Genomic DNA, 121,896 nt, shown 5'->3' with positions numbered 1-121,896 from the left:
TCACAACAACAGTGATGTCCTTGGGTGGTCTCTGTGGTTACACAGCAGTTGCATCCAACATATTCGACTATTCTACGTGTTACTGAGGATCGCCGTCTGCCTTTCATTTTATTTGCCTATATGGCAAATCCAGCGACAGACCCTGGCCCAAATGGTTGGTTGTGCTCGATGGACATCATCACAAAAAAAACACAGGCTCTTTTTGAACTATAACAGCAAAACCAAAACATCAATTACAAATACCTCAGTTGTTCAGTACTTAGTTATCTCAGGTCGTTTCCTTTGCTCTTCTTTTAAAGGTGTGGCTGTGAACAAGGCATGAGGCACAGGGGATTAAAGGAAGAGGGAGTAAGAGGTTAATTGGATTCTATACGGAGAGAGATTTAGGTTGGCTGAATTTCTTCAGTCAGCAGCACATAGTGGAACATGTCACTTGTAATTGAGCTAATGAAACACCTCTGGAGATAAAAAAACACGAGCTAAATTCAGACTTGGCTTAGAGACTTGAAGTTCATTCACCACAAGGTTACGCAGAGATGTGACTGCTTTGTTTAAGGACAGTGGGCTGGAAAGGTAACAGCGGAACTGGTTTTACTTTTGCAAAATCTGCTTTTTCTCACTCAAGGCTGCTGGACCTAGGGGTAATTAAGCAGATTGTTTCGTTATGGACACTATTCCAATATGCTAATGCAATTTACTAAGTCCAGCCTCTCTCCTGCTCTAGTGATATTATAGTTGTTTTCTATAAATAGAATAAAGACAACAAGCTGCTATGTTCCAGCACAATTCCTTTAGTTTTTTACAGGGAGAACTAAGGGTTTGTTTCCTTGTCTTCAAAGCCGTAACAAAACCCCCTCTGCCCCAAAGCCAAATTACCAAACATGACTTGAATGCAAGTAAGGGAGAGCTGGCTTCCTGAGGCTGCCAAAGGGCTATGCCAGAGTCCTACAGGGATCTGCATCCCCTCTGTGAAAAATGTTAATGATCTAAAATTACTGTGTCTTCCGAATCAAGAAGAAAACCTTTAATAGCAAGGTATGTCATGGAAAAAAAAAAAAAATCTGAGAGGTTTTCAGGAGGAAATTTCAAAATCGCAGAGGCATTTTGTCAAAAAAAGCCTGCTTTTTCAAAATGAACCACCAACTCAGATTGAAAGTTACTTTCTAAATTAAAAAGTTGTAGAGAAAATGAGTTTCCAATTTTGCAGGTTTTAGATTCTTGCTTTGGGGATAATTACAATAATCCAGTAATTTTCTTTCCAAGACACTTTTAGAAAACCAGAACTCCATGTCTTCATTCCCCCCATCTTCCTTCAGGAGTTTAGGAATAAAGTTAGCTTTAATGAGAAAAGAGGACGCATTTGACATCCTTGACTTTAAAAAAACCTACAGGAATGAATTTTATGCAGTTGCATAAAAATTATTATGGGCATGAGGATCTTTAGGCGCACTAGAACACTTCTGTGCAATCTCACAAGAAACCCTGAAATGATGTGGCTGTACCCTGTGTAAGACAAAGCCATAATTGCACACAGCATCACATAAAACACTACGTAATTGCATGAGGAGACGGAGTGTGGACTTACGCCTAAAAGATTGAGATGGCAAGGAGATCCAGGAGGTTGTGTTTTTATATCCTAGTAAGAGAGATGTTTGTTCAGCAGGAATTGCCTCTTCCTCTTTGATTCTTCCTGCTGTGGTTTGATTTTTCCCTCTTGCAGCTGAGCTTTGATTCTTCCTTCTCTGGCTTTAGGGAAGAAGATAGATAAGTAGCTGCCCGGTCTAGTAGGAGATATCTAGAAAATGGAATGTCTCAGGTTAATTAAAGGATCAAAATAGCACTGAAGGAGAGGAAAAAGTGCCATGATATGTCAAACTGTGCTGTCTCTCCCAACATCCAGTGCAGAGTCTCTGCGTTGGACAGCAAACAAAAAAACCCCACAACCAGGCTTTTTAGGAACACAGGTCCTGCAAACCCACTTTGAGATGGGAATTCAAGCTGCAGGCTTTCTGGCACCATCGCCAGCAATACAGACAAACACGCATCATGCCCAGCGACTGCTCTGCAGCTGATGCAGTGAATTTGCAGCAATGGCAGCCGATATGGAAAAGGCACCGTTGCCAACCAGAGTTCAGCTGACAGTGCAGCTGCCAGTTCTCCAAAGGAAGGAATCCAGCTCCCTCCCCCAAAGCTGTATTTATTGCTCCTACAATGCTGAGACAAAGAGGGGCAAAACCAGTAGCTATAAAACTACTTAAGACATCAGACAGCAAAAAGGATCATCTCCACGGAACAGCTTTATTGTACCAAGAGCTCTATAGCCACCTTTTTGGCAAGAGCCATACTTTAAAGGCAATCTGTCCTGGATTATAAACTACGTAATATTCGAGGAGCCAAGAGCTTGCTATTTCACATTAAGTGCTATTAATTGTTCTGGTTATCATGTTGTGCAGTTTGACCTCACCTACCGATTTCCACCCACTCCTGCTGCAAAAACATCCATCACTTTTTAAAGGGTTACACAAAGCTACAGGGAAAGGTTCTGGTTTGTGTTAGCTCGATTGCTATAGACTTTAATAAAGCACCCATCACAGCTGCCTAGCCACACTATAGATCAAACTCCTATAATTCTTTTCATGTCTCCAGAGGGGAAGGCTAAGCAAAATGTAAAATTTAACCTCCCAGGGCTTTATTTCTGGCTTGGAGAGAAGTCAGAGGCCAGGCAAGCTTTCCCTTTTTCCTTGCTCCCTTAGAATCCACAGCAACAGAAGGAAGGAGGAAAAGCACGGACAACGAGATGGCTACACAAACCACGCTGTTTGTCACCTAACAGCGCACCAAGGACAATACACACCACCAAATTATTTGCCCAGAAGGACAAGTGTAAAGAAGCGGTCTTTGGAAATGCAACAAGTGGCCTTTGGAAACGCAACAAGTGGCCTTTGGAAAGGCGATATTCCACAGGCTTTCTTTGGCACTTCTCTCACTGAACCTGTTGCGCACAGGGCAGTGAATTCCCCGGATGACTCACACTAGCACACATGTCAGTGGGATGTGTAGCAAACCCGTCTTGCGTAGGAGCCTCCAAAATCTGCTTTCTTCTCTCCCGGTGGATGCGACAAGCTGGAGGCTCCTCTGCCTCCTACCACCCAGGCCAGAAAAGGTGAGGAGGAACAAAGAAAAAACAGATTTCATTCCTGTTCCTCATCTCTTTCTGGGTGCGTTATTCCCTGAATCAAGAGGAGAAATCCTGTCTGTGATAAGAGATCCACCCTGGCATTGTTTTACACACCCATCTCACAACAGCAAATTAATTCCAAGAGGTTAGCTCATGTCTGCACAAATCCATTAACGGTACCAAACAGTAATTGCATCCTACCTCTGTCAGACAGATGGCAGAAAAGGAGCTGAACACAACTCCTGTACGATACAGACAGGACTCAGGCTTTGCTAGTACAGCCAGCTAGACTAAGAATTTCCTCGTGTTTTCTTTACGTGAACTCAAGCACTAGCAAATGTAAGGAAGTGTTCCGCTCTGAGATACCAGATGCTGCCCGTGCAACGCAGCCTCGTCACCTTCAGTTCCACTCCAAAACATCCGAACGCCTGCCAGATGGCAAGCGGAGGAAATACTGTGCACACACAAACACATACATGGGCCTTCTCATCTCATGGCGTCAATCGGTGACACTGGAATCACAATACCCAACGACACAATGTGTTAAACAGCTTTTAAAAACGAGTTCTGAAGTAGAAGGAACTCGAGCAAAATTACAATATTGAATTACCTCACTGTCAGATAAAAAAGGAAAAAAGAAACTGTAAGCCTTAGAAGATAAACAAAATTCTGCCTCTAAGACAAATAGAATTTTTAAGAGCAGTTCACTATGTTCTTCAAGGAGATTTTTCACCCTGGGCTTGCGCACACTTTTGAAAAAGAGCCTGACCTGAGCGTTTTAAAATTTATTTAAAACATAACGAGTCAACCCAAAGCCATTACTTTTTGTTTGGCTTTTTCTTTCCCTGTATTAATTTCAATTCAATCAACAAGGCAGTTGCGTAACTGTTGTTTATAATTGCTGTCACGTCAACCCTGAAAGTGATCACTGCAATGCTGAAGTTATATAAAAGGGTTTGTTAGGATTTTTGCTATTTTTCTCATTTAAATTGTGGGAAGACGATGTCCTACCCTGGTGAGATGTTTTGGTTTTCTGAGCTCTGTTGCCTATTAGTCCTGGGCTTTGGTGTCTTTTCTCTCCAGTTTGGTTTTACGCAGTGCAAGGGTCTGTTTATGCACATAAATAAACTCTCCAAAACCAGTTCTGTGCACCCCATTAATACACAGGCTATAAAACACACTGTGCTGAGTCAGAGAAGCAACTGGCAAAAGTGAAGTTCACTAATGGGTAAGCTCTTAAGGAGTGATTTAACCACTTTTCTGCAAAAGCAGACTATTTAAATGCTGAAGCGGACAGGGATTGTGATTCACCTCGCTCTTCCAAAGCCAGGGGACTGTTACCCTCCAGTGATACAGCATCAAACCCTGCGGGATCATTTCTCCTTGTGTGTTTGTGCGTCAAAATGTCCTTCACCTACACACACAATCCACAATTGAGTCACCTCCTCCACCAGCCCACAAACACATCACGCTCTCCTTGCTTATCTCCCAACACTCTGGTGATTCCCCTTTGAGCTGTACTCACCTGGCAGATTTCTCTGCTGCCTGCAAAGAATTCAGATGATCCATTTTACCATTAGATTTCTGTCTTTCAGAGGCACAAATGCCCAAGGTCTTTCGAAAGCTATACTGCACTGCAGACATCAATGCTTTAAGCCAACAAATAATTAAGGACCGTACTTTGTTTTGGCATAAATGAATACTGCCTATACTTATTCGATGCTACTTTATACTTAACAGCAATCTGTTTGTAGCTGACATTGTTCTTTCTTAGAAACAGTCTGGAAAATGTCAGTCTACAGAGAAAAATCTAAAGAGAAATATACACTGAAGTACCTCCCCCAAAAAAGCCTGTCAAGACCACGAAATATATCTCCTTCCCTACAACTAATATCTTATCCCTAAGTCCTGCCTCCCTGTGGAGGAGACGCTATTCAGAGATGAGCACGGGATTGCAGGAAGCTGAGGCAAACTCGAGAGGTTTGTAAGGGCTAACAGAAAAGGGAATCAAGGTTCTTGCTGCAGGTTTAAGCTAAAAGACAGTAGTACCAGGCGCTTCTACAAGGAAGCAGCAAGGAAAGAGTTGGTCTGTCGATGTTTTTGCGTGTTCGTTGTTCAAAATTCCTTCTGAATGAGCACATACAGATTGCGTGTGCGCGCGCGTGCATGTACAGGGGAACAAGCAGTACTTTGTGAGAAAAAACTCTTATCTTCCAAATGATAGGGGTATTACAAAACGCAGGGCCAGGGCATCTTGCTTTATGCAGGCATATGGAAGACTGAGAATGAAGTTTAGCCAGATGAAGTGGGTCTATTCTCAAAGATACTCCCACATAAAGCCAATCAGTGTATTTGAAATGGGGGGGTGGTATCTAAGAGTGATAGTGGCACAGCCACGCAAATTAACACGCAGTCGAGCAAAGCACCTAGGTCATTAACTTCAAAATTTGGACACAAGTTCAAATTTCAGCAATCAGAGGTGAAGATTCAAGTGAGAGACACAAACTGATGCCCCATGAGCTGCTTTCTCATCTTCACCGGAGACCTTGTGACTGACATGAAGGCAACTCGTGATCAAAGGCATTAACTCCAGCCTTCAGAATGATTTTCAAACACAGGGGGTTTCACTCTGGGTGTCTGTGGCCTATTTCTAAAGGATTTGTGAAAAGCAACTAGGAAAATCAGGCCTACTATCAGAAAGTGTAAATCTGCTATTCTAAGAGGGGATGTCTCCTCTGAAAAAAAGAGTTAACAGGTCCCAAAAACCAGAATGATTGCAAACCACATGTGTCTGAGCTGTAAGTGAGGCTCTAACACGTACACACTTACCCTGCTCTGCTTGCTCACGGTCACACAGCGAGCTCTGCTCTAAGAATGGTGAAGACAGAGTTACGCTCGGGACTCTGGAGATGCAGCGTGCACAAGCAGCTTGTGAAAAAGCGCTTTAGACATAATCCAAGCCAGGTTTCTCATAGCAGCTTCATTTTCACCAGGATATCATACGTAGGAATGGTGTGGTAAGCCCTGGGAGAACTCTGTTCCCTGCTCTACTACATTCTCAGGAGCTATGAGTTCAATCTCAGCCGCTCTCCTCTGTGCAAGAGAAATAGTATTTCATTATTGTCAGGAATAAAACGCTTATATGCTATAAGGAAGCTACAGGAAAAATCTCAATAGTGCTTTGTTAAGGACGTCTAAAAGATGTTTCATACTAAAACATGTGGTTGCGCTTTGGAAAAATCTGCTCGAGTCACTAGTCTGGACCTCACTATCCATCAAGAGTACGTATGGAGCAGCCTTGCCTTGGCTTTCTGATAGTATATGTTCATATACAGTCACAGAGGCTTTCGATTTGTAACGGTCTGCTAAGCATCACTGCACACTCCTAGCCGGGTCTGTCTGTCTTCAAAGCAGCAAAATTCTTGCTTTTGGGGGAGACCAGCAGAGTCAAAGCCTTTACATCTTAAACTTTGTCTCCAAAGCCCCCACCAGACATATTCCCTCGTCCAATTATGCTTTTGATAAAATACTTCTGTCCTTGCAGAAGGTCCGCAGGAAAACAAGAACTCAAGAATCTAGAAATTCTCAACCTTCCCCATCCAAGGTTCGTTGCGGCTGCTTAATCTGCACCATGGAATGCTTTTCCATTTTTGTTTTTGCTCCCAGGTCACAGGCTGAACACAAAAATTTGACTGCTAATGTATTCATCGTGTCAGCCTGCTTGTTACTCATACAGGTTACTGTGCAGAGTTATAATCATTTTGGCCAAGCAGTTGCAAAACTTCCATTTGCCTACCTGGGCCCTAGCTACGTGTTGATCCAGCCAGCGTTCCAGCTGAGTCCGTAGGAGGCAAATCAATTTAATTGCAAGGGCTGCCAGAAACAGCAGAGGTATATTTTAAGTCCCATGACTTTCTTGACTATTCTGAAGCTCCCAGCTGCAATCGCGATGACTCTGTCTACTGTCCTTTTTAAACATCTTCTAGCTTTGACTGATTTGATTAGGCTCATTCTTGGCTGGCTTTCCATCAATAAAACCCCGCTCAAAAGATGGCCCCACCGCTTTTGCAGAATACAGCCTAAAAGAGAACATTAACAAAAGGAAATGTAATATACAATGGAAAATTAAACAGCAACGTGTACTTTATTCTTAATACTCTTTACTCATGTAACTTCTCCAACCATTTATTAATGCTTATTTTGTTTTAAACTACCTTCCTCCCAATGACGGCTTCAGCAACAGCGAGTTCTCCTCATATTCAACTAGTTTGCGACTAATTATAAGCAAAAGCTGTAAGAGAATGTAGTTCCAGCAACAGAGTTGCACCTTCTTACGCAAGGTCAAAGCGAGACTTCGGTACTATAAGACAAACTCTGGCATAGTTAAATAACGACACAAAGCAAAGATATACTCCATAAAACATTAATATTTTAATGAAAAATCTTAGCTTCATGTTTCTATCCAAAGACACTCAAAACTAGTTTTTCTCCCCCCTTAATTTTGACCTATAATGGGACCAGTTTGGAGATTTTTTTTGTATTTTAGAACATTTTTTTTTAAAGATTAAACAACCAGGCTAGCAAAAAGGTACCCAATACATACTTTTCTTATATCAAACAAGCTAGTATTTCAATACAATGTAACTATACAGAATATATACATTACACATATGATCACAAAGCAAACACTACAGGCTCAGAACAGATTTGAAAAAACATGATATTCACATTGATTACAATAACTCTAAAAATGATTGTAACGTTGAAACGGCACTTAGTTTACAAAAAAAGTCACAAAAATATATATAGCCACCAAGAACTATGGTTCCTGAAAAATACTAATAGCCAGATAGTATTATATAAAATGTGAAGTGTATTTAAACATCGTATACATTAAAAAACAAAACCAAAAACCAAAAAACAATTCTGTTAAGTCAATAAACATGCCAAGTAATCTAGCTGTGGCCAGCGTCAACAAGAGAAGCTGTACTGTGGATGAGATGACGACTGGATATACGGCTGGTGACCGGAGACTGGCACAGTTAAGGGGGTTTCACTGTTACTAAAATGCACAAAGAAGCCCAACAATAATTTAATTCACATTTTTGTAACTCCAGCTTACTCTTTTCCCTCTCGGGGTTTTCACCGTAGGGCAGCACCTAGAACGAAGGCACTGCAGGAACAGGGGCAAAGAAGCTGTCCAACAACTTGGTGTAGCCAGGGCTAGAAGTCAGAATATCCAACGCATGCATCTGCTAAACGAATGGTTAAACAAAAATCACTCCTCTGGGCACCGCAGCAACCCTCAGGAAGACTGTAGGTCCAGTTGCCACACAGGCTGGCAGCACCAGACAATGATCCGGCTTTTTATTTTAGTGCAACCAGATTTGAGACCTGTGGGCCACTGAATTACTGTGATAGCACACATTGAGTTAACAAAAACCCAGAGCAGTACGTACTGTTGCATTAAAAGGAAAATAAAATCACATTTGTTTTCTTTTTTCTGGTACATTTCCTCAAATACTTTGAACCGACTCTATTTACTGGGGACCTCTGATGTGGCTGAGGCACCATCCGGCCTTGAACCCTATTAGCTGTCATCGAGATGCTGTGGAATTTATTATGTAGATGAGAACCCTGCAAAACTGGGTTTTCACCTTGTAAGCAAAACTCGAACGTAATCGATCTGAATGAAAATTAGCTATTTTCTGTATTCTGATGGTGTGGAAGTTGCAATGGATCTAGGAGCACCAGGTGCTCCCGCATCTGCATTTTCTCCATCCCTGCAGGGTGCGCAAAGCTCCCGTTCTATTTGCATATAAAATGCTTCATGGTTGGTCTCGGAGAGAGACCAGCAATATTCTCAGTGCTCTTCCATCCTGGGGCTGGAGGGGAAAGCCAGCGACCAAGAAGCGACTGAAGCCCTCATATAAAAACGTTAAACCGTAGCTTAAAAACAATAAAATTCCATCCCGTAAGGGACATATAGGGATCATAGTCTTATAAAATATATTTTACTGCACTGGCAGCTATTACTTTTTAAAAAAGTTTAAATTCACACCTTCTAGACTCAAGATACACGCGAACCCAGAACCATTTTCGATAGCCCAGTCTACTAATCTCTCAGTATGAGAGACACGACCGTAGTATCTGCGAGCCTGACAACCCAACTCAAACTGTATTAAGACAGACAAATCATCAGGAACACACATCTCTTTTTAACGTGGTGTAAGAACAGTGACAAGCAGTTCTGACAGAGAGCTTTAATTTGCTGAATGTGTAAGCATCCCCCCGGGTATCCAGGGGAGCTGTGCTATGTGCCTGCATCGAATAAAACTAAACAAACCCTTAGAACTTGGCCAAATTTCCCACACAGCTAAAACATCTTTTTCTTTTTCTTCCACTCCTGGTGGGGAAAGAGAAAGCCTCTGATTTTTTTTCCTCTCTCCCCAAATGCCACTTTAATTCAGGAAAAACCCTATCCCTTCCTTCGCTATTGTTCCCATCTGACGTACTGCTCTAAACAATAGGCAAGGAGTAAAAACCCTGCACAGATTCCGAGAACACGGGTCCCTGGCATAGGGCAGAACCTTGCTAGTTCTGTGGTGGTGAAGGCACTCTGCTTGCAAAATAAATGGGTGAGGAAAGGATTTCCCAAAGTCTGGTGCCATGGGGGAGGTGGTTATACAAAAGCAAGGCATAAATCGCTTTGTGAATTAATTTGGAGACGACTTGTTGACAAAGAAAGTGCTGCAATGGGTCACACGTGGCAATTTGGAAGAAATTCTGAATGACTTGTAAGGGCCACGAAGATGCCGAAAGGAGCAGAGCATCTGCACAAACTGAAATACAAGAAATCCCAGCTAAACACACTAAAACCTTTGATACAGGAGGGAGGTCACACACTGCAACAGGCTTCCCAGTGCACCCGGGGAGTCTCCAGCTTGGTAGATATTCAAGACCTGAGTGGAGTGAGCGAGCCACTCTGGCTGAGTCTGCTTTGAGCACGGGGGTTGAACTAGATCACCTGCAAACGTGCCTTCCAATCTCAACTCTGCTGTGATTCTGTGATCCTTGTCAAGCAGGAATACAGAAGTCCAGAACCCTCAGAGTTCAGAACCCTCTGATAACGTACTGAAAGAAATGTATGCATTAGGTTTAATCCCAAGTGTAGTTTAAGGCAAGTTTCTTCTAACTTAGATATCTGTCTCACTCAATTTGGAATCTTAGGGTACTGGCAATAGAGACTGTTTTAAGATGTCCTATGGTTTTACATCTCTGCTGTGAGGAACACCAGGATTTCAAAGAACTGAACACTTCCACCAAGTTAGGGAGGAGAAATAGAATTTGTATTTAATCTGTGTTCACTTCTATGGAGATAAGTGATATTAACAGGAAACACAAACAGGAAAATTAACAAGTAAACTCAACTCTAAACTAAACAAACACACAAAATCCTCTAAGAACTCTACTGTTCCTGCAGTTGAATCAGTCTGAAAAGGGAGAACTAAATTAAGATGTTACACTTAGATTACAGGGTTGAAAGGATAATGTGTATCGCAGCGCAGTGAACAATGAAACTCTTGTACCAAGGTGTTAACAGTTAATGATACTAATTTCTTTTCAAAAAAAGAACAGATTAGAGCTACAAAGTCTTTTTAACTTTTGTTTTCCCCTTCTCTTTGGTATTTAGAAAGCAGTTCGCCTTCTGACACAAAATTCTAAGTCTTAAAAATCCAGTATCCAGATATGTCCATTCTGTATTTGCACATCTCCTCACCGATAAACTGATTAGCAAAATATCTAATGGGTGAAAATTACCAGATTCTAACAGATTATGTCCATCTACACCTGAGCACCTTTGTTTAACACACCTGTACAGTCTGGAAATGTGTTTCTTTGTGAAGGGCTTTTCACTATATCAATCACAAAGGATCTTCATACACCTGCAAAGTCGAGTAATGCTTATCAGAAAAGAAGGAAAATCAGGTATTTGAGTTCAGTGTCACGGCCCTATAATTCAGGATAAGACTGCAAAAGGCATTGTCTTGTCTCACTGGCTTCTCAGCTACAGAAATCAGAGTGGAAGAGAACTGGTTGTTAAATTCAGCCCATCGATAGGCACTGGACTAATTCCAGTACAGTATCCCCAAAGAAAGAATTTTTCCTTCAAGCCCTTTTAAGACAGACAAGACTGGATTGTGGCAGAGAACTTCTTTGCAGTATGTTTCTAAAACACCCTTTGGATCTGGTGGAGAAACTTCATTCCAGTAACTTGGAAAGGCCTTAAATCCCAACTGTTTTCACTCTATTTAACTACCAAGTGTGGGTTTTACCTAAAACACAGCAGAGAAAAATTGTTAAAGTCACTGAAAGCTCTTTCCAAAGGGCTTTTCCTTACAAAAGTTGGCTATTACTAGTGGACCTAGCGAGTATCGGAGCTGCCTAAGCTAACTGAATACAAATTGATCTTGCAATATAATAAGACTTTTGTGTCTTCTGTTTCTTCGTGAGCAACCTTTCTCTATCGGTCGTATTTCCTCCTCATGTTCATGTAAAACGAAACCGGACAGAACAGAGCAATTTAAAAAAAGAAAAACCAAAACTAAGGGAGGAGACGATGCCTCTGGAATACTAAGATCAACGCCCACTCGCTCGGCACGTCATCTGCAGGCGATAGGCATTTGGCATCAAACACTGAGTTAATTTCAGAAGCAATAAGAAAAATCACAAAGCTCCTAATGTATTTCCTAATTTAGGTTTCAAAGCAGTGCCGTAGCCCAAACAGCCTCGACAAAACAAGACTTGCTGCGCTGAAAATCCCACACCCTGCATTTGCAGCTTTTTCTAAATATGGAAAAATGAAATTGCAAATCTTTCAATTTATTGCTTACTTGAGCTGTGTATGTAGCTGGAGTAATGGCCTTTAATAAACCGAGTTGGCAAGGATTTAAAATGTTCTGAAACAGGAATAATTCATCATTGCTATATAGGCTTTTTGTAAACAACCCCCTGTTGGGTTAGAAAGTTGGCCTCTAAAGAGAATAAATTGCTTATTTTGTCCAAAACAGACTAATAAAAATCTCAGAGACTATACATGCATATGTATAAACAAAAAAAAATGTGCAATAATGCACAAAAGAGCTCATTTTTCCCCATCTGTAAACTCCCTCTAGCTAGCTTTTGGAGATTAGTAAAAATACAGTATATGTGATAGGGGGAAGTGACCAGAACTGCAAGCAACCTGGCCGTGATTTAAGAATTTCAGCTTGGGAAAACCTTCATTTTCAGATGTGTTTCCCCTTCTACAGCAAGATACAGTCATGAGATATTTGTCAGGCTTGCACGGATATACACTTTTCTACCGTCCTCAATTCACTATGCACCAGCAGACTTTTCCTGACCGTAGCGTTTCCACGCTTAACCTTGGATGGGCAAATCAGTTATTGACCAAGCAGTTTCTAAAAGGACTGGAATATAAGAAGTAGGAATACGTGGCATGACATCACTTGGGTTTGTCGAAATGGACCCATCTGAGATGAAAAGGGACGATGTGTTTTTAAAAAGCGTGTGGCTGTTGGTTTCCAAAACGCTTACCGTTTCCAAGCAAAGAGTTGCAGTGAGCGTTCTGAAACAACAGCAGGCACCGAGATAGGAAGTGTCATTTTTTTATGCAGAAGATTAAAGCATCCACTCAAAACTAGTCAAAACTGCTCAACAATGATTTCCAATGCATCCTTTTGTTTGTCATTTTAAAAAGGTTTCCTCTGATTTCTTTCCCTTAACCAGAGGGCCTGCAGAAGCAAGAGAAACTTAATGAGCTGCTCTAACTGTGGAAGAAGAAATAGTTAAAGTGATCTGAATCGGCTGTTCTTCTTTAGAAGTGTATCACAGCTTCCATGATGTTCTGACAGGTTCTTTTTGTGCATTCAGTCTTAAATATTTTCACAGAAGTGATCATTCAGTCATGAAAAATAATGTAACATCTGTTGCAGTTTTCCGTTTAAACCATAGCTTACAAAGTAAAAAGGGAAAATCTCCCCACTTTCGTTTTAAAAAATTAAATTAAAATGTACAGGACCAAACACAGGCACTTTCCAAAGAACAAAAATGAAACCAAACCATGAATTATTCAATAGTGATCGCTGACAGCTCCGGTTTCGGAGGGTCACCTGCGGCTGCCTCAGCAGTGGCGTTAGTCTTTGGCTGCTCTGGCACATCTTCTTCCTTCTCTGCCAACCCACCCAGAGACCCCAAGGGGAAAGTGCTTTCACAATTCTGAGTTGACGACACCTGTGAAATGACAGGCATTTGGACAGAAGAGTTGCTTTCAAAGCCATGCTCCCCTAGCTCATACTGCCCGAGGGTCTCTTCTTGTTCCTGGTTTAAGTAGTCCGGTACTAGGAAGTCACTAGAAGAGGGGCAAAGGACAGAAGAGAAATGTCATTTCTCACACAAACATCAGCAATATCAGTTGTATCACACAAGCTACACACACTGCATTGCACAGAGAACAAAGGTATTCATTTCACATTGCTCTAAGATCATTGCAGTGACACACTTCACTAAGCACTATAACCTGGTCCTCATTTAAACATGCAGACCATTTATTCCAAGGCATCTATTTTGCATTGTTGTGCACCCGTATTTCCTACACAGCAACTTCTTACTATTTAGATTGTATCACCTTGACGAGAATGAAAGTTAATGTCTGGAACGTCGTATGGCACTGAAAACCTCATTGAAAAAAAAGGGAGCACACAACCTTTAAAAATAGACACAAGAATGGGTTCAGCGCTGGCACAGATGCGGGCAGCACTGCTCAGAGCGGACGGGCTGCGAACAGAAGCGTGAGGCGAGGAAGCAAAGGTTCTGCTGAAAGCACAAGGAAAAAAAGCCAAGTGCAGCAGCGTTCTGTGATGTGGACACGTATCACACCACCGGGAAAAGAAGAGAATTGCATTTCCTTCCCATTTCAGGCCTTTCTGGACAGTACTTCTTTAACTTAGTCTTACCAAGCATATCCCAAGAAAATCTACCAAGAGTATTTTCAGAGCAAGAGCACGTAGGCAAAACAAAATTTCTTAGCAAATTTTCAGCACCAGACACGTTTGTACTTGAGGTAAGTACATGCATTATACTTGTAATCAATTTAAAAGCAGCCGTTTTCTTCCACTACAGCAGCATTCACTGCTTCAACCCCAAATTCGCTATCAACTATGCTAAACCTAGTGTTTGCAAATTCAAAATAAAGGAAGGCCTATAGACAACTAAAGTCACATACTTTAATCTGATTTTAATTTGATATCAACGATAAAGTGCTTACCAGTCACAGCATCATCCCTTAGAGCTTTTGCTCTAGTTTTGGCACAAGCTCTAAGAACAAGAACTGCGTAAACCCACAGTTATGAAGCACTTATACTTTTAAACAATATTCTGTTGGAAAGACAGTGATTGGCTTTCCTGGTTTGTTTTGCAATTTTTTCAACCTACATCATTCTGAGATAACCAAATAGAACAAAATGCTGAAATGTTTTGCAGGAGAAAAAGCATAATGTCTAGAAATCACAAGGGATGGTTTGCAGAGGCCATAACATTTACAATACATTTCTTTTCCATTTCTGAAGAGAGGTGACTTACACACACCAAGCTGCACTCTCTCTATAGATTTAAGAGCTGTGAGATCTATCTTCCTCTAATTTACCTATCTCAAATTCCATCGGTTACAAATATTAATTTCAATAGGAGAATACAGTGTTGGTCTAATGCCTCAGAACACTTCAAATAGTCTTCAGCGAAGCGCATTTGTGAGATATGCCAAGTCTTTTCTGTCCTGATAAACAAGAAATGTCCAACTGGCCCTTACTAATTCAAACCCTGTTAGTCTGAGCATTTAGTAACATGTTACCTAGAAAATGGAAAAAGAGAAGGTATGGAGTCATGCAATCCTTCTGCAATATCCACCATCAAGCAAGTGCTTAAAATGAAGTAATAAGTCTAATTGTTATAGAAGTGAACAGGCTATGTACAAGATTTTGAATAGCAATCGTTCACAGAACTCCACAGGTAGTACTGTATATAGTGCTATGGTTTAACACCATTAGCCTGCCCGCAGATACTACTGAAAGGAGAAATTAAGTAGCCCAGAAGCAGCTTGCACATCTCACTCGATTCTTCAGTGCCCTCTTATATAGCTTTAATGCTGTAAGACAGATTAGATATAACAGACAGTGGCGCAAGAATGAATTTGACTGGAATTAGCTGGCAACCTGATGAGAGGCACAGCAGGCTGCCCTGAAAGCAGGAAAAGATGGTTTAGGGGGAAAAAAAAAAGGCAAAAACGAAAAAAAAAAGGCAAGTTTCCCTGTTAGGTTTTTGCTGTGCACCTCACCTGCTCTGGAAGTAGTTTGCTAGCTCTGACGCTTCATGGTTCAAGCTCCTCAGGTGAACGATTAAATTTCCAGAGTTGGTGAACATGGCGCCACATGTTTTGCACTCGTAAATCCGAGGCTTGCGGATAATATGCCGGGAAACCCGCATGTGGTGTTTATATTCCCCGAAGGAAGTGAAAGTGGCACTACATATCTGGCAGCGGAAACAGCGTTTACCTTCGTGCTTCAGGCGATGCATCTTTAGCGAGTAAGCTCGGGTGAACTTTTTCCCACAGCGGTCACACTGAAATGGTTTAATGCCTGCGGAAGAGAGAGCAAAAACAAAAAACGTTCACCTTTTGTAATGAGAGGTCACTGGCAAAACCCTTCCAGATTTCTAACAGCGAGGGGACAGCAGCTGTGGGCAGTCACAGCAAGGCGCTGGTTTAGGAAGAAATACTCTGGTTAGCTTTAGAATGGCAGAAGCGACTAGAACAGAACAACACTTTCTCAGAACCAACTGCCAATAGATATCATAGTAACGTGACCTGTCCTTAATGCTTACATGTCTTCTTCCCAGCAGTTTAAAATGAACATGAGCCTCTATGGATTATACTATGGTTATGATCTTGAGCCACAGCCAAAAAGCATCCGATGCAGCAGTCACCTCAAACCATCTTTGAACTCCTTTGATCTCGGGAGATTCTTGTGCCAGACTGGTTCCCAACAATGCAATTATCAGACTACCCTTAATTGCAATGTCTTTTTCTGGCTGCCTTTGGCCTCGGAGAAGTGTTCTGGCAGGGGGACTGCGCGCACAAGGACACCCCTGTAATGCAGCAGGAATGGTGATAAAAGGGTGAAGTTAACGGCCTTTATATTGCGTGGGAACCTTTCTATACCAGAATTTTCAGCAACTCTGCATGACAGACAGCTCTCTAAGACAGTTTAGGTTCATGCCTCTCATTTTTTTCTTGTATTAAGTTAGGAATTCTGTTACTCATTCACTTTTCATTTATTACAGGCACTAGGAAAACCCTAAAATGTAAGAGCTCTGCAACATGCAGTAGTGGCTGAGAGTATGTAATCACACCCAAACAGAACTATTGCAGCATAAAAGACTGAATCACCAAAAAGTGAGGGTTTAATAAAAAGCCTGAGCTCCAGAAAGTGTGGAATCCAAACATGAGGCTAAGAATCTGGAATATGGAGCTCTATTCATAACAGGGCTGTCAAGGAATAAAAAAGGTTTTTTCAAAAGGCTGAATGTGCATCAGTCCAGGCTGTTAATTCCACCAGCCTTTCACTCTGCTTTCCTTATGTTCAAAGCGGGAGCTGAACTTTTAATTGGGGCTTTTATACAGAGAAAGCTGTAGTTAAGGTTACACCAAAACTCCTCGTTAAGCACGTGAAAACAAGTTAATATATGAGAATATTGTCTTGCAGAGCTAAAACTTTTCATGCTTTCCTACTGTCCAAGGGCATCTATTTCCTCTGATAGCTTGAGGAAAATCTCTTCAGCCATTTTGCTTGTGTGAAAACACTTTCAACATTTACAAGTTGTGAGAGCTTCGTTTGCATGCTAATTACTCTAAAACAGCCACTTGAATCTCTCCCAACTTTGCCCAGGGGTTGCTAGTCGGTAGGTTGGCCAAAGATGCTTTGCTGAAGTCTGTCTGCCAGTTAAGACTTTCGGAGCTGGCTTGGGATAATCTTACACTCAATATGCCCATACAGTTTGCTTTTTTAAGTATTAAATACAGATTATTACATCATACGGTCATTTTTCCTTGAAGGGGTTTGACAACTAATGGCTGACAGTGAAAAAATGACACCTTGACAATTGTGGTTGCTCTGCCCAAAAATGGTACAGCATCTACGTGCAGGTAAGAGTGAAGCTCAAACCAGGAGGTGCTAAACCATGAGGCTTAGCACTCATGTGTAATAACCCTTCAATATCCTCTTCATTCATTAAAATATCAAGACTATTGCCAGATAATGCTGACAAGTCTTGAAAAACACTGATAGCAAATACATTAGGAGTTATCACGACCATTAGGGATATCACGACTCAGAGGAGGCATTCAACAAACCTTTTGCTACCTGTACTATGTGTAGTAGCTAAACTGATTATCAAACCAATTCAGTTGTCCTGCAATCCCTCCAAAAATTCTGAGATCCAAAGTCATACAACATTCTTCAATGCAAGGACATAAGATGGATAATATTCTTTTATGGATGCAAGTCTCTTCTAAAACACAGCAGACAATTACACATAAGAGGAAAAATTTCAATCCACAATAATCCATAATAAAAAAAAGCCAAGTACACTTTATTTCATCTCAAGTCTTTATCATGAAAATGGCTTACTCTGATGAGTTTCAGGCAATTAGAATTTTTTCAGTCCACACAAATGCTAATCATCCGCGAGCAGAGCTATCAGTCAGATTTGATGTATCAAAACAAGCATTCGATGAGACATACCTCTACCTAATCTTTCTGAAATAATTCTGAAGCACTTGGCAGGCGATGAAAAAAGAATCACATTACTATATTTGCTGCACAGTGAGCAAAACCTCTGTGAGTCTATAAATGAGTTTCTTACCTGAGTGGATGAGCATGTGTTGTTTTAAGTTCTGAATGCGAGTGAAGCGGACCCCGCAGGTTGGGCACTGAAAAGGTCTGTCCGGACCGTTGGGGCTGGGTCTCTCTGTGCTGCTGGTGGAAGGAGCAATGTAGAGTTGGTAGGGGTACTGAACGTTCTCCAAACTACAAAGAAAAAATTCACTGATTTACAAGCAAGCTAGAGGAAAAAAATAATTAAGAAGTCTCACCCATGGAAATCTGAATCTGGGATACATTTTTATGAGAAGAAGAAAAAAGAGCGGCCTTTCGCACTTCTGGTGAGATCTGTATTTATGCTGGAAATCTCTGGCTCCACAGCAATGTGTCTGACCTGCATCTGAACAAAACCTCCAGCTTCTGCTTCTTTAGGTAACAGGTCTGAGCACCAGCTGCAAACTTAACTTTATTTTCCAGGCATGGGCATTTTCTCAAGCATATCGATGACTTACAATCTGCAAACAGTCCCCAAGGGAGAATTTAAGGAACTGAGCAAATGAAAAAGCCAAGGAGTATTTTGCAGCTTCAGTGATATTTACAAATGAAATTAAAGCCAATTCATTTCCATTTCAATCCAAGTTCAATGAGAAAACATTAGTATTGACTTCTCCTTGGTGCCATCTCAAGGCATATCAGGGATAAGAGGGTCACTAGGGGCAGTCAACATGGCCTCACCAAGGGGAAGTCGTGCTTGACCACCCTCATTGACTTTTATGAGGACATAACAAAGTGGATGGATGATGGCAGAGCGGTGGACGTGATCCACCTTGGCTTGAGTAAGGCATTTGACACAGTCTCCCACAGCATCCTCACAGCTGAACTGAGGGAGTGCGGACTGGATGACCAGGTAGTGAGGTGACTGTGAACTGGCTGAAGGGAAGAAGCCAGAGAGTCGTGGTCAATGGGGCAGAGTCCAGTTGAGGCCTGGATCTAGTGTAGTGCCTCAGGGGCAGTGCTGGGGCCCATGTTAGCCAATATAATTATCAATTATTTGGACGAGGGAATAGAGTGACTGTCAGCAAGTTTGCTGATGACATCAAGCTGGGAGGAGTGGCTGACAATGGAAGCTGTGCTGCCATCAGAGACCTGAACAGGCTGGAGAGATGGGCAGGGAAAAATTTAATGAAATATAACAAGGGCAAGTGTAAAGTCTTGAATCTGGGCAGGAACAACCCCATGTTCCAGTATAAGTTAGGGAATGACCTATCAGAGAGCTCCGGCAGGGGGATTGGACTGGATGAGCTTTTGAGGTCCCTTCCAATCCCTTACATTTTGTGATTCTGTGTATCTACAATTATATATTTCTAAGTTTAAAATATTAATCTAATTAATCAAAACTTGCTCCTTGTCTGCTTCAATTGGCTCTACGAGAACACCTCAAACGCTGTATTTAAAAAACAGCACACAGATGATAATAAAGGAACAATTTAACTTTCAAAGTAATTTGTTTAAAACTGAGTAATTGCTCCTCCATAGCCTCTAGCTGCAAACTGTTTAAGGGAACTGCAGTGCTATAATCCAAGTCCTCTGGCAAGGAACTTGCTTTGCTAAAGGGCGTAGTGAAATAAAAACAAATTTGCTGGTACAAACATAAGAACAACAGGAGTTTGTACTTACCTGAGGTTTCCCTTTCCTGAGCATTTAGGTCTATATTTTTTGTTGAAATAGTCATTTCAGCTTGCTCGCAGCCTGATGGCAGATGAGATGTCACTGCTCTGACCCTGAACGCAATTTTAGTTTTAATAAACTGTAGCGTCTGAAATGTATTGAGAAATAGTACCAGGACGTCTCCTGTTGCACATGGTCAGAAGGTATTCTTAACTGAACAAACCCTTTTGCTGGTCTGCTTCCATCTTGAGCCCAGATTGTTGGCTTCAAGGTTAGGCTGAATTTATGGACTTCTAATGCTCACAGGGATGAAATGTGCAGTTTGCACAAATACATTTTCCTACACATCATACAAAAAAAATCCACAGACCGGATCAGTATAGCAGGACAAGAACTAGGATCATCTCTTTAAAACCAACACCTTAGCTGTCTCTGTTTACTCTGGAAATGGGTGTCAATACAGCTGCGAAAACTGGGTACCTGAATTCTGAGTCAATGATGGGTCTCGGTGGCAGAAGTTCCAATTGTAAAATTTATATGGAGAGAGAAAGCACCAGGCACCTCTTGATATAAACAAGATATAAGACTTTCCTGCAGGAATTTAGTATCAATCAGCCTGTAAAACCCAGAAGGATTTCTGGTCTCACATGGAACTGGAATAATTTGGAAGAAATTGTATTGTCCTTCACTTATTTTATATACAGTAGGGTCCTGGAGAGCTGTGAAAAGATACATGGCAAATACGTTCCTTGTGCTCTGCTCACTGGAGAATTCACAATTAAAATGTTCACAAGGTATGTGCAACAGAAGTAACAGCTGCAGGGCCCGGGTGATAAAGGGAGAAAGGAGAAGTGCTACGGGGACAACCTCCCTAGAAGAAATTTAAAATAAAGGGTTTTTTTCCTCCCTAAAAGCTTCATGATGAGACAGGCTGGTTAAAAGAGGTAAAATGGGGATGCAGAGGCTCTCTAGCTCCCAGTGACGGCATGCCTTGTTCCATCCTTACACTGCAAGCAGGCTGAAATACCTACTGGTGACATAACCGTGGACCGCAGCACAATGAAGAAATTACATTTGAAACACAATCATATTTTCTCTTCCCTGCTTCTTTTTCCCCAAATACACTCTGCTTTTTATGACTTGCAATTTGTGATAAATGTGGCATTTAACAGTTGAGATTCATCTAACATCTCAGAATTTCTGTAACAACTAGTTAAAGAGATAGGTTTAAAGTGTTTTCACTGTAAAATACTCTTCTCGCAATTTTTTCCACTTTTCACCAAGAGATGATACACATATTTAACTATGCAGAACTAAACTCTGACAAATGTGAAAGCCACAATGCTCAGTGAGCTACAAATGTTCTCCCTTTGTAAATACAATTACTTTAGAGAAGTGAAAGTTCTCATTATATTGGATCAGAGAGACCTTTTATAATTGAGCCTTTGCAACTCCCTTTCAAACGCAGCCACGAACTGTCACAGAGACGGTTAAACCAGCCAAGGCTGAATTACAGATCGATGTTAGAAAAGTGTATCACAACCCAAATGTGAAATATCAGAGAAAAAATTTATCAGACTTCACTGTGAAAGAGTAGGTTTAATACCAAACAGATTCCTGGGTGCCTCTTAAGCTGACAATTACATGTGACCTGCTGTTTATGAAATACTGATTATGGAGGAGGATCAACTAATTGTGTTAATTCTTTAACGCAGAAAATCAAGAGATAAGACATCGTAAATTCTGAAATATTTATGATTATTTCCACAGTGTGTTTAAAGGATTTTATATATTTTGAATTTTCTATGCAATTTGTGCTGGAGCTCTCCAATGTTATAGGAAATTTCTGAAATAATCCACTGCTGAAAATACGTATGCCACTTGACTCTAGAATTATAGCTTTAAAAACCTGGATTAGTTCTAATGTAATATGTGCTCCCACTATCAATTCAAACCCTATGTGCTGAGTATTATTTTCACACTGAGATTTGTTAGCAGATAGATAAAATCTCCTATGTCATACAAAATATCTTATCTAGGTGGTTATTTTCCCTTCAGATTTAATCCTACAATGGGAAAGGTTTTAGAAGGCAATGGCAGCAAAGATTTTATGAGCTATGAAAATGCCACTCTTGATAGTTATCTCTATAGGGAGTTTCACTTGACACAGTTTCTGGAACAACTCCCAAAGGTTCACACTCCTTCCTCAGACTCGCTTGTCTAACAAAACACTATGCAAAAGCCAGCTTGCCAATACTTCAAAAATTCTGCTTAGAAAGGGAATAGCTAGCTATACACCACACCGGGCACATATCACAAAAGCAGAGTAATAAAAGTCAAACCAGTTGTGGGTTTTTTTCTTTTTCTTTAACAGAACTATGATACATCTTTGACCAAACAGACCCATTTTAGTTGGGTTTTCTCTGCCAGCCTTCCCTTATAAGGGATTCCCTTAATAAATCGCTCATCTCGGCACAGCAAAAGACGGCTAAATATTTACAGTAAGTGATACACAGCATCTTGGTATGAAGCTACGCGCCCAAAGTTTGGAAGAAGAGATTTAAGGCTGCTCTGCCTGTTCTGTGGTTTATGGCAACGTCTGGTAAAGCCAAGACTAGGTTCTTGTTTTCATTTTGTTGCTTTTGTGGCTTTACGTCAGCTTTAGCACGCATACACCAACCACACCTGTTTCACAGTAAAGACTGAGGGGTTTTATTTATTAATCAAGAGCAGTGAGGGAGAAACAGCAAAAACATTAACATCTTTCTTCATCAGTGTTGCCTGGAAATAGACAGGAAATTAAAAGCGACAAGTAAGCAAATTCCAACTTTCATCACCTCCATTCTTCTAACGCATCTGAACCTTCAGGCACTGATCGTACTTTGAGCAACACAGAGAAGTAGATGTAGGAACAACTAAATGTTTTGGGATTAAGGCTGGGTGGGTTAATTACAGCACAGCACTTGCTGCAGAACAGTTTGCACATTACATTGGTACATACCGATCGTCGTCATCTGCATGAGCGTTAGTGCCAGAGGTACTTTGGAGTGTGGGCAATCCCTCCGTAACCCCCTCGTCTATTGAGCCTAGGCAAAGAAAAAAGGGCAATTTAATGCAAATAAGTGTTGAAAAAGGACTGGGGGGACAGGTGAATACACATGAAGCTTGCTTTCCCAGATCTCTGACAGACACTGCTTCCTGGGTGGTAAGATATTAAACTGTCTTGAGAAAACCATTTAGAAAACCCAGAAGCAACGCGTTCCAAATTGATCTCTCCTGTGCACAGATTATCCAGTAAATGGACCACTCAATAAAGGGTAAATATTTGGCACACCTAGAAAATAGAAACAGCCGATGTTCAACACAGAGTTTTCAAAACACATCCAGTACTAACACTGTAAAGCAAATGTTATCTTCACCTAAAGGGACTAGTTCATCAATTTTCAAGGCTTCTTGAGCAACAAAGAGTTCAATCCTGCTACACTACATTGCTTTTGTGTTCTAATCTTCCATACATTTATTCGCTGATAATGCCTTCGTTTATTAATAAGATGCTGAGACAGGAAGAGCCCTCTGAGAAATCAGAAATGCAACACAAGAGAGACCAAACATCTGTTTGGAAAAGAAATGTATACACAAAACCATTCCAGAGCTTTGTTCAGTGCACTGAAAAGTAGCTCAAGCAGGTTTTGGATACAGAATCTAAGGCAAATCCAGCACTAAAGCAGAACTACGACTACATTAACCTGATGTGTCTTGCTCAGATGGGCCTCCCTCATCTCCGCTTGAGTCTGGTGTTCAATCCCTGGTTAGATGTGTTAAGCAAGGTTATTTTGCCCTGATGTCACCATAACAGGGAGGAATGTTGGCAGTCCAGGACTAAAACAACTCGAAGAACTGGTACCTGCTCTCCACCAACCATACCCTTGTTAAAAACCTCCTCTGGTTTGGTTACACGTGACCATTCAGATAAACCATGTTTTGTTCCCTCTTTAAACTGAGTGTAGCGCAGACTGGATCTCCTCACACTCCTTTTCCTTGCAGTTTCAAAATACCACTGCTGGTACCAAAATTTATAATTTTGTTATGAGCTGACAAACTATGTTTGGGAAATTCAGCAACTCTGCAATCTATAAAGTTACAAAAGCTAATCCCATTTTGATTTATCCTTCTCATGAAACACTTAACCTAAAGACTACTGAAAAATAAGCTCTTAACGTTTAATTTTATGCCTTCATCTCTCAAATGGAAACAGTGTTAATGAGTTATGAAAATATCTTCTCAGACATGGCTACTGTTGTAACCATAATGACTTATTTATCAAGGCCCTGCTTCACGTCTCCTTCCGTATTACAAAGTGCTTCCAAATATAATAAATTGCAAATGAACAATTCTTGAAATGGCCCAAAGAGTGAATAAGAGCTTTTTGCAATATCAGAAAGAGAGGCAGGAATGCTTTTGTAAATGCACTATAAAACACTAAGATAAATATATGCAATTATACTAGGAAAATATGTTCAGGGAAGGGAAAGCTGTACTTTAACATATCTTGCTGTCTCCATTTACTATTCTTACATTACTGCACAAGGAAATACATCTTTGGGAGGGAAAAAGTGCTTTCTAGCTACCGAGCATGCCTTATCATATATTAGGTCCAGGGGAACTGTGCTAAAAAGCAAGAGCACTGTTTCTCTTCGTATCAAAATGTGAATAAAAACTATTCTGATGATAGTCAATAATGTTACGCAAAGACCACTAAATATTAAATCTAACACATTCAAGAAGAAATAACTGATCTGTACAAGGAGTAATGGGTTCAAACTGGAACACAGGAGGTTCCACTTAAATACGAGCAGAAACTTGTTGGGGTGAGGGTGGCAGAGCCTGGCCCAGGCTGCCCAGGGGGTTGTGGAGTCTCCTTCTCTGCAGACATTCCAACCTGCCTGGACACCTTCCTGTGTAACCTCATCTGGGTGTTCCTGCTCCATGCGGGGAGTGCACTGGATGAGCTTTCCAGGGCCCTTCAACTCCTGACATTCTGGGATTCTGTGGCAAGGCCTTTCCGAAGTTCCTACTTTAATGAGTTAAAAACTGAATCAAACTAAACACGGTCTTGAACAAGGACCCCTTTTCCTGGAGACTATCCAGCAAACACAGTTTTAGTTTTTAATCTATGCACTATTTTGGCCAAATACATTGAAAGGTTTATATTTAAACTGATATTAAGTCTGTTTCTCAGAAAAGGTAAACAGCCTTGTCTCCAGTAAATAAAACATTTTCATTTGGAAATCTAAAATATCAACATATGAGCTATACAAGTTGACGAATAAAAACAACAACATGAAGTCTTGAAGGATGGGATAAATGGAAAATATTTTTATTTCTTTTTAGTGAGTATTACCTGAATAGTTTAACAACACTGATTATATGTTGCAATCCTGGTATGGTCATACTGATCTAGCACTTTCTTCAGAGAAGTCACAGCGTTATGCTTACCAAACAAAACAAATAATGCAGGCTACTAGGCTACATTTATTTACTTTGCTCTACCTTATTTATTTAATTAACTGAAGCAGCCTTTCATGTATGCATCATTTGAATGAAGCAGACCAGTACACCTGCCATTCTTATGGCCTTCAAACCAAACAGGCCTTATTAAAAACCTTTCAGTAAACAAACTCTACAGAGCACAAGTCAAGCCACTTAAGTGGAAGAAAAATAGCTGACTTGGGTAAAACTTTGGTAATTAAACTAGAAATATTGCAAAACCTCTATCTTCTAACTTACTAAAAGCCATTCAATGCATTCTGTGCAGAGTGGAAAAAGGGACTGTTACAGTAACCTTTAAGTATTAGTTACTAACGAACAACAGCCTGCCAGAAGAACCCAAAACTGGCTTCAAATTGTCTTTCATGGAAAAAAGGTTTCTCTCAGCAATTGGCAGTACTCGAAGAAGCAACTTGAGAAGCAAATCCCACAAAAATGGAAAGATTCTCAATATTATGACTCTGTGGTTTTCTTTTCGTCTGGGGCATTAGGATGAGAGTGTTCCACCACTTATTTTGCAAATCTTCTTACAAAGGCTCTCTGTCATTATTATACAAGATTTTATTCCTGATACAAAGCACCATTCTGTCTGTCTGTGGCTACAGCCACAAGTCTTTCAGATTTGGTGCTGCAGCTCAGCTGAGATCATGCCTTTTGGCACTAATGAAAACAGAATTACTTCCCCCAATCAAGCAACTAGAGGTAAAAAGGCATTATCAATCTCTACTCAATAAGGAGGTCTACTAACAAGCTTTTAGCTGCCTTCTGCAAACTTCTTTAAAGAGCTCCACGTCCTGTCCCCCATCAGGGTTTATATGTAACATTTCATAAAACAGGCAAAAAAGGCAGTTTCACAAAAGTAAAGCATGAAGAAACATGAAGATTTTGTCCAATAAAATCCCAACTGCACACATGTCTATTTATACATATATCCTACCTATCGAGGATGACTGTGGGCTGATCAGGAGATCTTCCTGCACTTGCTCGCTGCCTGGGACCGTCTGCTGATCGCTCAGCGAGCTCTGGGATGCGCTAACAGGCTGCGATACTTCCTCGTGAACCTCCTCGTCGCTTAACCTTTCCACTTTGACACGCACATCTTCTTCGATCACAAGGGGGGAACTGGCTTTTGTGCTCTCGCACGTCACGTAATCCGCAATTCTTCTGTTGGACTCGGAGGGCCCAGGCATTTCCAAAGTCCTAGAGTTCTCCGCCTGCTTCACCTTCTCAGACTGAAGCCTTCGATCAATCCCAAAAGGAAAAGTCCACGGAAAAGCTAAGGACGAGTCCACGGGCTGATTTCTGGACTCTGGGTAAGAAGTTGAAGGATTCAGCACTTGGGGGGAACTTGTTTGTGTGTTACACTTAACAGGGCTCTCGGGAGACATAACTATGTAGCTTTTGCGCTTTCTTCGTGACTCTCGGCAAACGGGAATGGTTCTCTCCACCACGCTGCACTCGGAAGAGACTGGAGAAAGGCTGCCGTCTCGAGAAGTAAAATTGCAGTTTGCGCTGTTCTCCTGTCCCGCATCCAGCACCTTCTCTTGCTGGCTGTTGGGCGTATTCCACAAAATGCTGGACTTCATGAATTCTGAGCACGTGCTAGCAACGCTGAACATCTGCATGTAGCTGGCTGCAGCCAACACATCAATAATGTTTTCTGTGTTAATAGATAGTGTTGCTGTGTAAGCGTATTCCAGAAGAGGTATAAAACCCGTCACTGTCACATGGTGTAGGTCCAACACGCTCTTGCTCTCGTCTTCGGCTTGGCCAACAAGTTTGGAACGGAAGAAGTCGCTGCAGGCTGCCAAAACCACCTTGTGCGCCCTGAAGATTTTGTCCTGGACGCGGATGGTGATATCACAAAAATGTCCATCGTTGCGGAGCATGTTCAGCTTTCCCAGCATCTCCTGACTGTGCGCAGGGGAATTATGAGTGAATGTTTTAACACCCATCTTTTCACCTTTCTGCTAGCGTTCTTTCCACATACGAGAGATCACAGGTATCCTAAAACAAAGAGGAAAACTGTCATTTTCAGCTCTGAAAGCAAAAGTGAAGTCGCTTCATGATCGTAAGACTCTGTACGAAGAAAATTCAACCGAATTCCCTAGGGTCAGGTTTTTCTACGATGCAGACTGTGCAATGGACTAACTCTACAGAAATGCAATTACCTACTTGCAATTTTCAAAAACGCAGATCAAATTATTTAGAGTCTATCACTAGCATCATCTTCCACGTTTCTGCTGCTGCCCACTCAAAATGAATTCCTAACACAGTTTGGAGGAAAACAATACTAAAAAGAAAGCGCTTTTGAAACTATCATCTGTGTATGAAACCTGTGGTTTTATTTTCTGGGCTCAGGAAATCATCGCTCATGGTTCTTAAACCTGACAGCCTTTGTCAAATGTTTCTTTTAAGTGGAAAAGACATTAGCTTGGGTCCACTTACGAGAGTGCAGGCACAAGCAAATCTCCCAGAGAAGGTCTTTAATACCAGAAAAGCTTTAGAGAAAGTACGGCATGAATTTTCAGAGGACAGAGCTCAAGCTAGTAAACATAAAATAACAGTTGCCAATAGCTCTGCTTTGCTGCTGTACTGCAGGTACCGATTGCCTAAAGCTGCTTTTAATAAATACTTTTGGACTAGGATGAAGAGTTATTGAAAATTCCATCAAAAACACACTGCATTATAAACCTCAAAGGAAAGTTTAAATCAAATACACACAAATTGATTTTATAGCTGTGATAAATAATACAAGGAGGGTAACTTCTGAAAAATAAAAAACTGCCTTCTTGGGGACTAATTCTTTCCTATGTGTGGGAGCAATGCATGTTTTTTGTGCAAGCTTCCATGAAAAGTCTTCTGTGTTCCACATGACTCACACAATTAACATGATATAGAAATACCATCTCGGTAACGTTTGTGGTTCAACATTAACAACATAATTGGCTCTGATTATTTTCAGGAGTCAGTCCACTTCTTCACATCATCCTTCTCCTTTGCCTTACACGTATGCAAAAACACACCACGCTTGCAAATGGCTCATGTGGCGCTTCACAGATACAAAGAGCACCGCAAGTTTGGAACAACTTACCACAAATCTCACCAGCCTTAGCACATATTTCAATGGCAGCTGTCAGAGCCCACCTTGTTCTACAGACAATTTACACTTGGCTTCGTCTTGTTCCTACGATTTCACTTTTGATACTGCAAACCCTTTCAGACAGAGGAAAAATATCTATTTGAGAGAACGGATTAACTAACACTTAACAGTATATATAAAGTCTGAGTGAAACTATAAGGGCCATTTGGATTTAAAACGAAATTTCACGCTACTGCAGAGGAAGAACTTAAGCACAAGCAAAACATTCCCTTCAGTGAAAGAAAACATATCGACCTCAAGAGGCTTCTGAAGATCCCGACTGCTTGTTCTCTAGCATGAATCAAATGAAAAGCATATTTAATTGATCTCAGACCAAAATACTACAGCAAAATCTTGTAACAGCACTATTCTAAAATGGCCTTGGGATACCCTTCCCTCTCAATTCCCAGTTGCTGCAGCAATTCCTTGGCACATCAGAACTCCAGAAGTACTTCAGTTCAGCCACTGGCTACAAAAAGAATAATATATTTGCAAGGACTGTCAACAGTATATCTGGTATTTAGAACTAGTACCAATATATAATTGTAAACAGGGAGAAAAGTCTAAGCAAGCGATACTCCCAATTTTTCTATGCCCAGAAGACTAAGCCATTTTCCCTCTGTTCATCTGAAGGAGCAATGCTCAGCTCTCCAGTCTCCGAGAGCTGCTCAGCTCCTCCAAACCCTGCTCCGAACCGCCCCTCGTCCTGCTTCCCCCTTCCATCCGCCTCTCCCCTCTTCTGGCTTCCTTTCCCCTTCTCCTTTCATCTTTTGCTTCCTTGACCTTGATCCGGTTACAGAATGTAAAATAAAACAACGGAAGCTGGTGATGTGCAATAAATTGATTTACATTTATTACAGGAGCAGCATGCCTGCTGTGAATGTGGGATATTGCTCTGTTTAGTCACTTCTGTAAAATGATTTTCCCCCTCACTGCGCCAACACCACCATTCAAACAAGTGGTTCCTACACAGGCTTCAGCATGGACAAAGGATGTACACATATATATGCTATTTTCAGAAAAATCAAAAAGGGTCAGCTAAGGAGGGGGAACATTATCAGTTCTTTACAGTTAATGAGGTAGTAAAAACATAAAATATTTGTAGAAGGTAATTTAAACAATATGAAAATGCTTTCCACATGAAAAGAGGAGCACGCTAAAGCTCGGCCATCTTATAAAATGGTTCAATTCTCTTTGTTAATCTTTTAGTGGCATGGGGCACTTTTATGGTTTCACTAATCGCAGTGACAAAAGAGAGTAAAGGGCTGCAACGTTACAACTTCACCTCAAGTCATCACCATTTCAAAATGACACTTTGTCACGTCTTATTAGCGAGTATTAGATAGCCCATGACAGCAGTTTTTAGACCATAAGGTATAGAGTGCTGCTTTCAGGAATTATTCAAGACCATAAACTGAATGCATGTGAGGCCATGGTGTAAATCAGATTGCTACAGTTATCTTTAAGGAAATTTATTTTTAACCCACACCACTTTTTGGGCACCATCCCATGAACAGCAACAGCAGCCCAGACACAGAAAAATCTTCTGTGGGGAAAATTTGTGTGACCTGGAAAGTCCTCAAGTGACTAAGTAGGAATGATGTGCAGCTACACCCTTAGCAGAAATATTAGTCTGATAACTTTGACAACACACCTCATCTCTAACTGCTCCTTCGACAGATAATAACTGGCTGTTGTGAGATAAAGGAAAAAAAAACACCTTATCTCTATCAGCATCTCACTGTACTACACAGGTACCAGCATTCCCTGCTCCCTCAAACTAACTGGTTAGTATAATTAAGTTTATAATTGAATTACAACAACTACTCTTACTGTGTACTTAGCTGCAAGTTTGCTACTTCTATTTCAGACCCGAAACACTTGTGTATCTAAACACACATCTGTTTCCTCCAACACCAGCTGGCCTAATAAAAGGGACTATCTCCCACTATAAATCTTGACAAAACTGCTGGCTGGAACTGCCAAACACTTCTTGTCTCAAACGAATCAACAGCACTTTCTAAACTCGGTTTAAAACCGTATTTTAAGTCAGGTCAGTAAACCTAGTTTGAACTCAGCCCATCGCTGCCAAGCCTGAGGGTACATACGAAAAAGAGAAGGCAAACACAAGGTTTCTGTCCTCAAAATTGCGTCGCTGTGCAGTATTCACTTCGGTGTGCTGGAATTTGCGGAATGCAAACCTGTAACCTTTGGCTGCAGCGGGTGAGTGGAGCAGGGAAATGAACCATCCAGATACAAAACTTCGGTTCCCTCTAGGACAGCGGACTGCAAACTGCAAGTGCACAAAGGAGCCAGTGTTCAGTCAGCTACTTCACAAACACTGTTATGGTAAAACCTGAAATAGATGCCAGGCTGCCATCTATAAATGGAGACTGAGGCAATATTATACCCTGCAAAAAAACACATGAACATTCGGTTCTGGGGCTGACCTGAGCTTCTGTCTCTCAATTCGAGAATCAGACTTGTATTCTCCAAACCACTCCCCCAGGGAAACACCCCGAAACACTCAAATTGCTCCTATGTTCATTTCCTCCCAGCTCGACAGTAGAGGACAATTTTCAGGCATTTTCTGCTTAAAAGGGTTTATGGGAGGCTTTTGTTCTTGGACAGTTCTCTGGGGAAGCTTCTGTCTACGAGATAAGTAACTCTGGAGAAGTCCACTTGGGAGCTTTAATGTAGAACAATTTCACCCAGTAAGATGAATACTTGAAATACTATAACCCATCTATTTATTGTTAGCAGTAATATTCCCTCTCACAGTAGAAGGCATTTAAAAGAGTGTGTTGTGCTTTTCCTACGTACTCCAAGAGTACTGCAATTGAGAAGGCACTTTATTTTGTAAAACTTAGGGCTCTGGCACAACCACTTTAGACAAGTTCACATGCCGGAGCTTTTGAGGCCATTGACTCCATCTGCCATTACTGCTGCTCATGAGAAGAAATTTCTTAGCTTATTTGTATTCATGCACAAGCTTGTACCTATGTTCACCACTTAATTTTTCTTTTTGCAAGAGCACTTTCCAATGATGCTACAGTGGCAAACTGCTTCACAAGCAGCCAGTTCTTCATCTGAAAAATTCCTGGCAAAGAGACTTTCCAAGAGGATCTTCTACATTTTAGGTTCAAACCACCAGAAACTACTGCAGAAGGGTGGCAGGTAGTATTTCAGAACTGGAGTTGAGCTTCACAGAGGTGAATTCAAACACTACAGGAAGCAGCTATGGTTCAAATGTGTAAGTGCACACAAATAATGCTAATTGTTCCAGGCCTGTGCAAACAGCCTACATAATTTTCAGATGAAAGATGAACTCTGTGCACCCAGGCCTTTAAGTGTTTAGATTTTGTGACAATAAGCTCCCTTTAATCTTCGCTAAGTTCCTCTCCAGTGCTGAGGTTTACAAAACAAAAGCACCGAGGCTACAACTCTTCACAAAAGGCTGCTGAAAAGATGTGTACATTTGGAAATTCCGAGCTGTGCCAGGTCCACGATAACTTTCCTTGCTTGGTACCAACCAAGGTAAAGCTCTGCAGCACAGGGAAAAGAGGCAGGTGCAAAAACACACATTATTTCCACACTGGAAGTTCCCCAACAGACCAGGAATAGCATTTATATGCAAAGGAGAAAAGGCATCCAACAGTTCCTCCTCCAAAATAATTACTCAGCACCAAGGAAGGCCCAGTGTCCATGAAATACCCGTTTCGTATTCCTAACATATCTCGTTTCCCCAAAAGTAAACCCTATAATAATAGAAAAATTGTAACTGTAACATGCCATGAAAAAATACGTGTTAGGGCACAGTAAAGTCCTAGATAGCAGTTCCAGCACTGACTCACATTATCATTGCTATTGAAAACATTAATCTTTAACGTGGATAGGAAAAGAATGACTCAGATGATGGAAAAGTGAATTTGTGTGACGCAAATCTAGTACGTGCATTTTAATTCTCAAGAGCTGCCGAAAGCATTGAGACAAGTAGTGGGGTGCCAAAACCAGCAATTTATTCTACAAAATGGTTTTATTGTAAATTGAGATGGTAGGTCAGCTGCAACAGAATACTTCTGAAAGGATAAAATTAGAAAGCATTTACATATACATTTTAAGGGAAAGTTCAAGGTGCAATTTTTGCAGTAACAACAGATTTCTTTCCGCTCACAAAGAGTACTGACAATCTTAGACTGGTTTGCATGCCTGGAACTTCAACTGAGCGTTGAATTTAGAGGGAGCTGACACCTCTCCCAGCCACTTACCACCCCTGCAACTTATCATTTGAAACCCACTGTTTTTGGCAACTGTGCCTTACTTGTTGTCTTTTTTTTTAAAGTTAATTAGATTGACTTCTTGAAGTGTGTTCCCATACAACAGATAGCAAACGATTCACATATTCCGACTTTGAGTTTTAACTGTTATTAGCATCGAGGTGTAAACTTTGGTCAAATCAATATTTCTGCTGAATGCACCGAACTCAAGCTGTCCAGATGCTGGGACATGAGGTTCATTCAGTGGTGAGGAAACAGATAGGCACAAGGTATGAGGCTCATGAAGGAGCCCCCATTTCTGTGCAAATTCCTTAAAATAGTTACAAAAATTATCTTCTCTCTCCTCAACTTTTGTCAAAACAAGCCTGTGGCCTGCTCACCAAACTGGTTTTGTCATCCTCACTCATCACCTTGAAGTGGGTGAAATCTGGACCGCACAGAGCGTGCTCCTAGCCAGCACTCTCCGAAAACTCCAGCAGCGCATCCCTCGGCTGCCAGGGCCCTCCTGGCACGCTGGGCGAGAAACGCGTCCGCTTAGCACAGCTGTCTTGACTCAGAGCTGATCTGAACACAACTGAAGGGGCCTGTGAGAGAAGCCAAAGTATTTCGTTAAGAGAACTTGGTAACAGTGTATTACCAAATCTCTGCGGGGCTGATGGGGAAAGACACCGCTCTCGCAATCCACTTCTGCACACTCCTGTTACTTGATTTCGACTTCGTTCACCAGAAGACGGACTGTACCACAGCACAGGTTCTAGTTCCTCCTTGGGTTTGCAGAATTCTATTTTTTTTTACGGTGGTTATTAAACACAAACAGCACATTACCTGCTGTTAGAGCAATACAGACCAAGAACAACTAAGAAACATTTGCTTAGTTCTAAATGTCTTGTTGTACTCATTCTAAACTATAAAGTTTAAAAAGCGTACAGATTCCAGAGCAAGAAGACCCAAGTCTTCCTCATGCTCCAAGACTGCCTCAGCAGATAAAAGCAGGATGTTTGCTGGATACATGAAAAAAACAACATCTGCTGTAATGAAAAAGAGGGCAGCACGTCTACTACTTTTATTTTACAATATTAAAACCAACACAAAACATATAGAGCTGTTGTTCTTGGATCAGGAGGTCATAACAAAGAAAAAGCTGTAAACCATTAATTAAACAACCACTAATTTTCAGGAGTTGCTGTTCCTACACATAATGTGAAAAGCAACATGTCTTTGGGATTTTTGTTTTGTTTTCCCAATGAGTCATTTGCATGGAAATGAAGAAGCCGGATGTAAAAATGCAGCAGTCAGGTTCTGACAGCGTGGCAGGAGATATTAGATAAAGAGAGCCCGGGTGAGGGCTGATAGGAACAAGTATTATATTACAGCCCAGAGGAGCCCACATTTGAGCCCCGCACCCAGCAGAGGATGGAAACGCAAGCACCCAAACCAAGCCAGATCCATTGACAACAGTGCCTCCAAAAACCTTCAAAAACTTGCCCGTGATGGGACAGAACAAGACACAGAACTTACCACTTTGAGCCGACATATCTTCCAGCATGACCTTTGCACACTGTATCTGTTTGAAACCCCCAAGTATGTCCTGGAACTCAGAAAGGAACTTTTCCAACCCCAACATCTGGCAGAATTAAGAAGTCATCTGCCTGACCATAATAGATGACAGATGCCAAGGCCACATTCATTAACTTCAGCAGCCACACACTTGCAGCAAGCTCTTGTACAGCTCTGGTTTGTCATTTCCTCATGAAAGTGACACTTCTGGATTTATTCTTGTCCCTTATCCCATATTTGTGGCCTACAGGAAGTGGCCTCAAAGGCTTTCTTCTGACTGATCTCAGATTGGCAAGAGAATTTAATCCGACTGTAAACCTTTCTTTTCAATTTCTGTTGCAGGAACTGCACACCACTCATGTCTCAGGCAAATGAGAGACAAATCAGAGTTTTGGTCTCTGAAGCTGATGAATTCACAGCTGCCATAAGGCAGCTCTATAGCAAATAACCAATATATAGATATATCAGAAAATGATTAACTGAGGAAGTGTCACAGAGCTGGAACTCAAGTCATACATAGTGAAATTTAACCCATTCCCATTGGCTTCTGGGCAATGAAAATCAGTCTGCACAGCACTGTAAATAGCCATGAAGAAGCTGAGATGTGACAACGGCTTGTAACCAAAAAAGCTTGGGAAGCACTGACACCCAACGCAGAGCTCCGTACGTAGGCACTGAGTGTGCTGGATTAATACAGCAAGAAGATGAAAGCATAGCTACAACTCCTCCCCTAGATAAAACCTGGAGATTAAACATCACGTTGTAGGTGTGTAAAACATGTTACCACTCCTGTCATTAGAAGTCAATCAATCTAAAAATGTTTCCATTAGACACTGCCATGATTACAAACATGCAAACTGATATTTTAGTTCTCAAGGAAAAGCTGCTAGTATACCAGGAGAAGGGGCAGGACTGTTCAGAGATGGTCTCACTTTGTGGTACACACCTGCCAGAAAGCTTGGCAATATTAACACTCTGTTAGTTTTGTCTCTCAAATATTTAGTGCAGGAGCTCTGGTTATTTAAAAATATAGGGATGTTTTCATCTCACAAAGATACATGATTATAGGTGTTTGTATACAACTGCAGAAATCTGGCTATACAAAAACAATCTGAAGAAAATAACATGAAAGATTAAGAAAACAAACAGAAAATGGGATACCACCTGTGTTTACTGAAGCTAAAGTATGTCAAACTGACTTGATAATGTATTTTTCTGAAAAAAGGAAATGCCACATATGATGAGGACTTAATTAATATGTTTGACTAACTTGACCTATATGGTTACTGGTGAAAACAAGATGAACAGACAAAAGGAAGGTAAGGAGCCAGATGAAGAGAAGTATTTCATGTGCTTGAAATAACAGGTTAAAGAATTTACCTGTGCAGTGCCATAAGGGCTTGTTTTAGCAATGATCTTCTGAGTGTTTCCGTAGAGACACTGGCTCAAAAAATGCTGACGAAAAGGTTAAGATGTATCGTCAGCACTATGCAGAAAAACAAATGACTGAGAAGTGGAGTCCTAGGAACAGAACAAAATTCATGAGAAATCCAACAGTATGAAACTAAAACCTATTTATTATGTAATAGCGAGCTGGTAACACACTTGAGCTATAATCTGGAAGCTAATTAGTTAAAAGTGACTTTGGAGTAAGATCTCTATACTATTAAATTCAATTGAGCAGCTAACGGAAAGGTCCACAGAACAACCACACCATTTTAATCCTCGTTTTTTGGTCAGATGTTTGTCAATGTCTATTTTTTTGGTGTGTTTTTCTTCTCTGTGCATTTCTTCCTTAATGTGCCTGTAAAGTAAACTAGGCTTAGATCTTTTCAGAGCATCTGACTTACCCAGACAACGTTTCAGCTCGAAACATGCATCAGCTACAACAGATAGGGCACATATTAAGTGCAGCAAGACACCTTTTAATCTCAGGATCTAATTAAAAGAAGAGATTACGATAATCAGGGCAGTACAGTAGCGCGTGCTGTATGTAAATTGTTGATCTGACACTACTGCCTATTTTTACGCAAGAGCCAGAAGACAAGATGTTTCTTGAAACCATTTACAGATAGACAAAGAAGATAGATGCAATTTTCTTAAAAGACTCTGTACCTTTCTACATAACTGAGGTTCACTGGCTCCAACAAATTTGATGTTTGATGAACCAGCTGCACTCTTAAATAAGATTTATCTGGGGAGAATTTAACACAGTAACTTTGCCCCATTGTGGTGCACAGCAGGCAAAGATCTCCGGGATTGCAATCAGAATATTCTGGCTACTCTTTATTCCTTATGACACACAATAAACTCCACACATTTTTTTCATAGCCTTCCCTCCCCTTCAAGTCTTGTTTTTCCCTAACCATGACAGAGTTTTTCAAGTTTTGGTGTGATCATCTGAAGTCAGTTCTTTCAGAGAACAGAATGTTACCATTCACGACTTCAAAGGCCCCAGATTTAACTTGTTGCCTTTTTGAAGCTGCAGTGCAAAGTATAAACCTTATGTGCCAAATATAGCTTTTCACAGGGTTGAACAAGCAAACTAGATAAACGTCACTTTCCCCAGCCGCCAGCACTTTGAACTTCTCATTGTAGGAATCTTCACATCAGTGTTCCCTATAACACATAAATGCAAATTTCCTCAAAACTGAGGCTCACTTAACAACATGAGCAGTAACTGCTTATAAAAAGGTCTTGTTATATACTGAGTTACATTTATTTTCATGATAAAAATTAATGTGCAGACTTCACCATTGAGATATTTCACAACAGATTCGCTGCCCTACAATTTCTGTTTTCCACCAGTGCTCTGAAATAGCACAGGACCAAACCATAAGACAGCTGGTTTACCACTGGTTTGCCCTGAAAGCCCATGCTGGAGATGCCTATGCCATTCATACATGAGCAAATCTCTGGTTTGGGAGGTTTTTGGGGTTTGATTTTCTTCCTTTTTTTTTTTACTAAAGTAAAAGCAACAAGTGAGTTCATTTTGTCCTCTTCACATCCTCATGCAGGCAATCCCCACAGAGCGTAATTAGATTATACAGAATAGACTGATATGTTACATCCCCGAGGCGCACATTCAAATTTAACCACTCTTTCCATGACGGTGTTCATGCATAATTTTCAGGTGATCTTAATACGTTCTTTACACTTTTGGTCCATGCAAATTCACATTAAATTTTTTTCCCAAAGTTCTCAGCATAGACAAGCCATTACATGGCTGTTTCCCACTCTGCGTAATAAAAAGCAAGGCTTCGTTTTTAGAGTCTCTGGTATTTAACAGCAGTAAAAATGACCGACACAAAACAAACAAAAAAATACAAGTTGAACATTAAATTCTTCTAAGTACTGCAAATTTGCCAAAAAATATCCATAAAGTACTTCTACTTATCACACGACAGCAACCTTCTTGTTTCAACTAATTGCAGAGAGCTGTTTTTTCTCATTTTACCATGGCTACCCAAAACATTTCAGTCTTCACTTGCACAAGTCCTACAAGCCCATTGACATGAGCCTAAAAAAAAAATACATCAAAAAGACTACTCAAACTAACCTCACATATTAGTAACAAAACCAAAACTCTCCAAGCCCTTTTTGTGAAAGAAATGTCAAGAAAAATGGCATGGACTTTTGTATCTGCATACCAAAATAATTCTAGTAGAAATTCTTGGTAGCACTACTGTATTCAATTCATTAAAGAGTCAAAAGGCAAAACAAAACCAAAAACAAACTATCTGTGCTTCCTCACACACTATTTACAGAATAGTGCTAAGTCCTACTACATCTTTGAAGAGACAAAGGCACACACCGTGTGTTTTGGGGCAGAAAAGAGTCAATTTCAGAGATGACAGTAAGTGATGGCACAGTGAAAATGGTGCTTGGAAAACAAATTATTTCTTCATTTCCTCCAAGATTAAGAACCAGGGCCTAACAGGGTGTGTTACATCCCAGGAGTGACCCAAAGGGAAGAATCCCTCCCCTCCACTCTCACCCCAAGCTGTGCCTCCCATCTTACAGTGCACGAGGCTTTCATTTTTGTCACTTGGAAGTGACATACACGTCTCTTGATTTTACAGAAACAAATGACTGTAACTGCGTATCACAATCATCAGGTTTGTGACAGCCAAATTTGGCTAAGTACTGGCTTTTACTAGTTCTGAACAAAGCTCACCTGTCAGCCAGTTTGTTGTTTGAAGTATTCAGGTTTATCGCCCAAAAAAATGACAGCTTTCCTTGTCTCATCTTTATTCCAGATTAGCAAGGAAGCATTATACATTAGTGAAATCCATGTTAACTGCAATAAATGAATTTTTCTGAAGTGCAATACAAATCTTTAAAGCACACCAGCCCCATTAACACCCGAAGCACTGGAAGCCCGTACTGACAAGAAACACCATGGAAAAACCTGTGTAAAAGAGCAAAGGGGAGAGATCAAGGGAGAGTCACACATGGTGCGCAATCTGAAGAGGCAAGAAGGCTTTGCTAATCCAGACAGCGTGGACCCGGGCCAGCTAGTCAAGGTGTCACAGACACATAAACAAGCAGCCACCTTTCCAAAGGAAGCCGCTGTAAAGAATCCTGAACAAGTTGAAGCAAGGCAGGAATGTGGTTGTGTCATCACCCTTTTAGCACTATGTGTGCCCTTTATTTTCCTAATGACTCATTTATGCAGATAAATGCCTAAAAGGAGTTCTTCTTGGCCCCAAAAACTAAAAGTCCTTGTATTTACCCAAAAATCACATTATCAGGTGAGCAGCAACTATGCAGGCTTTCTAACTTTGTTCCATTGTATGGCCAAACCCCGACTGGCAGAACCACATCCATGGATGGGGCTAGGGATAAGGAGAGTTTTGTGGGTTTTTTTAAACCTTCAGCATCTGTACTAACATTTCACAGAAACTTCTCAGAGTAGGTCTTTCTTAATGGGGCTATTTATCCACTTTAAAACAAACAAACAAATAACAACAAAAAACCACAAGATGCTGAGAGAAAACTGCAGGAACTGTCAGACCTGCAGGGCCCAAACGCCACGGAAATTAGAACTAGTGGGTTAAGAGACAAGTAGGTCCCACGGTAGGGACAGCTATTTCCAAACCCACTAGTGATTTTTAGGGCTCTTGGGTCTCCATAGGACTCAGCATCTTCATGCTGCCAAAACCTTCCAGAAGACTTAACCTGGGCAAGTACTCACCGTAATTACAGTTTCTCCATAAAGTACTCTTGGTAACATTTAAATACAAAATGCCATCTGTGGCTACATTTATAAACTAAGATCTTTGTCAGTGTCTGTAACTGTATTTCCACTAAAATAGCTCTCCCTACAATTACAATGTTTATTTGTACTTCTGAATCTAAAACATTACACACAGTAAATGTTTATAATGTTATCACACATGAGCTACAAAGTATCCCTTTATTAGAAAGCATAAACTCTGTGGTCAAATCACCTCAAAACAATATAGCAGAACTCAAAGAAAAAAAAAGTGATGCAGAACAGCCCCTGCAAACAGATGTACTAAATAGACGGGGACAATATAGCGTGTAAAAGAAAAAATAAAATAAAATAAAATAAATGCACCAAGGAATGATCATTGCCCTGTCTATTCGTGCTCTTCCACCTTCCCCCTAATGATTTACCCCTGCCCACTCTTGCAGGCCACATGCTGAGCTCAACGCACATTTTGCAGCCCTTATTATCCCATCGTTCAACCTGTTCATGTCAAATAATTACTTCCCCAGCTCTAAATTGGAACATATTAAAAACAGGCTATCTACAAATAATGCACAGTAAAGTGACTTCCTTAACTTGATGAAATGGAATGTAAGAATTAAATGAAATGCCGCGTGGTTACAATTCCTCTCTTCCCATCCGTAAGCACAAATACCATTTTATTGGGTTTGCAGTTCATTCCCCACCACCACCATTTCATTTAGGCACCTTTTACAAAGCAGTACTAGACATTTGTTTTCATCCAGTGAAACCATTAGAAGAATCAATTTGATCTCCAAGGCAAGTTAAGAGTAATGGACTCCTATGTTTACTTAGCAATAAGTACACAATGATTTAATTAGATCTATATGCTCTAAACTGCATCTTTCAAGGCAACAGCAGCAGCCACGAAGAGAGTGAGGCATTTCAACTTACATAAATCAGTGTTTTCAGTATTTTTTTCTGCAAACCACCTACTTCCATATCAAAACACTATTGCAGGTAGAGGTGTATCTCCCACCCAGCTCTGCTCCTGCAACCTCACACTTTTTCAAAGAAACAAGCAGTTCAGTTGCTGCCCCTTTTCAGCCACACACGATTCCAAGATTGATGTCATATTTCAAGCGACAGACTGTGAACGCGCTCTGCAACCGTAGCATTTAATTTAGAAGGCAGCACTCGACACATTGAAGTATTTGGAATTTCTGAAGTCTGGCTGTCTCCACAGTTGCATAATTTGAGCAGGGATAACCTACTTATAATCAGGCGAGATAGAAGAATGTCAACAAACAATCCCTTCTACGTCAAGGGACATCTCCTTCCTTGTCACGTGCCAACAAGAGCATCACTGCTTTGTCACAGTTTGACTTTCTTCTTGTTTAAGCTAGTGGATTACAACACCTAAAAGGATTGAAGGTACACATATCGCCAGATCTTCCCACAAGAAGAAACTCAAACACTCTCAAAGCCATTGAAAAATAAGTTTACCAGATGTAATAGACAATACCAGTGAAATGCCAGATGTGAAGCAACCAATACAAGCACAAAGTACCGGAGACCACCTCCTTATCAGTGACAACTCACACAAACACCATTCACCTCACAGCATCACACATCCATTCACAAGAAGGAAATAAAAATAAAAAAGCCCCTTTCCACCAAGTCAGGGGATACAATAAAAAATAACGTTCGGACACTGGTGCAGTTTTACACAGAGGGGAAGAGCTGTATTTCCTTTTGATCCTCTTAGCAAGGAGCTGACCAGACCCTCTTAATAGCACACGCTTGCTACAGACACCAAAACACAAACCCACCTCTTTTAAAAGTTGTCAGAGTTTATGATTAACCTCCTGTTGCAATAACCATGGCAAGGATTCAGTTTCACTTGCTGACTACTTCTCCTACGTATTGCAGAAGAAGAAATACATAAGGACACTCCCCCACTTCCAAACCTCACAGTCACAAAAAGAGAAACTGTCTCATGCTGTAAACAAAAGTAGCGCAAAGCCTTCTGTGTGGGAAAGAGAGTGCAATCCCCCTCCTGACAAGCCAGCATCCGCGCAATGTCCACCTGGGGAGACTAAAGTAGGGCTGGAAATTCCCTTCCCCTGGAAAGGGACTGCTTAGAGTGTTCGCACCAATTAAAGTTTCGGATTAAAAACAGCTGTTTAAACAGAAGTAGTCCCTGGGGAGAGACACTTAGAGCATTGTAACTGGTTTCTGGTATAAACAGTTTTACAGCAATGGAGGAATTTAGACTGGTAGAGCTGTGTCTAAGCCAGCAGGTTCACACTTGTTCAGCTCCATCTCCTTAAATAGATGCACTTCAACTCAGGCAAGGTCTCCAGGTGCATCACACCTTGGATCTGCATTATATGTAGACGCCAAGGTGCCGTAAGATACCTCGCCAGCAGGAGAAAAGCACACTGCGCTTGGAACACCCTAAAAACCTCCTGGACACCTGTCTGTGACCCACTTGAACTGAAGCAGTTCCCACTCAGTGCCACCTCTCAAGGCCCACAGTGCAGAGCTGCGGGTGGGCCCCGCACACGATAAACAACACGTCACCTTGTCTAGAAAAAACACACAGCTAGAACCCGGGGATCAACTTTAGGTGGACTGGGTGACCTCCACTTAAATAACAGCTAAGTGTGCTAGACACCCCAAGGATAAATAAAACAAAAATTAGAAAAGGGGTAAAGGAAAAGCCTCATATCAGGCAGAAGCACAGAGAGAAAGCGGGGTGAACAGGTAACTGGGAAACCTGAGAAATTTGCCACGTGGGTATGGAAAACCCAGGACTTCACAAGGAAAATTATTAAAGCAAGAGACTTCTAGAAACCTGCAGAATAGATCCCAGGCTGGACAAATTACGTACAGGACCAGAAAAGAGAAAATGAATGTATTTCCGACCTGTGGTTTCCAGCTTGGGATCTGCAGAGACCTAGGAAGTACGCAGGCTACTTCTTTGTACTCTGGTGGGCTGTTCAGAACAGAAAAACCAAAAGTCAAAGCAAGAAACATGGTAGATTTAACCTGTATCGCACTGCAATATCAGCAGGGCACATGAAGAAAAAGGATTGAAAGTGTCTGTCATGGAAGATGTAACAGGCAGCAACGAAGCGCAGCTGAGAAGAGATAAGAAATGGGTAAGAAAGGGTGACCTCTCTGGCACGTGCAGCAGGGAAGCACCACAGTCTGGGGGCAGGCACCGAAACACCTGCCGCTGGGCATCTGTGGGAACGTGCAGGACACAAAAGGACAAACAGTGGAAACCTGTGCCCTGCAAGCGTGCAGGAAAAACACCTGTGTGCATCCCCAAGGCTGCGGGTGAAACGCTGCCTGTGCCTTCCCTGATGTGCGCAAACAAGCACAGTGCAGGACGCACCGCCATTGGGGAGGCAGTCAGGAGGAAAACCCGCGTGAGTGTAAATATATATATATATATATATACATATCTGTAGGATGCAACAGACCCCCCCTCATCAGTGGGCAGAACAAGCTCCACAGCACAAGCAGGGGATGGGCTGGAAGAGCTGTCCCTTAGGCTTTGGTGGATTGTATCTGCATGTCTATTTGGGTGGGAAAAGAAAAAAAACCACCAAACTTTGCAGCTTTAGGTGGAGAGGTAGAAGTCCTCTGGCTGTATGTATTTAACAAGCTGCGGTGTTCAAGCGCAGAGCACACCTGTGTGCAGAAAAAGAAGTCCAGCGGATTCTGGAAGGCAGCAGTACCCTTGTCTTGTGTGTATGAAGGGAGGCAACAGGCTCTTGGCAAGCAAGCTGCAGACTATACCCTCCTCAGCATCTGTCAGTGTTTATGTTTGTATATAGGAAAATAACCCCAAATACATGGAAGGGGAGCAGAGAAACAGATCTTGGCAGATGAGAACGAGGATCACGCGTGGACGTGGGTGCAGAGGCAGTGCAGCAGACCCTGGCAGATGGACGGTGACAAATACGCAGAAAGGGGTGTCGTAATAAAAAAAAAAATAGAAATAAAAATAACAACAAAGGGGCAGCCTGTGGGGATCCCTGTTTCCCTCCCGCCAGCCCTTAGCGGGAAAGGGAGGAAGCGGGAATCCCGCTGGGATGGAGAGACGATACAACCCCTGCCCCCCCCCCAAAGAAACTACACATTTGTCTGTGCAAACACCGCGCAAAACGGGGGGGGATGGAGAGAACAAACCCCCCGGAACGCGGAACCGCCCGGGGGTGACGCGGCCCCTCACGGAGGGACACACACGTGCGCGCGGAGGAAGTGCCACCCCTCACCCCCTGGGGACACCGGTCACACACACACACACACACACACCTCCCACGGGAAACACGCGTGCACGGCGCGGGGGGGCGGGCAGACGGAGACGGACCCGCCCCTGAGGGAACCAGCGGCCGCCCCCCCCCTCTCCCGCCCCAAGGCCCGGCCGCGCTCCCCCGTTACCTGCGGGTCGGTGGAGGCCCGGGCGCGCGCGGGGAGGCCGAGCCCCCCTATCTGTGGCCGCGCCGGGGCCCCGTCTGGGCCATGACGGTGAACCGGGATGCGGCGGAGGATGAGGGGAGGCAGGGGAGGCTGAGGAGGATGAAGAGGCCGCCGCCGCCTCCCCCTCAGGCGGCCGCGCGGGAGGGGGAGGGGGCGCGCGCGCGAGTGCACCCCCCCAGCGAGGTCGTGCGCGTGGGTGCGCGTGGACGCGGCGGCGCGCGCTGCGAACCGGGCGGGGACGGGGGCGGGGGGGGGGGGAGGGGGGAAGAGATCCCGGCGGGTCCGAGCTCCCGCGCGCCGCGCCGCCCGGGCACTTTGTTTGTGTCCCACAATGCACCGCGGCGGGGCGGCGGGGGCGGGCGGGCTGCGCGTGCGCAGGGCGGGAGCGGCCCGGGACCGGCACCCCGCGGCGGGCAGCGCTGCGAACGGGCGTTCCGGGCCGGGCACGGGCCCCCCGCCCGCCCCCAGCACCGGGCGTCCCAGCCGCATCGGTGCCTTGGTGTGTGCTCCCCCGGGGCCGGGACCGTGCATCTCACCGAACATGGGGTGCTCCGGTGCATGCACAGCACGGTGTGCATCGCCGCTCACTGACCACATTGCATGCACCCCCGGGGCTCAGAAACCGTGCACACCGTGCATTGCGTCGGGCACGGGGTGCTCCGGTGCATGCACAGCACCGTGCGCTGTGCACCCCTCACCGAGCACATTGCACGCAAGCCTGGGGCCCAGGACCGTGCACACCGTGCACCCCAACGCTCCCGGTGCTCCGGTATGTGCACCCCAGGGGCCAGCACCGCGCACCGCACCGAGCACGGGGTGCTCCTGTGCACGCACAAGACCGTGCACATTGTGCATAGCTCCTCACTGGGCACGTTGCATCGACCCCGGGGCTCAGGACCGTGCACACGGTGCGTGGCTCCGAGCAGCGGGTGCTCCGGTGCATGCACAGCGTGCATAGCGCCTCACCGAGCACATTGCATGCACCCCTGGAGCCCAGGACCGCGCACACCGTGCATCCGAACCCTCCCGGTGCTCCAGTGTGCGCCCTCGGGCCCAGGACCGTGCATCTCACTGAGCATGGGGTGCTCCAGTGCATGCACAGCACCCTACGCTGTGCACAGCTCCTCCCCGAGCACGTTGCACGCACCCCCTTGGCCAGAACGGTGCACACTGTGCACCCCAACTCTCCCAGTGCTCCGGTGTGTGCACCCCCCGGGCCCAAGACTCTGCAAACCGCCCTCCAGCTTGCATCCATCCCAATCAAATTTACAACTAACGAGTATTAAATTAATCCACCCTCATAATTTGGTCCAAATCTGCGCTAACTCGGGGTAAGCACAGCTTAATTTAGTGTGATCAGCGCAACCATTTGCTCCACGGCTTGTTTTACGATGGTTTTTGGTTGTTACTGGGGTTGGGTTTTTTCTTTTGTGATGAGCACTCAGTAAATCGAAGCAGGAAACAGATTGAAAGGCCGCGGTCCAAAAATGTTAATCAGCAGTAAAAAATTTAAAACCAACCACGCTGCTCCATTGGAAAACAAAAAATAGAGGCCCAATTCCCTACGCTGTAGTAAAAACCCCAGGACCGTTTTAGATGATTCCTTGCAAAACTGAGGAGAGAATCAGAATCCTGGTGCTTTGCAAGATTGGACTTAATTCTCCTTTTGCTTCCTCTTATATTGGTTTTATATTTGTGGGGAGCTGCATTACAACCCTGGTGCACAACAGCCATCCATTGCAACCTAATCCTGCGTGAAACAGGAGCAAAACAGCACCGATTTCAGCAGGTTGCACATGTGCACAGGTTGTTCCTGCTTTAATAAGACATAATTTGCAAGGGAAGGAAGAATCTGCTCCTGGCTATCCATGGTAACACTTGAATTGCAGAAGATAGATTAAAAGCAACTTGAGCTGCCATCCCTCACCTTCAAAATGCTGCTCAGGAAAGTGTGGAGCTGGGGGTGTTTGATGGTGGAACTGTTGTAGATCAAGTGATTTTAGTCAACCGATGGCCGTATCCCGCTTGAGACTTGTCCTGAGCATGTCGTGGGGCGAGAAATAGAGTCCAAACTACCCAAATTCATGCCTGGAAGATGATAAAATTCAATGTGGTTTAGATTCTCACCGTGTCTTCAGTGATTCAGACCCATCCCTGCTAAAAAAAAAATAAGCCTTTTATTTTATTTCTTCCTCTTTCTCGCTTCTCCTTACAATGTCTGCCTCCCAGCCACCATCTCCGCATGGGTCATTAGCTTTCCAATTAACAGCCTTTGGGTGGGGGAAGCTGGTAGGTTTGGGACACAACCCAACTCCAGGACGAATTTCTCCCCACTCCAGCCGAAAAGGCTGGTTTATTAATGCCAATTTATTATCCTTCGCTACCTGAAGAGGGTCTCCAGCCGCTCCCAGAGCCACGGCGTTTGCTGGAGTAAATTGGTATTGATTCACGCCTGCTCGGGTTTCCTAAGCTACCGGGTCGTTCTTTCATGCCATTCACTTTTGCTGCAGATTTGGGAGTTTCTCAGCCAGAGGCATCACAATGAATTGCTGAAAACCCCACTCCTGCCATTTTCCTGGCAGGGGGATTTGCTCTTATGGACATTTTACAGCATCATGGGTTCAATTCACGGACACAGGTGCCTTGCTCGCTGCCTTCAAGCAATCGGAACGCACAATTTCTGGCTGGAAGCTGTTTTACCCTCTTTTTGCAGCCTGTGGGATACGTTTTCCTTCGCTTCGGCGGCTCTTGGAGCCAATCCCGTGCTGCTAGGAGCCTATGTTCCTGCTCCTGGCAGCACACATCCATTAATACCGAAAGCAAATTACACCTGCCCTGCACAGCCTTCTTCCCCCCTCCCTGACCTTGGCACCTCCAGAGGGAAAGTCTCTTTACTCCCAGCTTTAAGAAAGCTCTTAAACTCAAGAACAGCATTAGCACAAGGACAAGGAGGAGCAAACATCCAGGAATAACTTGGGCTGGAGATTAGGAGAGTCCAGCCATTGGAGGGAGAAGATTTGGGAATGAAGGAGCAAACCAGCATTTCAACACGTACCTGGGGGAGCAGCTTGTGGCATCCTACATCATCCAAAAGTGCCTTATAAGAGGAAAAAAATGCAGATAAAATATAATTATACAAGGCTGGGGAGGAGCACTAGTCACGGCATGGAGTGGAGGATCCTGCCATGGGTTCATCCTAATAATTTCCCTCCAATGGGACAACACAAATCCGTCTCTCTGCCTGCTGGTCCCCGTTGTCTCTGGAGTACCATGGTAGACACGGTGACAGAGAAGCTCCCACAAGGTTGATTCTCTCATCCCACTATTCTTAAGTTGTGATGGTTGTGCAGCTATGATTAATTAGGGCTTACCGGGATATTACCCGGTAATATCCCAAAGCCTTTAGCATTGTTTGAAATTCCAATTATTCAACTCAAACCCAGCAGTGGCAACAAAATGACATAAAAGAAAGTTGCGGGGGAAAGCTGGGGCCTTGATGAGCCGAAACCCAGGACCCGGCTGTACCGATGCCAGGGGAAGTCATCTAAAATAAATGTCACACCTGGTTATAAATAGGGTGGCATGCATCGCTGTGCCCATTTATGTGGTGACACGTCCCATGGAGACACGTTAACTCTTTCCTTTCCCCTCCCATGGGCCTCTGCCCAGCCCCAGCATCATTTTCCAGCCCCATCGGTGGATGGAAATCACCAATATACAGAAAATAAACCACAGCTGCTATTCGACATCAGGCTGTGCCCCAGTTCCAACAGCAGATTGCATTTGACCCAAGCAAAGATATCCTAATTATCTTGTAATAAGCCCATGCTTATTCTAATGAGATAGCTCCAAAATCTGCGTTGCCATATGCTGGATTTCATCAGTCCTTTGTTTCAGAGGACAGCACCGAGTTCCCACTATCTGTGGTTATTATATAGTTAGGCAAAGGAGACAGCGTCACCTCTTTTAGCCCTGTTTAGGCTGTATTTCCTCCTGGTAGGCAGCAGAATTATCTATATATACATACGTATAGAGAGCAGGCAGATGCTCATAAGCAGTCTGCAAAACAGAGATGATTCCGAATTTCTAGGGAATAATTTTTGCTCCCTGGGTGTTGTCTATTCTGTCACGTAACAGTTTGGTTTAGCATCTTAAAAACCAATTAACCATTTTTTTAAGGCTGAATAAGCTACAGAAAAGAGAGAGATTTAACATACTGCTCTTGGGATAGAGATAAAATATATCCTGAGAAAAGTGCAAACAGAGACAAATGCAAAGAAGTAAGAGGCAGCAAATCCTTTATTGAAGGGGTAGAGGCAGAGTCACAAACAGACTGTTTTCAAAGTTAAAACCAAATACAAACAAAAGGCTAGAAACAAATACAAACAGACGGCTAAAAAACAGAAAATGGAATTTTCCCCCCTCCTAAAATAAAAGTCCAAAGCCTAATTTTGGCAGGATTTGTTACACAGCTCAGTTGGCAATCGCACCCTGATCTGGGGGCACCAGGGAGGGGGGAGACACCAGTCATGTACCAAAGTGGTTAAAAAATGAGCAGGGACGTCCCGTCTCCGACCCTGCTGCAGGTTTCGGAGTGGGGACGTGGGAGCAGCATGTTAAAACACAGTCAATCTTATTTCTTCCTCTCTCTCCTTTCCAGACAGCTACTGTACAAAACCAAACGGAAATTCATAATAAATACCTAACACAAGAGGCTCAGTACATTGCTACAATCCTTCACTGAAGGGAAACATATATATACACATATATATATATATCCTAGTATATAACCTCTTTGACTTAAATCGGTGTAAAGGCTACATGTTTCTATGGCAAGGCTAGGGCAGGAATCCCACTTAACGTCACTCAGATCCCCCACACCTCAACCGAGCATCTCCGCGGGATCCCCATCCTCCTCCTCGCTGGAAAAGCAGCAGGATTTGCCCACGATGGGGAGGTTTTGCATTTAGGAAGCTCCAGCTAAGCGACCGCGCAGTGAATATTAAAAGAGAAAACTGGAAGAGACCTTTGGCGTGCCCGACTCCTGTGTGATAAATACAGACGTTTTCCTTGGCGCTCTCCCAGGCTGAAATTTCGGACCCCTCCTAAATGCTGGAGAGGAAACACACGCTGGCCTTGGAGTTAAAACCCTTGCAGCCTCAAATGGGGGAAAAAAGGGAAAAAAATAATAACCCTGCAAGGCTACATGACTTTAGCATCCAGCTATTTGTTGTAGGGAGAGAGAGAGAGGGCTTAAATTCCTAGAGATTAATTAGCAGACACAGAACATTGCCCGAAGGTAGGACTGAACAACAGCCCAACAGCCCTGCATCCAAACTCTGCAGCTGGCCTTTATTTCTTTTCCCCCTACACCCAGTCCTTGGGTGTAGCCCCCGTGGTTTCAACAGGAATCATCTACAGAAGATAAAAGCCGAATATCTCGGGTTTTCAAATAAATCATGGGGCTTCTGGCACAGCTTTAATGTTTTGCTGCCAAAAAGGGGAGCCAGGGTACCACAGGGAAGTGACAAGGGACATCGAGAGAGGAGCCTGGAGATACCGAATTGCTTGTCCAGCCATGGCAAAACCTTCCCAAATTGCCTTCCTGCTTGCCCTCGCCAGGCTCTGTTTTAGACTGAGATTTGCTCAAGCAAGGCTGGAGTGCAGTGCCAGATCTGAGCATCTTCACGTATCCTGGGCAAGCGGAGGTGAAGAATATGGAGAATAAGGGAGAGGCTCAGCATCTAAAGATCCTGGGCTCATCCCTGCTGCGAGCCAGGTTAGCAAATTATCTCCCAAATTAAAGCAGAGCTGAGAAAATGAGCATGCAGGAGACCAGAAAAAACATGGGTGGGAAAGGAAACGCCGGCACGCACAAGTGTCTGCTCCAGCGGGGGGACAGGGTATTGCAATAGACATTTTACAGTCGAAGCACTGCAGAATTAGTAATTAATTAATCCTCACAGCGGCCCTGCAAGCCAGATCAGGTGTAACTAAGCCTTGGTTTTATAGCTGGGGAAATCAAGGCATGTGGGTTGCAGCTGTAGGAATAATTCTGCAGATGCTGGGGATGTTTGGAGACAGAAATTATATATAAATACAGTAGAAACTGCTGTGACCATCTCACCTGTCCCCCTGCTGAATGTGTGCCAGGGTCCAGCCCCCATTTCCAGCCAAGAACGCGAGTTATTATCTCCCAGGCTAAACCCACAGCCGATAAAATGCTCCTCATGCTCAAGGACACGCACGTAGGGAGGGGACGGCAACCCAAAACACAGCCTTTTGCAAAGAGAGCCTGATTTTATCACCACCCTGGACCTCCTTGACCCGCAGCTGGGACAGGATGATGGCAAAGCCAAGCTCTGCATTGTTTTTCCAGCACCAAACCCCAGCAAACCTTACAAACCATCTGCAACCATGTTTAACACCAGCTCTTTGGAAACACCTTATGGATATACTTATTTTTCCCACCTTAAATTACGACCAGTCAGAAAGAAAAGAAGAAAGCAAGAAGAAAAACCAAACAAGATTCCTCCCCATTTTGCCGCCGTTATTCCCCACTCTGAGGTAGACGTCGATGGGGTGGGGATGAACTGCTGGAGAGTGGTTATTTATCTGGCGAGCAAACCCGCGGCGTCCTCACTGTCCTGCCTGTCACTGTCCCATCCCAGCTCAGCATTCCCGCAGGACACAGGTGGTGGTGGCCGGTGGTGGCCCTGGTGAGCTGCATTTCTCCGGGGCGGTGATTTGCCCCGTGTAATCAATGCAAGAGGCGTTGCGGGTCCGCACGCCCCCACCGCAAGTTTGGGAACAAGGGGACCAAGGACCCAAGCGCCAGAGAGGGCAGGGGATATCTCCGCAGGGTTTGATGTCCTCGGGTTTGAGGGCTCTGTCGCAGGCAGAGGAGGTTTGTCCCTCCACGTCCCGGCAATCCACCGTCCGCCTCTGCCAGCCGGAGCCGCACGTCTTGGAGCACTCGGACCAGTCTCCCAGGACCCATTGGGATGTCAGCATCGGTCGGATGATGTTGGCCGACTTCTTCTCTTTGCCTTTCTGCTTGCTGAAAGGGACATCCTTGGGGATGAAGAAGGTGTACTTGACTTTGGGTGGGAAGATCTCGCTGGCGATGGTCAGCAGCTGGACGGTCAGGGGCTCCGGGAGCTGGCGGAAGCTTTGCAGCCTCTCCAGGGTCGTCATGGAGCCGCTGTATTTCAGGATTGTCCCCTTAATGATGATGTCCTGCTCCATGGCCGAGATGGCAAAGTCTCCGTTCAGCAGGTACTTGCCCTCGAGGGTCCTCAGGGCCAGGTAATTCCCATCATGACGGACCCCGCGGTGGCTGCGCTGCTTGATGTCGATGTTGGTCGCCCCAGCGGGGATGGTGACAATGTCGTTGTAGCCGTATCTGCAGGGGGCAAAGGGACACAATTAGTTCCCTGAGTTTATTAAGAGCAGGCCCACACAGGGGACAGAACTTGGCTCTGAAACCCAGCACATTCAGGAGCTGAAAGTATCGCAGTCGTGCCAGATGTGTGCTCGCCTGGAAGATTTTGCTGAATTCCATGCGAAAATGAGCGATGCCATCAAACGAACCACCCCGCAGTTACCTTGGTGAGAAATTCCCCTTATTCCCTGGTTTATTTTTGGTTTTTAGTGTGTGAAGTGTTTGGGACTAAAAGCCTGGCTCTTCCCAGCAATGCTGACACTGGTGATGCTGGGCAGGATGGTTGATGCTGCGGTCAGTAATTAGGTTTAGAGTAATTTGGGAAAAAAAAAAGCCTTTGGATCAAAATCTTCTCTCAGTCACCCTGGCTTCCCTACCCCTGATCTTAATGGGATCTCTTCTTGGCTGGAGCCACCACGTTAATCTCTCTTTAGTCAACCGCAAACAATTCATAGGAGAGTGGAAGCCCCATTTCAGCTGGTTCCCTGGAAGGAAACCATTTAGGAAATCTAATTTAACTGCGTGAGTCACCTCGCCGCATGGAATTGGACGTGTTGGGCTTTTGTTAGGATCCTTTCAACAAAAGCCTTAAATTCAGCACTTTGGCAAAAGCAACAGGGATCTTGGGTGAGAGAAGTGGTTGCTCCATGCCCACGTGCCAGGACTGAAATTCACCCCCCAAACCCGGGGAAGACTTATTGAACTATTTATATCCCGCATCAGCCCTTGAGTACGTGTCCAAAACTCACTGTATTGGGGCGAGATGCACATTGTAAACTCCTCAGGGCAGCAGATTTATTTGTAGCGGTGTACTAAGCCCACCACCAGTGTCAGCACCAGCTATTATTTTAGGAAATCAAACTCCGGCTTGCATAATACTGCCCCAAAATAAACAAGCGCCTTACTTGGATCGGTTGAGCGAGCCGGATATTTTCCGGCAAGTGGAGCCATTGCCACCGCACACCCCGCACTTGTCCAGCTTTTTGGAGGAGCCGACGATGTGGTCGCAGCCGGCCTTGATGCACTGGCCGTGGACGCAGATGGAGAGGGTATCCGGTCCACACAGCGTCCCGTCGATCACCTGGGGAAGCGGGGGATGCACAGCAGAAATTAGGGTGTTTGATGTAAAATAAGGTAAAGAGGGGCGATTGTCATCACCGGGTATCTTACTTTGGCCTCAAAGACTTTAAATTCGCTCCTCCCTCTGGCTCGGCAGAAGAGCTTGCATCGGTCTCGGGGTGACACTCCCGCGTATTTAGGGACCCACTCCAGGCGATTCCCTTCCAGATCTGTCAAGTTGTAGCTGTTGTACTTCTCGCACTGCTGCTCCCGAAAGCTTTTCCCTGGAAGGGAAGGCAAAACGTGACCCAAAAGCCATGGGAAGCAACAAAAGCCACATTGCTTGGTGGTTGTAGAGATGCAGGGGCGAACAGAAAGCTATAGCCCCCCAAAAATAAGAATATTCAAGGAAGAATGGAGCAATCCTTGGTGATTTCCTGGAGAAACGGGGATGGGAGGTGAGCATGCATGTGGGAATCAGACCCAGCTTTGCCAAGCTGGGCTTACCATCGGGTGGGCACTCGTCGGTGTGGCAGGACTGGTACTTGGCGCGCTGCCCCTCGCAGTAGCGGCCGCCGTGCTGGGGCTTGGGGCTGTCGCAGTGCCGGAAGGAGAACTGCACACCGCCACCGCAGCTTCGCGAGCAGGAGCCCCAGGGGCTCCACGGGCCCCAGCCGCCGTCCACCGCCGGCTGCAAGAAACCAGGAGAACCTTCTAGATCCATCCCCGAGCCCGTCCATCCCCTGTTTGCTGTTTGCTCCCAGGGCAAGCAAAGCTCTGAAACTGAGCTAAAATCTGCCTCCAGCTTCTCTCCCTGCATCACCACCCTGATCCAGCAAAGCGCTTCAGCACACATTATTACTGACTTCTACCTTTGCTTAAAGTTAAGCTTAGGTTTAATACAGGGTGTTTCAAAAAAGATGGACCCTATTCCAAACTGGGTCCATCTTTTTGAAACACCCTGTACTTTGCTGTCTGACTCAGAAATCACTGCTAATTGCCCCAGCAAGACAAAAAGTGATTATTTAATTGCAGAACTGTGGCTGCTTGCTCTGGTTCAGCCCACACCTTGACAAAAGGCATGGCAGCATTTATCTGCAAGCTGAGCTTGCCAGTAATAAAGATTAACAAGAGGTGATGTTGAAGGTGAGACATCCAGAAAACCAAACCTAATGCTAACCCAGGAGATGGCAGGACCAGGGCCAGAGGTTTGGGAAGCCTAAAGGGTCGAGCACCAGCACATTTGTCCCAAATTTCCCGTTACCTGGGTCTTCAGGGCATCCTGTGGCATGCACTGGCCGTCCCAGCATAGCCCCCCGGCTTTGCAGGGGGTGCCATCGGCCCAGGGCAAGCTGCCATTCTTGGTGTGGCACAGGGGCTCCCCGCTGCCCGTCCTGCACCAGAGCTGGGCGCAGATGTCCTCTTCGGTGGTGTTGGGGCAGTGCTGGAAGTCCTTGCCAAAGATTTGCTGGCATTGCTGGTCCAGGCTGTAGAGGGATCCTCGTCCGGGCAGCTCAGCAGGGAGGGAGAGAGGGTCAGCAGGGGCATCAAGCAAGCAGTCACCTGGGGAAGGCAGAGATGCATCAAGGCTTGACACCACGGGTTGCACCAAGGCTTGACACCACGGGTTGCACCAAGGCTTGACCCAATGGCGGCCCCAAGTCTTGACACCATGGGTTGCACCAAGGCTTGACCCAATGCGTCAAGCAGGGCATCCCAAATCTCTCTGGTCTTATTTCCCCCCTCCCCTTCATCCCACACATCCCTCCAGGAATTGCAAAGAGCCTGGGAAATTAAGGAAAAAGGATGTTTTGAATGCTGAGGCTCCTTACCGTGCCCTCCATCCAGGAACTCGGTGAGGTACATGGCGCTGCAAGGAGACCAGGGCTGGGTCTTGTTCAGGTGGATGAAGAGAGGGGCCATCATGTGGTGCTTGCCCAGGGGCCCGAAAAGCCGCTCACAGGTTTTGGAGTCGTCGTGGGGCATGCTGAGCACGTGGCCTGGGGAGCAGAGAGCATCCGTGAGCCACAGCCTCCTGCTAAGTTATCAAGCAATTCCTATTGCTGCAAAAGCTATTTGCTTCCATAAATCAGAAGCCATTAAAAAAACCATACCAAGTGCATACTTGCTCTGTCTCAAAGGTACAGCTTGCTGTATGCAGGGTGAGGAAGCCCAAATTAGGGCTTCAGAACCAACAATCATGAGAAATTGTCTAGGAAAGTGCATGAACTTGGCAATGAGCTGCTTCCCTTGTCATATGCAACAACAAGTGCTTCTCATAGTGGGAATAGAGGGAGTAACTACTCTAGGAGCAGCAAACCAAGGGGGAAAAGCACTTGATCCTATGCCTTAGCTCATCACATCAGACAAAGGCACCAAGTCACACCAACTCAGGGATCTCTAAAAACATTTTATGGTGCAAACCAGCTTCTGCTGGTGCCAGAAGCTCCTCAGTGCCGCCTAAGGCTTGGCGGGTGGTACCCAGCTGGGAGATGCTACATCCCTTCCCTTGCCAGACTGAAAAAAAGGCAGAAATTCCCTGGGGAAGGGATGCGTTACCCAGTTCGTGAGCCAGCGTGTAGGCTGCCTGCAGGCCCTCATCCTCGATCACCGAGCAGCTTTTGTTGCGGTCGCACATGGTGCCGATGTCCGCCACCCCCAGCGTGTCGCAGCTCTGGTGTCCGCAAAAATCCTGTTTGTGACCAGCACCAAGAAGGGTGAGTGACAAGGTCCCACATTTAGCAGCCCCAACATCTCTGAGCAGAGACGCACCCCAAATCCAACCACCTCCCCGCCTCTTTGCTCCAAGTTCCATTCTTTGCATAGTTGGGGCATCCCCCCTCTTTAGGAACATCTCCACCTCTTTTCACCACCCAGATCATCCCCTTCGGACCTGTCTGGTCAGCAGGATGGCAGTGTCATAGTGCTCGGGGTGCCGGTCGCTGGGGGGGTTGAACCTTTGCTGCCAGCTGCAGAAGTTGCGCAGGGTGAGCCCCCCGTTGTCAGACACCTCCGGCCCCGCTGCCGCCTCGTCCACCACCAGCACCTTCACCACCACCAGGTTGATGGAGTTCTTCAGGCTGGGGTGCTTGTAGATGCGAGCAGCCATGGACATCAGGGTCAGGACGTGGTTCTGAGAGGCAAAGCAAAGCCTGGGTAAAACCTTTGCTGTGAGGGTCTTTATTTTTTTGTTAGGAAAAGAGAAATCCACCTCATTTATGAAGCCTACCACATCCCGGTTGATGGGCTAAGCACTGATTTTGCTGTACTTGGTGGTTTACACCTTGTGCCAGCGGGAAGGACAGGCAGGGCATCCCAGCCCTGCATCCCCCTCTCCAGCCGCCACGTCTCACCTGCCACAAACCCTTTGCACCCAAAAACCCTTCGGGGAAAACCTCACGTGTCCAGGCGAGTGCTCCTGCATATTCCCAAAGCATTAACCCTGCCCTCGGGCAGGAACAGCCTCATGCGCGGTATCACAAAACCAGCCTCGCATCGCTGCAAAACTCCTGCTCAGCAGAGTTTGAACCCAAAGTCCCCGGTGACAAACCAGGACCAAAGCACTTTGACAGCCAAGACTTCATCCAGCAGCATCCCCAGCTCAGGCAACCGGGATGACCAGAGATTACTTAATATGTCAAACGCGCCAGCGATGTTTAGGCTGATGTAAACATCTTATCGCAGCACCGAAATTCCTCTTCTGCTTGGCACCCGTTCACGGCCCCGGAGTCAGGAGAAAAAAATGCAGCCATTACACAATATAGTATTGGGAAAGAGAAAGTGGCTTCTCCCCCCGCTGCCAGACAAATTATACCCCACAGTCTCTCTTTAATGCCACTATCTAATTAAGCTGGAAGGTGGAAACCCTCTCCTAGGGCTGAAATTCACCCAAAATACATGTGTGGAGCTGGCTCTGCACACTCATTCATCGCAATGCTGTGATAGTATGTACAAAATGCCATTTTCTTAGCGGACGAGGGAGATGTTTAGGGAGATACCTCCTAACAGCTACAAGAGCCGCTCACCCAGGGTGGCTGTGGCTATTTTAAGTTATTCTGCCACATTTCATCCCGTCGCTGGCAGCTCCCTGTAAACAGATGTTTCGCTTCAGCAAGACGGATCCCAAGTCCTCCCCAGCTCATTATCCAAGGGCAGGCCCCTGCAAGGGCGATGGGAGCGCTGAATAGACGGGTTTATTTAGACTGGCCAGATCTCTGCGACATGACTCACGCCCTAGCCCAAAGCATCCAACAAATATTACGGAGAAGTCACCACCAAGGCAAGAAACCTGGGCGAGATCCCCACGAGCGATTGCTCTTACCCCATGGGGAAAGTCCATTGGGAACCTTCCTAAAAAATACCACAAAGCCTTCCTAAAATTATACACGTCAAGATCTAGAAGGATGCTCTACGCTGGAGCTGCTGGTGATGGGATCATCCATCATTTCCAAGGGAGTAAATCCTGCTCCATCCTTTTCTAACCCATTACAGGTTTCTCTCCATCCTGGTAGTTAATTCGGAGGACCATCCCCCATCACAAACCCCCAGGACACCAACCCTCCCATCCTCAGGGTTACAACCAGCCAAGAAACTCTTTCAGCAGCAGGAACAGAGGGATTCGGAAAACATCCATCCGCCTTCCCTGTGTCTGGAAAGCAAAGACGGAAAGCGAACCGAACAAACAGCTATTTAGCAGAGATTAAAAGGTCAAATTCACTTGTTCCACCATCTGGTGTCTATTTATACCCAGCCCTGGAGCGTGCGGGAGTCAGTCGGGGTTTCGGATGGACCCTGACTGCTCCGGGGAGAGGAACGATCCACCTGCGCTGCTTTGGCTCGGCCAAGGGTTCAGAGATGGGGCCAAAAGCAAATTACAGGATCCCCAGGGCTCTTGAGAAGCTGGCTGAATGCTTTATGGCCAAAAAATAGCTGTGGATGGGTTGAATCCTGCTTGTCCCATCCTTCTAGCGCCTTTGCAACCAGGACAAGCCACCCAGGAGGGAACACCGGGTTTCCTTCCCGGCATCGAGGCTGGGGATGTGGGTATCGGGATGAGACGTGCCAGCAGCAAAAAGGAAAAAATAACTATAAATCAGAGCATGGGCAACCAAAGGGGTTGTTTTTAACCTGATAACGTTGAAGGATTTAGCTTTCTGATACAGGCTCTTGCAAAATCTCTGCTTACGCTCTCTGTCGTGGGAACCGCTTGGAAGTTGAAGTTTGCAGTGATTCCAACTTGTTTTTTTTTTTTAATTATTATTTTTAGAGGGAGAAACTGCTCTTACACAGACACTGCCTATTATTGTGGTATGCACATAATGATCTAATATCGCCAGACCCACCCAGTGCAGAAGGATGGCAGGGAGCGCCCGTGCAACACCCCGGCGCGACTCGCCTCCCTCTGACACACACACAAAAAGAAACGCCGAGATTTCTGGAGCGAGGACAGATGGAAGGAAGAAAACACGGGGTCAGATGCAAGGGCTGCCCAGCTTTGAAAAAACAACCACTAAAAACATATCCCAGCCTGTCTCTCTCTCCCCCAAAAGCGATGTCTGAGTGCTGGCCCCCCGGCTCAGACAGCCCCCACAGCCACCCTGCAGGTTGAAGCCTAAGCCAAGAATTCCCTTGCAAAATACATGGGTTTCAGGTGGGGGAAATGGGGGACAAGCCGGAGGAGAGGGGGACCCCGTGCCAGCCTGGCTGCCCTCCTGCCTTCCCAGGTCTCTGTCCCATCTCTCTTCTACTTGCCACACAATTTTTCCTCCCTCTCTTTGCTGGATTTTTGGGGCTGAGCCACAAAAGAAGCCACTACCCCTTTTCAAGGCAGGGGAAACTGAGGCACGTGTAGGACTGCCAGCACCTCTTGGCAGGCACAGACGGATATAAATCAAAACTCCATCCTGAAAGCATCCGGGGCAGCAGAGCTGCAGTTCACAGTTATCCTGGGCTGATTTGGTGGGATCCCCGCTCCCTTCACACTGCGCCTTTCATACCAAAGCCCTTTGGGATGCAATCAGGAGAGGCTGGCTCCTATTGTTGAGGGATTAAGCAAACTCACCCGCTTAGGCTGGAAAATACCCTAAAGCCAGCTGAGGAGCCAGATGCGAGGGGACCTGAGGCTCCAGGGTGGCTTTGGCTTTACCCCCAGTGTCACTTTGTGGTTGATCCTGGTGTTGGGGAGGTGGCCGGGGGACCCGGAGCCCCGTGCCACACACTCCAGCACCCATCTGGCCTTAGAGGAATGGGATAGCACTAACACTCCTTAAAACCTCATAAATCTGCCTGGAAAAACCGCGAGGAATCCCAGCTGAATCAGACCGATCTGATTTCACCCTGGTCCTCGGTCATTGCCAGCTCTTGGAGTCGGGGATTGCAGATTCCTCGCTTGCAAGAGGGAGAGAAAAGGGGATCGCAGCCATGGCGTTTGCAGAGGAAAGCTTGGAAACGCATCCCATCTGCGCCCAGGAGACCAGAGAAATCCCACCACAGGAATCCCGTTCTGCTGCCAACTGGCTGGGGACGCTGTGGCCGGTTTGTGCAACCGCCTGTTGCTTTAGGTGTCTGGGCAAACATCCCCGAAGACTCGCAGAGCATCTCTGCAAGTGCAGCTGCAGGTGCTCAGCCCAAACACCCTTTTCTTCTGCACAAGGGATGGATTAGCCCTTCTGCTGTCTCCTGCCTTAGTTTCCCATCCTCAAAACCCCCACTTAATTCTGTTAGCGATGCTCACCTTCCTTTTATTTTCAGGCATTTTGGGTTCTCTGCAGGAAAAATGCAAAGAATAACTTATGCATCCAGCCTGGGGCCTCACACCCATCCCTAAATAAGGGGGCTCCACCTAATCACTGCAGGTCTCATCCTGCCAAATCCTCCTCACAGGTCTTATTGCTCAGCACCTAATGCCACCCCAAAAACCCCAACTCCTGCAAGCATCAAGCCAGAAGAATGATTAAACCCCTAAATCTCAATGTCTGGTTCTGCTCTCGCTTCCTCCTTTCCTCCTGGTTTATGTGAGTATTGATGGAGGTGGAATTAAGCTCTTGTTATCTAAATTAGGCTAACAGCTGAGCTACAACAGCTGAGATTGATTAGAAATAAATCATTAATAGCATTTTCCTAATAACAGCATGACATCGATTATAACTAGCAATGCTCGAACACATCTTATGGTGACTATCTTCTACTGTTACAGCTTATGCAAGAAAATAACTGGGAAAACAAACAATGCTTGTGACCTTTAATAAATATTTGGTAATTAAAGTGTGGTTATTGGAAGAAAAGTCACTACGTAAATACAATTTTTTCTGACTCAACATTTCTGCTCCCTGGGCATCTCCGAGCCAGATCTCACCAGCACAGGCAAGCCATCAATATTATTTGGTATTTAGAAAGAAGTGATATGGCTATTTGGTCTCCAGAGTTAGCAGCAACCTTACTTCTCCCTGCTTTTTATTTGCTGAGAACAAAAGACAGAAACACAGCAGGTGGCTGCGTTTTTTTGTTGTGTTTTCTTTTTTACCGACACACTAGAGCTGGTTGGAGTGTTGTCCCAAACACTTAGATACACTAATGCTCTGTTCATCCAAAATGAGATCTTTAAAGGCTTCCTTCCCATCAAGAAATACCCCGAGAGGTAAGGCAAAGATACTTCTCTTGGGGACAAGGATGAGATGATGGTAAAACAGGAGCCAAGCAGACTGGAAACTCCCTGATAACTGAGGGAGCTGTCACAGACCCACTAGGCAGCATCACCCACCCCCAGGGCTGCACTAGCGAGTTTCAGCCCCTTGGGGAGAGCAATTCCCACCACCATTTATATGTCATTGCTCAAAAATTCAGGTTACCCCATTGCAAACTCTGAGCTCTCGGGGGGTTGTCTCCAAGTGCAGCATCCATCACTCCTTGACCCTCTGCTACCTGTTCCTGCCAACCTGGTTTGGTGACATGCAAGCAAAACCAAGCAAGGGATGAAACCCAAGTGATGCTGAGCAGCTGAGATCAGCTAAAGCTCCGAGGTTTGGTATTTTTCAAGGTCCAGCCCTGCCTGAGGAGGGCTGGAATTAAAACGCTGCTTTATTAGCAGTGGAGAAGCTGGATGAAGCCCCCAGGGAAGGCTAAAGCGGGCAGAAACGGCAAAGCCAGGCTGCCAAAGCGCAGCTCTTGCTTTCAGCTGCTCGACTGCTCCCTGCTAAGCTCCGGCTTCACGGATTCCTCGAACAGCCCCACAACAACTCACTGCAGAGGATGAGCAGCCCCGCTGCACTGTTGTCCCTTGCAAAGAGCTGAATATGTTGCAAACCATGCAAACCTGAATTTGGACCCCAGGACCCAAGCAACCCATCACTGTTGGGTGCATGGCGGTGCCTGCTTGGGTCGGGAGCTGAAAAATAACCCCGTGCCAATGAAAGCCGCTGGACAACAGCCCTGGAGATGGATGTGGGGGGCCGAGAGGCCAGGACCTTCCCCACTGGGGTCTCTGCAAAGCCTGGCCAAGGGCACGGTCTCTGCAGCCGGAGTGTATTGAAGGAAGAGGAAGAGTTTCTGGCGGTGGTGGCTGAGGGAAAGAGCTGCTTGTGCATCTGTTCGGCTGCTAACAGGTGGCTCAGGAGTGGGACTGCGCATTACTCAGCCCCCGCTTTATTTACTATCTGGCCCGAGCTCCTGTCCGGAAGGGAGTTAAGCCCATCGCTTTGCAGCACAGCTCTTTCCCTGTAGCAAGAAAGGCATTAACCCACTCTGTACTTCATCTCTGGGGATACTGGACTGATGTGACACCTTGGTGTCCAAACCTGTGCAGACACAGGCTCCCTGGGATGGATGCTGGGTCTGGGAATGGGTCCCCAAATGCTGCCCCAATGCCCAAAGATTAATCTTGCAGCCTTTTTCCCTGGGATTTACAGCCCCTACACAGCAAGGGACAGAGTTGAGGTTCCCCGCAATGTCCCCAGTTCTCTACTTGCGCACCCAAGGTGGTCTCTGCAGGGGACAGATGGCATGGGGGACCCCAGCAGTGGCAGAACCAGCGGTTTGGGGGTGCAAGGGGAAACAGGAGGAGGTAGAGATGGGGACAGGGGCAGATAGAGGGATGCTGGGTGGGCAGGGGATGGAAGGATGGGGGGGATGGAGGGGGATGGAGGGGGATGGAGGGGGATGGAGGGGGATGGAGGGGGATGGAGGGGGATGGAGGGGGATGGAGGGGGATGGAGGGGGATGGAGGGGGATGGAGGGAACCCTTACCTCCACGTCCTCCCCATAGAACCGCACCATGGAAGCATCAGCCACCAGCAGCGTCTCCACGTAGCGCGCCTGGGACACGAAACGCTTGGCCCTGCGGAGCGGCTCCCCGGGGCCGGTACCGGGCGCGGCGGGGGGGCCCGGCGGGGCGGCGCGGCGCCGGAGGCGGTGCGGGCGGCCCCAGGGCGGGCCGGGCCACGGGTGATGCCCGAGCGGCTGTAGCTCGTAAGCCGCCCCGTCGAGAAGAAAAGCGCCTCGGAAGCCGCTCCCCCCGCAGCGGCTGAGCACGGCGGGGGCATCGGGGATCCCCTCGACGGCTCCCGAATAGAAGCAACCCCGGCGGGCTGCGCTCCGTCCCGCTACCCGCCGACCCCCCAAGCGCTGGAAGCGGAGGCGAGGGGCCAGAAAAGCGTTGTCGGGGCGGAGGCGGAGGACCACGGCGCGGCCGAAGGCTGCCAGCCGCAGGGCCAGCTGCCCCGACGGGGCGGGCAGGCGGGCGGGCAGCACCGCTTGTGCCTCCGGTGGCGGCGGGAGAGCCCAGGCGTGGCAGAGCAGGAGCAGGTGGAGCGGAGCCCGGCCCCCCAGCAGCGCCCGCCGCCCCATCGCCCGGCCCCGCCGCCCCGCCGGGCTCCCGGCCGCTCCCCCGCAGCCTCCGCCGAACCCGCTGTATTTATACTTTCTTTCCCCCCCGGCTTTGACATAAGAGGTTTATTTTTGATCTCTTGCTGTTCCCCCACTCCCCTCCCCTGCCAAGCCAGAGCCTTGGGGGAGGAGGAGAAGTGAAAGAGAAAAAAAAAACACACACACACAAAAAAAGCAGCAGCAGCAAAGGGGAAAAAAAAAAAACACGCACACACACACACACTTAAAAAAAAAAAAATACACAACCAACCCACTTTTGGATGCGATTTGAGGCCAATCAGGCGCCGGGAGCCCCGCCTGCCTCCAAGTGTCAACTCCAGCCTGTGACTCTCGCAGCATTAACCCCTTCAGCACAGCCCCTGCGGGCCCGATCGTGCCCAGGCCAGCAGCTCGGGGAGATGGTCCTGCACCCACAGCCCTCCCCACCACGGGCGAAATCAGCCCGGGGAGCTGGTTCTTCTCCTATTCCCCCCCCCGGCATCTCTTGGCTGCTGGGAAGCCAGCTGGACAGCATCTCATTCCAGCCTGCGGGGCAGAAGGTGCCTCGGGGGGTTTTGCCCGCGGTTCCCATGTCCTTTGCTTTGCCAGGGACAGAAAGGGCTTTGGGTCCCAGGGAAAGCTCCAACAGTGACAAAGACAAGGAGGTTTCCATGCCCTGAACCAACAGCTGGGTCCACATGGAGTTTCCTCCAGCTGAAATAAGGCAACGAGCTAAATCAGACTTATGGAAAATACCTGGGAGAATAAAACAATGCAGCCAGCTCCTCCTGTTGCCCTTTTTTTGGGGGGGCTGGTGGGGGGTAGGGGTGTTGTGTGACTACATTTAAACCCCAGATCTCCCTCTTTCGGACTGAACTTTTCTTCCCACACCCATTCGCTTGCAGGGAGTGAAAATCATCCAGAAGTACAAAAGTCTCAGGCTGTAAAACCAGGTAGTTGCCACCATGTGCTCAGTGGTGGCAAACATCAGGAGATGCACAGAAACACGCTGTCCCTGGCTGGGAACCCGCTCAGCACCAGGGAACAACCAGCTGGAGTGGAGAAAGGGAAATTAATCCATATATATTACTCCTTCATTCCTCTTAAGGCCTTCCCTGTTAGTTCATGAGATTCCTGGCCTCTGGAGCACCCTTTGTGCAGCACTGAGATATCCCCAGATGTTCCTGCCGCAGTTTGGGGCTGGTGGGTCCTATTCTGCTCCTTGCCTTGATTTTCTAAACCTTTTTCAGGGAGTAACACATGCTCAGGACCAGGCTTGTGCTCTTTTAACCTTGCCGTGGACGCAAGCCCGAGGACCAGCTTCTCTACACCGTTTTTTTGTTGGTTTCTTTTTACCCTTAGTTTAATCCTAAAAAACATCTGAAAGGGTGAAGAATCTCAGGATTCCTGGGAAAACAGAGTCTGGCCACAGAACGTAGGGTTAAAAGCTGCTCTCCCTTTATGTGAGGATGTATTTACATCTGCCTCTCTATTATTATCTCCACTTAAAAGCCACATCCCTACCTATATAGTAAACACACAGCCCTGGCTCTAAATAGCAGCGCTGCCCCGGGGCCAAGGCTCTGATTACTTCTTCTTTTTAAAGTGTGGGGTTTGTGACCGTAGGAGTGGAAGAAATAATCATAATAATAAAAACTACAACCCCAGGAGTGGCATAGGACATCTCCCCAGGGCTGCGTGTGGAATGTGCTCCCTTGACACCCAGTACCTTGGCAGGAGAAGCCAAAGTGCCTCTAACTCTGCTCCCCACACCCCAAATCCCACCAAAAGTGTCAGCATAGGCTTGTATCTCACCAGGCTTTGCTTTATGGGCTTGATGGGCGAGGAGAGGCGGTGTCCCCGCTTTGAACCGGGACAGGTGAGGCTGCAGGCGACACGTCTCGCTGACAGGATGCAATTTATTCCCCGGCTTTCCTGCATCTTTGATCTCGGAGGACGTGCCCGCATCGTAGCTTGGAGGCACCGCTGGTTTTCATCAGCTCTGCAAACAGTAGCTGGAATTTCTTGTAGCCTCGCTGGGCTCGTTACAAACCGGCTCAAAACATGACAGGGGATGCAAAAACCTCACCTGGCTGCCCCTCTGCATCTCCTCTCAGCAGATGATCCACCCCAATAATTTTTTGGGGGGTTCCTGCTTCTTAAGTCCTTGCCACCGAGCCTTGCCTGCAGCTCCCATTTCTATGGGGCTGTCTGAGCATGTGAAAGCCATTAACTCCCAAGTCACTGTGATTTAAAGGCCCTTTTGATCAAATCTTCCGCAAGCCCCCAGCTCTGCAAAAACAGGCACTTCCCTCCTGCAGCCTTTTTCCTCCCCAGTTTGCACCAGGCTGGTGTTTTAGGTGTTACTCTGTTTGCTTTGCCCTCAGCCCAGTGAAAAAACAAAACAAAACACGTTTGTAAGAATTATTTCATCGATAAAACAGCTAAAAATCTCAAAAAAAAAGGTATCAACCACTAGATGTCAGTGCCGGCCTGTGCTGCATGGTGGGGAACGCCAAATCCATCCCTGCAGCAGCAAGAGGAGGGTGAAGGGGTCCTGCAGCCAGTGCAAAACCCATCTGATGTCAAGAAGAAGCAATTCCATTAGTTTTCCTTTTAAAGCGAGCAGGTGGGATGAAATATCTCCCAGAACAAAACCAACAGCTTTAATTCAAGGCTTTGGTCTTGTGTCAAATTATCCCCAATGAAACCATCTTAGCTGAGAGAGAGTAACAGAAATGTTGGTTTGATTTAAGGTTTGTGTGAGAAAGGGGGATTTGAGGTTGATTTGGAGTGAGAATTAAGCAGCAAAATGTGCCATCCTATATAAATCTGTAGTTGCTGCACAGCCACAGGAGGGCACCCCTGCCTTACGAGTGGTGGTTATTTTGTGTTTGGGACCTCATACCCCTCAGTACCCCGTAAAATAACATTGGGTTTGCCTTCCCCTTAGTGCAATTTTGGGCATTAGTGCAATATTCGATCGCAGCCCATCCATAAAGGCCGTGCACCAACAACGCAGGAGGTTTGGCAGCTGTGAAAGTGATGCTGGGGAAAGCCATAATTCCTACTGGGTCCTTTAAATGTAGGGAAATCAGATATCTCTATCTATATTTAGAATTTAGGAAAGGGTAGGGACAGCCAGGCTGGGTTTTGGTTTATCGGCTGATGATCCCACCTCCAAAAGCTCTTGGTGCCATAGATGTCCCATAAACTGGGTAAAGCGAGAGCACAGTGCAACAGCTGTGATTTGATTTGATTTAATTTGACTTGAAAGGATTCCAGCTCGGATTTCTAAACCGCCTTAAGGCACCTAAATATTTACTTTTGGTTGTTTGTTTGTTTTCCAATTGCGTTTTGATTTGCAATGCCATCCATCGCATTTAATGACATTTCATAGCTTGGAAGTGTCACCAGATGGCAACCTTGCTCCGGGTGGCTTTGGAGCTGCAGCTGCAGGTGTGCTGGAAGGGAAGCAGGTTTAGGGCTTTCCAAAACCCAAGAGCTATTAGAAATCCTATTTCCAGCACTTCAGCCTCTTCCCAGGCTTTGCTCTCCCTGGGGAGCCGCTTCTCCATTTCCCAGCTGGGTTTTTAGGCTTGCAAGGTGTCCTGAGCTTAGCACATCAGTAAAAAGAGCCTCCAAGGGTCACCTGGTTCTTCCACAAACCTCTTGCAAAGTTGTGTCTGACCTGGGGTTAAAAACCTCCACATTTAAGAGACCTCCAAGCTACCCTAGGGCTGCTTCTCCTATGAACCAGCCCATAAACAGCACTAAATAAATACAGCAAGTTATGATGAAAATACTCTTCTCTAGGAAAAGAAAAAAAAACCACATACAAATCCCCCTTTCTCCCTATTCCACTCTTGTGTGGTTTATGGGCTGACAAAAAGAAATGAACTTCATAACGATTTGCCTGAGTGACAAGCATCCTCGGCAGCTGCCTTGTGACTCTCCATCACCCAGGTTTATTCCAGATGTGCATCATTTTGACAACCTTTCAGGCTTACCCAGACCTGCAGCTTCACCCTATTGAGAGCTTGGTGTCCTTACACATCTTGGGTTTATGTATTTCTAACATGAGCATCGCATAAAGCTAATTAATCAAGGATGTGCCCTGTCTCAGGCAGGTGGGTGCAATAAAGAGCTGTGTAGTCCTGGGTCATTAATCTTCAGGCTGAAGGTGGGTGTCTGAACAATAAGAAACACATTTTGTGGGTATATGTGGGACCATCATCTATCTTCTCTAAATTTCCACTTACTGTTTTAGAGCATCTTGGAAAAAACCTGCTTCTATTTTCCTTTAAAGAGGAGAGAGCCTTAAATACCAAGCAGAATGTGGAGACAGAGGGAAATTTTGGATGTTTTCTGGGCATGTGAACTACCAGCAATGCCAGGACCTGCGAAACTGGCTGGAAAAAACAAGCTTTATGTATTTTTCAGCATACCTTGGTATTCCCATAGCGAAGCTTTGCCAGATGCCAGAGGTGACATTATGTGTTGGAACCATGCGGGAAGGCAGCAGAGACGCTCCTGCTCCAGGATGATTTGTTGTGTTGTACATAGATGTGTGCTCGAAGGTGTTTAGCCCCGTAAGAGAAGAGGTTTTCTGCTTTAAAGTGCTGCTGCCATCCCTGCTGCACAGAACTGCAAGAGCTGCATGGGAAACCCAAGGCAGAGCATCCTCCCCATCTCCCGCCGCTATTATCCGAGCCAGAATAAATCTAATTAAATTCAGCATCTCCCTGGACCGAGGATGGGGCAGGTTTTAGGTTACAAAGACCTCCACGTGCTCAGGTTTCTTGTGTATCTCTGCCTCAATGACCCTATCTAGACGCAGCCAGTTTTTCTTTTATTTTCTCCAAGCCTTTCTTTCCTGGAAAGCCGCCGAACGACTCGCTTTGACTCATCTTGGGTCCCTGGAGAGGATCCTCCTTCCTGCCCATGTGGTGGGGAACTGGGAGAGCACAGCCTGAACTTTTGGGTGCGAGCCCAGGCCTCTGATCTGCCAACCTCCCAGCCCAAGATAAGGCAAAGCCTCGCAATGCTGGCCTTTCCCTGCCCGCAACCTTCCCATTTCCACCTTTGACCTGGAGATCAGGATGGTTTATCTAAAATTATTTCTTTAGTGAACCGGAACATCCAGGAGACACAAGAAGGTTTTTCCTTAAAGTGTTTTCTAGGCAAAAATCAAAGCCGAATTGACCTTATATACCTTATTATCCGCAGCTGTTCGGTGAGGTCCAAAGGCATCTTCCATCTCCATTCCCTCTTTACCATCTGCTCACCTATATCCAGCTCATCTCCATTAAATCCAAGCAAACTACAGGGTGTGAGGAGCAGCCAGATTCAGCCCCCAGCACCTGGAAAGACGCTCAGAGACCAAGGTGTTATTTTCAACCAGCTTCTTCAAGCAAATATAAAGTGCTGTGGGGTGCAAACAACTGCTGGGAGGTCCCCAAAGAAGGGACCAGTTTTCCCTCCCATGGCCCTGGATGTCCCCTGCGGTGGCTGATCGCTATAACCTGTCCCTTTGTGTTGGCAGAAGACAAAACAGAGATAAATCCCCGTGCCCACCCTGCTTGGAGAGGGACGTGCTGCAAAGATAGAAGCGCCTCGAGCAGATGCCACAACCCCAGGGCTTTGTTTGGGTCCTCTCTGGTGACAGGGACTGGCAAAAATCACACCATGCCCTTGAGCTAAAGGGAAAATAAAACAAAGACATGCCTCCCTTCTTGTCTGGAGTGCTACGAGACGTGCCAGAGCTGCCTGTAAAGGGCAAGCCCTAAGGGCGATATATATTCCATGTACTCAGCAGCTTTTCTACTCACCCGCAGGCAGGAAAATGAAGGCAGGAGATGATTTGGCTTGCAAACAAAGCTCTGTCTTCGGATAGGTGACACCCACCTGTTCAGAGAGACAGTGAGAACAGGGGAGGCTGTGGGACCCTTCACTTCAACCCCAAAGATGCTGGCACACCATTAACATCATGGGATGGAGTGAGGCCAGCTAAAACCCCTTGTCTGGTGGGATGGAGCAGTTCTTGGCTCAGGCAGATCCAAAACACTCACATTTTCTGCCTGCCCTTCCCTGGCAGGAGGCAATCAGTTGTTCTCCAGGCTGAAGGTAAAGTACTGACACCTCAATTGGGCTCATCCCCTGCAGCTGGAGAAGATCTACCAGGTGGTAGGGCTGGAGTTCCTGAGGCAGCAATGACTAACCCTAGCTTGGTGACCTCGGGGCTGGGATACCTGGAACGGAGATGCTCTTATGGTGCACATAGGGACCTTCATTCTGCTCCCTTTCCCATCCAAAACCCAAACAGAGCAGAGGTGGGGATGGGAGGAAGCACAACAACCTCCCCATCTTGATCAGGAACCTGGCACAGCTTCAAAAATAAGCTCCACTCCCAAAACGTCCCCAGGAGCCACGGGCTGAGCTGGATGCTGGTGCTGTGCGGTGGCACCTCTGGGACCATGTGCCACCCTGGATGCTGCTGTGGCCTCTGGGATAAGCTCGTCCTGTTGAACACGGTGGTTCTGTGGGATGAAGTTCCCTCCCAGCACCTCGAGATACTCAAGGCTGTGTCCTTTTCCCCTCGTACCTCCACTCCCCATGCTGTCCGTTCTCTCTCTGTGGTCCTGTCGGCATCCCCAGACACATTGCACTTTGGCCCGCAGACAAAAATCCCTGATTCACTGAGCCCACAGCGCAGTCAGATGATTATTCTGGGTCACAAGTTCAGCTGCAAGGCACACGACTGAGCAAACCACGGCATGGGACGTGCTGGCACCGAAACCAACCAGGCTGCAGCCTGTGGGCTCTTAAGCAACAGTCTTGGCTTATATTTCGTATATGCACAATTTCTTAAGCTGTGCTTGCAGCTTTTATTGATGCTTGAAATCACATCAAAACCAGCCTGGCTATGAGAAGGCCTTAATTTTACCATTAAACCAAGTTGGAGAGCTGGGAAGGAGTGTGGGCTGTGAGGACACACGGCACTTGCGTGCTTGGTGGTAGCTGGGCATTGACTGAAACATCCACCCTTTTATCTGCAGGGGAAAAAGACCCATTTGGCACGTTCCTGGGCAGCCCATCCTGATGTCAAAGTGCTTATTGCTGTCAATAAATCTATTCCTCAGCCACAGATGGTTACTGAGGAGTCTTCATCGCTCTCCTTTTAGCTGTCCTGCTCTAAAAAAGATCACACCTATGATGAGATCCTTTGGCTTCCCAATGGTATCAGCTATCCCAGCATCTTCCCCCATCCCAAATACTGTTCTGTTTGGTGGGCATGAGGAGACACCTGTATATTCCATACAGTGTGTGCTGGGGTCTCAGAATATGGGACATGATGGGTATTAACCCTTACCCAATCTCCCTTTGGTGACCCTGGGGGTGCAGAGAAGCTGAGAAGTGGAAATGGCTCCTTTGCCCCTCGGTCAGAGCCACCGAACAGGGCTGGAGTTGGGTAGCGAGGAATGCACTGAGAACTGGTTCCCTGGGGGGAAAAGCACCAGGTAGCCCTGGTCTGGGGACAGAGATGCTGGGGCCGTTGGGGTGGTGGGTCTGGAGGGTCACAGCCCCGATCTCAGCACTGGACTCACCGGGGCAGTGACAAACAGAATAATATCTTCCTGGAGAACCAAACGCTCAGCTGCCAAACAGCAGGTCTGCTGAACTGTCCCCAAGACCAGCACGGAGCACAGGACCTTTCCTCCTCACTGCACATCCCTGCCACAAACAGAACCCACAGAGCTTCATCCTCCCCCTTCCCTTCCAGCGGGACCCCGGCAGCATCCCTGGGGGGCCGGAGCATCCCTGGCGGGCTGCAGCCTCCCTCTCCCCGCTGCAAGAATACAAGTGCAGAGCGTCCCCCCGCTGCCATCCCGCACCCCCCCACCGCGGTCCCGTCCCTCCCGGCCCGGGGAGGCGGCGGCAGCCCCGGGCGGAGCGCGGTTCTCCCGGCCCCGCTCCGCTCCACTCCCGGCCCCCCGCACCGGAGTGGCTGTTGCGGGGCCAAACCGCGCCCCGCTGCCCCCCCTTCCCGCTCCACACGCCCCCCCCCCCAACGCCGTATATAAACCCGAAGCGCCCCACAAGGCAGGTAGCGGCGGGGCAGGCGGCTCGCACGGCCGCTCCGCTCCCCTCCAGCCCCCGCCGGGTTTTGGGAAGAGGAGGAGGAGGGAGGGAGGGAGGGAGGGAGGGAGGAAGGGGGGGGCCGGCTGCTGCTTTTTCCCCCCCCTTCATCCCCCCCCACACCGATGCCGCCGGCGTGAGGCTGCCAGGACGATGCTGCCGCTGCTGCCGCTGCTGCTGCTGGGCGCCCCGGGGCTGAGCTTGCCCTCGGGGGGGGCCCCGGCGGACACCGACCTGGTCACCCCCCTCCGCCTGGACCCCGACATCAACGGGCGGCCTTACTACCGCCGAGGTCCCGCCGAGCCCCCCCGGGGAGAGCAAGCGGTGGTTTTCCAGCTCTCGGCTTTCGGGGAGGATTTTTACCTCCACCTCACCCCCGACGCCCATTTCATCGCCCCCGCCTTCGCCACGCAATACCTGGGGGTCGCTCCCGGGGCCGCCCGCTCCCTCCCTGGTCTCCGCCACTGTTTTTATTCCGGGGATGTCAACGGCGATCGGGAGTCCTTCGCCGCCCTCAGCCTTTGCGGGGGGCTCCGGGGGGCTTTTGGCTACCGGGGGGCTGAATATGTCATCAGCCCGTTGGCTGGGGGGGCCGGTGGAACCCATCGCCTGCAGCGCCGCAGCCCCGCTCACCCCGTGGGGACCGGAGCATCCCGCTGTGCCGTGGGCTCCGGGCTCACCCCCGGGGTGCTGCAGGCGCTGGACAAATATCGGGGACGCGGCGGGGGGAAAGGGGGTCGAGCCAAGCGCTTCGCCTCGGTGCCGCGTTACGTGGAGACCTTGGTGGTGGCCGACGAGTCAATGGTGAAGTTCCATGGGGACGACCTCCAGCATTACCTGCTCACCCTGATGGCCACGGCCGCCCGCCTCTACAAGCACCCCAGCATCCGTAACCCCATCCAGATCTCCGTGGTCAAGTTCCTCCTCATCGGGCAGGATGACAAAGGGCCCAAAGTCACCAGCAATGCCGCCCTCACCCTCCGCAACTTCTGCGCCTGGCAGAAGAAATGGAACAAGGTCAGCGACAAGCACCCCGAGTACTGGGACACCGCCATCCTCTTCACCAAGCAGGTGGGTGCTGGGGGGGTGACCCAGAGGGGCTGTCCCTAATTTCAAGGAGCCCTGCACTGTGCTCAGGTCTCTTGCCACCTGCACTCCACCTCTGGAGGGAGCTGGGGGGGTAGGTTTTGGCCAGCAGCTCAGCGGGTGGGTGAGCCAAGGCAGGTTGTCCCCGTGGTTAGAAATCTGCATCTCCATCCCCCGCCTGCTGGCAGGAGCCTCAGTGGCCAGTGCCTGGTGTTTCTGGCACCCCAAAACGTGGGGTCCAAGCCCAGAAGAGGAGGAGCATGGCCCCCGCTTCCCCCTCCCCGGCTGGGAACAGCTCACGGTACCACCTGCCAAGTGAAAACCTCTCCCTGTTTCCTCTGACTCATGGTCCTCCTGAGAACCTGGACCTCTCCTCCGTGCGCTGGCTGCTCTGCGTGGACCCGGTTCAGGGCTGGAAGAAAAGCACCGGAGATACAGCCAGCGCTTGCAGCTCTTATTTAGTGGGGGGAGGCCAGGGTCCCCCCCGCCACTGGCTGCATCCCTGCGGTGGGAGAGGAGCCGATTCCTGTGCCAGGATGAGCTCTGCACCCCCCACCCTGATAACCTGGGTGACATCGAAGTGGTGACACCGCTCCCAGAGCCTCCCCCCAAATGCTCCTCTTCCCCATCTGAGCGTTGGAGTGTCACAGCCTGCACTGCACCCCCAAATGGCTAATTTGGGAGGAGAAGGACCAGCCCAGCTCGAAGAGGACTGTCACGTTTTACCCACTTGTGTCTTTTCCTTCCCCCATCCCTGCCCAGATGTCTTTGCGTTAGGGACAGGTTGGGAACTCCCTTCAACAGCAGGGAGGCTGTTCCCAAAACGTCTTTCCAGGTCAGGCACTCGTGGGTGGGAAGGATAAAGCGTCCAGCTCACTTCAGCTGCCCCGAGCCTGGGGTCAGCGCTGGCTGATGTGTCCTGGAGCAGGAACGATGCTGTGCAGGACGTGTGAGACCTTGTCCCACCCATTGTCCTTGTCCCCCCTGCCCTGAGAAAGGGCTGTGTCCTAAATCCAGCTGTAAATCCTGCTGGAGCACAGGGAGGGTTGAACCCCAGCCGGCTGGAGCAGCTCGTGGCTGCAAAGAGGAGGAAACCTGTGGGGACGAGCCAGCTCCATCTCTGGTGGAAACCCGGTGAGGTCACCGGAGCCGCACGTGGGATGGATTCGGTCCCAGCGATTTGAAAGCTGTGGATCTCGGCTGGGCTGCGTTTTTTTAACACGTTGCTAAACCATCCATTCCTGAAATCCCCAGAGTGAGCTCGGTGCAAAGGCACACGATGGAGGAGACATCTGCCTGCCTTGAGTGCATCCATCTGTGGTCCCCTGACACCTTGGAGCTTATCCCCCTGCCAAAAAGCTGTTACATAAGCCCCCGACTTAAATTTCATCTCAAGCGCCGTTGATAGGCAGTTTCCAGTTGTGTCAAGGAGCTGCTGATGAACAGGGCTGTCCCCTCCCACTCGATTTTGCTCCCTCATGATACCGGTTGTGCTGGATTGCGGATTTGCCTTTGGAAAGCTCGGTCCCGCTCAGCCGGTGGGTGCAGATCTGCTGGGAACCTCAACCATGGGACCTTCACCTTCCTATCAGAGCCGGTGCTTGTCGGAGGGTCCTGCAGAGCATCCAGCCTCCAGCTGCGCTCTTGGAAGTCACGTCACACACCACGGCAAAGGGCTTGGCCAATCATCCCACCCATCCTGAACCTTGACATCCCACCAGCAAAGGTTTGCTGAACATCTTTGGCCTGCTGGAAAACCAAAGGGACGTCGCACCAAGGAACATCTGGCTGCAGCCTTGTGTGCAGCAGATGCCACGGGGGAATTGGGAAAGCCAAGGCTCAGCTTTTTGGAGTGGCTCTGGACACACGTGGGAAGCCTCCACAGTTGGGAGAGTGCGTCTGACCTGGCCCCTGAGTAGGTGAATTAATGCAATAGTCACAAGGATCCTCTCCAGCTGACCTTCAGAACATCTCAAGAAGTTCACGAGGGGTTGAAGAAGTGCCCGTGGATGAAGGTCAGGCTGGCAGGAGAGCCCCAATGGTGCATCAAGCAGGTTCCTTGGCATGATGTGAGGGGCACCGGGCATCCTCCCTTTATTTGGGCTGGCAGAGGGGACGTTGGTGACGGTGAGCACACTGTGCAAAGGCAGAGCTGGCCCTTTGCATGCTGCTTTCCCACCTTCAGCCCCTTGCACTTCTCTCTTCTCCCCTCCGTAGCTCCATCCTTGTGTTGCCTCCCCTCCTGAGCGGGCTGGACCCCTGGCAAAGCAGCAGGAGGTGGTTTTGCGGGGGTCAGGACCCCTCATTAGAGCCCAGGGATGCTGGGCTTAGGGAAAGACCTCGTTAAGAGCCGCTCGTTGGTGTATCCTCGCAGGCGAGGTTCAGAGCAAGAAGTGGGTCAGTGTGTCAGTGCAGGTGTTGGGCTGGGGGCCAAAAACTCGCCGCGCCAGTGAGGAAACTGTGTCTCTTCAAAGAGTGGGGAACTGCGGCCACCTCGTCCCAATGATGCTGTGTCATCCCCCCCTGCACCCCATCTTCACCCCCAAAACCCTGCGACTGCCACAGGGGAGAGCACGAGGCTTGGGCAAGCTGCATCCCTGGGTTAGCTCAGCGTGGCGATGGTGCTGGTGGCATTCTGGGACAGGGGACCCTGTGCCCGGGCTTGCCAGCCCCATTTAGTCACTCTATACTTGCCGGTGGTGGCCCTGCCACCACGGATGTGGGGTTGTCACCTACTTGTCCCTGCCAGCATCAATTGGATCAGGGATGTGGCAGCGTTCCAGCCGACAAGGAAAATCATTGCAGAGAGCTGAGCCCGGTTGTGTGACGAGGTTTTCCACCAGACCCAAGCATTTCTCTGCCTCATTTCTCCGGAGATCAAGGTCTTGTCTGTGTCTCCAGACTTTGTAGCAACAGGTCTCCTGTTAAAGCCATCTCAGCCCTGGCTGGGGCTCTCCGGAGTTGTCGGGACTGTTATTTACCCACGGCCGAACCTGCCTGAGCGGGAATGCCTTCATCTTGGAAACCTCGCTGGAAATGTTGGCAGAGCCGCTCGTACGAGATTTCGAGCAACCCAGGCGCTTTGGCCGGGTGAGCGCTGAGCATGAATCACGCTTATTTATAGCATGGGAGCACCCGGCGAGTCCCTTACGTCTTCTTTTCACGTGGAAAGCTGCTCTGTGCTCCCTGCATGGTCTCTCCTGCAGCTCCCGGCCCGGCTGGGATGGCACCGAGGGGTGGGGACGATGCTCCAGCCCTCCCAAGCCACTGAGACACCCCAAAAGGGGAAGGCGGCATCCGAGGACAAGGCTATCACCAGGCTGCAGTGGTGGTGCCTCTTCAAACAAGGACTTTTTATTTGCACGAGCACCTTTGGAACCCAAAGATGGGCAGATCCACCTACAAGATGACCTTTCATGTCCTCTGCCCTGGCTCCATCCACATGGGGTTCAGTAGTACTTGTGCTGGGGGTGGTTCCTCCTTCCATCAACTGGGCTTGGTTTCTCCTCAAGGGATGGCTGCAAAGTGTCTTGGAGAGACAGGAGCCTTGGGAACCTCTGGACCTGCTCCAGGGGCTTCTTGCTGCTAGGAAGGTGTTGAGAAACGAGGTTGAGAAATGGCTCAACTGTGAGCCCAAGGCTGGGTGCCTCCCAGTCCACCCATTAGGGTCTGGTCCTTGAGCTCACAGTCAAAAACGGAGCCAGATCTGACTCCTCTGGGCTGAAACGGTGGCTGGAGGAGACACCTGGGTGGGAAAGGCTGTTGCTGGAGGCACGGGAGGATGCTCTACACAAAAAGCATCCCTGGTGCCAGATGCAAACACATCTGCAGCCTGGTCCAGGTCAGGGTGAGGTTTCCTTACCCCAGCATCTCCCCATGGGGTACCAGGGTGGGAATGGGGAACCACGATGCCCAAGATGGTCCTAACCCCTTGTCCCCATGTCCTGCAGGACCTGTGCGGTGCCACCACCTGTGACACGCTGGGGATGGCGGACGTGGGCACCATGTGTGACCCCAAGCGCAGCTGCTCCGTCATCGAGGACGACGGGCTGCCCTCGGCTTTCACCACCGCCCATGAGCTGGGTAAGGCTCCCCATCCTCTCTGGAGGAAAACCAGGAGCTGTCTGTGTTCTTTTCCTTTGTCCTCCCTTTCCACCAATGGCCACGCATGAAGCAGCCAGAACAGGGATGCTGCTGGCAGGGTGGCTTGTGTGTGCTGGTCCTGCCAGCGTGTGGTCCGAGCACCGTCCTTCCCCTGAGCTGTACACAGCCATTGCAACCCTTGCAAGGGTCCCCCCTGCTCTGTGCCTCAGTTTCCCCCACTGCAATAAGCTGAGGTTATTCACACTGTTCCTTCTTCATCCCCCGCCGCCCAGGCCATGTTTTCAACATGCCCCACGACAACGTAAAGGCCTGTGAGGAGGTCTTCGGCCGGCTGAAGACCAACCACATGATGTCCCCTACCCTCATCCAGATTGACCGCGCCAACCCCTGGTCAGCCTGCAGTGCTGCCATCATCACCGACTTCCTCGACAGCGGCCACGGTGAGCCCTCCTGTACCCCCTGCCCTCTTACCTGCGGGAGCGGGATCCGTCCCCATGGTTGGGTACCTGGATGGGCTATAGAACAACTCTTCTCCCCACTCTGCAAACAAAAATTAGAAGGAAGCGGGGAGTTGGGCAGCTTTTCTGCATCAGGCAGGCTCCTGCTGGGGTGACATCTGCGGGGGACGGCTCCACCCCACATCACCAAGGGATGCAGTCACTTGGGTCGGGGATGCTCCAACCTCAAAGGCATCACTGGGTTGGTAGCACTGGGTCCCTCTGGGAGTGGGACAGCTTTGTCCAAATCACCACCCCTCACCTCCCCGCGGCGATGCCCTCCCTCCCCACGCTGGTCCCTACACCCCCAAGCGCCCCATTGACGCCCCCATCCCCATCCCCACAGGAGACTGCTTGCTGGACCAGCCAGCCAAACCCATCTCGCTGCCCGAAGACCTGCCGGGGAGCAGCTACAGCCTGAACCAGCAATGCGAGCTGGCTTTCGGGGTGGGCTCCAAGCCCTGCCCCTACATGCAGTACTGCGCCAAGCTCTGGTGCACCGGCAAAGCGCGCGGGCAGATTGTCTGCCAGACCCGGCACTTCCCTTGGGCCGACGGCACCGGCTGCGGCGACGGGCGCTTCTGCCTGAAGGGTTCCTGCGTGGAGAGGCATAACATCAGTAAGTACAGGGTGAGTACCTGCGCCGTCAGCCCCAAAACACCGTCCCGCGCGGGTCACAGCGAGGTTTTGGTATCAGTGCCAGCTGAGCTTCCCCATGTGAAAAGAGATGGAGACCCCTTGGGTATCAAATATTCCTCGAGGAGGGATGATGCTGCTCTGCTCCGTCAGCACCAGGCAGAGGTTTTGCTTGTGCAGAGGTGGCTTCGAGTCTGGAGTGTTATGGCAATAGTTTTGTTTTCACAGATGTAGTTGTGTAAAACTTCAGTTAGGAGATGAAAATAAAGTTAGTGCACTAAGAAAGCGAACTTTGGCGAAAAGCTGGAGGTGAAGGGGATGCAGCAGACAGACTTTTTAGGAAGGCCTGTGGCCATAGGACAAGGGGTGATGGTTTTAAAATAAAAGAGGGGAAATTCAGGCTGGACATGAGGAAGGAATTTTTACATGGAGGGTGGTGAGAGCCTGGCCCAGGTTGGCCAGAGAGGTGGTGGATGAACCATCCCTGAGACATCCCAGGCCAGGCTGGACGGGGCTCTGGGCAACCTGAGCTGGTGAAGATGTCCCTGCTCATGGCAGGGGGGGCACTGGGGAGCTGGGAAGGTCCCTTCAGCCCAAACCGTTTCATGATCCCATGCTCTCACCCCATCGCATCCCCGCAGGTGGACGGCGGCTGGGCCAAGTGGGCGCCCTACGGGCAGTGCTCGCGGAGCTGCGGCGGTGGCGTGCAGCTGGCCAAGCGGGAGTGCACCAACCCCGTCCCCGCCAACGGCGGCTCCTACTGCGAGGGCGTCCGCCTCAAGTACCGCTCCTGCAACCTGGAGCCCTGCTCTGCTGCAGGTGAGGTGCACGGACCTATAACAACCCTATAAAACCAGCACCGGGCTGGTCCCTAATCTCATGCACATCCTCATTTTCTATTTTATTTATACTTTTTTTCCAGTACCAGGGAAGAGCTTCCGCGAGGAGCAGTGTGAGGCTTTCAATGGCTACAGCCACAGCACCAACCGCCTCACCGCCTCCGTCTCCTGGGTCCCCAAGTACTCGGGTGTCTCGCCCCGGGATAAGTGCAAACTCATCTGCCGGGCCAACGGCACCGGCTACTTCTACGTGCTGGCACCCAAGGTGGGTGAGGGATCCTTAAGGTCAGCGTTCGGGCTCCTCAGGGTCAGCGTTCGGGCTCTAGGATGACTCCAGAGCACTTGGAAATTAATTCATTTTCCTTGCCTGGTGGGAGGTGAGGTTGTAGAGGACGGGAATCCACGAGGCTGGTGGCAATCAGCCTGTACGTGTCCACGTATTTACTCCAGGGCTGTGGAGGGTTTTCCTCCAGGTTTGTAAAGGGCCTGTGGGTTATTCCCATAGTCCTGGAATAGAGGATGATGATTATGGTGCTCACTGTTGTGCAGGTTGTGGACGGCACCCCTTGCTCCCCAGACTCCACCTCGGTCTGCGTCCAGGGCAAATGCATCAAGGCGGGCTGCGACGGGAAGCTGGGCTCCAAGAAGAAGTTCGACAAATGCAGCGTGTGTGGAGGAGACAACAAGAGCTGCAAGAAGGTCTCGGGCTTGTTCACCAAACCCATGTAAGTGTTGGGGGACCACGTGTGCTCCTCCATCTCCCAGCTCTGCTTTTTTGGGGTGGGTGCAGGAAGGCCGTGGAGATGGTGATGGGGCCAAATGAGCAAACTCTCCTGGTGCTGGTGTACATCACTGTCTGGAGACCTGGGCCAGCTCTGAAGGAGAAGCAGGACACAGTTAATGTTCTATCAGCTTCTGCTGATGGAATTATTTCTGGTACATCCATATCGCTGAGCCAGAGCTGAAGCTTCTTCTCAAAGCTGGTAGATGAAACTCAGTGTAGGGAGGAGACTCCAAACGATCTTCACGGGGAGGAAGGTGGGAAGATCTCAGGGCTGTAGCTGCAGAGCTGTGGGCTGAGGACACGTCGTAGTGGGATGTCCCCTTTCCTGATGGCCTCCCCTTGCCCACTCTTTTCTTCCAGGCACGGCTACAACTTTGTGGTGGTCATCCCCGCCGGCGCCTCCAACATTGACATCAGGCAGCGCGGCTACAAAGGGCTGATCAGCGACGACAACTACCTGGCGCTGAAGAACGGGCAGGGCAAGTACCTGCTGAACGGCCACTTCATCGTCTCGGCCGTGGAGAGGGACCTGATGGTGAAGGGCAGCGTCCTGCGCTACAGTGGCACCGGCACCGCCGTCGAGAGCCTCCAAGCCTTCAAACCCATCCAGGAACCCTTGACTTTGGAGGTGCTCTCCGTGGGGAAGATGACCCCTCCCCGCGTACGCTACTCCTTCTACCTCCCCAAGGAGAGCAAGGAGGACAAATCCTCCTACAAGAAGGAGGGCAAGACCCCACCGGACCTCAACAACAGCGTCCTCAGCCTGTCCAACCGCTTGGACGGCGGGCGGCCGAGCTACAAGCGTCCCTCCTACAAGTGGGCGGCGGGCGGCTGGGAGGCTTGTTCCGTCACCTGCGGGGACGGCTTGCAGAAGCGCTCGGTGGCTTGTCGCGACTCCCACGGCCACCCGGCCGCCGAGTGCGACGCCGCGCAGCGCCCGGCCGACGTGCGGCTGTGCGGGGAGCCCTGCCCGGCCTGGGAAGCCGGACCGTGGTCCCCGTGCTCCAAAAGCTGCGGCCGCGGTTTTAAGAGGCGGGCGCTGAAGTGCGCGGTGCCGGCCGGGCGCTCGCTGCCCCGGGAGAGTTGCAATTTTCGGAGGAAGCCGCAGGAGTTGGATTTTTGCACCTTGAGGCCGTGCTGAAGGGGTTTGGCGGTTCCTCTGGCTGGATGCAGGCAGGGGGTGGGAGAGGGGGAGATGTCCATAGCACATATCGAATGGGGAAAAAAAAATGAAAGAAAAAATAGGAAAAAATATTAAAAAAAGGGAGCTGGGTGTAGGGACGGAGCACGCACACCCCACTCACCCTGGAGAGAGGGATTTTATCGACCAGGTCGCTCGGAGACAGAGCGGGAACGAACGTCTACCTCGAAGCTGCCCAACGATGCAAAAACCCACTGGTGGAGGCTGGAAATGGATGGGGGACGGATGGGAACGAGGAGGATCGCTGGATGGATCCCAGGACAGGCGGGGAGATGCCCCAAAATTGCACAGTCGAAGCCTCTCCTGTCTTCCCAGGGCCAAACCTACCTCCTCCCATCCTGAACCCCCAAACTCGTGCAAAATGGGACCAAACAAAAGGATTTACCAATGCAAATGATACTGTCCATAGACCGGCGCGATGAGCTGTTGGTCCTGGTGCCTCCAGGACTCGCTGGCCGATGACTTTGCAGCCCGGAGAGCGCCAGCAGCATCACTAAACCGGGCTGGAGGGTGGCGGCTTTATTTTCATTTTCTCCTCATGTTTATGACCTGACCAGTGTAGATTGTTTTTTTATGGTGCTTAACTCTGTAATTGTTTTTAACCTCCTTCCTCCCCTGTGGATGTAAACCTTGTGTCGTGGGGATGGCGTTATTCCCAGCGGGCTCTCACCTGGCTGAGGTTTCCCTATGGTGCTTTGGGATGGGGCTGTGTGAGCATCCAAGATGCTCCTTTACTCCCCGGTGCAGGGCAGGTTGTAAACCCGCCTGACATTTTTCAGGGCTAAAAAGGGATTTCCAAAACCAAAAAGCAACAAGCAACTGTACTGTAGTACCACGGCGGGGTCAGGCGCAGCCCCGCCGGTCGCCGGTACATGAATTTGCTGTGGAAATGGTGCTCGCTGCTTAATGGGACCAGTATGGCATGCCCAGGCATCCCACCGCCCCCTGCCCTTCGATCTTTGGGCCATGTTGGGTTATTTTTGAGATATCCCGAGCTGAGCTCTTGCAGAGCTGGGGCGGCATCCCCAGCGTCGCTTTTGAGCTGCAGGAGCAGAAGATGAATTCGGGTCTGGGGTTTTCCCGGGCAAAGGGGCTCAGCAGGGTCAGGTGTGCACAGAAAAGACTGAGCCACTCGCTACCCAGAGCGTCTACAGCCAGTTTTCCCCCCGTGAGGTTCCATGCAAGGGTTTTTTTGGTACCTCAGATGGTTCTGTAGCATCGTTGTGGTCAGAGGCTGTTTTGCTCTTCCCAACGAGCCTTTAATGCATCATTTGAATCTCTTGCTCAGATCTTCCCATCAGGGACCACTTCACTTTGTTTTGCTTTTCCACTGACGAAGGTGCCTCTTAATCTATGAGCTGGGACCAGTTGGAAAAGACCTTTAAAATCATCAAGTCCAACCATTAACTCAGCGCTGCCAAGTCCACCACGTCCCAAGAACCTCATCTACAATGTAGATCCAACCTCCCTGGATTTATGTCATGCCTTTTCAAACACAGGAGTATTTTGGGTCTCCGCGCTGCTCGACAGAGCCAAGAGCAGATGTTGCGGTCGCTCTGCAGGGGACGGGATTTAATGTTCTTGGAAATCCCTTCCAGGTCTCCATTCCCATGAACGTATCACCCATTTTTGGAGGGTTTTTCCCTGCGTAGCCGAGCCCGCTGCGCTTTGGTTTGGGGACAGAGCTCCGAGGAGCTGCCCTTTTGTGTCTCACCATCCCAGAGATGGTTTTGAAGCCACCAAGAAATCGTCACCCTTGTTCACGGTGGGAGCGATTTCTTGCGTGCGGTTCTTTTGCCGAGTGTGCAGCAAAAGGACGGAGATGCCGATCGTACTGGCTGCTTTGTGTATACCATGTATACTAAATATCGATCTCTGCTGTTTGTGCGTCAATAGCAAACCTGAAATAAAACCGTATTTAAAGTCACACTTGGTTCCCAGCGGGGGACGCAGTCCTGGCTGTGTTATTTAGTTTGTGGTTGCAGACGGTTTCTTGTCTTATTGTGATCCCGGCTTAGCTTATAAATTCAAGGAAAAATCAAACTTTGAAAGCCTGACAGGTTTATTCTGACTCGCTTCTGCTACTGGATGTTATTGGCATAAAGACCAAAAGCAAACCCAAAAAAGCGTGGTGATGGATTAGTCCCTGCAAGCCCTGGGGCTCGCCAGCACCACCACATTAAATGCACAGGGCTGGTTTGGGAAATAAAGGATCGATTGCCTGTGTCTCTCCACACAAGAAAGTTCAGTTTCAGCATGAACATTTGCAGAGGGTGGGTGACACAGGTGATGTCCCACTGCGTCAACCTGGAGCCACAGGAACAGGCTTCCGGTGACAGAGAAATGATGCGGAGCATCGTTTGCTGCGGCCAAGAGGATGGGGTGGCTTGAGATGCTGTCACCGATGGTTCTCAGGCTTCCTAGTTTTCTGGTACTGAAAGGATTTGTGTTTTACTCCCCTTAACTGTGAACTCCTGTTCTTTGGATTCTCTGATGTCTGATAAAAGGCTGAACCAGCCGCTTTTTGCCTTCAGGGGCCACGGATGCATCTTCCCCTGCATCCTCCAGCTCCGTGAAATGTGGAGGACACATGTAGCTTTGTAAACTTGGCTTTGCTGTGATGAGGACGGGGTTAAAAACAGAGCGCGCTGTGGGGTTTTGTGGAAAGGAAAAGAGACAAGACAAGACAAGACAAGAACCTACAAAAAAGACCCTACCAAAACCCAAAAGACCTACCTGAGTCCTCTGCTAGAATAAGTGCATTTAATCCCTCTGGTTATTTTAGCACCCCATTCACTTTCTTTGCCCCTTTTTTGTGCATTTCTCCAGGTATTTCATTTTGGTCACCATCGGAAAAAGATGCTGGATTAGACAAACTTCTGCTGTGACCCAATACACCTTTTTTCCATCTTAAGCTGCTAAAATGACAGCTGAAACTCAAGAAGCTTGAAAAGAAAATGAAAAGGAAAAACAAAATAAAAGGGGTTATCTGAAGCGTAATGTCAAGAAGAGAAAACATGGAGGTTTGTGCTGGTGTTTTTCTGGTCCAGCGTGCTTTGACGTGGCTGTGGATCCTCTCCCTGAGGCTGGGATGCTGCCTTGCCATCACTATTGCTATTATTATTATTTATTATTATTGTTATTATCAGCTTTTGCCAAGAGACAAAAGCAAAACCAGACATAGGTTGACCCAATGCACCTAATTGATAACACATGTCTCGCACAGAACCTCTCCCAGGGAGGGGGGAATATTGGGCGAAGGGCTGGGGCGTGCACGGGGAACACGGGGACGTTCACGTGAGGACGGGGACGCGAAATCAAACTCTGATGGGGATGCGAAATCAAACTCTGATGTGCAGCGGGGATGGGAGACCCGGCCCCTTTCTCCATCACCTCTGCCGGCACTGAGGACAGACTGTGCTGGATGCAGCCGGCCCTCCCTGAATCTGGCTGGAAAAACCTGCTCTCCACACAGAAAGTGCTTTTTTTCCCCCATTTTTCCCAATACAGATGAGTTCAAGCATCTCGGTGCCAGGGGACCAGCCGGAGCGACGGAGCCCCCGGTGATGGGGACCCACACTGGCTCCTCGCACCAGACTAAACATCCCCCCATCATCCTCCCCAGCCAGCAAACTGACACGTTCCCACAAGCATTTCTGCTGGGTTTTATTTTATATATTTCTTTTTTCCTAATTATACCAGTGCCAAATTTGTCCAGCCAACTAATCTGGCAAGCAGACCTCGTGTATTTATGGCTCCCACCTCCTTATGGCACGAGCAATATATTATCTTTTTGGAGGTCTCCATCACATACTTTCGCTCCTATAAATGCAGAATCTGCGAAGAAGCGATGGCAGGAGGAGAGCAAGACGCTGTTGGGCATCCGAGGGCCGTGTCGGCATCTCCGAGGGAATGAGCTGAGTAAATCAGGCAGCTGTTAAAAATCATCATCCTTAACTAGGTAAAACCCCTTGGAAATCGCAGCCATGGGGCGAGCGGTGAGAGCTTTCCAGGCCACTCCTGGGGAAGGTGCTGCGTTTGGATTTAGCCTAATTAATATCAAGTTCAGCCAAGCAAGCTTGGGAGGCGGATGGGCTCCCAAACGGTTATTTAATGTGGCTTGATTATTTATTTTTTAAAGCTTTATTATTTTTTTTCCCTTGTAAATGAATTTAGTGCCGGTGAGAGGTGTTGGATTGGCAGCTCTGGAAATACAAGCCCTCAAGGAGAAATGTTTTGGAGGCGTGGAAGGAACAACACTGTACGTAATGCAGGCACAAGGGGAATTATTCGCAGCAATAGCTGCTTTTTGCCTCCAAAATTAAAAATAGACACCACGGGCACTCGACGGAGCATCTGAGACACTTTTAGGTGGTTGGAGCATTGGGCAAAGCCCCAAATACCCTCTGTCTTGAGCCACCCAGGGCCGCGTTTCCGTGCTTAATTGCTATTAATGCTTAAATGCCGCACATTTTTCCCAGCCTTTAAGCACATTCTTAATTCTGAGCAGGCGCTTCGGTGTCTCCCTGCATGCTGGAAGTTTACACTGAGCCTGAATCGAAGCCTTTGGGGTGCAGAGAGCTGAGAAAAATATCCTAAATATTTTTAATATAGGATCACACATCACGGAATCATTGCTAATATACTGCTTTGGTCTTTTCTGCAGCTCTATAACGTATATTTTCAAAGTGCACCGGCTCTGGGTATTTCAAAGCAAGAGCCCAGGCTCTGGAGAGCAGAACCACATGTTCCCAAAATCACGGTCACCGCGAGGACCCCATCGTCGTGACAGCGCTAATTAAGGCTCGCTGCGTTCTTAACGACATGTGTTGGCCAGAAAAAGCCCCGTTCACTACAAAAACACAGGCATGAGATGGAGGGGAAGGACATCTGGACAAGGGATGGAGGGGAAAGCGTAAGATGAGTAAGAGTGGACTGAGTCTACTTAAGCCTGGTCTATCTGGGCATCTTAAAAAAATCACGGGGACTTTGGGGAAAAAAAAACAATATCCCCATGCTAGATGTTAAGTGAAATTAGGGAGACTAAAGGCCACATCTTCATCCATCTTTAGGTACGTCTGGTATTTAAGGGGAGGCAAAAATCTGGGCTTAGGGGTCGTACAGGATCAGCGCTGCCTTGATCACAGGATTCCCCAGGTGCCCATTGACCCCCCGGCTCCAGCACTTACTTTGGAGATGAGGAGATATTGGGCGGAAAAACAAACAGGGAGGAAAACGGGCACTGAAAGACAAGGAGAACCTGGCCTGCCTTTTATTTTTATTCGATTTTTTTTCTAATCCCAAAGGCAGCAGAAAAAGGAGCGAGCGGAGAGAAAAGGAAACAAGGAGAAAGAAGCAAAACAAGGGAAACCTCAAGAGATATTTGTTAATGCAAAGCAGCTGTTACCCCACCTGAATCCTGGGTTTTCTGGCTTTTCCGCCACAGGGGTTTTTTTTGTGTGTAAAACCGTTTGAAATGTGTGTCTTTTTGAAGGAGAAAATCTTCAGCTCCTTCCCTTTTAAACTTACTTTAAACTGCTTTTGAGGAGGAGAATGGGAAGCAAATGATGACATGGATCCTCCTTATAGTCCTTAGGCCCAACATCATCTCGTGTTGCGGAGCGTAGGGGTTGAATATGTCAATAAAGCAAAGGACAGATGGGGGATGCAATTCAAGCCCTGGGAAAAGACCCTAAATTCCCCTTACTCTGCATAACGAGTCCACATTTTGGGGGGATAAATCCTTTCCATAGCAGCCATGAGATGTTTCAGTGCCGCTGTTTGCTGGTGTTAAGGTGAAGCTCCTCTCCTGAGCCTTTAGCCTGTTGTTTTACCTCTTTTCCTGGGATTATCTTCAATTTCTGCGGGTGCCTCCTAAAAACAAAGTAGGTCCTGATGCACAAAAAAATATCATTCTATTTTTCCTAAATGGCAAAATAAATCCTGTTTTGGTGCATCCCGAGACGCTGTGAAACTCTCACAGTCCTGAGGCACCAAATCTTCCCAACCAGGTCCTGGTTGTGCCTGCGGAAACACCGCTGCTTTATGTTATATATACAAAGATATTGTGCTTCTCCGAGGAGAAATATTTGTGCTTGGCTCAAAATATTGTGAAAAACAAGGCAAAGAATGTGGCAAAATGAGGGAAAGGGAGGAGCGGGGCAGTCACAGGTGGGGAGATGCTCCTTTCTCTGCCTTCTGCTGGATTTTCTTTGCTAAAGCGACACGGGCAGCTGCTCACAGCCCACATCTGTCGCGAGTTTGGGCTCCCCGAGCCCACATCTGGATGCAGCACTTATTCCTAAGGCATTTTCACATCTCGCCGATGAGATATCCCGTATTTTTGCTTCCCGGAGCAGTGGATTTGTGTGCTTTTCCCCCCTAATCTCTCATCTCTGAACTCTCGGGAGCCGATAATTAAAAACTTCCCTCTCTTTTCCAGATTACGGAGCGCTCCTCGAGGAAGCCGACGGCCGCAACGAAACCATTCACTAAGATAACATTATTTCAGGGTTGTGGCTTCTTTCCTACACGCTCCTTCCTCGGGGATGCTCCAGGCTGCAGCGCTGCCTCCTGCATCCTTCGCCTTCCCTTCCTCCTTGCTGTGGATTGAAGCCTCTTCCTTTTCACCCTCTTGGCACATCCCTGCCGGCTAAACACGAACATCTGCTGGGATTAAACGGGTTAGCCGGGAGTGTTTGCGATCTGCGCTTCCATGTTTACTCATATCGGGCTTGTTTAAAGCCCGTTTGACAGGAAAATAGATGCGCGCGGTTTGGTGATGACTCAGGGCGATCTGGCTTCTCCTCTCCCCCATCGCCCTGTTTCAGGACAGCAAACCTGTCCATAAATCCTCCTGGATGCCACTGTTCGCCTAAAAAGGTGAAAATGAGGGTGTGGGAGAGAAGCAGGAGGGGAAGAAATATTCACAGAGATCCGCTGGATGTGCAACCACAAATTGGGACGCTTTGAGCTTTCAGCAACTGCTGAAGGATTAGGGGAGCACAATAGATGCGCCTTATCCCAAATTGTGCAAATCACATCCCAACAAGCCCTACAAATGCCCAGGAAACATGACCTGCTTTCTTTGGAAATCCAAATATAACAAACAGCCTGAGAAAGGGGCCACTCGGCAGATGGGATTTGGACCTTTTTGGGAAGATTTCTGCTTCAGCCGCTGGGAATCCAGGCTGGGAAGCCAATCCCTGTGGCTGCAAAGCTGCAAACCCAGGAGGTTTGGGTAGCTTGGGAAACACAGAGTTACGCCTTGCCCGGGACCTTGGATGTGAGCCCAGCTCTCATCTCCCTTCATTTAAGCCGTGCCACTAAGCTCCTTCCCCAGCTTGTGCCTTTAGACCTTGCCCTGCTAAGCCCAGCTCTGCAAGGACAACCCAAGTCCCACAGATGGGAGCTGGACAGATTAAACAGCCCCAGCCATACAGAAAAAGGCACTTTCTGTCCCCAAGCCACGTCCTTTGGGCCTTTGCTCCTCCAAAGGACTCTTGCATCCAAGCCAATGTCGTATCTTCTCTCATCAAAAGCTTTTCCTGGCACTCGGTGGCTTCCTCCAGCCTTTTCTGGATGTCCCCGCTCCTGGGGACATCTTGCACTCATCAGCACAACCCCCGCCCTCCCATCGTTGCACAACGTGGGTCGAACGGCGGGACCTGGGAACGGGACGGCGTTTCGGGCCGATCTGTTCCGAATAATCCGCCCGGGCAACGTGTTTATCTCCTTTGCGGTCCCTTGTGTAATTTCTATAAAACCAGGGCAGCAAAGCGCAGAGAAATGCTGTGGCTGCTGGGATTTCCCCAAACGTCACAATCTTGACTAGGGACAAAAAGAAGGGGGTGAGTCTTACACCAATTTTAGGGAAATGTGATGAAGATGGCAGCAATCTGTGATCAAAGCTGGGTGGGATGGATTTTGGGCAGTGACAGCGGCAAACCCGATGGAGAGGGGTGAGGCTGAATCAAAGGTCTCTGCTGGGGTTTCAAACCACAGAACTTATACATCTTTATTTATTTTCCCCCTTCTGCTGTGTAAACCGACAGACCAGATTGAAGGAGGGAAGCAGGGGTTGCGTTGAGTGTCTAGTGGGTCCCAAACTCCCGCTGTGGGGTTGGATTGAGGTGCTAAAATAAAGGTGTAATTTTTGGTTGTGCTTTAAGCGTCTCTGGATGAGAAGGAACGCGGGTCGCCCCTGCGGCAGTGCCTCCCCAGGGCTTTGCTTTTCACTCTTGAGTGTTTAATGGCTTGTGTTTATGAGAGCTAAAAATATTTACTTGGGGAAGAAGGGGCAGGGGAGAGGGGACATCGCTTGAAGATTCTCCAGGCCCTGTTTGGAAAGAGGCTTCTTTAAAAATAATGTGGTATTAACGATCAAAATAAAGCGCAACCAAACAACAACCCAGCGCTGAGCGGAACGAAATCTCTGCACAACCCCGAGCTGGGTGATGGAGACCAGGTCCTTGGAGTCCCTGCCCATGTTTCATGGTTTATGTTGTTATTTGAGCTTTCCGCAGTGGTTCACTCAGCCTTTTATAAGCTCTGATTTGGGTGTTTTTACAGCCTTGCAGGTTTTACCCACAGCATCTTCTGGTTGGAGGGAGTTTTGGGGTGACCCCAGTGCAGCCAATGCTGGTAACTCTCCAGAGAAAAGGGCTCGGACCAAACCCAACTGGGGCTGCTGGAGAAAAGCAGGAGGGATTTCGGCACAGTCTGGGTGCTGGCTGGCTGGGTTCTTGCTCCCGACTTGCACATTAGAAATATGAAGTGCTAATTCTCCTCTCCTTGGGGTTATCTGCACGGGCAGGGCACCCTACAGAAAAGGGAGAGACCGAAAGCATGGCCAGTTCAACTCTTATTGCTTTATTTTTAAAGGGCATTTTGTTTCCAGCAAGAAAAGGGATCAAACCAATGACGTCCATCGCCCTGAGAAAGGAACGCCTGTACCCCACTACCATAAGACCCTTTTTGTGTGTCTGAGCATCAGCGACATCGTATGGGTGCCACAATGCGCTGACGTACACAATCTGTGCATTGTGCGAGGCATTTCCAAGGGCGGGTCGGGGCCCGGTGGCAGCGCGACCCTCTCCATTGGCATCAGCTCCTCGGGGCGATCAATGGGGTATTGTCTGCCGGGAGCACCAGGCGACATATAGCAGCTCGGAGAGACGACGGAGAGGTCAAGAATGTAAAGATGACCTACAAGTCGTTCACTTGTGCTTTTTTACATTGTGTGTTTTGCTTCAAGCCCAGTACACCTTGCATTTAGGAGCTGCTAAGCAGCAATATTCAACAGCAAAACCTGACATGAGGTAATGAAGGAGCTCAGCGTGCAAGAGATGGCAACAAGGACAGAGAGATGCCCCTTTTTTTACAGCCAGAACCAGGAGAAATCGCTCCTGAAGTCCCACCTGAAAGCCAAACCTGCGACATGCCAAATGACTCCCTAAATGTCAGTGTTCATTCCCCAGTGATGCTGGGATTTGCTGTCGTGTGTTCACAGGCAAGCAGATATAAGAAGAGGTCCTTGCACAGGGTACAGCGGTGTTTGGGGGGGACAGGCTCCCTGGTGCCAGCAGGTTTCAGGGTAAGCAGTGACAGCAGCTGTGTTTGTTGAATCTGGAGGTGTTTTGCAAGCCAGGAGCACTGCACACTCAACGGGAACCTCCTGCGAGGTTTAACAGGGACGGGGTTGGGTCCGGAAGGAATCCAAACGCCCACAGAGCCTGTGAACATCTGGATGCAGACCTGAACTCCTCCTCGGTCCTCAGCCGTGGCTGTGATCACATATTCTGGGAGAAATAAGCCTCAGATATCCTCGTGGCAGCTGAGGAATGGGCAGCTTGCACCTCCCATTGCATCTGGTCATGTGGGGAGGTGACGGCACCACCGAGAAGTACAACTTGATGCTTTGCTTGGCCTCCAAAAGAAGACAACCTGGGTTGCTGAGGTTGATGAGATCCCCAGGACACTCACCACTGACTCTGGGGGGAGTCTGATCAAAGGACGGGCTTTTCAGTAGATAAGCAGGAGAAGAAGGAGGCAGCGTGGGTGCGGAGCGGCTCTCTGCTCCAATTCCTGCTTCGTCCACCCGGTGTGGTTTTCCCCCGCTTGAATTCCTCACATCTATTCGAGCCACATCTGACTTCTATCCCCGGCACATCTGGACGACTGGCTAGAGAAAACAAAAGTTGGGAGGACGGAGATAAGGTTTGTGATGTTGGAAATCTGCTTATCCCCTCGGTCCTGGGGGCTACCTGCAGCACAGGAGAAAACATCCATGAAAATCACCGGTTTCTCCAATACGCCCAGGAAAACCCTGCTTTCCTGCCTATCTCACAGCACACCGATGTTTGCAGACAAAATTTCCCTCCGTGCCCAGCACGGCCGATTGTCTTTGTGCGTCTTGGGTGGTGAAACCCTGCCATAAACAATGAGTCAGCTAATCCAAACCACACGGCCGCAAAACGCCCGAGGTCAACCCAGTGCACGGTCCCGATCTTGAAAAGCAGCATCGCATCTCGAGCAAAACCAAGAATAATCAGACACGAGCGGTCTCCGCTCCTTTGCCGCTCTATCCTTCTTCCTTTGGGGGTTATTTCTCTCGTCATTTCACCAGGTTCCCATTTCTTTTGTTTCCCTATTCCTCACCTTTCTCCCTTCGAAAGATCTGGCTGGGATGTGCTTGCATGGATTAAAAACCCGAGCTCAGCCCGCTGCCAGCTCTGCCTTTGGCCTTATTGCTCCGGTTTCATGTTTGACTCGAATCCCACAATTTATCCGGCCAAACCGAATGGCTCAGCAACCTGCCAGAAACCTCAGCTTTTCCTAAGCCCTATTAAAGCGTTTCCTGCCTCCATCCCTGCACCTGCTGCCCATGGGGATGCTGGTCCCCCCCGGGGGAGGACGGGATGTCCCTGGGGTGTCCCATGCCACCCTATCCCCAGGTTTAACTTTAAAGGAGGACTTATTATTAACAATCTTTTCCTGCAACACCTGAGAGCTGAGAGATGCTCGCTCGAGGTTTAGTGATTCCAGTGGAATATCCAAGCCAGAAAAAGCAAATTAGATGATGAGTTTTATCTTCCTGGGGTACTGAGAAATGTTATTTCCCCCACCCTGTATATTTTCTGAATAAATAAAACCCCAGGGATGCAAACAAGCAGCAAAATCAGGGTCCGAGGTGCTTGTGCTCCAGTGCAATAAAAAGCTGCTTTCTTCATTAATGCCGCGATGTGTTTGAAATAAAGTTACCACGATGCAATAAACTGTGCCTCAGCTTGCTCTATTTGCAGTAGTACTATTATTATTATTATTATTATTATTATTATTATTATTATTATTATTTAAAAATCGTCTTTCTGAAGACCCTTTTGCAGGGGATGGACCACTTCATCCCTGCGAGGATGCCGCAAATTATTGAGCACCATCTGCTGGCACCTTATTTATTAACTCACTCATGTATTAACTCACCAATTCCGTGTATGCGACATGGGATGTCCTTTTCCTAATCAACTCAGCTCTACTTTGGGGAATTCAGAGCCTAAATTCATTAAATCGGTGGCGTCCTTCCCGAGCACAAGATGAAAACCAAGCGAGATTCTGCAGGATTCAGGACCCCAGTGGAAAAGGACATGAAGCCATTTCCTCCTGTATAAATCACGTCAATATTTCAGCTCGCTCCGAGGCCTAAACCGATGATTTCAGACTCAGATCTGCTGCTTGGTAATTCCTCCTGGCAACTGGCTCCATCAATCTCCGGCACAGGCACGTAACTCAAGCCTCTGACAAGTGCTGATTTACGGCTCGGGGTAGTAAATCAGCAGAAAATCATCGCAGTATTTGCTTATTTTTTTCCAAGCGGAGCCTGGAAAGGTCCTGGGAGCCAGAGCAACAGTGTTCATGCTTATTTTGGTGAGACAAAACGTGGAACGGGTATAAGGGAGGTGGTGGGAGCACAGAGTGGACATGTACAGTGTTATTATAGGGATTTACACATGGGGTCTGTGGTCACGGCTCCCTCAAATCCAGGAGCTGGTTCTCCAGAGGATGTGTAAACCCACGTGAGATCCAGCTCTTATTGCAGAGGAAGCGGAGGGCAACGATGCCCTTCGGATGAATTAATTGTATAATGTCTAATGATGACGCCGGAGCAGCGTCAATGAGCCAGGGTCTGTGTTTCCCAGCATGTATGTCTGTCCCGCGCACTGTTCTGCTGGCAGGAAGGGAATGTGACATTTTCATGACATCAAAGCCCCTCTTCCCAGCCTGGGCTGTGTGATCCGAGCCGAAGCGCAGCCTTAATCCATCATCCAAAAAAAGGGATGTTTGTATATTTGTATAAAATGACAGACTGGAGAGACCCAGAGCTGGAAACCAGATGCTTTCCCAAGAAATTCAAAGGGCTAAAGGTTTAGAAACACAGGAATGCAAGAAAGACCCTGTGAAGAAAACATCATTGCGGCCACGGTCTTTAAAAACATCGCTCCTTGGCTTTCTGTGGGGCTGCGAATGGCAGCGTCTCCCTGAGCATCTTTTGCGGAGGAGACACGAGGAGGCGAGATGACATGACCAAGGTCACACAGTAAGTCAGTGTCAGAGTGGGAAGCAGCAACTTGTGGCCCCTCTGGACTAAAGGACGTTCTTCCTTTTCAGTTCCCAACTGTTTCACTGTAAATAAGTCCTTAACGCAGCCAGTTAAAGCAGCGAGTCCAAAGAAAGTGCAGAAATCAACATCCGCCACCACTGAGAGCTCATTCGCTTTCCAAACAAAGATCCGTCAAGAAGGGGAGACATCGGAGGAAAAGGTTTGTTCCTGTAAACAGCCTCTTCATCGCACTGTCCCACCAGTTCCTCCCCGGGCGAAAGTAAAAGGCAAAGGCTCAAGGGCTGAAACCCGTCCCAAAGCTCTACCAAACTACGAAAGCACACGGTGATTTCGTTCCTGGCTTGGATTTCTGTGTTTTTTTAAATTTAATTGTTTGGATTTGCTTATAAGCAGGAAAAGCTGATCTCACTATAGCTGAAAATTCCCCCGGGAGAGCCGGTGCCATGAATCTGACGTCTAAAAAAGATGGGCAGCGTCTGCGGTTCTCCCGCATCCTGCGGGCACGAGCCAAAGACCTTCGCACCCTCTGCTAGAAATCACCCGAGGTGGATTAAAATCCATCTGTGTGTTCCTGCAGGGCCTTAAGAGACCTCAAAGAGCCCCTGGGAGGAGAGGGGTGTCCCCATTTCCACCCCCGATTTCCATCCAAAGCCCACGCAAAGAATCCTGTTTCATTGATGACACCGTGATTAGCCACGTGTACAACGGGGTTGACCACTGGTATGTGTGGCAGTGCCAGAAGTAAATGAAACTCTTCCCTTAGGGGGGGAAAAAAGAGTCAGTTGCTTTTGGCTGCAAAATTTGCCCATTTTTCATGATTTTTTTTTGCTTTTTACCCAAAATGCCTCCTTGGAAAACGCCTCCGCGTTTTGATTCAAAGCGAAATTAAGCCCACGCTTTTTGATTGTGCAAGGAGAAAAGAATACATTAAAAAATCATTTATATTTTTGAAAGCTGCATCATTTTAGCCAAAGATGGGGAACGGAATTTGAACAGGATCCACGACCATTGGAAAGCCTTGAGAGGATTTCGAAGAGTCTGCTGACAAGGGAGTATTCGGCTGTTGACACCTTGGAGATGCAACAAGTTGAGCTCACAGCTCCAACACGAATAAGCAGCGGGGAGGACAACAGGCAGCGATAGGTGCTGGAAAAGCACAGATCCAGAACATAATCCTGGTGTGCTGGGATCTGGGGGGTTTCTGCCTTATCCTGAGCTTGCGGGCTGCCGAAAATAAAGGTTGGAAGGGATGGTGGGGGGAAAAAGAGCATAGAAGATAAAAGGATAGAAAGAAACACTGTTTTTTACAATTTAATTTCCTTCTTTGAGTAGGAGCTGCTCTAATAATACGCACAAGGAGTGAATAATACTTTCAAATATTCCCAGAGAATGAATAATATGTAATAATATCCACAGAGCATTTATTTGACTAATTTCCCCCAGTGTTTTTGGACCAAGATCTAACAGCCATGGGTCTTGAAGGGGAGATTTTCCTTTGACTTCCTTGGGTTTGGATCAGGCCCCAAAACCCAGCGAACCCGTGTTCAAGGCGGCATCACCAAAGGGTCACCCAATATACCTCCCGTAAATGCTTGGGTCACTTTTCCCTGCCGATCCGCAAATCAATTATCTGCCAATAAACTCAAACAGAAGTGGTTTGGCCAGATGTTCCACAAGGGCCTCAGGGAGTTGTGGCGCAAAAAGGGTAAATTGGGGGGGCAGGAAGGGAAAAAATAAAGTATATTAACATCCCAACCTTGTTTGCCTACGTCAGGCTCCGCTCAGTGGCCACAGCAGCTGTGCCCGTGTTACAGAGCGAGGTGCAGCGCCAGAAGCGGGATATGGGAAAAGACTGTTTGCAAACACAGCTGGATTAAACGTTTATTCCTTTTAAAATTACATTTTAATGGCTTGGCTGCTCTGGAAATGTCAGCAGGATGCGCTGGGGCTCAACAGGTTTGGGGTGAGTGTCCCCAGGGCATCTTGTCAACCCCGTCCAGAGTGGTGAGGGTGACCTTGGGACATCTCTGTCCTCCCCAGCCCACCCGTCCCCATCCCCCTGTTATTTCCAAGCCACTTTTGGCAGCACCCAGTTACCTCTGACTCCTGCAGCTCCCCATTCTGGTGCTGTTGGGGGTCACCAAAGGGTTTGCTCCTCTTCCAAAAACATGCAGCCACCTCTCGGAGCGTTTGGTGTCCTCGGGGCTTCCCGAGTTGAAGAATCGCCGTGGATTAACTATAAATTAAACGATTTGGTTACTTTGACAGCATAAATTAGGGTGAAACGCGTGCGATTCACGCTGCCACCCCGGAGCCAGGAGGTGACACATTGGTCCACGATGCCACCCAGACCCACTAACCTCAGCGTGTGTCTCAGAGGGGACACAGGTAACCCCGCAGAAAGTGGAGATTTACAGATAAAGCAGAAGGACCTTTTGTTTAGTTTTGTTTTCTCAGCTGGAAAGAGAAAGAGAAGAGGACGTTCCTGCAGAGGAAACACCGTATTTACTTTTTTTCTGTTGTTTTTCCTCTTTTATTGTGGTTGAGCTGAACTGCACCGAGTCACTTGGGCTCTCTCGAACGCAGGATTTTCTCACTTTCCGGTAAACTGCGGTTACCATGGAGAGCGCTGGGACAAGCCAAATGCAAAACATTGGAAACTACACCCAAACTCACCGCAGCCATATCAAACAGTTAATTAGAAAGACCGTCCATGTGTTTCCCATTCCCTGGAACGGTTTGAATCAATCGCCCCATGATTTATCACCTGTTTTCTGTGCGAATGGTTCAGCTCTGCTCTCGTGCATGTGTTGGGAAGGGGATTTGTGCTGTGCAGTGAAGGAGGGATGGGAGATATTAAGGACTTTTGTTTAAAAAAAACCCCAACGTAATCATCAAATAACCAATTCTGCCCCTTCCCCCAGTATAAATCTCCCACTGGAATGATACGCTTTGGATCTTAAGATTTCTAGCCCTTGGCAAGCGGGGGAAAAGGAGAGATGGCGTTTGCCTTGCTTTGATTTTGGAGAGTTTCGGATCACAGCGTGCCTGGCCCTTCCCGGGCCGTGTCCGATGGAAACTCAGCCCAGTGCGTTTCCCCACGGCTTTGTCCTTTCCCACGTGAAGTCGGGAGGGTCGGTGGGAAACAAGGAAAGGAGGAGAGAGGGAGAAGAAGAAATCCAAACTGCCCATGAGCTTTCCTCTTGCTGTGTGAGGTTGTCCCTCCCCTAAGTGATAACACAGCGTCGGTGACACGTTTTGCGGCTGGAAAGTCACTTGGAGCTGGTCCTGGCTTCCAGGCGAGGGGCAGAGTCTGTTTGTCTGTCCAGAGACACGGCTCTTCTCCAGCTGATGGCTTTGAATCCTCCTCCGCAGGTTCGCATCTCCTCTGGGTGATGCCCCTTTGCTGGCCGGGTGTCCCATCGCCACCACGGCAAGTGGGTGAGAGCAACAGGTTGATGGGAAAACACCTGGAAAATTCATTCCTGAGCTTGCTGCTTTCGCTAAAAAACATCACACCTCACTCTCGGCGCTGCAAAGCTGGGCTGGTTCCATCCAAAAACCGCCCAAGATGTCTTTTGAAGGAGATCTTCCTGTGTTCTCGCTCTTTCCTAAGCAAATCGAGCTGGTTTTATCTCTGCCATCTCCCAAGAGGCGTCTTCGCGGTGGATCCGCGAGCCGGGATCATCCCAGATGGACACGGCGTTATCAGAGTCGACTCTTCTCCCGCACCCGCGCTCCGGTGGAGCCTCCTGGCCAGGATGTGTGGGGCCGATTGGAAATCCTGCACATTTATCTAACCCATCCCCCGAAGCAGCTGTTGGCCTGAAAGGTGGCTGCTCCTCGCACGAGCCGCATTCCACCTTTCCTGCCAAGACCAGGGAGGGGAAAAGAAAAAGGGAATAAAAACTTGCTTTCCTATCATTAGCAGATGATTGAAAAACCTTGCGGCTCCCCCGGCCAAGTAGGAGAGAGACAAGCACCTTCTTGAGAGACCCAAAAGGGTTTGACTGGGGGGCTCGGGTCGCACCTAAGGTGACTGGGATTAGAGATTTGTGGGGGATTTTACAGAGGAGAATGAGACAGAGAAAATCTCCATTTGAGGGGAAACTGAGGCAGTGCCAAGCAAATAGAAACAGAGCAGAAGCGCATCAAAATTGTCGTTTATCCGCACTGTTCCCACATTGAACATATAATGGGTGTACTGGCTCAGCTTGAACTAAATTTACCTCCTAATTGCTCCTGTTGCAGCCAAGTCTCACTTCTGCCCTGCCCTTGGCCATGTAAATGCTGCGAAATCCCTGTCTGGCACACGGGCGTGTTTGCCCCATCCCTTCAGATCCTGCAGAATTCTTGAGATCGTCTTCTTGGAAATAAAAGGGCAGGTCTGTGCCTCAGTTTCCCCACAAAGGAAACAGCTGGTGGCAGGGGATGTGCGGAAGGTGTGAAGCAATGACCCCCGTACCATGAAAAGGCTGAAAGACCTGGAGGGACAGTTGCTGGCAAGTTGCTGTTTTTATCACAATCTGCAGGAAGGAAACTGGCCTCAAGCTGTAGGAAAATAAGACAAATTTCCCAGGGATTTCCCCAGTGTGACAGCCCCGCACCGGGGCTGAGATCCTGCTTGCAGACGGGATGTTTTTGGTACAAACCTGCCATATTTCGCTAATGCTTCTGGAGCTGGAGGTACTTCTTGACGCCCCGCTTCCAGCTTTGCTCTCCCTGGGAAGCTTTTTGTGCTGGATTTTGTCTCAGCTTTGCAGCAGCGACCCTGCGAAACCGCAAAGAAACCACCGACGCCTCATTTTGGGGCTGTGGGATGCTCCCCCAGCCTCAGGCTGTCAGCAAGAGCCAGCTCCACTCTCCTTACAATGAAAATGTACCTGGTTTTTACAGCTGCTCGTGGGAAGTTTCTCAGCAAAGCTGAGCAAAGAGCAGGTGGTTCCGTCGGGGAAAAGGAGGAGAGGGGCTCTGCTGAAGGGCCCAAAACCTCCCAGCAGGAGGGAAGAAAAGGTTTGCAAGGCGAGAAGGGAACGAAGCTTAAAAAGTGGAGTGACCTCTGCAAAGCACTCCGAGGAGAAGCAGCTTGGAAAGGAGAGTCCACAGCTACAGATGCGCGAGCGGCGGCTCCAAGAGAACTCAGCTGGGATCAGGCTCAAATGGGCGGCTTTTCATCGGTGCCTACGCTCCCCTTCCACGACAGCTCCAATTCAAACGCTCTGCTCGGACACATTAAAAACCATCCCTCTTCTCTTTTGTTTTCCAAATCCAGAATCACCATTTGGGTAGTTTTCCTTTCAAAAACGTGGCCGCGAAGCACTTCAACATTTAGAGGACTCTTTCCCCAAACTGGGGAGGGATGAAATTTTGCATCAGGCTGCATTAAATTCCTTTGGTCTTACCCATTTTGGTGAGCAGGTCTCGTAGGACTCTGCCAGCGCCACATAAATCAAAGACAAATTGGAGCTGCCAAAACAAGAAGCCTACACACATCCCAAGGGCTTGCAGGGTTTGGGAATGGGGTGTTTGTCACCCCTGCAACCTGCACGAAATAATGAATATAGAGGAGTAAAGCCAGAATTCGCTTTGCCTTATACAAGGGCAAAAAACCCCCTTGTTTAGAAACCTTCTGGCCTAAACCAGCTTGATGTGCAGGTCCCGCTGTGACACACGGATGCTCTGCACAGATAGGAGGGATGGCAGTGGGTGTTACTGCCCAAAATGTGTGCGGTGGGAGATCCTTGTGGTCTCAGGCTCTGAAATAAGGATAACAATCTGAAACAAGGATAATCAGCCAGGTAAGTGCAGGGCAGGCGACATCCCTGCACAATCTGGCCCTGGGCAAAAGGCAGGACGCAAATTTCTGTGTCCAGAGCCTCGCTTAAGCTGCCTTTTCATTTATCAGGGAGACACTGTGGTTTTTGCATTTTATTATATTTAATGGGGTATTATTTTTTGCCTCGCTGGCTGTTTGTTTGAGAAATTTCTCCCTGGGGAGTTTCTTTTGATCGCTCGGTTGCCAGACAGAATGACATCAGACAGACGCTCCGAGGAATGATAAAAAGGCAGAGCCTTATTTCTTCATAACAGTCTCTGGCAAAACACAGAGCGAAGTTAAACACGCTGGAGAGCACCAGGCCCTGATTTTACTGATTTTACAGCAGCCACTGGGACCGACCCTCCCAAAATGGTACCGGTTTAAGAAGATCTGAGCTGTTATTTACAGAGGGGAAATCCTGTGCCTTGAGCATCCTTCAGCCTCATTTTTCCAGCCTGGTTCACGCCAGCGTACGAGTCTGTATTGAGGTATAACACACAAGACACTGCTTACCTGTCTCTGCGCTGCTTGGGGTGTCTCGTACCTCCCAAGCCCAGGATTTCACAGCATTTCTGCCAATTCCTGCCATTCTCTTCCTCACACCACCATCTGAAAACAAGAGTTTAATGAAATGGTCAGATACTCCCTTTTGGAGATGGGCAGAAGAGCAGGAAACAAGTGATTAAAAGTTCACTGTTGCCTGAATACCCAGTTACAGACATTGCAAAAATCTTGAGGTTCCCAGTTAGAGCCCCTGCAAAATTTGAAACTAAACTAAAAGCCATCGAAAGCTGTAGTTACATCTGGCTTTCAGTTTCTTCTCGCTGCTTTCTCTTTTCAAGTTGCTCATAAATTCTTTGGATAAAATTCCTTTTGGGCTAAAGTTTCTATGTTTGGACATTCCTCAAAAGTACATTGCAAAGAAAAAAAAAGAGACAAAAAGGGGTCTGGCAATTCACATATTTTGTCATGCACAAATCCTGTCCTCCTAATTTTCCCAAATCCCACCGCGCTGGCCTGGGGATGTGGATGAGAACTCGAATCTCCTCCATCCCAGCCCCTTCCCCCTGGCACTTTTGCAGAGAAACAGGCCAGATTATTTTCTTTGCAGCTCCTCTCCCACGGTCGTTCCCGCTTTGCTCCTCCTCGGGCTGCACTGCAGGGCCAGGCAGACACAGGGCAACAGTTTTGTGAGAGCAACAGCTGGGAACAAACCTCAACCTGAGCTCCCGTAATCATACACAGTCCCTAATAACCATGTATTCCCCAATTAACACCCTGCTTATTGACAACACGCAAAAGGTGGCACGTGAAAGTGCTAAAACTCACTGTCCGCTATGCGTTGAGGGGGGATTTGTGCTCTCACCATGTAAGACGAGGCTGAGATGGTTTCAGGTAACAATGAGTCTTGTGCGAGCATCACCTGGGTACATCACAGATCTTCCCCCTCTCCGCTTCCTTGCTGTGCTCTTATCGACATGGGGGACTCCTGAAAATAACCAGAAAATAATTAACTCAGATATACACAGCGGGGTTCATAGGACTCTTCTGTTTTCTGCTTTTATTTGTGTTGATGCTTTTCTCCAGGCTGAATTCCCACTTTCCTAGTCAAGCCTGCAGAACATGGACACCCCAGCTTTATGTCTAACACACAAATCCACAACTTGAATAAGAAAATCTACCAAAAACTTAGTCCTTGTGCATTTATTTGATCAAATTGATCTTGCAGTTTCTTCGAGGGCACCTGTTAGAATTCAAGACCAGTGATATGAATCAGGATTTCTCCAGCTGACAGCAAGTCTGGGAAGGGTTTTGCTTCACTTCAATGACTTTTCCTCACCTGCAGACGCCTTAAAGAAGCTTAAAAATTGCGGATTTGTCTCCAAGCTTTGGAGACAGGGCAGGAACCTCTTTAACCTCCCAAAGATGCTCTCAGAGGAGGGACCCACATCCAGAACTGTCCTTAATACAGCACTTGTCTGGCTTGGCCCCTTCCAAGCCTTTCAAATTGAACACAAACACAGTTTTAACGCCACCCACGAGCACATGGAGATGTCTTGACCCTGCAGGGTTAATAAATCTGACCAAAAAAAACACAAAGGGGGGAAAAAAATCACGACGACACCTCAGTCCCAATGCCCAGTATCACATCCCCTGCTGCTCAGAACCATCCGGCTCCAGCAGAGATGGACCCTGATCTACAGGCGACTGTGAAACAGATGATCTGGAGAGATCCTGGAAGAGCTGGTGGGGCTGGAGATGTCCCTGGAAGAAGCGGTTTGGGGTGGGGAAGGGCAGGGGGAGGGTGGGACGGCAAAGGCTCCTTCCAGGGAAGAGCCAGATGAGATTATGACACGCAGCTCGTTGTAATTTCCGAAGAAAAGGGGCCTGCGGAGGCTGGGTGAGAAACGGACCTTGCTGGATGGCTGTAATCCAGACAACACATGGACACTCTCCTTGCCTGTGCGAATCCCCTCTGCTTTCTCCCCTCCTGCTCCTGGTTTTCCAAAAAGGTGGAAAATACCCAGCTCTGCCTGCTCTGGTGCTCGACACCTCGTGAGAATGGAGTCGCTGGCCATCAGCTGGAAGAAACAGCCTCCCGAGAGCCGGCCTCGCATCCCCCAGCCCCAAAGAGCCGGGCGAGCAAACACGTGCCCCTGAAATCCTCAATTCCTGGAGCCGGCGTTGCCCGGAAACATTGCCCAAGAGTTTGGCTATTAATAACTGCAGCAATAATGCTTAACACATGGACGGTGCCTTTTGCCGTCCAGCTGCCTTTCCTGCATTAACCACCTAATCAACTGATAAGGGAAGAAAGCGGGGAACAGCTTTTCCAGTCGAAGCCACAAAGCCAGACAAAGGACGCAGGATCCGTTTCCCCAAAACTTCACACTGGCTCTTTTTCCTCTTGCCAAAACAAGCAAACAAACAAAAACCATTTGAAAGTTCAGCGTGGCTTTTTTGTGGGACTAGAAGCCATGGGGACGATGCTAATTTTACAAGCCATCTGCGGGATCGCTTTGCTGCAGCGTTGGCTCTGACAGAGAACCACTGGGGACAACACGGGTGACAGGACACAGAACAATGGCCTGGGACGGAGCTCCAGGGTTTTGATAGCGGCTGAAATCGGGAATCAGCAACGCTCTTTCCCCTGGAGGTTACTGTGGCACAGATTAAAGGAGGACTAAAGTTCGCAGGAAATAATGAGCCAGCATTGCACAATGCTGGCAAAAGGTCTCCTTTCGTGGAGAACGCTTTGAGGACGTGTTTTAAATTCTATTTTCCTCCTGCCGTGCCACCCTGATGGCCTCCAGCAGGCCCAGGTGGATCTGCTGACCGTCCCGACAGCAGCCCTGCAGTTTGTAACTGCGAAGGGACGAGGCGATAGAAGGATTTGCTTCTCCAACAGCTCTCGTTGTCATAACCTGCCCTGGGGACAGGCACTCATGGACCTAATGACCCATGAGTGCTTGGCCCTGAGTCCCCGTCCTGGACTCATCCCACTTTTCCAAAGACCATGGTATCTATTTGCTGAGCCAAAACCATCTCAAATCCATCCTGTTGCTGCTAAGGAGGATTTAGGCTTCAGCTACCAGAGAGAACACTGAGCATCCTCTGAGCTGCTGGTGCCGTCCAGCCCCTTGCAGGGGGATGTAGAGCCGGTGGTTCCGCACTGAGAACCTCCTGATTTGTGGTGGGTCACTAGACCGTGCAAAACAAAGCCCTGAGAGAGCACGGGGCCCTGGGTGGCTTAGAAGAAGAAGGACCTGGGCTTTACAGTTTTTTCTCCTTTACAGTTTCTTCTCTATCCTGCCCTCAAATCTGTGCAGGTCCCCAAAACCGTCCCACACTGCCACATGTGCCTCTGGGAGCTGCTGGCTCCACGTGAGATGTGCAACCACAGCTGGATGGATGCTTGTGTCTGGGCATTGCACGCGATCCAAGCCGCAATGCCGAAGCGCCCGGCATAGCTGGAATTAAGAAATCCCCTTTTTTTCCCCACAGACACAAGCCTCTGACATGCCAGACCACTTGCTTGTGCCTGCAGTTTCACCACGGTCAGATGAAATCTAGGAGATAGGGGAGGAAAGCGGAGGCCTGGCTTTGATGTGCAACCACCGCCCGTCTCTGTTATTCCTCCTCCCTCATGCCAAGCCACTATAATAGATGCTTCCCCTCTGCCCCCATGATTCGGGGGTCCCTGTGCAGACGAATTCATCACTCAAATAACTCTCCAGCAGCCACGAAGGTGGGGAAAGCCAAGGTAAACAGGCATCCATCCATCAGATGTGTGACGAAGCTCTCCCCCTCGTCCAGGGATTCACCCTGGGAGTTCAATTGTGAAGCGATTGTAGAGAGGTGGAGTGGAAGCCAGAACTCACCCATCGGATCAGCCCTGCAAATCCTGCTGAGCCACAGAGGATGCTGGAGCGTCCAGGATTCATCGGGGAGGAGCACAACCCACCTCTGAGGTGGTTCTGGCCAAACCGATTTTCAGCAAAAGCCGAGGAGAAGGTGTTGGTGCGTGTGCTGGTACCTTTGGTAAGGAGGCAGCAAGGGCACGGCCATCAGCTCTGTAGAAAAACATAAATGTGATTTAAAATATGCCTCCAAAAGGAAAATGAGACAAATTCCCACGAAGACAGGAAAGCCCCGAGCGTGCCTGCACCGTGTCTTCCCGTTTCGCCTTCCCACGGCGGCACGGATGGACCTTGGCTCATCTCCAAAGCCCAGCTGGGCAACATTTCCAAGGGAACAACGTGGCCGATCCGTGGGACACGGGGAGCTGCCCCAAGCACAGGGGCATGGAGCAACATGTTCCCTCCCTACTGCGAAGGACCAGGAATTTGTGGCCTGCTGGGCCAAAGCCAGATAAAAGATGTGCCGGGACCATCCGGCACCAAGGGGCTTCTCCAGGGGATGCTGAGATGGAAGGGGTGGGGGTTTTCTTTGGCTAACGCTGGGAGGATGAGTCAGATTGGGGTGGAGGAAGCTGGGCTGCCCAGTACCAGGTGTTAGCTGAGGGGGAGCGGGGCTGGTAACCACAACCTCATGCCTGTGTCTCCCCACTGCTCACATCAGGACTACATTTAATCTTGATAAATCCATTTGTCAGTGCATGACGTGCCTCAGGGAGGGCTCCCCCGCCTCCCAGCTCACACCAGTAAAACCCCCAGAGAGCTGCTCTACCTAAAGCTGGGTTGGTCCCTCTTCTGGTGACCAACACCGAGCGCTACGTCGGTCTTCGGTGGGTTAATTCTACGGGGACACAACTTTGAGACTTTTGTCGATGTGATGGGAGCTGGTCTGGGCTCTGAGGAGGAGGAGGAGGGTTGAGCAGACACAGCCATGGGAGCAGTTGGCCAAAGTTAACAGCGATACTGCGAGAACAAGGATCAGACCGTGATGGATCTGAAAACGTAATTGTGTTTGCCTGGAGCTGTCAAGGAAAAGTAATTTATGTGCTGACAGGGTGGGGGTAAAGAAGAACAAGAGAAAGAAACAACAAGAGGGTGTAGCAGGTTCTCTCCATGCTTTGGTCCACCCTTGGGTGGATTTGGGTCTCTTTGGACTGAACAAGAGTAGAAATTTGGAGTGAAGTCAGGATCAAAGACTTAAGAAGTTGTTTGCACTGATACAGCATAAGAAATAGGCGCCTACTACAACGTTTTCCTGCCACTGGAGTCCGTTTTCCCCTTACCCTGTGCACGTAACTGAGAACTCTGCCCTGTGATCCTGTTGAGTTGGCTCCGATAATAAACCTAATTTATATCTGGTGGGAGCCCTGACTCTTCCCTCCCAGCAACTCTGCGAAATAGCCTGTAAATGCTGATATAAGGGAAACGCGCTGCTCACAGGGAGCACTCAATGCTGCTCCTATTGGCATGTGATATATCATGATTAACAGTCTCTCCTTCACTATATTACCAGCCCCAACTCGTGATCCTGGGAAGAATTCAAAGTCTGGCTTATCAGCAAAAAAATAAGCTAGTTAAACTTAAAACAGCAAGACTCAGCTCAGGCTAGAGGATGATTTATTGAGAATCATGGACTTTGGAGACGGAGAGAGGGAAAGGAAGCCACAAACCCCACATACAGCCTGTTAAAGTTCCAGTTTATAATCTAACACGAGTGACTGTGCAGCCCAGGCTGAGAAATCATCTGGGATCCATCACAAGGGAGAGACAAGCAGCTGCAATGGGTTCACGGATGGGAATGTCGCTCCTGTGGGCACGATGCAGAATCCAGCTCCCTCCTGTCAAGATTTGGGGATCCGAGGGGGACATGCTGAACACCCAAGGGTGCTCACCCAGTTCAGCTCTAATAGAAGTTCACAGAATCATCCGTTTTGGTTACAAGCAGCTGCAGTGCCCTGTTTGGGCAGCACCCTTATCGTTCCCTCTTACCCAGGCAGAAGTATTTCCTTTCAGAATCTAATAATTTGTTAAAAGTAGGACTCTCTACTATAAATACTCATCTAAAACTAAAATCTCACCTAAACCAAGGCAAACGACCTGCAACAATACTCTACACCAGCAGGATTTTTACAAAAGCAAAACAAAGCGAAAGGAAGGTATGAGAAACAAGGTGCCGCTTTTGCAAAGCCCTTTCATTTCCACTGGGAAGCTGTTGCATCCCAAACCTTTGGCAATGATCACCAAAAATCTTGAGGACCAAAGCATCCAAGCTGACACCTTTTCTGCAAAAGGATTACATTCATTCATAAAACAGGAAAAGAATTGGTAATCTGATATCATCAGCTGGGATGAAAATCATTTGGGAAACAGAGCAGCGAGGCTGGATTTCTTAGCTTCAGCTGGATCGTTCTCATTAAGGCCTCACATTTTAATGTAGTCCATGAAAACAGGTTAAAACCTGAGGTTCCCTCAAGGGCAAAATCCCAGCTTGGCTTTCTGATGGGTCCCGGTGAGAAGGGGACAGGTTAAAACGTATTAATCACGCCAGAAATTATTACGGGAGCATTGATCAGGGGGAAACTTTCCCTTCCAACTGCCCAAAAGGTGTTTTGCTGTAAAGCAGGTTACAGGTGAGCAGTTATGTGTGGATGGGAATGTGCTCGGTGGGGTTGTTAGAGGCAGGGTTTTAATTCCTACTGGGGCCAAAAGCTGGGGAGAACAGCTGAGCACGGCTGCTGGCATTTAACCCCCATCATCTGCGTCCTTACCGCTGTGGGACGGAGGGGGACGCGGGTGGCAGCGGGTCCCACCAAAAAACCTCCCGCGTGTTGCTCTTGGAGGAGGCAGCTGCTTTTTGCACGGGGCTCCCGGGACTTGTTGCACTATTTTTTGGCAGCCGAGCGCCGATCTGGGGGGGTTCTTCTGTGCTCTGCAACCCAAAGCTTGGAAAGCAGATATTGCAGATGTTCTACCTGTGGGATAACCCAAACCTGAGCTTAATGGGGATAGGGAGCACATTGTACGTTTGGAGGAAGGGGGCAAGATATGGGGCTGTCGCCCAGGAAGGGAACAGGGACATTTAGACAAATTCCTCTCTCCTCCTCCTTAGGCGACAGTGACAGCATCTCGTGTCTGCCTTGTGCCTCAGTTTCCCCATCTCTAAAGCAGCGATGGAGCAAATCCTCCTGCCAAAGGGCTGATGAGGTTTGACCTCAAAAACCTGCAAGGGTTGTTCCCCTCCACCCCCTCCAACCTTCACACGAGCCTGTGTTTGGGCATTCTTGCTTTATAGGGAGCTAAAAACCCAGTAAATACAAACTGAGCGAGCAGGGGAGGTGCCGAGCTGCTCCCAGGCACTGCTGCCCGTAAAAATGGAGCTGGAAAAGGCAGAGTTAGCCAAGGGCAAAGGAATTCACTACCCAGGGCCACTGCACTGAGCTCAAGGGATGCCAGACCCAGAGTCTGGTCCCTGAAAGCCTAAGGTCTAAGGTGAGCCCTAGGTGGCTGCCAGCCCCACCGAGAGCTTCATTTCCAAATTATCCCCCACGGTTTGTGTAATTTCACTTTGTGTGAAGTGGATCTGCTCCCTTCGCTCCTAAGGAAGAGATAAACAGCGAGGACCAAGCAGCTGCCGAGCAGCACACGGCTAAACCCAGCTTAAACCCAGCCTAAACCTCTGGGAACTTGTCCTAAACCCCACGACCCTCTTTGGACATTTAGGACAGCCCTAGGTTTTAGTCCAAGTCCTCATCTACCCTCAAGAAACACGTTTGCATTGCTCTGATCCAGCCGCCGTCCAGCGTAGTCAAGTAAATAACTGACCAAAGCTAAGTAAACCTGCTGAACAGGAGTTCAGCAAACAGAGATCAAAAATCAAATTATTTTTTTGCCTTCTACTGTTTTAAAACTGGTGAGAGGACGTTGGCAAACGCTCTCACCGTGGCCTAAGAGCCGGACGACGTTTCTCTGGGACTTTCCTAAGAGGAAGCAGAGAACAGGCTCCACTCCCTGTCACCGGGTACTTTAACTCAAGTGGTTTGCACGAGGAATCACTTACACCCCAGAGAAAATATTCCAACATCAGCCTGACAGATCCTGAGCCACAACCTGACCTGAGGACGTTAGTCCCCGCTCTTGGAATGACTCAGATCTGAAGGAGATCAGCATGGTAATGAGAAATGGAAAAAACCTGTATTGATTCCCACTAATCCCAGCTGATGTTGCTCTTCTTGTTCTTATCAGGTCAGGAAATCCAAGCTGAGTCTTGATAAAATTCTAGATAAATAAGAAAAAGCATCCCTGGGTTTTTACCTTATGACTCAGCGACAAGCAAAATACGCTCCCTCCTTAGAGCTGGGCCTCTTCCATCCCAAAACAGTGATCTGGGATCCCTCCTCACCCCCTTCGATACTATTTTTTGCTTTTTTTTGGTGATTATTCATCTCATGTTCATAAAACACCCGCCTGGGCTCACGCAGGATTTGCATTTGTCGGGGAGGGATTCAGGTCAGCTGAAAGCACTGAGAAACACAACAAAAAAGGCCACCCAGCCCCAAAATGTCTTGCTTTTTCCTTCCCAAATCCAGGAGACCACCAAGCCCAGGGGCTCAGGAGAGGGCAGAGCCCCTGGTCCCCACGTCCCGCACGGAGCTGACATCAGTTCCTCTCGGTTTTATTGACATGGTCCCAACTCTGGCCTGATTTGTTTTAATTGCCTCGTAATTCCTGCAGCACTTCAAGTCTTTACAAGCCTCCTGCTCTCCCCGAGCTCAAGAATAAGTGCCCTCAGCTCCCCCGTTTTCTTAATCACCAAAATAGCGAGCGAGCAGTAAAAGAGGAACGTGGATGCCATTTCCGTGCTCTGATGGGGTACGCGTGCTGTGCGGGGCTCTGAGATTTAAAGAGGAAAAATTACTCATAATTTAAGTAGCTTTGTGGCCTCTCTTGCCCCCTCCATCTCCTGCTGGCAGAAGGTACCCAGAAAGGTGGAGAAGATGCTAGAAAACAATAGGCATCCTACATGCTCAAGTTCCCCACTTTGGGGAGGTTTTTAAGCATTATTGTATGAGATGCTTTGGAAATGTCTTACAGGAGACGGCAGCAATAAGAGGTGAGTTTAAACCTGCACAGTTCCCTGGGAGAAGGGGCCTGGTGGGTGGTAGGACACAGGTGGGCTTTTGGCTTGCTGTAGGGCAATTAGGAGCAGATCGAAGCTATACGAGACTCTCTTAAGCGCGGTCTAAGGGCTGGTTTGAGTCGCAGCCAGGCGGGGTTTTCTAGGGGAAGGTTTTTCATTAAAACAGCCACCATATAACAGACCGGAGCACTGCCAGTATTGATGGAAACAATCTCATCTCATGCTGGTGATGTTCACATCACACATGAAGCAGCAAAAGTCTCTGCTCTGTTATCTGGCCAAAACATAAGATATTTTCCTCCCCAAACAACCAGGAGAATCCCCGGGGGCTGGAGCCACCCCCTGCTCAGGGCACACAAATTCCTCTCCAGCAGGCAGCAGCCCCGGGGCGTGCATTTGTGAACAGCAGAGATGATATAAAATATGTGAGCGGGTCACCGGGTCCTGTTTGGGTTGGCTGGGTGATGTGGAGCCAGGATCGCCCGGCTCGGCCACGCTCCGCAGCCCCGGGAAAAGCCGCGTCCTCCCTCCAGAGCCACAGGTTTATCTGCTGCGAGCAGCAAGAAGCTATTTTCTCTATTTTGCAACGCAAAGATGACACGTACCACGTTGCATCCCCCACCTGAGGCTGTACAGAACAGCTCCCATAGGCAGGATGCGAGCTGGTTTTCGGTGGCACATAGAAAAGAGCTAAAAGTGGCAGTGTTTGGAGAGAAGAATACACCAGAGGTTCTTACCTGGTGGGAGCTCGGTGGGGTGTAGCTGGCTCTGCAAGACACCGTCCATCAGCAGTCAAAACATGAGCCTGTATAGAGAAAGACATGGATTAATCCGACATGAAGCCAACATAGCAAACCGCTGCAAATGGGTGTAAAAAGCAAAGAAAGCTTGTGCTGGTTGCAGCATTTTCACTCCAGCCCTGATGTGTCACCTCCTCCTGCTTTGAGCTCCTGTTCTCCCATCATCTGGGTAAATACAACCCCTCTTGAAGATACCTGCCCTGTCTCAGAGGCAAGAAGGGCAACGCTCGAGGGTGCCTGGAGGGAGGATGAGCATCCTCAGCCTTGAAAATGCGCAGTGTGGAATCCCACAGCCTTCAGCGCACTGCTGGACCCCCCTCTAACGATCCCCCTATTCTGACCCATCACCGTGGTACCCGAGGCCATGAGGAGTTGGACTCGATGCTCCTTGCGACTCGGGAGGTTCTCTGAGATCGCACATGCACAAACACGCACGGACAGGGGGTAGTTTGGAGGTCCGAGCCTGTTTGGAGGGGCCAAGTCCGCTCTTCCCGTGAGAAAGTCAGTCTGGAGCTTCCAAGGCGCCCAGTTCTGTTCCGAAATACCTCTTCATCCCTTGGCGAGCCGTCTGGTGACACTGGAAAGGGACAGGGCTTTCTCCTGACCCCTGCTTTCCCTGGCTACCAGCATGAACAGAAATAGCACAGGAGACAGGGACAGGGGCAGAAAGGTCCCAAATGTCAACCCCTTTGTCCCCAGACAGGAGGCAGGGAGCTGATTCCCTGCATGTGACCATCTCCATCCTTTTACATCCCCATCACAGAGCTGATAAATTCAAATATATGCTTGATTTCATATGCTGGGGCTGAATAATTCCATTAGCCTCTTAAGTGTCAAACAGAAAGAAAACACGTTTCCAGCTCTGAGACTCACTGAGCAGCTCAGACATACCCAAGAGTGAATCAAGCTGCAGAAGGAACAAAAATGGAATTAAAAAGAAAGTCCTTTATGGTTTTTTCAGCCAGGCCCTGATGCTAGAGAGGCAAATCATGATTTGTGGACGCCTAGAGATGGAGAAGTAGAGACCATCTGAAACGGGAGTGAATAAATAAAGACTTTGTATGAGATCTAGAGAGATAACTTGAAGGCAGAGTGAGCTAGACAGTGTTTTTCCAGCTGAATAGAATTTTGCCAGACAGCATTTTGCAGGCATGTTTCAATTTGATGAAAACACCTATTCAGGAGTATGAAAGCGTCGCGTTTCGGGAGGGTTAGTGCCTTGTGTTGCACCCTAATTCCTCTCTCCTATTCAGAATTATTTGTAGAGACAAAGGGAGATATTTCTTCTTGCCACTATTTCTTTTTAGGTGAAATTCCAAACTTCTAAATTTAAAGATGAGAGACACCGACGGTGGGAAATTTTGGAATTTCTGACAGGATGGAAATTCCTTCTTTCATTAAAACCCTTCTGCTGGTGGGCAGCCCTTGAGGAGGCTGAAAGGGTTGTGGCGCATGGGCTCTGGGACCGTCCTGCCTCAGTTTCCCCACACACAAAGCAAGGATGATGCTACACATTGGGAAGGGGAAAACTCATCTCTGGCATGTGCGTTGCATTGGGGCTGCTGACATGGGCATCCAGACGGAGCCTCGGGCTGCTCGCTCCTGGATGTGTGATACTGGCCAGAGGCTCAACGGAGCAGAGAGGGTCGGTGGAGAGATTCTTCTTCCCCTCGGCGCCCGCAGACGGGCTCTTCCTTCCCACCAGACGTCTTGGCCGACGCCTCGACGCTTCGCTGGTGGGAGAAGCGCCAGCTTTGTCTCCTGGCACATGCCGGAGACGGTGATGGAGGCCGAGAGACACAGCAATGGGAGAAGGGAAGCTCAGCCTCCCCTAAGTGCGTCTCCAGCATGTGGCCGCCTCTGCCGACAGCTTTATAGCCGCTGCGGGCTGGGAGAGGTCCGGGGGGTGAACCTGCACCGTCCCTGCTCCGACAGGGAGAAGAGTTTTGGAGAAATAGGGAAGAAATCCCCTGGAAAGCAGCTGTGGAACATGGGCTGCCCTCCGGGAAGTTTTTGTTCAGCCTTCCTGTAGAGCAGAGGAAGGCTGGCAGGAAAAACGGCCCAGATGAGCTTTTTGCCACAGGAAAGAAGGAAAAAGAATAAAGGCAGAGGTTACCCAGGACCTCCCACAGAAGGGAGCCTGCCCTCTCCCTCACAGCAGAGCCCAGCACTAGCCCAAAGGCAGCTTTTGGTAGCCCCAGGGAACTGGAGGGCCATTAACCCCCCAGTCTGGAGCTACCAGCACAACCCTGCTCAGTTCCCCTCTTCCCCCAGACCGTGCTCCTTCTGGGATTTCAGCCACGCAAAATGCACATTTTCATGTATTTTTTTAAAAGCAAAGATAATATATCACAAGGGAAAAGGTCCACGCAATCCCTCGTTGCCCTTAGCCAAAGCTCTGAGTTTTTTCCCCTCTTTTCTTTCCACGTTGCCCATAGCACCTCTTGAGCATCCTCACTCCTTCCTGCATCCTCCCCAAGCTCCTGGTACCCACCGCACTCTGGGGAGCATTTCAGAGCCCATCACCTTGCAGCAAATACATAAAACAATGCAGGGAAAGACCTCACAGAAAGAGAGAGTTGAAGCGTTGGCATCACAGGAAGATGGGATGGAGGTGGCAGATCTCTCCAGCCCCACGAGCATCTCACCCACACACCATCATCTGCCATCACGGGGGGCTCAGACACCGAAATAGCACCTGGAGATGAAAATATTTGGCCATGCTGGCAACGCAGGTAGCTGCTGGGTGTGATGAGAGCCGGGGATGGGGAAGTTTACAAGGTGGGCTGCGGAAAACTCGCCGTCGGCTCTGCAGACAAAGCCCGTCTGCTTCCAAAACAAACAGCGAGGGCTCCAAGCACCGGCACACGGGGCCGGGGAGCTCCCGGCTTCCGCAGGCTGTGAGGGGGACACTGCAAACGGAGCTGGAAACAACCCTGTCCTTAACCCCGGCTGCTTCTGGGCTTGCTGTGCTGCTGGAGAAGGGGACAGTGGGATGTTTCATTCGCCCTGTCCCCCTGTAGAAACATGGAAATGAACCAGGTTTAGGAAAACGTGTTAAAATCTTCCTAGCAGATGTGGGTTGTGCTCAAGCGCTGAGCCCAGGACCCTCTGCAGACCTGGGGCCACCTCCCCGAGCGCTGACCCCGTCTCTCCATCCTCTCCCTGTGTGTAATTCACTCGTGGTGCCCGATGCACCCCGTCCCAGTAAATGCCAGTGCCCAGACGTGACCGAGGTGTGGAGGACGGTGGTGGCCAAGGGCCATCGTTATGAGATCCCCCACTGTTCTCCGCAAAGAAAAGCCCCTTGTCCAACGGGTAGCGGGGCAGCGTGGTGTCGGGGACAAAAAGCGTTAGTTTGGAGACACAAAAAGCCACAAAAGGGGGTCATGGAGCAGCCTGGATGGGAGCGAGTCCTCCCGCTCCACAGCAGCATCTCTTGTGAAGCAGGGGAGGCAGCAGGGTTTATTTTTCCAGCTAAAATAATGCAATTTAGTTGAAACTATTCCCCTTCTCAACCTGTCTTCTCCTGGGGAACGGCTGATCAGCTGGATGGCACGTCAAGTCAGAAAGCACCTGAAATGCCAGCCCAAGTTATGTCATTTATTTTCCGAGTGAGGGTAGCTGGGGGGGGCTTGTTTTCTTCTCACTGCTAGAGATGTAAGGCCCAAAATGTCATTGCTGATGGCATTTACTGTTCCTGATGTCATAGGGACATATGGGAGGAGTGTGCGCTGTGCTACGAGCTATGCAAGATGCACTAAATAACACTAAAAATAAGGAGGTAACAGGTCTATGGCCAGAGGAAAAAACCCAAACTCACCTGCCAGGGTGTCAGGAAACCCCTCTCCGCGTGAAGGTCCTCGTACAACATCTCATGTTGAACCATCCACTTGTGGTGTTGGTAATATCTCCTCAGTACCAGAAGTTAATGAGCCTATAGGAAAAAAAAAACATATATAGTTTGCAATTCTTTATAAAAAGGTTGCTAGCTATACATTACATTTAATAGGACAGTTATCATATGTTAAATACTGGGATGATTAAAAACATATTTATAAAAGATTAACAGCTCTGTAATGGCTACATGTCTGCTCCGAGGCTGTGAAATCTCCCAGAATATGTTTCTAATCATCTATACAATAACCATCTTAATAAATCAGAATTAAAGGCATATTTGGGTGAGCAGGGATTCCAGACTGCACCTGGTGGCTTTTTGCAGAGGGGAAGCAGGGAAAAAAAAACCCACGGCAAGTATAAGAGGTTTGAAGAAAAAACAAGTGGTGTTTGTGGAAACGCAGCAGCGCGTGAACACGGAGAGCACCGATGGATTGAACTGATTGAACCTGCAAGTGCCACGTCCCTGCATCACCGCTGACCGCAGGGTCGTGGGACAAGGCGAGGAGGAGCATCCTGCCCGCAATCCCATCCATGCCACCCAATTACCCACTAAACAACCAAGAAACCCTTGAGGTTGGAGCTGAGGCATAAAAGCACCCAGGGCAGACTCCGACATTTTTGGGGGGGGATGGATTTGGGGTGAGCGCACCCCCCCGCCAGCAGAATGCCCAGGCACAGCGAAGGCATTTAGCAAAAATAAACGCCACGGCAGAGCTTGAAATGTTTATTTTCCAAGTCCAGGCCATTCATCCAGCGACACCGCTCTGTTCCAGCGAGTCTCCCTCTGTTTATATCGGATGATTAATGAGACACAGATTGTCTTCAGCACTGACGGATGCTGCAGTCACCAGGGGTAAGTACGAATTTGGGCTTGATCTCCCCTCTTCTCCTCCCACCACGCCATCCTGATTGGCCTGGAGAACAGATTTGCTTCCCTTTTCATGCAATCAAACCCAAGATTTTATGACTTTGGGGTTTTTTTATGGCCCCTCCATCTACCCCTCTGCCATCAGCTCTCTCAACCAACATCTTTCCCATGCAGCACCCATTAATGCATCTCCCATTTTCCTGCAGAGGAAAGATTTATAAAGCAGCTCAACTTTTCCCCCGTCACGAAACTCCTGTAAAACATCCCCAAGAGTTTATTTCTAATGGGGGAGATTGGTGACCTATGGCTGAAGCCAGGGGTGCGGTGGCTAATTAGCCCCACTAATCAAACATCACAGGGGAATAGAGACAGAAAAGCTGTAAAAAAGCCCAGAACAGAAATTAATGAGCCCAATTAATAACAATAATAGGAAATACATCTTTGCAAGGGCTAAATGGATTGAAACCAGCTTGGACGTGTCACTGCAACAATGCTTTCGCATCCCCCCAGAATATGGCTCAGGGCAGGAGCACTTGACACATTTCGCCAGCACTCGAAGCTCAAATTGAAAAGCTGCCATTAACATTAAAAGGAAAAAATAGCTTTTTAAAAACTCCATACGCTTCTATTTCTTTTCCCCGCCTTCCTTTCCTGCTTTCTGATTCACCCTTCTGATATTTTGCTTGGACTCCAATCCTAATGCATTTGTCCTTCTTAGCACATTTTTGGGCTGCTTCCACCATTGTTCTTGGAAATAATGTTCTTTTTTTTTTTTAAGGACATATATTTAGATATACAACCTGGGCTCTCATGTTAGAGAAAAACTCCTACCTCGAGTTGGAAAGGGAAGAGCATCTAGAGAAAGGGAATCAGGCCCCAGGCTGGTGCATGTGGCAAGAGGATGGTGATGCAGGGCTGGGCGAGATGTGCACACAGAGGGACACGAGCACATCCTTAAATCGTGCAAAACACACAAATAAACAGGCAGCAACCTTTTGGGGAATGGTTAAGGGCTGCAGACACCCCACACTGGTCCCCGGTTGCTGCCATTGTCACCCTTTGCCAATGGAGCTGGAAGGGTGGGTTTGGACAGGCTGGTTTTAATAAGCCCGCACCCAAACATCCCATTTTGAAAAAGGCAGGTTGGAGTCCAAGAAGCACTCGTAGGCTTTTCATAAACACACTTTAATAATCTTCATCAAGAATTTTAATACAGAGCGAGCTGCGTGCCAGGAAATGCATTTACACTGTCAGCTGCCGAGAGAAATGGCCCAGCACCGCTGCTCAGTACCAGAAACACCCTCCATCCCTCCCTCCCAGCCTTTCCTCTCTTCCCCTTCATATGAAATGTGGTCCTTAAGAAAGTAAAGGGGCTAAAAACCCTGGTGAGGAGCCAGGCAGCTCCAGCGAGCGTTCCCCAAATTGGGGTGCAGCCCCTTGGCTCTGACCCCCATGTGCCCCAAGTCATCCTGCTTCCGTCTCTTGCCAGGCTGGACCTCACGCTTCACCCCATTTTTTATTTTCAGGGGGGTTTAAAGGCTGCACAGAGCATCTTCTCTTCTGCCCCGTTAACCTATTGCAGGCTCTGTACCCGGCCATGGCTAGAGAAAGGCTGCATATTTATTTATGGGAAAAAAACAGGGGAATTTGCTCGCTACGGATACAGTTACAGAAGTTTTTCTTTCACTGCGAAGATTAACGGGATCAGAAAACATTTCCTTGCTGGCTGTGGTATTAAACAATTACAGGGATTAGTTCAGGGCTTTACCATCCTCCGGCGCATCAGGTTTTGGTTTCTGCCAGCGGCAAAATACCCAATTTGATGTACTCCGAACTCAACGGCTGCCTATGGTGGGAATCGCGTTTTACAGCCTTTTTCCCAACAGCTGAAAACGCTCCGGCTGTAACCGCCCTCCATATGCTGCTCCGAGACACACACACACCCAGCTGAGCCGGGGTATGGGGTTGTCACCCCCTGTGTCCCCACAAAAACCACCCCAAAGCAAAGTGTCACCTGCATGGAAGAGCTCAGGGACTGGAGGGGGGACAGTGAGGTGTTGGAGAGATACCCTGGGGTGACTCCAGCATCAGCAACTCCTTGCACACGCTTCTTATCTAACGTTATATTTCTTGCGGGGAGGGTTTTCAAACACCAATTCTTGTTCCCAAGTGAGTGGCAAAAAGAAAGAATAAAAAAACCCCACCCGATGCAGTGAAATAAAACGATGAGATCAGAAATACACGTACCAGATGGCCCCTCTGAACCTCATTTAGCAGAGGTGGGGAATGCCAGCTTTCCAACAGGAACGGCACCGCCACCTCTGCCGCTTTTCCTTGTCCTTGTGAAGTTCTTGCCTTATTTATTTGCTTGAGATCAGACAAGCTGAGGGCAGCGGCTCGGCACAAATACCAACCTTCTGCCAAGCGTTTGGAAGTTTCGGCACGAATCGCCTTTTACAGGCAAGGGCATGGGAGGGAAGAAGTACAGAGAAGGTAATTTGGCCTTGAGGAAATGCCCCAAAATTCTTCGGAGAGCTGAAGGGGCCTTTTCATGGTGTGCTGGATGGGTTTGGGGAAGCGGCGTTGGGAAGGATGGGTGGGAGGAAAGTGCCTGTGTGATTATGGGTCTGTTAGTGCCAGGGCAATACAGCCAGTAAGACACCTTAATAATAAATAAATCTTAAAATCAGTAAGAACTTAAAAGATGCTTTGACCAAAAACCTCTCCAGAGCAGATGGGAATGTCCCATTGACTTTCCGAGCCTGCAACCAGCACAGTGTTTGTTTGCCGAGCGCATCCTTGCAGTGACTTCTCCCATCCTATAAAAACCAAGCCCTGGAGCAAAGCACAAGCCACAATAATGCACTGAGTGGCCACAGAGAAAATCCAGGTATCCCGGTGCCTCCCATGGAGCTTGAAGCAGCGGCTGCACCGCCACGGAGCCGCTGCTCCCCGGGGAATCCGCTTTCCACCGGCCGGGAGAGCAAGATGTTGTACCTTGTTTGTGTTTCTATGGTACTACCCAGCCTGCTGGCTCCCATCCTGCAGCCCCCACCGGCTACGTCGCCGCGAGGTTAATTTCTAACATGAAAAACGGCCTCCCAAGAGCAACTGCGGTCGATTTAAAATAATAAAAATGGAAATCTCAGATTTGATGACTAATCCCGGGAGAGCGGCTTAAATTAGTGCTCACCAGTCGGTCGCACAAGACCAGAGGAAAATTCCTGCTGGACTCCTCTCCTCGGTCCACTCCCTGGCTTCATTTTCCATCCCCAGATCCTTCCAGGCTGCAAACATATACAGTGTTGCCCCGGCAACTCGCAGACGAGATATATGTACATGAAAAAATGAGACAATCTCTTTCCTCGGTGATTGCCTGGAAGGTGGAAAATGTAAACCTGTTCTAGTCTTATAGCAATGTCAGCTTGTGCCAGACACACACCCCAAATGTGTGAACAGACATAACCATCCCCTCACAGGCACCCGTTCCCAAACCCACCTGCTCTCTCATCCCAAGGGAGGATGCTCAGGACACGCAGACTCACCAAAACACTTTGCCAAAGGCCTTTTCACTCTTGCACACACACAAACCAGCTTATTCCTTCATCTTCCGTGACATTGCGAGCTCCAATTTAAGAAGTCAACCTTGGTCTTTGAAAAGTTCCCGTGCCTCAGGGCTTGTGTGTGTGTGTGTGTGAAAAATAATCAGGCAACCGCACTGTCACAGGTTATTCCCCCTTCGCCTTGTGCCAAATGAATCCCGATACTGGAATTTTCATCTGCATTATCAGCATTTTTTCCTCTCCAGCCCCATACCCTAAGGGACCTGCCTGACCTGCAAGCAATTAAAACACCGCGTCTCGTGAACTCCCCGCGATGTCTTGGCTGCAAAAGGACACGATGAAAAGACCAATTCCCCCCGCTCCGCCTCGGCCTCCGCTTCCCCCTGAGTTTTGCTGTGAACGATCGGAACGTTCCTGACTCAGACGTTTCCCATCTGGAGTCAATCGCTCCATGGGTCCCCTCGGCCAGACAGAATCCTGGGGCATGTGCCTGATTGATTAAAACATGAACAACTGATTACAAATAACAGGAGGGCTCCAAACCCAAGGAAAATAGCTGGGCAAAGAGGGATGCTTGGGCATGTCATGGACACAAGTGCCTGCCATCCATTTACAGCATCCTTCCCCAGGTCTGGGTCCATGCAGAGCTATTTATTTTCTGCACAGCCATCCAGCACTTGTACCGGTGTAATTCAGCGACAGTGGTGGTTTTGGTGATGCTCCAGCTGCAAAATAGTTCATGAGTTGGTACCCAGGAGAAATCCTTCCACAGGGGTATGAGGTGGATGGGAAATACCTTCATCTTGCAAGTGAGAAGCAAGAGGAATATGAATTCAGGAGCTGCCATCATGATGGGGCAACAAAGATAAAATGCCCTTCACTAACCTACGTGAGCATGTGTTGAGTTGGAGGCTTTTATGGAACCATTGCTTCGGCTCAGACACTAAGTCCTATGCCCACGGTGCTGTGAAAAGCTTTAAAATGAAATCCTGACTTTCTCAAAAGCAGCACAGGCTTTGCCAGAGGTCTCAGCAAAGCCCAGAACTCACCCCTTGCTTCCAGACCCACCACCTTTTCCAATCAAGTTCCTCTTCTGACATTTGCCCCATCAAACAAAGGTTAAAACCCACCAAGCCCTGTGTCAAGGACAAAACCAGATCCCCAGCTGCTCCATCATGGCACAACCTGCTATTAAATAATCTCATCTCACACGGAGATTGTCATCCGCAAAGCCGGGGCGGCAGCATCACCACCCGCTGCTCCAGTTTCCTTCGGGGGTGACTTTGAAATGCAAAACAGGGATAGCGGAGGACGGCACATCGTTACTCATAGAGACAAGGCAACATATGCTTTGCCAAAGTGTGAAAGTATTTATATCCAAACCCGCAGTTCCCCGCACGCCCAGGAACCCGAGCTGGGTTTGTGGACCAGGCGGCGAGGGGAAGCTGATCTCTGCCGTTCAAATGGGCCAGTGCTGGGGTGCAGAGGAGATGAAGTGGGAAAAAAAGGGGTGGGAAAATGTGATTTGATCTGCTTTTTAAAGCACTAACAGCTTCACCGAAAAGCCTCACAAACTGTAATGTGTAGGGTGGAGTGGGATTAAGATCATAAATAACTCCCAGAGAAGAAAAATGATGTCTTTTCACATGCTGGTAATGTGTTATCTTTAAAGCCGAGGAAAGATAAAATAACTGTCTTCAAATATCACCACCTTTCATCCAGAAGGATTGTTTTTAACTTTGTTTTACAGGGATTGTACTTTTTCTATGGGAGCAGCATGGTCACCTCTGGGTGGGTATACAGCAGCGGCTTTGGCACCCAGGAGCGGATGGATATTCATCCCATTAAAATGATGAGCTGGCATTGCCGCAAAATTTGATAACTAAACGTCCTGGGTTTCCACCACAGGACCGAATCAGCCACATCGCTAAAGCCGGAGCTGTTTTCTCACCCGAAGCACTGATGAAGGGCGGAGGTTTTGTTCAGGCCTGGTTGGGAAGCCAGACCTAGCACCAAGTCAAAATGCAGGTGGAATTTTAGGTAGTTGGGATGCGTTTCCTTAAACTGGAATTTAGGCAGGAGTCCAAGACTAACACCCCCTCCGCCTCCCCTCTCGCAAACAGTGCTGAGGGCTCTTTAACAACCACGAGTGGTCTAGGCCCGGGTTAATGTCTTATCCATAAGTTATTCAGTATTTCCTTTTAAAGACAAAAATACTTGGAATACCTCTCTTTCCCTCTTCAAATTGCAGTGGTGGCGGCTGCAAAAACGCAGCCTCTGCACTATTTCCAGATGCGGCACCGACGCTGGGAAGCGGCCGGTCCATGGGAGTCCCCTCTCTTGAATTTTTATGGGAGCTCCAGTGTTATTGAGTTCATAGCGGCACTAATACCCGCAGAGATAAAAGCAGCCTCCTTGTCAGCATCAGAGCTTGGTGGGGCTGGGAAATGAGGCTCCCCGGATCGATGGTCACGTCTTGGTGTATTCCGGGGTGGTTTTCAGGGTACATGCGTCTCCTGGTCCTTCCACCGAGGTGACATCAACGGGATGATGTCCAGGGACTAGATCCTGGTCCTGAACACCTTGGAGAACTGGGTAAGACTAACCAGAGATCTGGATTCATCCAGCATATCCAGCCTGCACAGGAAATTGCGACCAAGTTTGATTAACGTTTTTTTCCCCTCCCTTCAAGTTTTTCAGACCTTTGGTGAAAAAAAACCAAAACCACGACACAGAAAAGCCAAAACCACTTGTTTTCTGGCACCAGAACTCCTCTTGGAGGCTAATTTCTATATAACGGATCCCATTACGGGGAAATGCAGCTTTAGGTACAGACAAATGGAACAGGCAATGCCCTGTGCTGCTCAGAGCAGTCGGGGTTTGGCCGGGATGATGATGATGATGAAGGGAATCCTTTGCTAAAGTTGAGGACGAAGCATCAAGTCATGGCTCTTTTTGGCTCCCAAAGGGTAACATTCTCCCAAACACCAAAGAGCCTTTAATCCTAACGGGATTTAGGGCTTAAGTTTCTTAAGCAATTTGGAAGCGTGTCCCAGGAACGATTCCCACATCTCTGCACAGACCCGTGTGGGTTTATTGAACACCACTGACCGTTTCCTTTTCTCTTGCAAGAGTTATTTCACAGGTAATGGGGCTTGGATCTTGGTTTAGATGGTCCCAGTGCTCCAGGGTCCCCCTCTTTGATACGAGCTGCTAACAGCTACTGTAATGTTACAGCAGCTACTGAGGAGCTGGAAAGGCCATTGACAGGAGAAGCTTTCCATCCATCCCGAGCACAGACACCAGCCACATTTTTGGAATAGCTCGAGCAATTGGGACTCCAGAGATATATCATTAGGAGGGGGAATAAATGACATGGGGTTTGATGTCCTGCGCTGCACTCAATGCTATAAAAATTATATATATCCATACATGTGCATACATATATATATATATATACATATACACGTAAAGTGCTTAAGATTCCATACTCCTGGAAAAAGTGCCCAGTAAGCTCAGTTCCCCTTTAAGCACTTGGTAAAAACATTAGGGACAAGGGCAGGGAAATCAAATGAGACTTCACAGAAATTCCTGACAGCGGCTTTTCCCCACAGCGCCTAAAAAGGACCCATTTTCTGGTCTTTCTGAGCAAAAAGGCATCTAAAAGCAACAATGCTCAAGTCACGGCAAAAATCTTCACCACCACGAGCCCTGTCGTTTTAGCTGGCAAATACACTCAGGATGGGGGATGCCAAATAGCTCTTTGAAAGCACCAGCATCAAAAACATGCACAAGAAGGTATTTTCCCTGCCCTGTTTTCACATTTGTGGACAGGAACAGCAGCAGCTGCGGTGAAATTGGAAAGGAAAGGCCTGGCCTAGAGCTCTTTGATATGTTGGGAAGTTCTCCTAAGCGCCCGTTGGCATTTGGATCGAGGATCTGGGGCACTTCTGTGCCTGTCAAGAAATATATTTTGGTTTTGTGAAAAAAATGCTTCCTTTGATATTTCTCTTTAAAAGGTTTCCGGTTTCCTTTGAAAAGAATATGCCAGAACCTTGCAAGAGGAGAAATACCCAGCTCTGACATTTCTAACAGGAGGCTTATATTTGAAAATAATATTTCCCCCCACCCCCTAACCTTATTTCAGCAATTACAATGAATAATTATTGCTGTTACTGGTATGTAACAACAACATATCGGCGTATAATAACTTCTCTAACCACCACGATGCCTCTAAAGCTTGGATCACAGAATCCCAGAGTGTCAGGGGTTGGAAGGGACCTCTAAAGCTCATTCAGTGCAATCCCCCCATGGAGCAGGAACACCCAGATGAGGTTACACAGGAAGGTGTCCAGGCGGGTTGGAATGTCTGCACAGAAGGAGACTCCACAACCCCCTGGGCAGCCTGGGCCAGGCTCTGCCACCCTCACCATGAAGAAGTTTCTTCTCATCTTTGAGCGGAACCTCTTGTGTTCCGGTTTGAACTCATTGCCCCTTGTCCTACTGTTGGTTGTCACCGAGAAGAGCCTGGCTCCATCCTCCTGACACTGCCCCTTTCCATGTTGAACCCCATGAATGAGTCCCTCCTCAGTGTCCTCTTGTCCAGCTCCAGAGCCCCAGCTGCCTCAGCCTTTCCTCACACGGGAGATGCTCCACTCCCTGCAGCATCTTGGTGGCTGCGCTGGACTCTCTCCAGCAGTTCCCTGTCCTGCTGGAACTGAGGGGATGCTTAAAACCAAAGCAAGATATGGCCCAATTTACCCACATCCCAGCTGCTCCAGCAGGCGAGTGGAGAGGATGGAGGTAAAGGAGAGGATGGAGATAAAGGAGAAGGACCAGGGGACAGAGGCTGCTCCTTGACTGTGTCACCTCTCCTTGTCCCCAGGTGAATGGGACCATTGAGACGCCCGTTACTAAACACATCTCAGGCTCCAAATCGCTCCACAAATGATTTTTTTTGGATGCCTTGAGCAGCCAGTAAAAGTTTCCCTTGTTTTCATTGTCCGAGCCACAGCAGAACGCTCCTCTCCTGCCAGGCTGGCCAGAAAAACAGGAAAGGGCAGAAAAGTGGCCCAAAAAATAAGTGTTGCGTTGCACACACCCAGCACCCACTGGTTATCCCGCAGGCAAATT

General features: G+C 48.1%; 3 protein-coding genes across 10 annotated transcripts; 1 reads left to right on the top strand and 2 right to left on the bottom strand.

Moving 5' to 3' along the window:
- Window positions 1-7,148: 7,148 nt before the first annotated feature.
- On the bottom strand, window positions 7,149-44,231 carry ZBTB44 (zinc finger and BTB domain containing 44). 8 transcript variants are annotated; one of them, XM_080357877.1, is made up of 7 exons: window positions 43,958-44,231; window positions 26,264-27,333; window positions 22,781-22,865; window positions 18,155-18,318; window positions 15,570-15,870; window positions 13,301-13,589; window positions 7,149-7,257 (listed from the first exon to the last, which is right to left on the bottom strand). In XM_080357877.1, the coding sequence occupies exons 2-6, from the start codon at window positions 27,279-27,281 to the stop codon at window positions 13,307-13,309; spliced, it is 1,851 nt and encodes a 616-aa protein (XP_080214003.1). In that variant the 5' UTR covers window positions 27,282-27,333; window positions 43,958-44,231; the 3' UTR covers window positions 7,149-7,257; window positions 13,301-13,306. The 8 variants fall into 8 exon arrangements, with proteins under 8 accessions (XP_080214003.1, XP_080214002.1, XP_080214004.1 ...); XM_080357876.1 differs by lacking the exon at window positions 7,149-7,257 and adding an exon at window positions 42,431-42,500 and having other exon boundaries at window positions 7,588-13,589; XM_080357878.1 differs by lacking the exon at window positions 7,149-7,257 and adding an exon at window positions 7,588-11,124 and having other exon boundaries at window positions 13,351-13,589.
- Window positions 44,232-50,668: 6,437 nt separating this feature from the next.
- On the bottom strand, window positions 50,669-62,943 carry ADAMTS8 (ADAM metallopeptidase with thrombospondin type 1 motif 8; the record flags this gene model as incomplete). The annotated part of the gene is made up of 9 exons (XM_080357949.1): window positions 61,740-62,943; window positions 55,393-55,632; window positions 55,059-55,191; window positions 54,332-54,499; window positions 53,764-54,062; window positions 53,007-53,190; window positions 52,611-52,783; window positions 52,346-52,521; window positions 50,669-51,401 (listed from the first exon to the last, which is right to left on the bottom strand). Exons 1-9 carry the CDS (start codon window positions 62,337-62,339, stop codon window positions 50,669-50,671), a joined length of 2,706 nt encoding a protein of 901 aa, XP_080214075.1. The 5' UTR covers window positions 62,340-62,943.
- A 7,706-nt stretch (window positions 62,944-70,649) lies between these two features.
- Window positions 70,650-79,972, top strand: ADAMTS15 (ADAM metallopeptidase with thrombospondin type 1 motif 15; the record flags this gene model as incomplete). Its single annotated transcript, XM_080357893.1, has 8 exons — window positions 70,650-71,567; window positions 75,533-75,665; window positions 75,959-76,126; window positions 76,530-76,813; window positions 77,461-77,638; window positions 77,742-77,923; window positions 78,208-78,383; window positions 78,803-79,972. 8 exons carry the CDS (start codon window positions 70,650-70,652, stop codon window positions 79,581-79,583), a joined length of 2,820 nt encoding a protein of 939 aa, XP_080214019.1. The 3' UTR covers window positions 79,584-79,972.
- Window positions 79,973-121,896: the final 41,924 nt, after the last annotated feature.

Source organism: Nesoenas mayeri (assembly GCF_963082525.1).
Source record: "Nesoenas mayeri genome assembly, chromosome: 22".
Lineage (NCBI taxonomy): Eukaryota > Metazoa > Chordata > Aves > Columbiformes > Columbidae > Nesoenas > Nesoenas mayeri.
The sequence above is the reverse complement of the archived record's forward strand: the minus strand, read 5'-3'. Positions and strand labels throughout refer to the sequence as shown.

What these genes read in the sequence shown, in the direction of transcription:
- ZBTB44 (XM_080357877.1), bottom strand. Translation starts at nt 27,281, where the DNA reads ATGGGTGTTAAAACATTCACTCATAATTCCCCTGCGCACAGTCAGGAG. An exon ending in CCCACAGTCATCCTCGATAG is followed by an intron (nt 22,866 to 26,263) that starts GTAGGATATATG and finishes TTCTTTGCCTAG; the next exon opens with GCTCAATAGACGAGGGGGTT. An exon ending in ACACATGCTCATCCACTCAG is followed by an intron (nt 15,871 to 18,154) that starts GTAAGAAACTCA and finishes TCTCTTCCGCAG; the next exon opens with GCATTAAACCATTTCAGTGT.